General features: G+C 43.0%; 1 protein-coding gene across 6 annotated transcripts; it reads right to left on the bottom strand.

Annotated features, from left to right (window-relative positions):
* Positions 1-4,273: 4,273 nt before the first annotated feature.
* Positions 4,274-124,142, bottom strand: HCN4 (hyperpolarization activated cyclic nucleotide gated potassium channel 4). 6 transcript variants are annotated; one of them, XR_006104811.1, is made up of 9 exons: positions 123,401-124,142; positions 78,839-79,262; positions 48,096-48,257; positions 31,721-31,939; positions 18,067-18,213; positions 17,259-17,499; positions 13,796-13,960; positions 5,275-7,640; positions 4,313-4,348 (listed from the first exon to the last, which is right to left on the bottom strand). XR_006104811.1 is itself a non-coding variant. In XM_042477092.1 (8 exons), exons 1-8 carry the CDS (start codon positions 124,084-124,086, stop codon positions 6,049-6,051), a joined length of 3,636 nt encoding a protein of 1,211 aa, XP_042333026.1. In that variant the 5' UTR covers positions 124,087-124,142; the 3' UTR covers positions 4,274-6,048. The 6 variants fall into 6 exon arrangements, 5 of the variants coding, with proteins under 5 accessions (XP_042333026.1, XP_042333028.1, XP_042333030.1 ...); XM_042477092.1 differs by having other exon boundaries at positions 4,274-7,640; XM_042477094.1 differs by lacking the exon at positions 123,401-124,142 and adding an exon at positions 97,302-97,415 and having other exon boundaries at positions 4,274-7,640.
* Positions 124,143-125,901: the final 1,759 nt, after the last annotated feature.

The following is a 125,901-nucleotide window of genomic DNA, read 5'->3' as shown; positions in this document are numbered from 1 at the left end:
CCTGGCCCTTGGCTTATGTTCAGTGAATTATGTTTCATATGATATGTCCAAAGTACAGTTGTCTCAGTCTAGTCATTTTGGTTCCTACTGAGAGTTGAAGCTTGATTTTTTGATGGCAAGTGGCTGTTTCCTGGTAGCAGCGTAGAAGAGAGGTGGGTAACATCTGGTGGGTTGGGACCCATAAACAACCTCCATGGTGTCTTCTTTTCCTTGTGAGGATGTAGAAGTAATTTCTCCTACATTTTGGATTATTTATGGTTTTGCCAAAAACACCTTTGTTGCTGATGTCGTGTGCTTTGAAGTTGTTTCTGACTTATAGCAACCCTATGTCAGGGTTTTCTTGGCAAGATCAGTCGGCATTTGCCTTCCTCTGAGGTTGAGAGAGTGTGACTTGTCAAAGGCCACCCAATGAGTTTCCAGGGCCAAGTGGAGATTTGATTGCTGGTCTCCCAGAGTCCTTGGCCAATACTCAGCCACCACACCATGCACACAAAAATAGCAAAATTGTCCTAATTTGATGGAGGGTACAAAGGCCTTTCTGCCAATGGGCCACAAAACCATCCACTCCTAACAGTTGATTATACAGATAATTGCAATATAATTTTTGTTAACTTCTTTTCAAGGTACCTGATTGTTCTTGTTGCACCCTATTTTCGAACTAAATTTTGTAATCAAATTATTAACCCTAAAAAGACTCAGTCATCAATAACCACTGGTGAGTTGGATGACTTTTCAAACCAGCAAAATGACTCCTGTCAATGGCTTCTGCCTGTTGGTTTTCCTCCTCTTATGGCACTGAATACTGGATATCTTCCTACCAAAGGTCTGTTTTTCTCATAAGGTGTATTGCATATTTGGAACACTGCTTCTGTTCCTCAAAGTGAATGCAAGAAAATGAAGCTCAACACTGAAAAGAGAGGAGCCAAAATGGCACAACCACTTACCATCTGTGTATGTGTACCCAGTATTTATGCTTCTCCAAGAAAGTAGCTATAAAAGAAAACACCCATAATGTCGTGTTATTTTACTAAGATTTTCTTTTATTACATTTTTTAAATATTTCAAACCCCAGCCCTACACCCCTTCCACCCCCTCCCACCCAAAAAAGCAAACAAACAAAGTCTAGGCCCCTGAATATTTATCTAGTGGGGGCATCCGCTGTGATTGATTCAGTACCTACTGCAGCACAGTGCAGAACCCTCAACATCTTTCCTGGTCAAAACAAGCCAAAGAATCGAGATCCAATGGGAAACCAATTTCAGGAGTGTCGGCTAAGAAGACAGGGGATAGATGAGACCAGTGTGCTCACTGCCCATTTTCTTCCAAATACTTGTTCTTCTTTGCTTCCAAAGACATAAGTAGCAGTCCCTGGTTCAAAACAGCCACCATCAACTTTCCAGAAAGCATGCTTCATTCTCTCCAAACATCCAGTTACCAGGGAAAGGAGAAAACGTTCAACTGCTTCTCGCTCCCCCCCCCACACACACTTTTGTTGGCTTGAGATGGGTTATAGTGCCCCTTCATACAATTTGTAAAGCAGAGGATATATGTATGTTTATCCATCTTTGAATCTACACACACTCACCATGCATGGGATATTATCAACCATGGTCAGAAGGGATATTATACTAAATAAACTATTGCTGCCCAAAGCCTGCTGGTGAGCAGTTATTAGCAAAGTTATTTTTATCCCACCCTTCCTTCTAGAGTGTCAGGGTAATGTTAGAGATTTCCCATCTGTTGTCCTCACAACAACCCTGTGAGGTAGGTTAAGCTAAGAAAGGGGCTGACTGGCCTAGAGTCACCCAGTAAATTTTATGGCTAAGTGGAGATTTGGATTAAGGCCATTACTATCCTAGTCTGACCCTCTCATCCAGGGAACCTGTGGGCTTCCAGATATTGTTGAACTACAATTCCCAGCAGCCTGGCCAATGAAGAATGATGGGAGTCATAATTTTTCCCCCATCTGGAGGGCCATGTTTCCAGCTCTGCTCTAACCACTACACCACAGTTTTTGACCGAAAGCAGCCATGTTGAACTAGATTTGTTGTTTTCATCCTGAACTTAGTCATGAGAATTAACTTGAGCTGGCTTCAGGGAGGGTCGATTTTGGTGTCTGTTTTAAAACAATATCTTTTCTTTATATTATGTGCATGTTGTGCATTCATGAATGCATATATATTCATCAGCAGATGCAAACACACATCTGTATGCACACAGCCATATAGCAGTAGTATTAGTATTCAGTATAAAAATTTCCTTGGTTTCCCTCAGGGGACCCTTGAACCTTTACGGAAGACAGAGGCTTGGATTACACCTTAGTTCCAACCCAGCAAAGCACAGCAAGCCAATCTAGCTTGGCTATATTCTTGGAGGCAACAGGCACATCAGAGGATGGGGTTTTTTATTTTTTATTTTTTGCTATTTTGTGAGGAATTTTTATCCCAAAAAACAAATTCTGATATAAAATTAAACAAACTGGAAAAAGGCCTGGGGAGTGGGAAGATTATTCCTGTGGATTTTGGCCCCACTAGAAAGTAGCCTTACCTCTTCTTCATTTCTTGATCCAGATGAGCAGAACAGCACAAGGATTGTGGATTCTCAAGTCCAAACAAGAGAGTCAAAATAAGGATTGGGGACACTTAATGGAAAAGACTTATGAGACGGATTTTTTTTTGTGACAGTAGAGGCCTTATAAAAGAAAGATGAATGGATTGGTACAGAGCAAAGAGGCTGCAACATGGATTAGCCTGCCACTTGGTTGATTTATCGACAAGGTATTGTATTCTGGGCCATCCATATCTGGTGATGAGGGAAACTCAAAATGTACCTTGAATGAGCATGCGGGACTTCATCTGGGCAACTGGTCGATTCCAGGAGATTTATTGCTCATACAGTCATACACAGTAAAAGTCTAATTTATGCTGCCTTTTCAAAAGAGCTGCAGAAATGCACATATGGCAGAACCGGTTCCATTGCTGTAATAACTCAATTGTGTAATAATAAAAGTAGTTATTGTCGAGAAGAGATTCCAGACTCCTTTTGTGTGTGCAGGATCAGGGTAGGGGGAGAGACAATATCAGTTGGGGTTCCATGGTGACTTGACCTCCATTATCCATAGTGGCTGCTGCCCCATAAGCCAGGGCTGGGGGACTTCTATGAACCCTACATATTCCCTACGCTATTGAAGATGTAGAGATCATGAATATGAATCAGTTATGAATGCTTAATTCAAGGTTATGCCTTTGTAACTGCAGTGATGAAGTTTCACCCTGTTGAAGCATGGATTTCCAAATGACTTCCTCAGCCCCAAAACTCAATTGAAAAGTTCATATCAACTTAAATTCCTCATGGTGAATCAACCACTAGATGGAACTAGATGCGTTTCTATTATTGTTGGTTGATTTTAAAACACACAGGTCACACTGCAGTGGCTGAGGCTGAAAGTGGAAATGACAGCTGTGAATTGGTGCCTGGAGCAGAAGGCTTCTTAAACCTTGTGCCATAGTTACAGGGAAATCATGCATACATATTTTTTCCCACCAGCATTTGAAGAAAAAGTAGGAACACTTAGCATTTTCTTTTAACATGGGGAGAGCTATATGCAATTCCACCTTGGCTGGACATTTGTATGTCAGGAAAGGCAAACGCAGAATTTTCTGCAACCATAGGACCTTCTGCAATATTTCCTGCAAAAACCACAGCACTTTCAAGTGAGTGAGGTACTGTTACTTTGACAAGGTGGCCAGCAGTATTGTGCCCTTAGGAGATGGCAGCTTTCAAAATCAGTTCAGAATTGTACTGAGAAAAGCATTATATGATGATGTAGGGTTTGCATTGTGTGGAGAAAGAAGAAAATGGCTGCCTTCATGAGAATGTGAGCGCAGCCATCTTTCATACCAGAACACCATGCAACCAATTCATATATGCCATCTCTTCTATTGCTAATCAATGATTTCTTAAGCAACCAGGGCACAGTTGCTTGACTTTTGGTTTTTAAAAAAATAAAGGGGGAAGAGATAAATCACTTGGTTCCCTTATAAAATAGAAATTATCCTACCATCCAAAGGTGTTCTCTCCGTTCACATGTCCTTATCATACCCTCCAACATTTCACGGATGAAAAGGGACACATGTGACCAAGCACCATCACAGTGATGTCGATATGGCAAATGTTATTAATGGGGGAAACAGCACAAGTTAGGAGAGGCTGCAGCAGTTTCCTTTGGCCTGAGTCTACTGGGAAGGGCAAGATTTTGCCCCTTTTTTCCTCTCCCCCTGCAAGTGCAAAGTACTTTTGCAGTTTGAACTTAGTTTGCAGCAACTGGATACCAGAATATTTTGAAAAACTGCAAAGAAAGAGGAATGAGAAAGGATTAATTGGGATTGCACCTTGCCAAAGTGTTGAAGGGTATGCCATCCCACTTCTTGATCTTCAGGAACTTCCCTACTTCTATCCCCTCTCCAACCTCTGTGTGAGGGATAAGCAAAGTATGGCCCATAGGTTGGCTGCCTCCCAGGGCCATATTTGTGGCCCCTAGGATAAAAAAAATTGAAACCCTCCCATGACTTTCCTGAAATCCTCTAGGGAATGTGGCAGCATTTTTACCATGTTTGCCCACTTCCTGTTGCAATGGCCCAATGGGGCCTTAAAACATGACAATAATGCCCCAGGCCCATCAAAGACATTTGTGGAGAAAAATAAATGCTGGAATCCTGTACAAGCAATGTAACTTTGTGGGTACATAACTAAGTAGCAGAGGTGCTAAGAAACCCAGTTACTGCATTGTGAAGATGCATACTGGGACCCACAACAGTGCTGGATCATACTGATGCTCGATGCTCATCAGGTCAGATGCAATACACATCAGAATTGAGGCAATATGCACTGGGATCTATGCACATCAGTACTGTTGTGCATTGGTCCCTTTGCCAGTTCTACTACATAGATATGTAGCAGCAGCCTGCTACTAGACATGGTTGTTTCACAACTGCACAATTCTAATTTCCGCAAATGCAGGTCCACTTACAAGCACCACAGAATTCGGGCCATTGTTTCTTGGGGTTACTTTTGCATGTGAGAGGTGTAAGCATTGTGGCTCTTTAGGTTGTCTGAGGAGGCCAATGCAGCCCCTAGCCTCACGCCTGCTCTCAATATTTGTGATAGCCTAATATGAAGACCATCCCTTACATTAATTGCAACTTGCAGAGGAAATAATTTTTAGGAAAACAACAACACTCAGGGAAAAGGGTTTGGCAAGGCTACTGTTCTCACCTTTCCATTCAAATGGTGGTCTCAGCAGCTGTGTGATCAAATTAAGTCTTCCAAGTATTCTGGGTCTCCATTTGACATACGGTTTCATCTTCACTGTTGGGATGTTTTTCAGCACTGGCATTTGGTTTGACACTGAATTTTTTCCAATTTCACTAGGAAGGTGGGGTCTGGAAGTAAGTTAGTTTTGAATTTGACGGTGGGTTAGTGAACCCCTTAAATGGCTGTCCGAATGATTTTCATTACCTTCAAGGAAGTAAATATGGTTTGTTTTACACACCTAGTTCCAAGACTGCATTTATCCCCTACAGGTCTAACCAGAAACTGAGTAAACATTTAATGGTGATACTTTCAAGAAGGTACCTCACTAACTAGATGCCTGGCACTGACCCATATCAATGTGGGGTCTGTCTTTCCACAGACACTTATACGGTCAAAACCATGGCTGATCATTTGTATCGACTATACCTCTCATCTCCAGGTTATTACTGCATATTGATTACATTCCCTTTTCCAACCTTTTGTTCCATGTAGTAAAATACTCTATAAAAGAAAGTGACTGAAAATCTATAGCTCTAAGAATACCTGGTTATCTTTTTTGTTGTTCTTCTTCTTACCTTTTTTTAAAAAAAAACAAACAAACCTCTAATCATAGTTTTAACGATGAAAAGCAAGGAAGAAAATTGAGTCACAGAAAATGGAGTCAATTGGGATCAGGATGAAATAAAGCGCCTCTTCAGGGCTGTGCAGGGAAAGGGGTAAGAGGAGCAGAGCCTCTCACAAATTGGAGGGAAGTTTGGATCGGATAGGGTCCCACTCCTCAGTGAGCCCTATGGATCCTTTCCTCCCGTCAGCAGCAGTCAGCGATGGGGAAATGGCGCAACTGGCCTCAAACGTACGTGGATGAGGCAGAGAACCTGAGGACATCTGGCGTGGTAGAGTCACTCGCCCTGGCACAGAGCTATATGGCTTCCCTAGAGGTTTGGTCCCTCCTGTTCCACCTCTTGTTCCTCCAATGAAAGACGAGAAGCTAGAAACAGACTCTCTGGAGGAGTGAGGAAAGCCTTGGCTTAAAGTCTGAGCCACTTCATGGGGTAGAGAGGGTTGGGAAGCAGAAATCAGCTTGAGGTCCTGGGTCAATCGTCCTGGTGGAAGTGACGGGGAACCCCTGGGCTGGACCTGCAGTGGTGGGCTGGAGGTCTGAGGCATCAGTAGAGATCCATGGGAGCCCCGTGGTCCAGGGGGGCTACACTGGAAAGTCCTGGTTGAAGGGCTTTGACTAGGAGGGCTAAGGCCTGAAGGTGGGTATGAAGGAGGGGTGGAAGCGGGCTGTTTCAATGGAGACATAGAGGTAAAGGGTGACCTTTCCTGGTGCAACTGAGCTACAGTTGCAGGCGCAGCTGAAGGTCCTAATGCACTTGACTGGGTTTGACACAAGGCCGAAAGAGAGCTTCCAGAGGCCTGTGCCAGTTGGCTTAAGCTAGAGGATGGAGAACTGGATGGAGGAGGCAACTGAAAGTGACTCATCCCTCCAAGTGCTCCAGTTCCTGAGGGCTGCTGGGTCTGTCCCACTTGGAGAGGTGGGCAAGCGGGCTGCAAGCGGTTGAGGGGGCTACTGGATGAATTTGAAGGCTGCTGGGGGAAGGTGGTGGTGGTGGTTGAGGGCAAACTAGTGGGGGCCTTCTGGAAGGGGCCAAAGCCACTTGACAGGTTGTTGTCAAAAGTTTGCTGTGGAGCACTCCTTTCTGATGGATCTGAAGGCCCTGGCTGCAGCTGGCTCTGTCCTGCCAAGGATGGGCTGCCCAAGACTTGCTGAGCTGAACTAGCGGAGGGGGAACCAACCGAGGCCCGGTGGAACTGGCCTAAGCCAGCGGAGGCAGTAAATCCTGCTAGCTGCTGGATCTGGAAGGAAGATGAAGAAAGGGATTCAGCTCCTGGAGTATTCTGCTGAGATGGTGTACTCAAAGGGGAACCCATGACAGAAGGCCCAGCTGATGACACCAAGGAGTGCAGCCTTCTCAGATGCCTTGGAGTCTGGTTTTGTGGTTGCCCCAGAGAACCCAGAACAGAGACCGGAGGGCGAAAAATGGCTGTTGGAAGGCGAGGGTGGTGGGTCAGAGCTATTGCTACGGAGGTGGTGGCTGCTGCAGCTTGCAAAGGGGCCTGGATAAGGGGCGTCCAGATAACTGGTGTCGGGGTGGATGCTGCCGCTGCTGCCGCTGCTGCAGCAGCTTGAACATTATGTGCACAGTGGGCCATCTCTCTGTCATGCTGCACAATTTGCTGGATGATCTCGTTCTCTTGGTAGTTGAAGACACCGGAATTGAGATCATGCTGGACTTTGTGCAGCAGGATGGAATTCTTCTTTCCTGAGAAAGAAGGAGACAGAAGTTCGGAGCTGCCAACTCAGGATCAGAAAAGTGAAAGAATGAAATTCTTATCTAGTCAAGTACATAATTACATTTTTATCCCACCTTTCTCCTAATATAGGACCCAAAGCAGCACACAGTTTGAGTTAAAACAAGATGCAATTAAAATAATGGGAAATATAAAAGTTGATTAAAAAAACCCCAATAATTTTTAACAAATTGGTTGGAATCCTGTTAGGAATCTATGATGTTGTAAGCTAGAGGTACAACCTTATACAGTGGGCCCTTGGTATCTGCTGGGGTTTGGTTCCAGGACACTTTGTGGATATCAAAATCTGCAGATGTTCAAGTCTCATTAGATCCAATGGATAGTAAAATACTCTCTCTCTCTCTCTCTCTCTCTCTCTCTCACACACACACACACACACACACAGACAATATTTTCAAGCCTGCATGCCCCTGTGGTCTTTTCCAACTCTATTCTATGATTCTAAGCAGTGGATGCTTGAATCTGTGGATAAAAAAAACCATTGATATGGAGGGCCAACTATAACTGTTTTGTATTGATATTTATGATTGTGGCATCATTGCCGTGACTACAAATGCCCTTAAAACTCACCTTAAAAACCAGGTACCAAGTGGAGTTCAGCAGTGCTAGAGATCAGAACACTGAAAGATATCTTTGGCGCTTCCCCCCAAAGGATGTGAATAAAGTATTTGCATACGTTTGTCTGCTTTATAAGCAGGCAAAGATGTCACGTTAAAGTTAAATGATATAACCACTGCTAATGTAGTCTCCATTTTCTTTGCTTTGCCTTTTCATCCTTTGCTTTTGCCCTTTACATTTTTTGTTACGTGCCTCTAGGTTTTACCGTCAACTTATCCACAGGTCATATCACAATCCATAATTTTGATCCTAAAACGTGCACTCCATGAGGTTGCCTTATAGTTGAGTATATATGGTATTTATTTATTTATTTATAATTAAATTACTATATTTATTTATTTATTTTCTGATTTCCTCCCAAGATCGGACTCAAAGCAGCATTCAACAGAAGTTAAAACAAGATATAGCTAAGACAATCTGTAGTACAAAAGTTTTAAAGAAACACTAAAGAAACTATCCAAGCAAAAACATTCATTGAAAGCATATGGAAAACATAGCAAAAGATCCAGTTCTCATTTAAAAATCCTTCTGCCTCAATCACTTAAAAGCTCAAGACCTGTTTAAATGAGAAGGTATTTGCCGGCTGGCGAAAAGAGAGCAAAGGAGCCTCCCTTTGAAACAGTGAAAAACAATAGTTAGGTAAACAAGTCAGCCTTTGCAGGAAAGATTGCCGTCTCAGAATCTTCTTCCTCACCTGGGATGCAATTATTTGGCTAGAAGTCACAAGTTGGGTTCAGCACAGTTTGATACAAATATTCTGTCTTCATGTAGAAAGTGATTTCTGAAGATTTGTTCCCCATATTAGCACATTGCCTTAGAATAATAGAATCTTAGAGCTGGAAGAGACCCCAATCCAGTCCATGCAGGAATACACAATCGAAGCACCCCCAACAGATGGCCATCCAGCCTCTGCTAAAAAACCTCCCAGGAAAGAGACTCCACCTCTCTCCGAGGCAGCAGCATGTTCCACTGTCAACAACGCTTATCATCAGGAACTCCTTCCTAATGTTTAACTGGAATCTTTTTTCCTGCAGTTTGAATCCATTGCTCCATGTCCTAGTCTCTGGAGCAGCAGAAAACAAGTTTGCTCCATCCTCAATATGATGTCCCTTCAAATATTTAAACACAGCTATTATGTCACCCTTTAACCTTCTCTTTTCCAGGCTAAATGCACCCAACTCCCTAAGCCATTGATGGTTTCCAGATCTTTCACCATTTTGGCCCCCTTCCCCTGGAAACGCTCCAGCTTGTCAGTATCCCTCTTGAATTGTACTGCCCAGAATTGGACACAATATTCCAGGTGAGGTCTGAGCAAAGCAGAACAGAGTGGCACTATTACTTCCCTCAAGGTGAATGGCAAGGAATTCTACTACCTTCTAACATTCATCCTCCCCCTTTAGCTTTTGTTTAGCTCCTGAATGTTGGCTGAGCAGTTGCCTGATGGGTTTCACAAATCCATGTGGAATAGACTGTCTTGTACGGTTTTTAAAACAGGTTGGATGGACATCTCTTGAAAGTGCTTTAATTGTGTCTTCCTCCATGTGATCTTTTCCAACTGTCTACGATTCCTGGTGCTTGACCAGTTTGGGGAAACAAGATTTTGTACTAAGATGGATCACTAGGACTGTCTTTAGGTTCTTCATTGTTGTTGTATGCCTTCAATTCATTTCTAACCTAAGGTTTGACCCTAAGGCAACACTATCATGGGGTTTTCTAGGCAAGATTTGTTCAGAAGAGACTTGCCATTGCCTTTGTCTAAGGCTGAGACAGTGTGACTTGCCCAAGGTGATCTGGGGTTCCATGGTTTAGTGGGGATTCAAACCCTGCTCTCCCAGTGTCAGTCAGTCAGTCTGTCCGTCCATCCATCCATCCTGTTGACTTTCTGCCAGAGTGGGACCCAATTCAACTCACAGATAACATTGGTTAAAAACCTACCAATCCAATTTTAAAAACAATTAAAATAATTTCATTTAAACAATCTAAAATTAAATTTAAAAAATATATACAAAAGTTGAAAACATAAAATAAATACAGCACGCAGCCCAATAAGAAGCCTTCTGGGAATGATTACAAATTAAAAAGCCTACTAACAAGACATAGTAACATGAAAACATATTAAAAGCCTAACAAAATCATCTTTGCCTGTGGGCAAAAGGAAAGCAGAGAAGGGGCAGCCTAGTCTCCCATGGAAGGGAGTTCCAGAGGGTGGGAGCAGCCACCAAAAAGGCCCTCTCTTGTGTCCTTGCCAAGTAGGGATGTTGATGGCGGTGGGACCAAGAGAATGCCTGCTAGGTAGATGATGTCACTAGGCTAGTGGTTCCCAACCTTCCTAATGCCGTGACCCCTTACTACAGTTCCTCCTGTTGTGGTGACCCAAACCCATGAAATTATTTTCATTGCTACTTCCTAACTGTAATTAAATAGGTGTTTTCCAATGGTCTTAGGCAACCCCCATGAAAGGGTCATTCAACCCCCAAAGGGGTCCCAACCCACAGGTTGGGAACCACTGCACTAGGCAGTGTCTAGTCCATCACTGAGACCACTACACCATGCTGGCTCTCTGTATCATTAAATACCAAATTCAGTATCATCCATAAGGCAGGGGTAAACTAAATATACCCTTCCATGCATCTGAGGAAGTAGGCTTGTCTACAACTTGTTTCTTTCAGTTAGTCTCAAGTGGCCTTCAGGATCCCTTTGCCTTCCAGTTATGGTTGAACTATAATTCCCAATGTTCCTCTGTGCCAACTAGAACTGATGAAAATCATTTGGAGGGCTGTCATTTGCCCACACTGACTTGTGAGATGAGAGAAGACATTTCTCCACTCTCTTCTGCCAGAAGACAAATACTGGCGGGCGACGAATACATCTACGATTTACCCTTTGTTCCTAATCTGATGCTGTGCCTCCTTTTGATACGGCAACACTGGGTTATAACCATAGAATTATGGGCACAGGGGAAAGAAAAGGGAAAGAAAGCAATTTGGAAAGAAGAGTGAAGTCAGCTACAACCTGCCCCAGATAAGATACGAGAGGTTTTGTGGCACAAAGAAATGTGATTCCCTCCCCATTTCTCTCCAGGGAATGGGGAGGGATATGTTCTCCATAACAATTGTATCACCTAATCAAATTTTAAGCTTTTGGCTGTTAGCATTTTGCAGAGGCGCTGGCAGTCATTAACAGCTGCATTGTGTTCTTTTTTCCTCTGATCACCTCTCTCCATCGCTGGGCCTGCACTTTGGCTGCACTGTAAGAATTCAGGCGGCTAGGGCCCTTCCTTTCTGTCAAGAGAGACCTTTTGTATTCTTGCATTGTTCCTGGAGACTCACACCCCGGAACAGGACAGGAACAGGAACAGGAACGACTCTGTGGTTCTCAAGTGGCAAAGGCGCATGAAAGCCTCTCAGAGGCTGAATTCAAAAGCAGGTAAAGCCCTTTGGACACAGTGTGGGCCGGAACAGCCTTGCCTCCTTACTTTTTGTGATGGATTTCTCAATTCACCCATGAAGAACCAAAGGGTACAGCCATGCTGCAGGAAACCTATTCTGATTCAAGCACAAATGGAGAAGCTGCCGAGTTATTAAACTCTTGGGCATCTCAAGAAAACGCAGATTAAGGATTAACAGAGCGTTCTGACCCTATTATCGACTGACTCTTTCTGCCAATAACAATCTGAAATGGAAAGGAAAGGTTCTACATTAATAGTTTTCACATGGTGCTTATGGCTCAATGACTGCTGTTTCATGATTGCCTAAGATATCGCCAGTATTTTAATACAATTTGTGACATGTTTTGTATGTTGTTGCTAGGCAGATTTTCCAAACCTTCTGTAAATTGTATGGTGAATTCTGACATCTGGACTGTCTCTATCATTAAAATAAGCTGCTGTCTTCAATTTGCTATACGAGTCCTTGGTTTCCACTGGGGTTTGGTTCCAGGACTCTCCATGGATATCAAAATCCATGGATGCTCTAGTCCCATTAAATGCAATGGCATAATAAAAAGGCATCCCTTATATAAATGACAAATCAGGGTTTGCTTTTGGGAGTGTGTGTGTGTGTGTGTGTATTATAGTCAAACTATGGATGTCCATAGATGAATAATCATGGAGGGCTCCATTCTTGAACCCAAACTGGGCAAGTTTCCCCTTCATCTTCATCATGTCAGCAAGGACAAAACTATAGATACAAGGTACACCTAGAACTACCCTAAAATATATTGAAGGGTTGGCATCCAAAATCCACAAAACAGTGCTATCTTTATGCAGCCAACCAAAATGCACAAAATACATGAAGCAAGTTTTCAAAGCGCTACTGGCTTCTTCATTAAGCAAAGGTGTTAAAAATCATATAGGAGGGTAAAAATGACAATGTTGGAGTCAAAAGTCTACAATGTGTCAAGATGTTTTTATTGTTGTTCTCGGTTAAGATGATAAACAAGGCTGCCCACATAAACGGAGGCCATTCCTCCCTTTTGAGATCCAGGTTGTCTCTGTCCTGTGCAAGGCTGCCTGATCTCAAAGACAACCTGGTTCTCAATTGAGGTTTCTTTTGTGTTGCTAATGGGGTTTAAATTTTATTTCCTGGACTTTACAATCCTGATTTTCCCAGAGCCCACATGGCCAAAAGGTCCTGCCTGTGTGACATGTAGTTACAATTTTTAGTTATGCTCTGTCTCCCGATCCAAAAAATCAAACAAAAAAGGCAAGAATCATACTGGTTAGTTCCTTCTAGAATTCTTGTTGTGTGCCTTCAAGTTACTGACTTACGGCAACCCCAAGATTAACCTAACATGGGGTTTTCTTGGCAAGATTTGTTCAGAGGAGTTTTGCCTTTGCCTCCCTTGCCCAAAAGTCACTCAGTTTCCATGGTTAAGTGGGGATTCAAACCCTGGTCTCCAGAGTCATAGTCCAATGCTCAGACACTAGACTATGCTGGCTCTCACACCTAGAACTAAATCCATTGTTGCATGCTAGACAATTTTGTTGTTGTTGTTGTGTACCTTCAAGTTGTTTCTGACTTATGGCAACCTTAAGGCAAAACCTATTATGGGGTTTTCTGGGGCTGAGAGTGTGTGACTTGCTGAAGATCACCCAATGGGTTTCAAAGGCTGAGTGTGGAATTGAACCCTCATCTCCAGAATCTGAGTCCTACACTCAAAGTACCTGACCATGCTGGTTCATCCAATTGATTCAATAGCATTACTTCAGTATGCATTCGGAAAAGGATTTAGGCAGCTGTGTGTGTTTTTCTTATTTATTCCTACCTCTACCCCTCTTTTCTTTGTTTGCAAAGGCTTTCATTAAATGGAACATTTGCATACCAAGGGGGAGAGTGGGCTGGAAACTTGCTATTTCAAATGTAAAATGTGAGAACCTTTGGATGTTGATTTTGACACCCAACCTTGCAGGTGCTTTTCTTTTTCCTCGCATTAGCCTTGCAAATGACACACAAACCTATTTGAACAATCCCATTCTGCAATGACTTACCTATTCTGTCCAGTCTATCCAGTGCCACTGTTTCAAAAGCCCTTCTCATCATGGGATACTCCTCCAGCACCTCATTGAAGTTGTCCACAGAGAGAGAGTAGAGACGGCAATAAGTGTCAGCTCTCACGCTTGCCGTGCGCCGGCCACGAGTCAGCAGGCAAATTTCTAGAAGGAAAGAGAACAGCTTGAAGCATTTTGACCACAGAGAGCCCTTACCTTCCCACTGCCTGTGTTCGCACCAGGACTGACATCCAAACCAGAACAGACTCCCTTGAGCATTATGTCATGTAGGAGTGAAGACTCCTACATCGGGAAATGCAACCCTACTGTCCTTCCTTGCATTCAGCATCATACACATGTGGACAGTTATCCTGGTTGCTGAGGATCATTTAACCAAACTACCTAAACAGGGATCGCCAGAAAGGCTGTGCTATGAGAGACGTCCAAAACACACTGCGGAAATAGTCCAGTTTGAGACCATTTTAACTGCCCTAGCTGAATGCTAGAGAATTCTGGGAACTCTAGTTTTGTGAGACATTTAGCCTTCTCTGCCAGAGAGCTCTGGCGCCACAACAAACTACAATTCCCAGGATTCTCTAGCAATGAGCCAGGGCAGTTAAAGTGCTCTCAAACTGGTTTATTTCTGTAATGTGTTTTAGACCACAGCAAGTGGAGTGGGTGATGGGACTCGCCAATCAGAAGTGCAATACAAAACTAGACTTAATGTATATCAACAGAACATGGAATTAAATCAGTGGGTTAATTAATTATAGCCGACATTGATTGATTGATTGATTGATTGATTGATTGGGGACCTTTTTAAAAATATCTTCACTTGCACACAACCCCCCACCACCACCACCTTCATTTTTTTGGCACAGAATATACAACTTTGTAAATTCATTTTTGCACAAAACATATTTTGGGCAAAATAAATTGTGAGAGAGAAAGAAAGAAAGAAAGAAAGAAAGAAAGAAAGAAAGAAAGACTGGCTGCTCTTTTATACATAAGTATATGCATATATGTATAAGTATGGCTTAGTGGTTAAATTGCCAGTTCTGATGATCAGAAGATTGGAAGGTTGGCAGTTCGAGGCATGGGTGACGCATGACGGGGTGAGTCCCAGCTTCTGCCAACCTAACAATTCGAAAGCATGCAAATGCAAGTAGATAGATAGGTAGCAGTTCAGTGGAAAGGTAACAGCATGCAGTGCAGTCCTGCTGGCCACATGGCCACCAGAGCAGTCCTCAAACAACGCTGGCTCTTTGGCCTAGAAACAGAGATGAGTACCGCCCCCTACAGTCGGTTACGACTAGACATTCATGTCAAGGGACTACCTTTACCTTTAAATTCCCTAAAGCATATGGTTCACCTTTTTTTTTTTTTTTTGCCATAGCATAATGACCATATTCAGTTGTGTAAGCAAGTTCCCACAAGTATAACTGTTGCAGATGCAATTGTGTATCCCTGGAAGGTATGTAACCTTTCATCAGTGCCCCCAATGTACCACTACATTCGTTGGGAAGAAGCAAGTACATGCTTGGGCATACCCTCAGTTCCATAAGGTTGTTATTCAACGGAAGGTAGGTGTCACACAATTACTGCTTTGTTAAATAAATGCAGGTTTACACAGGAGGTCCTGGAGAATGACACTGCCATTCAGTATCTGGCTATAGCAGAGATGGCCAGCTGTGGGACACGAGGAGGTTACACTAGTTCCTTAGGGGGCCTGTACCCCACTGTACAATTCATGCTCCCAAATCTCTAGGGGCTATTTGAGCAATTTTCATTGTCATTTACCCCTTCCCTTTGCCCATAAGAAACTTTTTTTAAAAGCAGAAAGTAAATGACACTCTCTCTCTTTGTGTGTGTGTGTGCATGTGTGTGTGTGTGTGTGTGTGTGTGTGTGTGGCCATCTGTTGGGGGTGTTTTGATACTATGTCCCTGCATGTGAGGAGGTGGGGCTGGATGGCCATTGTGGGCTCTTCCAACTCTATGGCTCTATCTTTCTAGGTGGGAGAAGGCAGTTTTGAGAGGATAGTGTGCCACTGTATGAAGGGATGGGTTAATTCCTTGCTCCCCCAAGGCCTCCTAAGGAACTAATGTGATCTCCTCATGTCCCACAGTTGTCTACCTCTGCTATAGCCAGATACCAAATACACCCCCCCAAAGGACCGTAACATATACTGTAACATGTTGCCAGTCTACAGGTTGCACAAATAGCCACCGGTATATTTCCCTTTTGACTCTTCTTTCTGGTTCTGCTCATCAGGTAGTATTTTCTTGAGTACTTTCAGTGCTGCTTTCTCTTTTTCCCCACTTAGTAATTCATTCATGTGGAAAAAGCCACCTGGGTTTCCTTTCTCAAGAATCATCCAAACCTTGCCTTGTACATTAGCTGCATGCTAATTACAGCTACGCAATGAATGGGAACTGAAGGTCAGGCCAAACCTGGGAGAAGCCATGTCCCTTTGGACTACTAAGAGTGGGCAGAATGACTCCAAAGCAGGGCAGATTAGGCTTGCCCAGGCCAGTCATGTGTGGGCAAAATACTCTTGTGACTGATCTCTCAGTCAGCCATCGCATTACAGTTGACCCTTGGTATCTGCTGGGGTTTGGTTCCAGGACCTCATATGGATAAGAAAATCAGTAGATGCTCAAGACCCATTAAATATAGTGCCATAGTAAAATAGTGTCTCTTATATAAAATGGCAAAATCAAGCTTTGCTTTTTGGAATGTATAACTTTTTAATATTTTTAATCTGTGGGTGGTTGAATCCATGGATAAAGAATCCGTGGATACAGAAGGCTGACACTTTTTCTCATTTGTTCATGCTTCCCATTCCTCCTGTCCATTGAAAGCCATGCAGCAGTAGAGAGAGGTGCCCATGCTACCTGTCATCAAAGCCCCCATTGCTTACCATCTTTACTATATAAAATCTCTTGAAGGTAAACAAGTTTTGAGAATTCAGACTCATTATGCAGTACCCTTTCCTGCCAGGAGAGAGCGGTATTTGTCCTAAGCACCTATTTCCTCTGCGGTCAATAAATCTAAAGAGTTAATATAAATGATCAATTCATTGGCTTTCTTAATTTGGTATGCTGTTTGCTTTTATTTGCAGGGATATGTATTCTAAGATATTTAATGACCACCCCACAGCTGGAAAACTGTTTATAAATCTAACTTAATCTGACCAAAGAGGGAAGGAGGTAAGAAGAAACCCTACTTTAGATTTTCCTTGGCAGGATTTATTCTGGAGTGGGTTTGCCACTGCCTTCTTTTAAGTCTGAGAGAGTGTAACTTGCCTAAGATATCCCAGTGAGTTTCCATGGCCTGTGCAAGGATTTGATCCCTGACCTTCTAGAGTCCTGGTCCAACACTTAAACCATAAACCACCCTGGCTTCATACTGCAGTTTGCTACCCAGCAAAGAAAGGAGAGCGGTGTGGAAAGCCTTGCCTACCTCCAAAGTATGAACCATCGGCTAGCTTGGTCTCCTTGTTGCCTTTGGTAAGCACGCTGACCACTCCGTGCTGGATAAAATACATCTTCTTTCCAATGGTCCCTTCCCGAATGATGTAGTCAGCCGGCTGGAACACCTCAAAGCGCAGCTTGGTCAGCATGGATGTGACAAAATTGGGGTCCGCGTTTGCAAACAGAGGCATGGAGGCCACCAGCTTCCGGCAGTTGAAGTTGATGATCTCCTGTTGTTGGAGAAAAATCCCAGGATGTCACAGTGCTCTTAATTTTATACAGAAGTATTTAAATACCACCTAGTGAAGCCCTTGATTTGACCTATGACCACAATTACAGATACAATAAATGCCAGTGAACTGACAAAACAAGCAGCAATAAAAGCCATCTCTTTCTCACTGGGTTCTCACTCTTAAGTCCTCCAGAGGTTTTGAACTTCACCTCCCAGAATACCTAATTCTTGGCTATTATGTCTGAGGCATCTAGGAGTTCTTAGGTCATGCCCAACATGACACGGCAAGCCCAGAGGGAATTCAGAGTAAATAACCTTAAGACTGCGCTAAGACACCATCAATCTAATTTCATTTCCATATACAAAGGCTAATTTCCAATGCCTTTGTTCACCAACGACCATGGTTAAAAGTGGACTTGCCACTTCATTTCCTTACATATATGATTTTGAATTAACATTCTCATACACCAATGGCATATATAGGTCTGTCTCTGGCCTTCCACTCCACCAAATGCATCTGAGGAAGTAGACTTTAATCTAGCTGCCCCATTCCAGCCCCACTCACCTCTCTCAAGGGTTCACTCAGCTCTCCCAGGATGCTCTCCTCATCAAACATCTTGCCCTGGTAACGGTGTTCGTAGTAGTCATGGATTCTCTGGCGCATCTCTGCCGGAAGCTTGTGGAAGGACATGTACTGCTCCACTTGCTTGTACTACATGGAAAGAAAGCAGCAGACAAGGAGACTTTCATTAAGGTGTCCAAATTGTGATAAAAATATACAACACACGAGCCTAAACACTATAGTTCCAAGTCGAGTACACCTAGGAAATGAATGAGAACTTGGCAAAGTTAACACTTGGAGATGCCCCTTGGCTTCAACAGGTCTAGTTAGAACTTGAATCTAGAGCCTTGTGGTGCAGTGGTTAAATGCCTGTACTGCAGCCATTCACAGTTATGAGTTCAGTATCAGCCAGGGGCTCAGGCTTGACTCAGGCTTCCATCCTTCCGAGGTCACTAAAATAAGTACCCAGCTTGTTGGGAACAATTGGCTTACACATTATAAACTGCTTAGGAAGTACTTAAGTGCACTGATAAGTGGTATAGAAAAGTACTTGCTATTGCTATTGTTAGGTTGGTGGGTGGGAATCATGTTGATCTGCAAATCCCAGAACCCTTGCCTGTGTAGCAAATGGTAAGGAATGCTGGGCGTTGCCGTTCCAACAACATTTGGAGGGCCAATGATTCCAACTTTTGATTTTTAACCTGGCAGCAACAGGTCAGCTGATTTGTTGCTTAGCTCAGTATTTTCTGCTCTTTTTAGCAGCATCTTACCATGGCCTCATGCACAAGTCTTATCCTCTTGTATATGGTTGTTTCAAACTGGATATGCCAAGAATCAAACATGGGACCTCCAGTGGCATACAAGTATCCTACCACTAAGCAGTGATCCTTCCGGAGATTCGCAGCAGGCTCTGAGTTAGTCTCCAGCTTGCAGTACAAAGTTCCAAAGCTCAAATGGACATTGGTTAAAGAAGAATTTCCTTGAAGAATGTACTCACAATAGCCACAATCCTCTGCCTCTGACACCATCCTTTGGTGCTATCCAACCTTTTATACATTTCCCCCCCATATTCTAAAAGTTTGAAAGGCCTTTCCTAAGTCTTAGGGCCCTTTCACACTATGCAGTTATACCAAGGTGGTGTAGTGGGTTGAGTGTTTGACTACAACTCTGGAAGCCAGGGTTCGATTCCCCGCTTGGCCATGAAATCCACTGGGTGAGCTTGGGCAAGTCACTCTCTTAGCCTCAGGGGAAGGCAATGTCAAACCTCTGAAACAAACCTTGCCAAGATAACCCTGTGATAGTTTAGGGTCACCATACGTTGGAAATGACTTGAAGCACACAAGAAGGTATAGCAGTATTATTGTACTTTTAACTGCCACAGCAACATCCCTCAGGGTCCTGGGCCATGTAGTTTGGTAAGGCACTAAAGCTCTCTAGCTATGAATTCTAAATACCCCATCCTAATCTGCAAATCCCAGGATTCCACAGGATGTTGCCATGGCAGCTAAAGTGGAACCATAGTGTTATAATTGTGCAGTATGAAAGGGCCTTTAAGTACTATCCGTAAGAGATTTGATCTAAAATATTCTGGAATATTTAACTCCCCCATTTTGTCCCACCTATCCTTGAAAATTTCTTCCAGACTGAAAGACGCTTGCTATTCTCACCCTTCAGATTCTAGTATCCCATTTTGTTCACACATCTCTCTTGCCTTTATAGCACCTCACTTGTGTTTTCTTTCTACTCGGCTTCTGTCTGAACTAAACCGATTTTTTTTAAAACTTGTCTTACACTCCTAGAGTGTGTTCATTTTGTTAAGAATGCCAAATGCATTAATAACAATCTGTTACTGGTGAAGATGCCAGAATTTCCACTGTGATGCAATGACTTTTTAAAAAGGGTTATTAATTAAAACAACACAAAACAGTGGGTTATGGTTATTAGCTCTATTTCAGTGCTAAGTACAAAACTGAATAGTTGAAAATGTCTTCCACAGAAGTGAGGGGGGAGGGCAACAGAATCAGAAAACTGAAAGTTGTCTTGTAGTTCAAGGATGAGTAACCTGTGGCTCTTCAGTCTTCCAGACTTGGAAAAGTTATCTTTTGGGACCAGAATTTCCAGAGTTCCAGTGGACAGGAGACTCTGGGAGTTGTAGACCACCCAAAGGTACTTTCTCCAAGTTCTGTTCCATATATGGCTAGACTGGAAATCCCATCACTTAGCCTGGATGGCTAATGGTTGAGGATGATGGCAATTGGAGTTGCCTTCTGGAAGGCTCTCCATTTCCCATCCCTGGAGTAGTGCAATTCTGGCTCACTGTAGGATCTAACAGTTACACATAATATATTTTATGTTTCTAAAGTAACAAAGGGCCTGAACAGACAAGCCAAAATAAAGTTGCTTTGGGTCACTTTGGAGGTACGCTGTTTAAATGCTGCATGCGTCTTAAGAGGCCGGAAGCTGCGCCAAAGCCATGCTCCAGTCCTAGGACTGGAGAGTCACTTTGGCGCAGCTTCTGGCCTCTTAAGATGCGTGTGTCACTGAAACAGCGTACCTCCAAAGTGACCCCAAGCAGCTTTATTTTGGCCTGTCGGTTCAGTCCCTTTGTTACTTTAGGAACATAAAATATGTGTAACTTGGCTGAACGTAACATTATCATGTTTGGCACATTAAAAATGAGTTTATTTTAAAAAAATAATTACAAACAGAATTTTTTTTTTACATTTTCCCCTTACTGTAAGGAACCTCTTTGGTTTTACCAGTTTATGAGAACCAAGCAACAGCAAAAAGAGAAGAGACTATCAACATTAGTAGACTGGTGAAAATTATTTAGTCCCCTCTAGTTGGTCCTTCATAGAGTCAGGGCAGTGTGGTGGCTTGAGTGTTGAAACTACAACTCTGGAGATGAGGGTTCGAATCCTGGCTCAGCCATGGAAATCCATTGGGTGATGTTGGGCAAGTCACACTCAGCCTCAGAGTAAGGTAAAGGCAAACACACTCTGAACAAATATTGCCAAGAAAACCACAGGATCATTATACTTCAGAAACAACTTGAAGGCACACAACAATAACCAAGCCTTTCATAGCAGCAAGCATACGTAAAACACTACCCATACGTAGAAAAGGAAACCAGGGTCATGAATTATAATGATACAATACGGTATATCAATGCTTCTCCAGTGATCTCATATGGGGGAAGTGAGAGTTTTACTAACATGACAAGGATCTCTATCATCAGGTAACGACTGGCTACACCAGTTTCTTTCTTTCCTGAAAAATTGCCAAGGACTGGTAAGCTGATGGATCAGCAATGGATGAAGCCGCAATGGATGGACCACTGCTTTGAATAGCCCTGTGTTCCAAAGTGTTACGTAAAAGTCCACCTTTTGGTAGAATGATGAATAAAATGTTAAGGCTAAAGTGTTCATCTATTTATTCCCCTTACAGATATGAATAATGTAAGTGGAATAAAGAGGCAAACACTTTAGCCTTAACATTTTATTCAATGTTGTACCAAACACTTCATCCTTAATATTTTATGCATCATTCTACCAAAATCCATGGATGGCCAAGTCCCATTAAAATACAGCGGTGAAGCAAAATGGTGTTCCTTATATAACATGGCAGAATCCAAGTTTGCCTTTTGGAATTTATAATTTTTGGGAATATTTTCAACCTATGGATGGTTGAATCTGTGGATAAAAAATATTCATAGCTATGGAGGGCCGACAGTACCAGTATATGGATTTTGGCTGTGGATAAAGCACTGACTCTATCCTAGCCTTCTATAGCAACAGAGAACAAATCTTCCCCATCCCATCTTCTGTATTACAAACCTTGGGATATTAGGAACTCTCAAGTTTGGCCTGAATTTTCTCTCGTTCAAACTAAATATACCGAAATAACTTTACACGTCATATTGATGGAGGTTAATGAGGAAACAATGACATAAAGTAGTAACACAACAACTGATGTATTCGTGATTTTTATTCATAGAATCATAGAATCATAGAGTTGGAAGAGACCGCAAGGGCCATCCAGTCCAACCCCCTGCCATGCATTACAGTGGGCCCTTGGTATCTGCTGGGGTTTGGTTGCAGGACTCCCCATGGATACCAAAGTCTGTAGATATACTCAAGTCCCATTAAATATAATGGCACATTGAAGTCCCTTATATAAAATGGCAAAATCAGGCTTTGCTTTAGTAATCAAAATGCTTGAATATCCATGGATTAAAAAAAATCCATGGATATGGAAGGGTGACTGTACTTTGGAGTTTCTTTTGAGGGGCTCTCCCCCCCCCAACACATTTCGAGGGCTATTCCTACCTTTTACATAATTCTTTTTTTTTGGGGGGGGGGGGAATACCAAAGTAATCACAGTCAAGTCTCACCGCAAATAATGTAACAAAGTCCTTTTTGCAAAAAATTGCAAAGAGTAATGGTTTTACTCTTTTTAAGAACCGTAACAAGGCATAGCAACAATTCCTTATTAAAAGGAACTTCCCAGGCTCTGGCCTCTGGCTTCTTCCTGATCCTGTCCCACTTTATTTCCAGAATGAGACCTCTGCACAGTGCTGAATTTCTAAAATAAGAGAATCCCTAAGTCTCAAAAATGCCCAGATGTCATGACCTTAAGAAAAATCTCTTTTCTGTGGCATGGCGGGGGGGGGGGGCAGTTAAAATTATGCCGTTGTGTGAGAGAGGCACTTTGCACATGCCCAAGGGTACACAGGCAGCGCAGTGCTCAGTATGACTAATTAAAACAGTTGCCAAAAAAAAGACTCATTAGAATTGAGGAAGCTTATTAACATGCCGGCTGTGGCCCAAGCCTGAACCTTAGCTCAGAGGAGGATGATCTATCATGGCTCAAAGCAAGCCCTGGGACTTTATTATTATATCTTCAAAATGCTATAAAGACTGGATGCAACCCTTAGGCAGAACTTGGAAAAGTTCCTTTTTGGACTACAGTTCCCGAGCCAATATGCCTTGTAGCTGGGTGAGAGTTTCTGGCATACCCTCCAGCATTTCACAGATGACAACTGGGACACATGTAGCCAAGCAAGCTCAAGATGGCAAAAGTTACTGATGAGAAAGAACACACAAACTAGGAAAAGTTACAACAGTTTGCTTTTGCCTGAACATACTGGGAAGGGCAAGACTGTGTCTCTTGGTGGTCTCCCATCTAAGTACTAATCAGGGCTGACCCTGATAATAATTCAATTCCTTTTTAATGCATCTCCTTACTATACTTTTAATTGTCTTGTTCTTTTAATGTTGTGAAGCTGCTCCGAGTCCCAGTTATGGGAAAAGAGTGGGATACTACAACTACAACAACAACTACTACTACTACTAATGCTTAGCTTCCACGACTGGACAAGATCTGGTGCCTTTAGGTTATTTAGGGTCACCATAAGTCAAGACCAGCTTGAAGACACATTACAACAATAAATTCATAAAAACTCTTGGTATTTTGCTTTAGCACTACCATCTCCCTCTCTCTTCTAGCAGTCATTCTGCATCAGAAGAGCTTGGACACGTTCCTTTTTTCAGTCGACTACAGCACCCAGAATCTTCCAGCTCTAGCCTGGATATCTGGGGACGTATGACAAAACTAATAATCTGTCCAAGCTCTGTACAAAAGTGCATCAATTTATATGGTCAGGGCCTGGCTCTATCTAAATGAACTGTGATATTCGGCACAAAAAGAGCATTTAATTTTGAAGTAAAAAACCTGTGGGTGGCAGTTATCCTTGCAACGCAGGTGTGGGGAAAGTGAGACCCTCTGGAGTTTGTCTGACTAGGACTCCCAGCAGCTGTGCCACCATCACTAGTTGTCAGGGATAATGGGAGTGGCAGTCCAATGCCCTTCCAAAAGCCACTTGTCCCCCCACTCTTGCTCTACCCCAAGCTCATGGAGCACCCAATTTCAAATCCTCATTATGCATTGTTCCCTGTAAACAGGGGCATCACTCATCTGCTGGAAGAATGGCCTGTACTAGCAATGCCTTGCATGCTAACCACTTCACAGGAGCAGAGATCAGGGAGAAGAGCTTAATGTATTCACGGAGGCTAAGTGGATGCCGGTTGGGGTTCCTGGAATTTCACAGCCATTTGTCTCCAGCTGCTGACAGAAGAGAGGGCTGGAAATATTCATGAATGCTAATAGTGATGGCTGGATTTCAGCTGTTCACCACCATCCTACCTGAATCAAGTAGTGGGAAATCTGCAACGATGCTCTCCAAACATCTATGCTCCCAGACAGACATAATCTATTGAGGGCTGCATGCTGGCGATGGATAGGGCCAAAATCAAAAGTAAGGGGGGGCATCCCCATGTCTTTCTTTCTAATCCCAACCCCCCAGTTTGTTTCCACCTTCCCTCAACCTCTCCCAGAAACCCCCTTCTCTTGCACACATGCCAACACATTCCATGTTGCATGCCTTCAAATCATTTCCAATTCATGGCAACCCTAAGGCGATCCTTATCCTGGGGTTTTCTTGGCAAGATTTGTTCAGAGGAGGTTTGCCGTTGCCTTCTCCTGAGACTGAGAGAGTGTGATTTGCCCAAGGCCTGAAATCTCCTGGAAAGCCAAGATGATCAAACTGAGGCTGTTGTACTTTGGCCACATCATGCCAAGGCATGACTTACTGGAAAAGACAATAATGCTAGGAAAGTAGAAAGAGAGGAAAACTGGAGGTTAGATATATAAGACTCTATCAATCAGGTAGGTCACATTTAAATATAATTGAGGATGAAGACCTAGAAAGAAAATATGGAAAATTAATATTTTATATGCTATGTGCTGCTAGACTATTGTTGGCCTCAATGTGGAAAACAGAAGAAACCCCAGATATAGACATGTGGATTTTAAAAGTGTATGATTATATGGAAATAGATAGACCGACTTGCTATATAAAAAAGAGATCGATAAAAAAATGTGAGCAAGAGTGGAAACCATGGTTAAATTATCTGAATGAAGTGAAAGGAACAGATACTAGTATTATTTTTAATTAATTTCTTAATCAAAGAGATCAATTCACTTAGTAGCAGATAATAACGTGCAGAATAAAATGAATCAGGAAAGGTTTTACTAAGGCTGAAAAGAAGAATGAAATGTTATTTGATATATAAGAAATATATATGTGAATAATAATAAAAAAGGTAATGATATTAGAAAGTGACAATATACTAATGTGATAAGTATGGAATTGATAGAGATAAAAGGAAGGAACAACAATGTAAACATGTAAATTTAAATAGGAGTTTAACATTATGTATAGTGGCAAAATGTATTTCATTATGTAAAAATTATATATATATATATATATATATATATATATATATATCAGGGAGGATCTGAATTTTTAGGACCTAAGCAGCGGAGGATAAGGGGTCTTGGAGATGTCTCATGATTCGAGGTTGCCTCGAAGGCAGTTAACAAAAAGCCAGAGTTACATTGGCAGAATGCCCCAAGAGGATCCCAGCCTATATCAAACTGCACACTGTTTACTTGGCACTCTGGAAAACATTGTCACCTCCTCCAAATCAGCAGCCAGCCACTTATGCAGTTGAGTAGGGGCCAAAGATGAAACAATATACCCATTTATCATGGAGGCTAGAAAAGAAACCATCAGCCAGTGAAGTTGGATCAGCTGTTTTTCATCTCTGCTCAGAATTTCAGGGGGCAGAGAGCTGAAAAGTAAGGGAAAGTACAAATCAACTCCTCAAGATGTGACTGTACTGGATTGAACTTTGTACCTGCTAAGAACCGGGTTTTTTTCCTCTCCTTGATGCCTCTACCTCAAACAGGTAGGCAGACTCCTGTGGATGCTCAAATGAGGAATGACAGCACAGACTTGTGAGCTTTTGCCGCTCCAAAGCAGCAAGGGTCTCTGGAGCCTTGAGAGCTTCCCAAATATTTACTCTGCACTCCTGCATGACAACAGGTGTTCAAAGCACCCTTGGCAAAGCAGAACAGTCCAGCAATGGTGGCATCCAGAGAGGAGAGAATGAGGCTTGAAAGCAAATACTCAGAAGATCCAGACTGCGTATACCAGATTGTACCAGACTGCATAGACCATGAAAAGCTATGGAATCCTTTTAAAGACTTTGGAGCACCACTACAATTGATAATCCTGATGAGAATTCTGAACTCAGGACAAGAGGCTACCATTAGAACAGAATATGGAGAAACCAAATGGTTCCCAACTGGCAAAGGGGTCAGGCAAGGCTGCATTTTATCACACTGCTTTTAAAACCTGTATATAGAAAGTATCATACAAAGAGCAGGCTTGGACTCAGAAAAAGGAGGAATGAAGATAGGAGGAAAGAACATCAACAGTCTTAAAATGTGCAGATGACATTGTACTACTAGCGGAAAACATCACAGACTTGGAACAATTATTAAGGAAGGTCAAAAATGAAAGTGCAAAGGCAGGCTTATTGCTGAGCATAGAAGAAATACATAAATCCAGCCTAGACAATGAGCAAAACAAAATAGTCATGATTTCCCATACTTTGGATCAAACACTGATTAAAAATGAGACTGCAGTCTAAGACAACTAGGAATGGGAAGGGCAGCTATGAAAGAACTAGACAAGATCCTAAAGAACTGCTCAAGCCATTACCATTCCCCATCACCATGTAAACATGCAAGAGCTGGACAGTAAAGAAGGTGTATAAGAGGAAAATCAACTCAACACTGGAGAAGAGTGCTCAGGATCCTATGGATGGCCAAAAGACAAACAAAAGGGTTATGGAACAGATTAAGTCCAAACTCTTCCTGGAGACCATGGCATGGGACAGACCATCCAAAAAGGACAATCTCCCAGCGCCTAGTTTTGGTCTGTGGGAAACCACAGCCTCCAGACCGTGGGACTTCCCCATAGACCAAAAAGAATCCCCGAAAAACCGGTTCTTCTTGCGACGCCAGTATGACGTCGCAGTGCTCCAATGGCGCACTTGCAACATCATAATGGCGCTGTGATGTGCGGACACTATGCATCCGACACGTAACAATGGCACTGCCCATCTGGACAGGGAGCCACCATTTTGATGCCCTCATCACGTGTGAGGGGCGAGGGCGTCTAGAAGCCCCGCCTCTCGCATATGACGAGGGCATCCTATCCCGTCCATCTGGACCGGACCCAAGATTATCAAATTGAGGCTGTCATAGTTTGGATACATCATGAGAAGGCATGATTCATTAGAAAAGACAATAATTCTAGGAAAGGTAAAAGGTAGCAGAAAGAGAGGAAGACTACATGGTAGATGACTAGACTCAATCAGGGAGGCCACAAGCCCGGATTTCCAGGACATAAGCAAAGGAGTGGAGGACAGGGGTTTTTGGAGATATCTCATACATGGGATCGCCATGGGTCAGGATCGATTCAAGGGCAGTCAGCAAACACAAAACCAGATCAGTCTCTTGTTCTGTCCATCCCATTACAGACAGAGGATCTCAGGCAAACTATTATCTGGGATATTCTGCCTGGAGCTTAGAAATGTATAGCTTCCCAAAGGTTGCTAAACTACAGCTCCCATAAGCCCTCACCATTGGCTATGCTGGCTCAGTTTGATGGGGTCTATAGTCTGAGCACATTTAGTGATGCAAGCATTTCCAACCAACAAGAGGTGCTGAGGGAAACTGAACCCAGAGCTTGGAAGTCACTAATAGGGTCTCCAGGTGTAACACAGGACAGGAGTCCTGTACCTTTCACACAAGCGACATGTATTGAAATTCCTTCTACCGGAGTGGTTCTTAAAATTTGGTCCTTCCAGTCCTTAGCTCCCTGAATTCCTGACCATTGATCATGCTGGCTGGGACATCTGGGTGTTAAAGTCTAAAGTATCTGAGGAGTAAATGTTGAAAAGCACTATTCTACACAGTCCTTAAAGTTAAAGAGGCCCTACAAACCTGTTACTTGTAATGCATTCCTTTTTGACTGCAACTACAGTATTGTAAGTATAAGTAAGGTACATCTCACTGATAAGTTAACAAGGGATAAGTTCAATCCTTTTGGAGTGTAGCTAACCTGTATTACTTTCTGTTTCAGAGGTGTGCCCTCATGAAAAATTGGAGGAGGAATATTGCACGGTTCAAGTGCTGTTTAATCAGGTGGCCTGCTGGTCTGTTGTACTTGAGGTGACAATGCCACGGAAAGGAGAAGAGTGTGTTTTCTACTCCTGGCCAGCAACATGTAGCATTCAGGTGATGTTTCTAATCTATAGTTGGCCCTCCACATTTGTGGCTTTGACGTTTGCAGATGTGATTATTTGTAGTTCTGATTAATATGCTCTTTCTAGGAACCTCTAGGTTCTCCAGCCCTACTCTGCCAGAGGTTGACCATAGAGTTTTGCTGGAGAACCTAGAAGTTCCTAGAGAAAACATCTAGGCATATTTTATCTAGGCATTTGTAGGTCATCCAGCAAGATTCTATGATCAACTTCTGGCAGATGTTGACCATGAAGTTGCACTGGAGGATCTGGAGATTCCTAGAAACGTGTTGTCTTAGGTAAAAAGAATAATTTTTTTTTATTTTCAGTTTTTACACCTTCACCCCTAAGCCCAACAAATGTGGAGGGACTGCTATAACTAGAAAAAACTATTTTAGTTAATATTTCAGTTACTTTTAAGAAACACCAAAAAGCAAAGATTTGTTTTTAAAACTGCAGCTAGGAAACTCACTGGGTGATCTTGGACAAGCCACACAGTCTTATCCTCAGAGGAAGGCAATGGCAAACCATATCTGAAAAAATCTTAACCAAGAAAACCCCACAATAGATTTGCTATAGGGTCACCCTAAATCAGAAATGACTTGAAGGCACACAACAACAACAACAACAACAACAAATGATGGTAGCTATCTACTTTTTAGTCCCTTGGAACTGTAAATGCAATCACTTTTTTAAAGTACCTTTCCAAGCTTTCCAGCACTCACACCTTATTCATGTAGCTGCATCCTCAAAAGGTTCCTAGAGGGCTTTCAAAAGGGGCAAGGACCACCTGAGATGGTGGAGGCTTTTAATTAAGTCACCCCTTCTAGCCATTCTTTTGGTAAGGCCATTGCTTGTTCATAGCAAGCCGTAGCTCTACCAACAGAAGCAAAGGGTCAGGAGAGCTCTGCCATGGTGTTGTCCAGGGAAGGCCGTAAGCTGGCATCTTAATGCCCCCCTTTCTTTTCTTGTTATCAGCATTCTTACATCCTGATTGGCTCACTCAGCCATAGACTTGTTGAAAGTAGCACAGCTCTGCTTAAAATATCTTTGGTTGGATTGGACACATATTCCCTGCAGACTTAATGGAATGGCAGAGCTGCAAATCACCAAGTGTCCTCATTCCAACCAGCTGCTTTTCAAGCTCCAGCAAGACTGGAAGTAAATATAAGTGCTTAGGCATTATTTCTCCTCATTGTCTTCCAAGAGAAAAGGAAATGCTTTACTTCTTATTTGGCTGCCTATCCTCGTGTAGAAAATTCATTTCTCGGCAGCGCATCCAGAGATGCATCTAATGGGGCCCTATTGAAGGGTTATGTTTACGCCCCACACATCACAGGCTTGGAGCCCTACAGAGCTGGTTAAGCATCACACTCCTATTTTTATAAACATTCAGTCCTCCACATTTGCAGCTTTGACTTTTAGAAATTTCGTTATTTGCGGATTTGATTAATATGTGCTCCCTAGGAATTTCTAGACTCTAGCGCATCTCATAGAGTCGCACTGGAGGACCTAGATGTTTCTAGAGAAAACATTTCTCTAGGCTTTTGTAGGTCCTCCAGCACGGTTCTACAGTCAACCTTTGGCAGATGGTGACCACAGAATTGCACTGGAGGACCTAGAGATTCCTAGAGAGCTCACCTCTTAGGTTAAAAAATTGTGATTTTGTTATTTGTGGTTTCCCCACTTTTACAGAAGTCCTGTGGCCCTAATCTACAGTGAATGTGAAGGGCCCACTGTATTTGCCTTTAGGTAAAGTCCAGCCCCCCTCCATCATCCACCTCTAACAATCTACAGAATTTGGGGGGGGGATTGAACAATGACACCCAGCCACACTAGCTGGGAGATGTGATCCCCCAAAGTAACTTTTCCAAGTTCTGCCAACTCAGTCAAGTAAGGGCTAGTCTAGATGTAATAATGCAAGCTGCTGCAGATTTTCACACATTCCCATCACTGTTTAATTGGCTTCACCTTCCTGTACAAATTTGCATGCTGCAGTCAGAAGGGGCAAAAGTCCCAATTTTACTTGTGTTGGATACCAATGGATCTTTGCCATGATGCCTATAAGCTTCCTTGGAGCCAAAAATATAAATCCATTTTTGCCTATTCTAGATTGTATTGCACAGTTCAACTGTTATTCATGTGAGAGTCAGAAAATATATTGGCTGCTTAGACTCAGAAAATAATTTTGCATTCAGTCGCTCTGGTCTTTAGCCTCCAAAGGACTTCCAAAAATATATTCCAAAGTCTGAAATCTGCTGGGATCTGAGTTAATTAGTTTGAAATGGCCTCATTGGACCAGCACTGGGACCAGCATTGGACCCTTGGGTTGTTTGTCTCCTAGAAGAATGTGTTTTAAGAAACAGCGTATTTTCCAAAGAACAGTAAAAACGTGGTTGGTTTTTTGGAAAACATTACATAATGGCTAGTATCCTGCTGGCTGCATTTGCTGGTGTAAACCCCAATTTTGCAAACATAAGTACTAGGGGATTTTGCACCTCCTTCCATAGTGCCTTTGCCCTAGCTTTGCAACAGCCCTTCAGCATCCAAGAAAGAAACAGGAGTCTTACACTGGGGGTAGATGCTGCTTGTTCTGCCCTGGGTGCATAGAATATATCCAATTACATCCCAGAGGGAACCAGGGATCAGTGGCTGTGGGTCAGAACAGCAATTTGCACGTTAGAGATAAGCAGGGAAGTGAAGTAACTTCCCTCCCACTGCATATTGGTGGAAGTACTTACTCTCCACCAGTGGGCTTAATACACCTTGTCTAATTGATCCTTTTCATGGCAAATATTGGGCCCTCATCACCAAACTGTTGATGTGCCACTACTTCAAGAGAGACTACATCAGTAAGATATTAAAAGCTCCATATTCTCTTTCAAAAGCCATTTGAAAGAAAGAATAAGTCTGCTTCCTCAATGGTCTGACACCATCTCAATTGTTTGAACCAAAGTCTGAGAGGAAACCATTGGCACCACTTTGGTGATCTTGGGGAATTCACACTTTCTCACCCTCAGAGGATGGCAATGGCAAATCCCCTTAAAATAAATATTTTTATCACAGCAGCCCCCTGATTCTTAGGGTTCCCATAAGTCAGAAGCAACATGAAGGCACAGAACAACTACAAAGTCAACATATGGCTAAATGTCTCTAATATTTGGCCACTTCTGGCAGATGGGAACATATTTTGAGCTCACTGGAGACAATAAATTCATTATTTCTGCTGAATTCGTTCCAGAGGTGGGAAAGGTGGTATGTTCTCTTCAAAAGTGATTTTTCCTCTCCTTTGACATAGGGTGCTTGCTCTGAGTGTGTTGTTTATAAACAAATACAACCCACAGACTGGTCTTGGGATTCAATAACATTAGAGGGGGCCACATGTAAACTGACAGGCTGACTGTAGGATCCCATCACTATCCTGAAAGCAGATCACTTACCTTCTCCTGGTACTGTCGGCGTGAGGAGTCCAGAGACTGGATGAGGGCTGTGGCATGGCCGATGAACATGGCATAGCAGGTGGCACCGACGATCATGCTCAACATAGTGAGCCATACATCGGACATGCCCTTGGGGGCTTGCTGTCCGTAGCCGATACACAGCATGTGGCTCATGGCCTTGAACAGCGCATAGGAATACTGCTTTCCCCAGGAGTCATTCTAAAGAGACAGACAGACATGAGTTACAAGACACAAGATGAACAAAGCCTGGGAGATCTTTGCAAGATAGACCTTTACCACACAGAAGCTTGTGCGATTTTGTACGGTCGTTGCTCCCCATCCCATATACCAGCCTGTGACTAAGTCACCAATTCCATGTTATAAATAGGACACTAGAAATGGTGGCCAGTGCTAATATCTAGAATCCAAAGGTAACAGTATCATGGCAGAGGTCACTGCAGAGGACTGCCCTGGCTTATTCCTACACTACTCCAGGTAGCTAGCTCTAGTCATGTTTTTTATTTCTCACAATACAATTCCCTAGGACACAAAAGCCAACATCTTGTTGGTGGCAAACTAGGGGTAATGCTTGCATAATCCTCCATGCCTTGTGGAAGTAGATATCCAGTACCTCCTTCTGCAAAGTCCCCATCACGGTGCACACCACCATCTAGGGGGCTGCCATGTGCAGCTCTGTCTCCCCAACTACTGAGTGGCTGCTGCAGTATACACAGGCCCATTCTGCTATCTCTTGAACAAGAAGGGAAGGAGAACTTGTATACTGGAGCAGAGGCTTCTGCTTCTTCCCTGTGTGCTTCAGCGGGCTAGAACAAGCCTTGATGCAACCTTGTTAGTGATCAGAGATGGAGCCGCTCACTCCTACTGAGTGTTGCTATATACTAGGAGAAGCAGCCAGGTACTAGTGGTATACTGGTAGAGACCTAGACTTTAAACTGTATGATTCGATGAAATCATACAATTGTGGAGTTGGAAGCGACCACAGTCCAACCATGCAGGAATACACAATCAAAGCACGGTCGACAGATGGCCATCCAGCTTCTGTTTAAAAGCCTCCGAAGAAGGAGACTCCACCACTCTCTGAAGCAGCATTTTCCATTGTCAAACAGTTCTTACCATCAGGAAGTTCTTCCTAATGTTTAGGTGGAATATCTTTTCCTATCCCTTGAATCCATTGTTTCATGTCATAATCTCTAGAGCAGCAGAAAACAAGCTTGTGCCTTCTTCCATATGACAGCCTTTCAAATATTTAAACAGAGATATCATGTCACCCCATAACCTTCTCTTCTCCAGGCTAAACATACCCAGCTCCCTAAGCCACTCCTCACAGAGCATGGTTTCCAGATTTTATCATTTTGGTTGCCCTCCTCTGATAATGCTCCAGCTTGTCAACATCCTTCTTGAATTGAGATGCCCAGAACTAGACATAATATTCCCGGTGATAAACGACCTCAGACACTGTTGCTCTAGAGCGTGAAATTTAAAAGGATAGTTAGAACCCACTGTATAGCATGCTGTAACCACAGCAAGGTAAAGCCAAGAGGCCCCACTGAGAGTAGAGGTGCCCAAGAACAGTGGTTCACTATGTTTCATCCTCCAGCTATTTTGGATTTTAACTCCCAGAAGCCCCAGCCAGCATGGCCAATGATTAAGGATTCTGGGAGCTAAAGTCCTACAACATCTGGAGGACCTGAGACAAACACTGCCCTAGAGGGCAATTGCTGTATGAACTTTGAGTCAGCTTTGCTGGAAATTCTATCTTTGTGTAGGCATCTGTATTTGGTGTGAGGAGCATCAGGCATACTTTTTAAAAGACAGGCTTTTCCACACAGTATATGTACATATAAATATGCTCATGTAAACATATGTACACACACACACACCACAAATAAACACTCCAATAACATGCAGCCTCATCATCTTTCTGAAATCTATTGCATAGTATTTCCCTCTCGCACCCAAACAATGCAATGTCATGCAACATCAACATGTTTCCTGAATCTACTGGATGATATTTTATTTAGTTGCACAATCTCTTGGGTGCTTATAGTACAGTCTATTTCAAGCTACTGCAATCCCCTTCTGTCTTCCAGCAGTCCTCCATTGCTTATAATTTAAACAACTCATGAAAAACAGGCACATTCTCATTCAGTAAAGGGCACCGTCTGCAGCATCCTGCATTCTCCATGCGATTAAATGAAATCTATAACCATCACTTCACATCTTGGTATACTCACACAAACAAAACACACACAGATGGGCATTATGGCCACAGTTTTGTTCAGGATTCACCCCTCCCACAATCCTTCTATTGTTGGAAGAGAGCAGTGAGGATCATAAATACATCTATGTCCTTGTATCTGGACGACTGAAGGACATCCGCTCCTGAGATCCACTGAGGTCATCCAGAGGTCTCAACTGAAGTTGTATTCATCTGGGAATATAGATGTTTTTCTGATCTCCACCAGTAATGGAATAGCCATTCCTTGGAGCTGCTACAGAGCAACACTACGTCGAAGTGGAGGAGTTTGGATGTTGAAAAGGGCAGAAAAGATTACCAACCTCCACAACAACAAAAAGACATACACAGATTGAAGGTGGACTGTGGTGAAGTGGTTTAAGTATTGGGCTAGGATTCTAGAAAGCCATGGTTCAAACCATCACTCCTGGGTAACCTTTGGCAAGTCACACTCTCTCTTAGTTCCAGAGGAAGGCAATGGAAAATCACTTCTGAAGAAAACTCCATGATAAGTTTGCCTCAGGGTTGCCATAAGTTGGAAATGACTTGAAGACACACACAACAACAACAACAACAACAACAACAAAAGTGAAGACTGACTCATTTCTGTGTACATCACTAACAGGACATAGAGTCTCCTTCCTTGGAGGTCTTTAAACGGAGGCTGGATGGCCATCTGTCAGGGATGCTTTGATTTGATTTGGATTTCCTGCATGGCAGGGGGTTGGACTGGATGGCCTTACTGGTCTCTTCCAACTCTACGATTCTATGATTCTATGACATCTGAGGAAGTTCCAGTAAGCTCAAGCCTACAAAAGCTCATACTACCAGCTTCTTTTTTTCAGTTAGGCTCAAAGGTGCTACAAGAGCCCTTTGAATCCTGATTTTCCAGACTAACATGGATATGTCTTTGAATTCTACCACGATATGTAACTGTTTAGTCTTCATATACATTAACCAGACTTTTGATTGTATGCTGAGAAAGACTGAAGTATAGCAAAGGGTGGTGGTGCTGGAGGATGTTGATCACATTGGCCTTACAGCTAGGCTAGTTATCATTTTATATTCCACACCAAATAATCCAATAAAAAGCAATGATTAATAAATCTTCTCTCCTGAAGTCTGAGATGGCATGAGGCTGGCCATGTGTCCTACTTTACTGTCCCTTAAGTGAAGGTGTCTGCTACTTGAAAGGCTGTTCTATCCACGTCTGGTTTATGATAAGTTAAGAAGTCAGGAGAGGTGATGGCATAAAGGATCACAAAAAACTAGGAGCCATGAAAGGGCTGGGAGAGCTGAAATCATCCTTCTGCAATGAAGCCCTGGACAGCACTTGGAACAGGAGGCCTAGAAGTCACTCACGGCCACATAGCCTTCTTCTCACTAGTGAGTAGAATCACCAGTTCAAGATGATCCCATGCCTTGAGGTTTCTGGGACAAAATCTGAGACCTAGGGATGGCCCTTGGTGATGACATTCAGTGTTATGCATAAGGGACCAACCAGGAGAGTCATTAAGGGGTGCAGGGGGTTCACAACACACCAGGTGACACCCAAAAGAGGGGTGACACTACTTTTCCACAAATATCTGCCTTTTGGTAGAAACAGGCTGCAGCATTTGCTTGCATCCCTTTAAAATGCTGGAGCTCAGATTATATGAGTGGAACAAGGCTCAGGAGGAGGAGAAAAGAGAGGCCCCATGGTTTAAATTTTTTACAAAATTAGTTAAATTTGAATTTTAAATTTTCTTTAAATAACATCACATCTTATCAAATTTTCACTTTAACCACATGGAACTATGTACAGTTGGCCCTCCGTTTTCACGGGGGAGCCATTCCGACACACACACGTGTGAAAACGGAGGCTCGTGCGTATTCAAGCCTCATAGGCTTGAATGGGGTGTGGTCTGGGTGTGCACATGCGTGCACCATTACAAATAGCAGAGGTAGCCCCTCCACATATAGTCGAGGTCGCAGATCTCAGATCCATGAGTTAGGAGGGGTGACTGTACAAGTAAATACAATTAGGTGTACCTGTAAATACATTTAGGCTATGCATACAATATTGTTATTATAGGTATATTTTTAAATTTGCTAGTTGTTTATGTTATGACTGTTGCCATTGCATTCAGTGATATATGGGAATTATGATTTATTAGTAACATTAGTACAAAAAAAAAACATTACTAAGGATTCTGTATGGTGTGGTATGAGAGGAGGTCAACGGGAGTCAGTGGGTGACACCATGAGTTACTTCACCGGGTAACACCAACCATAGTGATGCTACTGGGAGCAGCCACAGTTGCTCACAGCTTGTCATTCATATGCATGCCTGCAAGCACACATGCACAATGTATTTTCCTGTTTGAAACTTAAGACAGAAATCTTAACTAAAGGGACTGTTCCCCGATGAACGTGAAATGAGGGGATTATTCCTTCTCACTTACTTAGGGAGATGGGAGAAGGAACATTTAATCCCTTTTACTTGGTTCTAGCTACAAGATGGATGAAGAGGAGATTTGAGGGTGAGCCCTGGAGTCAAGAAGGAGGAAGCTACATAAATGAATAGGTCAATTGTAAATTTACAGCGCTTTATAAATACAAGTTTATAATAATAATAATAATAATAATAATAATAATAATAATAATAATTGTGAGTCTTCACAAGTTCCAGCAACAAATCAATTAACTTTGCAAACAATAGCAAACTGGTGGCCTCCTAGCTGAACTAGAGATCTGTATACAGGGTTTTCTTCTTGCCTGGAAAAAAGACATCAAAAAAGGAGCATTTTCACCCATTTCTCCTGCCTGGAGATGACGCATGAAAACTGGTGACTCTGGGCTAGGCCTTGAGATCTAGCCACTGTAATGGGGAAATGATTTTCTATTTAAATTATATTTAATGCCATTAATTTAACATAATTATAGTCATTACTACTAAATCGACACCTGTTACCTGTAAATCAGCACAGCTTGGGTTTTGATTTGAAACCAAAACAAAACAGAACTCACAAGAAAGAAAATCACAGAGCTTTTCTTGGCAAGATTTGTTCAAAAGCAGTTCGCCATTGTACTTCCTCTGAGGCTGAGAGAATGTGACTTTTCTAAGGTTACCCAGTGGGTCTCCACGGCTGAGCAGGAATTTGAACCTGGGTCTCAAGAGTTGTAATCCAGGACTCAAACTATTGTCCACACTTCCAATGTGCACATGTAAATACACATATGAATTGCTATGGATCAGGGATTGTAGCAATCTGTTTTAGATCTAAAGCCCACTAGGGTTAAACAAACGAGACTTGGTGACCCCCTGCACATTATCCAGAGATGCATCAGTAGGTCCTGACCTATTTCTCACCCATCCTTGGTCTAGACCTTTCCAAAATATTATTATATGATAAAGGCATAACCCCCCACATATTCAGCAACATGTTTCCAGGTTTTACGTAGAATCTATCATGTCTACCTTATGTGCCATGGAGTGGTTCTTGAAGTCACTCACAGTAGAGAGTGGCCACTGCTCCCTGCTGTAGCAGAGCATTGAAATGTTCCTCTTTTTGAATGATGATTCTCAGAATCCCCCAATCTAGCATGCTTGAGGGATTCTGGGAACTGTAGTCTCCAAAGGGAATGGTTCAAAACTCTAGAGCAGAGGACATGCTTTAAAAGCAGAAGGCTCAACGTACAATCCTCCAGGGAAAAGTGTCTGGTGACAGGTACTGAGAAAGACCGAGATCCTGGAAAGCTCCACCACTCCAAGGAGACAACACAATACTTAACAAACACATAGTTTTTGCTGTTGTTGTGTACTTTCAAGTTGTTTCTGACTTATGGGAACCTATCATGGTGTTTCTTGGCAAGTTTCTTCAGAGCAAGTTTTTTCTTTCTCTGAAGATGCCAGACAAACATCAGGAATAAACTGTTCTAGAGCATGGGCACACTGCCCAAAAAACCCACAAAAAACTATTTCTTCAGAGGGGTTTGTCACTGCCATCATAGGAAGCTGAGAGGGTGTAACTTGCCCAGGGTCACCTACTAGGTTTCAATGGCTGAGCCAGGATTTGAACCCTGGTCTCCAGAGTCATAGTCCTACACTTAAACCATTACACCATGCTAGTTCTCTGGACACATTGTATGACCTCCCAAAAGGCTATTTCCTCTGTTTCTGTTACCTTCTTACCATAAAGATGGCACATTGGTCTAACAATCCCACTTCCAACATATCACCTATTGCAGAAGTTGACCTCTAGCCCTAGGTCCTCCTCAGGTCTAGGGGGTACCGCCTTCTCACAGCAGCCCCTGACATTGTTTGAAATACGTCTGAATCACCAGGTAAGCTTGTCTGACAGACACAAGGCAGAGCAGGATGGAAAAAGGGTAATCCTCCTTTCTCTTCTCCTCGACAGATCTTATCTGTCACCAGCACCAGTGGAAAGTTACAGAGATGTTTTCCCAGCTTCACCATAATGTCATCTCACACCATCAGTCGGGTCAATCTGGGCTTTGGGACCTCAGAGGTGGTATGTGCCATTCAAGCAGGACAGTGGACAGACAAAGCCTGGGTATTAATTTACCCTGTGAACGGCCTTTTCCGGCACGCACAATGGCTCCAATTCATTGAATGGAGAACCCCAACAAAAGATACACACAACAACAACTAAAGAGACAGCTCTTACTTGGTGCCAATCTGTCTAGGTTAACTTTGTTAGCAAACTCCAGTGGGCATACTGAGGAGAAATCCTGGTTTGGTCCCCATTGCCATTGAAATGCCACAGGAGAGTTTGGTTTCCACCTCTGGGGCCCTATGTGGTTTCTATCCAAGTGCCCAAAAGGACTGGAGCAGAGTCAACTCCAGACACCGTTGGCACAGCTACGAACACCATTGGCACAACAGTGGGGCCTGAACAATGCAACTATGAATGTGAGCGGGTGCCAGGGACCTGGGAGTCATTTTTCTGACCCAGGATCTCTAGTGAGCTAGACAAACTCCTCAAAGAAAAAGTAGCAGTGACCAGATGACCATTTCTAGCTCTCCTTTGGGAAGGTCTGGGGTCAAAACAAGGGCAAGTGGTTCATGCATCTTGTTTTAAACAGGGATTATTTATTGGTTTCTTCTTGAAGGAATCAGTGAGCAATATTAGCAACCTTTTTTCTTACATGAGAAAGTTTTCAAAAACCACACAGTTTTCAAAGCCTATTCACAATCTGGGACTCACTGTGTGCAAAACTCACACACAAATGTTCTGCCCAGAGGTCAGCATTTTTTGTGCAGGAAGCAGCACTGTCTGCACAGAAAGTGATATTCTTATCCAGAAATATCTGGAAAAAGCTGTTTTCTACAGAGAAAATGCTGTGTTCTAAACAAAATCATCCACGTGTAAATTTTGCATACAGTAAGTCCTCATCTACAACATTTTCTGAGCTGAAAACAGCTTTTTCTGCACAGGAAATTATATTTCTCCATTGAAATATCACTGCATAGAAATGTCACTTTCTGTGCAGACAATGCTGCTTTCTTCACAAAATAATGCTGTTTCTGTACAAAACAACCATAAGCATTTTTGCTCCAAACTGCAAAGATCTCACTAGTTCAAAATTCTTTTCATCAGAGTTTCTCAACACTAAAGTAAAATAAAATAAAATGTTTCTGACATAAAAAAAATATTTTCATACATTCATTCCATCCCTAGAAGGAAAACCTATACTGAAGAAATCCAGGTGTAGCAATTCTCCTTTTCATTTGCATTGTTTGGGGTCAGAGACATCAGGGAAGGGAGATCTGGGGGTTGTCCAGAGCCCACAAAGACAATTTTGGGGCATTCATGCATGTTTCCTACCCCTACTATTGCCTTGGTAACTGGGGGGATTTTTTTCTGTCACTACCACTGCATCCCAAGAAAAGAGAAGTTCAAGAAGAACAAATGTTATATTTTCAAAAAGCAAAACAAGAAAGGTGCTGAGGCTGAAATGTACTTGGAAATCAAACCACTGTTGAAATCTAGATTACTTGGTGCAAATTATTGTAAGGTGGTCATATCTTCATTACTGGAGAATTACATGTGACTAGTTACTCCTAATGACATGTGATTAGTTACTCATAACTAGTTACTCATTTCCAAGCTCTGAAAAAAGGTGGTGAAGATTTCCATATGCTGGTCTCCCATCTGTTGTGTTTACAGCGTCCAGGTTGGAAATTCAGAAAGTTGGTGGCACTTCAAAAATAGATCCCAATTTTAATGAACAGATTGTTCCTGCAGCAGTATGACACATCTGTACTGCTGCTTTTATGGAGGAGAGGTGATGCCTTTGTTTTGGCTTGGTGCCACCACTGTACTCAGTCCCAAGAGAGGGGGCTCAAAATCTGCCCTTCATATTGAGAAGTGAACAGGTCGGAGTGCCACTCACCCACTGCCAAAGAATGAGGGCATGCATCAGCAAAAAGAGGAGGTCAAAAGAGGGCATGGATTTGCATAAAATTGCCATCCGTTAATGGTTACAGGTGCACAGGCAGAAATAATTGCTATAATTTAAACAGAAATACACCTCATCATAGTATGGAAGACTATGACCCAGTGTAGCTGCCTCTCTGTCTGTTCTGGGCATTAACCATTGAGTCTTCTTTATTTTTTATACAGACATCAGTTAAAGGACCTTTCCTCTGACAGCCTTTCAAACAGAGAACTCTGCCAAATGAGACATAGGGCCACCTTACTGCAAGAATACTGCACCTTGGGATAATTATCGATTTACGTCATCTGAGTGCTTAGGCTTAGATGATATAAGGAAAGGGCCATAGGTTAGCACAGCATATTGTTTGCAGAGTAAAAAGTCTCAGCTTTGACCCTTCACATCTCCAAGTACAAGTGAAAGAGAAGCCAAAAGTCCAAACATAAAGGCAGCATGGATCGGAAGATCAACCAGAAGGCAAGACTGGAGAATGAACAAGGAATCCAACCCAAAAAGCTAGCCTAGAACCTCAAACCACACTGGAGCTCAGCCAATCCTCATTGTTCAAGCAAACCAGTATTGAGACATAAAATCTTCTTATGATCCAAGAAGAACCATTAGTCTCTTTAGAAACTTCACTGAAAAGTTGCAGAGATATGAATCGACACATGACGATTTCAGCTAAGGTGGGCACATGTTCATTCCTCCTGCTGTTCCATCACCAGTCTTCCTACCCAGGGAGAAAACCCAGTCATGCAGCAGCCAGGAAGGGAGCCCTTCACCCTCCTGCAGCAAAAGGAAAGAAAGGCCCAATTGGGTGTGACCTCCTGCACCACCCTACTGATGCCACTGCTTGACAGAAGCCAATACAGCTGGTCCTTTGCATCCACAGGTTCTTTACCCATGGATTCAACTATCCCTGGCTTGAAAATAATAAATAAATATATATAAATTCCAAAAAGCAAACCTTGATTTTGCCATTTTAGATAAGGGACACCATTTTTCTTACATTGCACTTAATGGCACTTGAGTATCCATGGATTTTAGTATCCACAAATGGTCCTGGAACCAACCCCCAGTGGATACCAAGGATCCACTGTATATAGGAAATATTAGGGCTGCACTAACTGTAAGGCAAAGTGAGATGGCCATTTAGGGTAGCAGATGCAAAGACTGGTGCTGAGATGTTAGACGACAGAACTGTGTGTGCCATGTGAGGGACAATGGAAGACACTGACCTAGTGTGAGTTTTGAAGATTCAACTGCATCTGCAGTGCAGAAATAATCCAGTTTGGCACCACTTTAACTACCACAGCTCAAAGCTATGCGATTCCAGGAATTATAGTTTTGTGAGACATTTAGCCAGAATTCCATAGCACTGAGCCATGGCAGTTGAAGTGGTGCCAAACCAGATTATTTCTGCAGTGTGGATGCACCCCTGATGAGGGTAATGGGGGTAACCTGTCCCTCATCTCAGGCAGTTAATTGATGGGGAACAGCCCTGAACTCCATGGAGGATCTCCTTTAAAGTAGATGTATCCAGAGCTTGGAAAAGTTACTTTTCTTTTTTGGATGGCAACTCCTCATCCAGCTAGGAGGGCTATTGTTCAAAAAGCAAAAACAAAGCAAAGCAAAGTCTTTCCAAAGCTCTGGATGATACCTTCAGCCCCTGCCTCTGCAAAGATCTCCAGCCACTCCATGAAGCACGGAGTTAAGCTGCAAAATACAGTAAAATGAAATAAAACTTTAAAAATAATCAAATCCCACAACATTTAGAATCTGCAAGGAACCGACAAGCCTGGACAGTGCCAAGACAACCACAGACTGGAGAACCAGAGGGACTGGAGGGAATGCTCCTCGGTGCACCATCACTCTTGTCATATGACAGGTTGCTGCAGGCAAGTGTTCTCCTGCATACTCATGTGCTTCTGGGCATTTATAGCCCTTTGCCGCCAAATGGATTGATATCGTAAAACCTTCACTTTCTATTTCCTCTGAACTACACAATGTACATTTTATCCTTTGAAAGTAACACAACAAAAAGGATTTTCAAACTTACTTGCAGCAAGGGAAAACATATATCTAGGAGCTTCCACTTTCCAAGGATGGTCTGTAGGGCATGGATGGAAACCCTATGGTCCTCCAGAGCATGTGGGACTGCAACTCCCAGCATTCTTCCCTCTTGGTTGTGCTGGCTAGAACTGTTGTTGCAGTCCAACAACACCTGAAGGGCTACATGATTTCCCTATCTGCTGTAGGATGCATACTCTCCAATGTTTCACAGATGAAAACCGAACGTGCGTGTCTAAACAACACTGGTGTGCAGTCAAGATGACAAAAGCTGTAGCAGTCAGCTGAGGACAACTGAGAAGGAAAAGACTCCATCCTCTCCTTTCCTCCCTTCCTGCTAAGCTGAGCAAAAACAACATTTGCACTTTGAACTCAGTTTGCAGCAAATGAGGTAAGTTGAGGATAAAGGGGGAAAGTGGAAGGAAGAGGGAGAAACTGGGACATTTTAAAAATAGCTGAAAAAAACAGAGTATAGAGGATTAATCGGGATTGTCCCTGCCAAAGCAGGGCAGTTTGAGAATATGAGGATGTGATTTGGATAGTAGTTTTGCCCAAGCTTAGAAATGGAGAAAAGCAATTCATTGTGTTATTTGTTATTGACAACATTAAGTAATGAGTTGTTTTAACACTGACTCTGGGACAATTTGTGTTTCAAGTTAATAACGTATTATTCCAAGCTCTGAGTTATTATTATTTTTCAACCATTTATATCTCATCTATCTCCCAATAATGAGATTCAAGGCAGCTAAGAACACAATGAAAAACAACAGAGTCAAGGGATCATGATGGGTCCAACAGTGATCCAGTCATTTCAAGGTATGTTAGGGAGGACTCTTGCAACAAACACAGCAAACACAGCAGCAAGCATAAGGGCTAGAATCCTATTGGTGACAGACTCACAAAACTTTGATACAACAGTAGGACTGCCTTCCAGATGTGTAGCTACAAGGGTTCAAAATGAGAACATTACCCGCTCCAATAATAACTCTGCCCTGCATGAATTCCTCCAAATTTCTAGCATTGCAGGCACTCAAAATGTTAGTTGAGCATTAAGGAACAAAGTTTAGGCATCAAAAGGAAAAGAACAGGCAAAGTACCAAGGGAATGCAAACAAAGTAAATTATCAGAATTCTAGGTGTGAACAATTTTTATTGTCTCAGTTTATGTAACCCATTTCTGAGAGGGCCAAGATGTCAAATTAATGAGATGGAACAAAATGAGGAAGCAGGTTAGACTAACTAGGCAGAAAACCTTCTATTATAAGTCATGGAATGTGATTCTATATCAAAGCTGTGGAGTGTAAACAACTACATGTGGAGTTAGCACATCAGTTGTGTTCTTTCTGCAATGTTGCAACACTGAACCAAGCCAGCAAATGTGCAACCAAACATGCGTGCATATGATGTGTTTTACACACCTGCAGGCCCCATGAACGTCTGTGGGCAATGGCACCAACTTTGCTTCTGCAACTTTGAATTGAATGAAGACATTCTTTACTGGACAACTGTTTTGACTGGGCAAGCTATGCATGCATAAGACACCAACAGGATTCCGGCTATGATCTTCAAAGCCTGCTCATCACATATTTGATGACAATCCTCTTCAGGCATTCATTATCCTTGGATAATCTGGGTGGGGGAGAGGCTCCATCCCTGAGCTATTCCACTCATTATCCATGAATAATGAATGCCTAAGTAGGACAAATGTCACTCTCCATTACTGCCAATGTCAATAATGGCCTGTCCAAAGCTCTAGAATTGGCTAAGCTAGTTGGCATCGAATAGGCGCCCAACACGTCTCCCTCTAAATTGCTTGAGCTAAGAATGTCTTAATATACCTTTAAGGCTCATCTTACACCATCCTGAGAGTACTCAGGTTTCCATCTCTCACTCAGCTCTGCGGAAAGGAGACAATTTTAATAGAAAAGGGAATCAATTTTGAGGAATTCATTTTAAGGGAATATTTGGCGGTCCAGACAGAAGATAGGGCCAAAAAACTACTCCAGGGTGCCCTGTTTTACCTCCTTGCCTATTCTGAAAGAAAGAGGAAATTGCCCCATATATGCTTTTAACATACATTCCTCATTAAACATAGAGCTTGCAGCAGTTACTACAAGAACATGGCAGCCACTATTTTTTAGTGGTGTGAGTAGTATTGGTTGCTATGCCAGGACTATCTCAGGCCTGAGATTTCAGCTCCAAAACCTGAGACCTAGACCCAGCTCCCTGTAATGTCTAGACCCTGGTGGAAGAAAAAGTCTGATGTCACACATACCCTCCAATGTTTCACAGATGAAAACCAGGACACATGTGGGCAAGCATCATCAGGATGTGGTCAAGATGGCAAAAGGTATGAAGAACAGTCAAGCTATGAGAAGCTGCAGAAGTCTGCCTTTGCCTAAGCCTCCTGGGAAGGGCAAGGTCCTCTTTTTACCTCTCCAGCCTTTTGAATTAGTGGAATGCAAACTACTTTGGAATGGAATTCAGTCTGCAGCCATTGAAGTAAGTGGAGGCAAAGGAGGATGGCGTGAGGAGGAGAGAGCAACTGGGACATTCTAAACGCAACTTTAAACAGTAGGAAGGCAGAGGTTTACTAGAGACTATCCCTGACAAATCAGGACAGTTGGAGAGTACGGTCGTAGAGGACAGATGCTGGTGGTGTCAATAAACATGCTACATTAAGCATCAACTACAGCTGCACACAGTATGCCATTCAAATAATAAAATAAACAAGTCTAATAAATGAGGAAAATGTATATACACATCCTTCTTAAGGCAGCATTCTTACCCTGAGATTCTTCCACCTTGAGGACTGGAAAAGAGGCACCATGTTCTGAATGTCAGAGCCAGGCTCTGAGATCTGGCTGCTCTAGAGACCAAAGGTCTTTTTCAAAAGCTCCCAGAGCCACCCAGCCAATGTGACCAGTGCTGGGGGATTCTGTGAGCTGTAGTCTTCCAAAGGTACTGCTTTCAAGTACAAATCAGATCCAGGTCCTTTAAAGCATAAACCATCCCTAGGTGCTGTTTCCAGGATTTGGTGACCATTTCAATGCTGGGCCAGGGCAGAGAGTATCATCTCCCCCTCCCTCTTTCATGCATTCACTTCTTAACAGAACTAAACTTATCTCCTGATTTCAGGCTGGTCTTTCACCCCAGGCAATGCTCACACAACCCACACATTCTTTGACCTGCAGCAGAGAGCTCAACAGGAGGGAGGGGGGGGGAGAATTATCACAAACTCAGATTTAAGAGGCTACCATCCCCGCTGCTAGCCTTGTTTCTTTCATTCCTTCTTATTCTGCCCGCCATGACACTTGCCAGTTATAAAGGCTGCACATAACCTCTTTCCTCTGGAAAGCTAATACAGTATATTTTTAGGCTGTGATTTTGCCCTGATCTAGCTTGCTCTTTTTCTTTTTAAAGATACAAATTCAGATTCTTGCACTGTGTGTTATTTTGGGGATAGCGGGCTCTAGTATTTCGATTACTGAGGTATGCCTTGCCTTTCTTTATTCACAATTGTCCTTATTGTTCACCATGACTTCCCTTGATATAGATATTGATGCAGCCTAAAATTGCATTCAGAAATGATCAAGTATGATATTCAAGGATGATCAAGTAGGTTCCTCCAAAGGTTTCTGAACTACAACACTTATCATCCATGTTCATTGGCAATGATGGCTAGGCTGCTGAAACATTGCTTTCCCCTGAGTCTGAGAGTGTGCAACTTGCCCAAGATCACCTAATATGTTTCATGGCTGAGCTGGGAATCAAACCCTGGTCTCCAGAGTCCTAGTCCAACACTCAAACCACTGTACCATGCTGGCTCTCCAACAACAGTATACCCTCCAACATTTCACAGATGAAAACCAGGACGTATGCGACCAAGAAACATCAGCATACCATCAAGAAGGGAAATGTTATTAACAAGGAAGAACACATAAGCTTTGTGAGGCTGTAGCAGTTTATGTTTGCCTGAACTTACTGAGAAGGGAACTTGAACTTGGTTTGCAGCAACAGAAGTAAGCTGGGGACAAAAGGGGACATGGGAGGGGGAGAGAGAAACTGGGACATTTTACAAGCTGCTGAAAAGCAGATTAACACCAGATTAACTGGGCCTGCTCCTGCCGGACTGAGACAGCTGGAGATATACAATAGCAATTTTTATGTCTAAATCAATTTGTTAAAATATTTGCTCTGTAGGAATTCACATACAAGTATACCTCAGTTAACAAAGCAGATGTATTCCTGGGTTTTACTTCTTTATCAGAACATTTGGTACCAGAGACAGAAATAAGATGGAAAGAATAGGGATAGGTTCCTAAACCACAACAGTTCAACATGTTTTGGTCAACTTTTTATTCAGAACTAACAATATGCACCTGTGAAATGAAGCAACCAAATCAGGTAAACCTTGCATAGGTTAAAAAGATTTCATGCAAATACATAGATCTATGTTTTATTCATATGTTGAGGACATCTGATTTAGGACTACCTTTTTTCTGCTTTCTGTTTTGATGTTCCCACATGCTCAATAAGGAATTTTGGAGACAGTTGCTGTTTACCTTGCCTGTTGTAGGTAGACAGGCACATACAGCTACAGCAGGATCAGTAAAGCAGAATCCTGGATTTAGTTAGCTGACTTGGATTTTGCTTAGCTACTTAGCCATCAAAAACAGAACTGTGGGGTACTTTCTCATCTTTCTCCTGCTAGAAACACTCTCATTCCACTGTCAGATGGTTTGAGGCTGCAAATGCAATGGGCAAAAGGCAACCATTGTCTCTACCAGAGTTACAAATGGTTGCTGGCTGGTTGTTCTTTGTAGGATTGCAATCTCTTGCAAGATGGCTTGGAGATCATTCACATGCCAGAAGGGTGGAATATACATGTTAAAAAGTAAATATAATCCATTGTTGTTGCTGATGTAGTTGCAATTTGTTGTAGGCTATCCTTGTGATAATTTGATCCAAAGGTGGAGTATAAATCTTTGAAATAAACAGAATGCTGGTTTGCAGTGTTGCGATCTGTCATCAGCTGTCTAGGGGATTATGAAGAAGGTGGGTTTTAAATCCTTACATATACAGAATGCATATAAGGAATACATATACTAATGCCATGGCATTAATGACAGATCTACATACAATGGTATCTTGGTATCTGCTGGGGTTTGGTTCCAGGACCCTCTGTGGATACCAAAATCCATGGATGCTGAAGTCCATGATATACAATAGCGTAGTAAAATGGAGTCTCTTATATAAAATGGCAAAATCAAGGTTTGGTTTTTGCAATACTTTTAAAAATGTATGTTCAAGCCATGGATGGTTGAATCTGTGGATGCAGAATCAGCAGATATGGAGGGCCAACTGTATTAGTCCAAGTGTATGTTTATGAATATTTAGAATTGCCAGGTGAAATATTGGCTAGGGCTCCTGTATGGTGGCGCTGAAGAGGGAATTTCAGCAGATGCTGGTTGTGTGAAAAGCAATGCCTGGGGAAATTACCACTTCTGCACAACTATCAAAGACACTTACTACCTTTAAGAGTTGTGCAAAAGAGGCCAGCCCTGGCAACCCTGTAGACAGTGTTGTGGGGTAGGTAAGCACTTACCACCATTTTATTCAGTGAGACCCAGCAGTCATCAGGAAAGTCCTGGAGCATGGGCACCAAGAACTGGAGGCAGCCGTCCCAGTGACACAGGAGGAGCATCATGCCGATCAAGTTCACAATCCGCACCACAGCACTTGCCAGGTCGTAGGTCATGTGGAAAATCTAGGAGAAGCCAAAGTTGGGGAGAGGATGATCAAGCATGTACCATGCAACAACACCAAGGCAAGCACCAGAGCACTTTGCTGGACTACAGCTCCCAGAATTCCCCAACCAGCTCAGGGAATTATAGTCCCAAAAAGTAGCATTTTCAGGCTGGATGTGATGATGGACAAGACTGTCGGTGAATGGTTACTGGCCACACACCTGAACCTGCCTGCAAAGAAAGGTACTGTATTTATTTTTCAATCTTCAGTCTTGTAGGTCACTCTTCAAAATGTTAACACACACACCCCTGTCAAATGAACAACAGCACAAAAACATTAACCAAATGTTAAAAAATTCACAGCAGCCAGAATTCAAATTTAGAATTCAAAAGCCAGCCAGATAAAATGTAAAAAATGTTGTTGTTGTGTGCCTTCACATCATTTCCGACTTATGGGGAACCTAAAGTAAATGCATTGTGAGGTTTTCTTGGCAAGATTTGTTCTGAGGGGGCTTGCCTTTGCCTTCCTCTGAAGCTGAGAGAGTGTGGTTTCCCCAATGTCACTTGTTTGGTTTCCATGGTTGAATGGGCATTCCAACCCTGGACTCCAGAGTCCATTGCTCAGACCACTACACTCAGGCTTGCTTTACCTTAACTAAAGATGGGTCAAAGGGGAATTCCACAAATATAGGCCCACTAGAAAGAAGCCCCTGTTCCCTGTCCCAACTCCATGCTAGCAGCAGCCAAATGAACAAAACTCTGGACCTGATCTTAAGACTCAGGCAAGTTGATATGGCTGCAGGTGGGCTTTCAAGACAGTAGCTTGGTCTTATTAATTCCAGTCTAGATTTGATTTATTTTCACATACCATTTACATTCACGTACCATACTGACATTTATTTCATACGTCATCTTTTTATGATTTGTTGCTACATTTGTTAAGTATCATCCAGTCAATTCTAACTTATGGAAACCCTATCCTATAGTTTCCTTGGCAAAATTTATTTCTAGAAGGTTTACCACTGCCTTCTTCTGAGGCTGAGAGAAGGTGACTTGCCCAAGATCACTCAGTGGATTTCCATGGCTGAGCGGAGATTCAAACCCTGGTTTCTTGAAGTCATAGTCCACTGCTGCAACCACTACATCACACTGGCTCTTATTGATTTAAGCACTGAATATTGTTTGATGGCATCTTTTATATTTTTAGATCACTTGCAGAGTATAGGTACTAGTACTGGTACTGCTGTTGGTTTTGATGCTGGAACTGCTACTCACCATCACTGTCATCAACATCAGAATCCCATCTCCACATCACACACACCCCCATCTGTTTTGAGAAAATGGCCCACAGTCCCTTTGTCATCTCAACCACAAGGGAAGGAATTAGCAGGGTTTCCCCTCATGGTGGATTCAGCTTTCATAGGCAGCCTCGGTGTGTTGTTTTATAGATCAGTTAATACCTTCAGGCCTGACTGAATCTCTCCTGTGAGAGAGCATAGTGTTCACAAATAAGCAATAGAAGTTGGCAATGACTTTCAGATGAGTCAGATCAGGTTTTTGATTCTCACCATAACTTGCAATTCCATTCCATGAACTCAGTGTGTCCACCCACCCATCCACCCCTGCATGCATACATACAGTTACATTCAGTGCCGAGGAAGCCACAAAGTCTACCCAGTGTTACGCAAACAAAACAACTGATGGAGAACCTGAGGCTTGAGTCTGAATTACACCTTCCTGGGATCCTAGTCTGGCCCTCTTGACGTCCATAGAAAACTATGTTCCCTTCTCCATGACACCACCATGGTTTACCAGTTTATGGCCAGAATCTTATATGGTCAGGTGTAGCATAGTAGTTCTGCATGTGAAACTTACACTACAGCTGGCCATTTATGCCCCCTGGCCATTTACTACCTGCAACCCCCCCCCGCCCCCAAATGGCCTGGGCCTACCAAAGAGTGTGGGGAAGATCTTCAAAGTGTCTGGCTATGTCCTCATAGTCAGGACATGAAATGATTACATCTTCTGCTGTAGTCCACTGAGGTCCTCCAGAGGTCTCAGTAAAAGATGTAATCATATTGTGTCTGACTACAGGGACATAGCCAGACACTTTGATTCAACACACACACACATACCAGGCACAGAATAGTCATGGTGCGGCTGCATGTGAGTTCAGGGAGTTCCCTTGATTGGTGCAGAAGGAGGAACGGAATACAAACTTCCGCATTGAAAACAAACATACACAGGCATAAGGTAGATTGAAGCATCCATATGCCGCTAACAGGTGGCCTGCTTTTGTGTGGGTACGTCCAATTCTGAAAGATCAAAATGCCTCTCCAAAGGCTTAGTTACCATCACCAAGAGCTTTCAGCTGAAAGATGCAGTTATTTTTGGTTGCATTCTGTTGCCTTTGGTCCTGCCCACCACTGGATATATGGTCCATAAGCACTTCTCTGAAATTGAATGTGGCCTTTGAGCTGAAAGAGATGTCTCAGCCCTAAGAGTGCCAGGTCAGAAGTATCACAGGTCCTATGATTTCAGGGTCAAAACCTGAACCAAAGGAGATATCTCTTATGATTTCATACAAGGCATGCCCAAATGATGTTATATGGGTGGTATCACAAGGGGTGTCCCCTGATAATGCCAGGAAGCATGGGATCTTAAACATCAACCACAGTTGCACATAACTTACTGATCAAATAAAAAAAAAACTGGCTGGAATCCTGTTGGGGACTTACATCTTTGTAGGTGGACTTATATCTTCAAGAACTAGAATCGGGCAGTTCCATAACATCCAAGTGCAGTAAAGGGATGATGTTATGTTACTATATAGGGAAACTAGTGAAGTGACCAATGAAGAATGGAACTGATGTGCAATGAGACTGATGAACATTGGGACCAATGTGTATTGGTCCTATTGTACATTAGTCCCCTTGTGAATCAAGACACTGGCTTGGGAGTGCCAATGTGTATGGTAGGTCTGGATCAGGGTACTCTTGCCTGTGTCCTGTTACACTAGCTGGCTTTCTTAGAGCCTCCGGTATTAAGGTAAGTATACATAAAGTTACACACAGTGATAGAGGTTGCCAGCCATTGATTCTAATCAATGAGGGATAAATATATATATACTAACCATATTTCAAAGCAGTGCTCCTGTCCTGAGATTCTTCCCCTTCACTTGAGGACTGGAGAAGAGAGACTGGAGATCTGTGATTTCTACTCAACCCTTGGTGTACATATTTCTTCCCTCCTCATTGTACTTTATTTCCACAACACTGCTTCTGAAGTATATTAGGTTGAGAAAGAGAGAGCAACTGGGCAAAGTTGTCTAAGAAGCCACATGGCTGAGTGGGAGAATTTGAAATCTAGATGCACCAGTCCTAGTCCAACACTTTTACCACTACGCTGAACTACTTACCAAAAGACAGCCATACTTAGTAAAGAAGACAGTCTACTGCTTTTGCACACTCTATGGCAATCCTACACTGTTTGCTCAAAGTGAAACCAAACTGCAATGGAGTCCTGAACACTCTCACAATGCCACACTACTGAGTGGCAACCATGCTTTGGAACAATCTATGGAATTCCTGCACTGAACCCTCAAAGTGAAACATAAATGCAACAGAGCCCTAGTGCAACATCTAACCACTAAGCTCACTACTAAGTGGCAGTCATACATAGCAAAGAAGGCAGTCTACTGCTTTTGCTCAGTCTGTTGCAATCCTATCCCATTTTAAGCACAAAAGCAACAGATTCATTTTGCCATTCTGCCTCTTGTTTTGCAAAGAGAGGGAATTTCCAGGGCATGACCCCATCACAGGCTCTTGAAACACAGAGATACGCCGGCACCGCAGCTGTGTTTCCCCACCGCAAGCGATAAGGGATGGTGGAAACCTCACAGGCAAGCAGGCTGGCTGGCTTGCACGCTTAGTGGGAGAGACACTGGCGCTGCAGAGTGTGGCTGTGTTGGAAATGTTGCTGATTTATTTACATAGACATCCCAGCTGGCCCCCAAACAGTTGCCAGGCAATTGTTTTGCTCAAGTGATTGGTACTCTTCACAAAGCAAGCAACCTTCCTCACCATCCCTGTGCCTTCAAAGCACATTGAATGACAGTGGCGGCTGGTGGCTGCCATGTTGGTGGGGCAGTGGAGCCACTCCAGGTTTAGAGGAGTTATCCATGGTTCTGAATCCTTGGTCCCCAACCAGTTCAGCACTTAGGAAAGCTCCTTTAAGATCAGCTTTAAAACCTGGAGCAGACTGAGTGGTACTTACAACAACCAGCATAAGAACAGGGATGGTCAGAGTGGGTATCCATCCAATAACAGAATAATTTATCCAGCTAATGTGGAACGGCCATCCTACAGGGGTCCCTCTCCAGTTGGGGAATTGTGGGATATTCATTTCAGGTTGGAATCCTATTGGGGAATTATGCTGATATAGCTGTGGGATATACAGTGGACCATTCCTATCAGCAGGCTAGCAATCTGTAGAGTCGATTGCCTGCATATTGGCACAAGCTATATTATTCATGTACATGGGCATGCTGACATGGACACATACATGCCATTGTCCATTAAATAATATGGGGCACAGCCATTCACATTTCCCCCCTTCTGATGGGGGGGGGCTGAACCCATGCAGATGGGAAGGGTCGGGTGTAATTGTACTTTTTACATCTACTACCACCTTATACAAAGAGTTCCCTTATTCCTGCAGTGCAATGAGCTGACTCAAAGGCAGGTCAGATCTTCCACCCCCTACAACAACCCCTCCATTTCCAGCAATGGAAATGACCCAGAAAACATTTGCCATTCCAAATTGTTCACCTAAGCACACCAGTGGGGCTTTATAATCTGTTGGCATTGAGTAGACTCTTTGCTGCATCTCCTTGCTCTGATTCATGCAATCCTACGCAAAATTGTTGTGCCTATGGCACAAGAGAAAATATTCCTAAGAGCCAAATTAGACATGATAGCAAAAACACATCTCTGGAATGTGTGTGTGTGTGTTTAACTAAATGGTCACCATATTGTAGGGAGAGATTCTAAAGGCACCAGATCCTGTCTGATCTTGGAAGCCAAGCAGAGTCAGCTTTGGTTAGTACTTGGATGCAGACTGCCAATGAAGACCAGGTGCTGTAGGCTCTGTTTCAGAGGGAGGAACTGGCAAAACCACCTCTGAGTATTCTGTGCTTAAGAAAATACTATGAAATTCATGGGGTTGCCTTAAGTCGAAAGGCAGCTTGAAGGCACATATACATACATACAGAAAAATTTATGTAACAAGCTGGAAAGGAGTTTGAATTCTCTCTTGCTTCTGAATAAAGCCATCCTGCTCCCAAGTATGAGATCCAGGGGGAATCCAGTGGTAGTCGTTGGCTTTCATGTTACACAAGTGGAAAATGTGCTCCTGGGTTTATTCTCAACTTTATAGGAGTTATCCAAAATGCTGGATCCTAACAGATTCCTCAGCCGTAAAAGAGATTATTAATACTTCTTTTTTGGGGGAGAGGAAAATTATCTTAATCACTAATGAGGGCTGCTATTACTTTACTACATACCAGAGCTGGCAAAGTGACCACTGTGACTGATGCACAACAGGACTGATGCAGATTGGTCCTGTTGTCCATCAGGCACCAATGCGCTTAGGACACGCTAGCTGTTGTCCCAATACATATCTTCTCAGCACAAGATTCTGGTCATGAATATGAAACAGTTGTCTAGATTGCTCTGGTCACGAATATGAAACAGTTACTCGTCCAGAACAGTGGTAATTGAACAAAAGAACTACAAAGGTAGATTGGAAAGAGAAACAGCAGAATTGGAATTCATCCACAAATGACAGTCCCTCAGCAATGGATTGAACAAAGACAATGGTTTCCTGACTCACTACACACACTTCAACACTATCTGACCCCATCCTCATGGAGGGGGGCTACATTCATCTATTCCCCTCACCACAGGCTAGTCCCATGGCAAAATTGGATCTGCCAGTTCATCTCCATCAACAAAGACCAGTTTCCTATGCCTTTGTGCACGGACAACCATAATTAAAACTGGATCTGCAACTTCATTTCCATACACAAAGGATTTGTAATTTGAACTTACATCTTCACATACCATTGTCATATATATATCTGTGCCTGGCTTCCACTCCACCAAATGCATCCGAGGCAGTAGACTGAAACCTAGGAAAGCTTATGCTGCCAGTTTCTTTCTTTCAGTTAGTCTCAAAGGTGCTACAAGATCTCTCTACCTAGTGATTCTACAGACTAACATGGGTATATCTTTGAATTCATCCATAATATGTTCCATATTCATGATTGCTACTGAGTTACAGTTTTGACACTGTAGTCATGATTGTAACTTCCCCCCAAACCTAGTTCACTGAGCATCCACTGTATGGGGAGAAGGAGGCCCATTCTGCCAATAATCGGAGCACAGGATGATGAATGATGTTTCCTTCAGAGTTAAGGGGAAAGTACTTAGGTATATCAGTTGTGACCCCAGCACACATTTCCTGGGAGGTCTCTTGAGAGTGAGGGTGGATTGGTCATTGCCCGATATTATTTGTGACTTGTTGGCTCATCATTCTAAATCTATCAGATTGCCACCTTTGCAGCAGAAGCACCAAATATCCGCTGCTATGTCTTGAAGAAAGTAACAGCGGTTTGCAAAGGGGATGAATTGTAGCTGTCATTATTATTGTTGGTTTGATATTTTATCCAGTCACCTGTTACTCAGTAACCTTTTGTTTGTTTTTTGGTTTTAACCTTTTTTTCATCTTCCATCTAATGCAATTGTAAATTTGTCACCTTGTTGTGCTAGGTGGCTTGTTGTACTAGGCACGTTGTTTTGTCAGAATGTTTTGCAATGGATGTTGTGCCACACACAAATAAATTTATCTCTTATCTCGCAATATGGGATCTTGCAGCAGCTTTGAGATGGGCTAAATGAAAGAAGTTGTATCATTAGATTTCGTAGACTCAGGCTGCATCTGTACTGCAGAAATAATCTAGGTTGGCATCACTTTAAGTGCCATGGCTCAATGTTATGGAATTCTGGTATTTGTAGTTTTATAAGGTATTTAGCCTTCTTTGTCAGAAAACCCTGGTGCCACACCAAACTACAAACCCCAGAATTCCACAGCACTGAGCCATGCCAGTTAAACTGGATTATTTCTGCAGTGAGGATGCAGCCTTATGAGTAGCTGATGTGGAATCCTGGCCAATGATATATTCCCACCTTGAGTCTCTGTCATTACATTTAATTATCATTATCCTGGCAGGCTTATCCAGATGATTTTTAAACTGTGAATTTTAAATGACTAATTTTAGATGTGGATTGTTTCGCTATGTGCACATCTTATTTGTCCTTTTAAACTGATGTGTGTTTTAACCGATGTGTTTTAACTGATAACGTGGGGAGAGGCAGGTAAGAAATCATCATCATCATCATCATCATCATCATCATCATCATCATCATCATGAACCAGCTACTCAGCTAAACCGGCAGCACATTTTAGAGTTTCCATACTTATTTATGTATTTGTTTTTGAAGAAAATGGAAAGGTGAGGCTCCTTTAAAAATGATGAAGAGGCCTCTTTCTCCATTTCCTGTTGTGCAGCACGATATTACATAAATTGAACCAGGGAGATCTAAGCTGACAGTCGGCATAATACTGAGAATTTTATTCTGCTACAGGAGGCTGGAACTCTGTTGCTTTTTCATTTGAAATTTTAAAAAATGCCAAGAGGGCAGGGGGTGTCAAAGCCGTTGCTCAAAACCATTCCAGACTGAATACAGAGCACAGGCCTATTTGGAGAGGCAACAATAAGAATAAATTTTGGCTTACAGGCTTCTAGATTGGAGCGTCTATCTCTCTGCATGTTTTAAAGGCTGGCTGAAAGCTCATTTTCACACACATTGTTACAAGATGATAACTTGCCCCATGGTCAAATATTGCCTGTTGGTACAAAAGCCACATCTTTTGGACAATTATCTACTATAATTTGTTCAACTGTTTTTAATGCCGGAAGGTTTTAATGGATGGGCTTCTTTAAAACATCCCTCCCCTCCTTTGTAACAGCCTCTTTAAATGATCAAAAGATTCTGAACGTAAAATTGAAAGCACACAACCCTTTCAAAGTGGTAACTGTGGAAATAGAAGAGAAAAACAGGTCCTGGTTCTCTCTTCACATAACCTGGACAGCTACAGAACTCTCCGAGACAATTTTTAATTGTAACTAGAAAGTAACTCCTCATTATAGCAAAGTGGCCAGAAATCATCCAAGCAGCTACTGATGGAGAGAAGAAGATCCAAAGGAACATCATGAGGTGGGAGTAAGGTTTACATTTATAAAAGTTTTCCAAGGATGTACCATATCAAATCACAAGGACAGAACACAAAGTCTCCTTCAGCAAAGCAGATGAAAGAACTGCCAGCCAAAGGCTAACAGTGATAGGTATCTCCAGTTAAAAGGATCGGATAGCGAGTGTGGATTAGGCAGCCAGAAAGGTGTAGTGGTTTAAGTGTTGGAATAAGACTCTGGGATGGAATCACCGCTCAGCCATGGAAACCCACAAGGTGACTTTGAGCAGGTCACACTCTCTCAGCCTTGCAGGAAGGCAAGGGCAAACCACCTCCACCAAGAAAATATTGCAATAGGATCGACATAAACTGGAGTTGATCACCACTGACCGCTGTGACCACCATGTGCCTAAAATGGCAACAACACCAAGTGATGATGAAGACCTTTCCAATGTAGACTCTTATCAGTCACAGTAGTAGGTTCATTGTTGCGGTTATAAAAATTTCCATATGTTGGTGGGGGGAAAAAATGGAGGGGGTGGGTTCGCCTTTTCTCCAAAAAAAGCTTACTCAAATGTTAGATTTCCAGGCAATCTAAGAGTAATGCAATCTCAAGCTGCTTCTCTTCCATCGCTCTGGTCAGCTCCTTCGCTCCTTGGCACTACTGATGATAGTGACAGTTGAAGTTGGCAGAGATTCCCCCTTTCTAGCCATCTTTGCTTCTGTCCCATGCTAAGCCTCAGTTGATAATTTACAAGGCAGATGGGTTCAACCTTTCTTTACTCCTGCCTCTAAACAGGAACCCTTGGCACAGCAAGCCTGCCAGCTGAAGAAAAGCATTTATCAACGGATATATTGTTGACCCTGTAGGGCTTAAACACCCTAAAGGCGCCAGATTCTGTCTGATCTTGGAAGCTAAGTAGGGCTAGACTGGATGGCCCTTGTGGTCTCTTCCAACTCTATGATTCTAGTACTTGGATTGGAGACTGCCAACGAATCCCAGTTGCTGTAGGCTAGATTTTAGAAGAAGGAATTGGCAAGTCCACTTCTGAGTATTTGCCTAAAAGAACCCTATGAAATTCATGGGGCTGGTATATGTCAACAGGAGACTTGAAGGTGTGTACAACCATGCTGCATAATGCATAACTGCAATTCACAATGCACAACTGCAGTGCACAGTGCGAATAACTTCAATGTGCAATGTTGCTGTAAATGCAATTCCACTTCTGCTGCTGCCAACCCAATAGTCTGTTGCGCATGTCTTATGAATACATATGTCACTAACAGAATGCTAGCTGAATTTTGCCTCAAAGCTACCTATTAATAAGAAATAAGACTGCATGACTAGAAATGGAAACTAGAATGCTGAACACTGCCTTTTCTGAAGAATCATCTGTGGATATGCTTGGAAAGTTACTTCTGGAAAGTTAATTTGTTGTCATGACTCATCACCCAAACATCTCATTGCATTAACCACTACTTTTTGTTTCTCTTCCTATGAAGAAAAAAAGGATTGATCAACATTGCCATAATAGTTGCCTTTTTCAAGAAGTAATTCTTAACCTTTCCTCTGTTTCTCACAGGTAGCTGTTAGTTACTTTTAGTGTTTTTCTTTTTTAAAAAATGAGCATTACAAGCTGCTGATCTGTGATATGTAACACAGCAGTGGCAGCAGGTTGCACCAATGTTAGAGGAACAGTGTTTCTACTTCAGATTTTAGCCCAAATTTCAAAGGAGCTATCCAGGGGTTGAACTCGATCTCTAAAATAGTTTCATTGTACTGGATAGCACTTTTAAAGTTTGGACTAAAACCCAGAGGGGACTCAACCTCCCCTCCCTCAACTTAAGAAAAGTTAGCCATGACTGATATACGCATATTCCTCTGCTTACAACAGGCTATGAACCAGCAGGAAAAGTCAGCCCTGGAGCCCTGTAATGTTCCTTCCCCATCATTTATTGAAGCTGTATCCCTGTAGCTATAAAGGGGATTTTAAAAAATGCATGGTTACCTTGCAAAGGGAATGAGTTCTGAACAGGAACTTACTTGTGCCTTTGTTACTGCAGCAGAGGCAATTCTTGCAAACTCTACTCAAGATAAGAATGAGCCAAGAAAGGCAACTACTGACAGCCCTGATGGGTCATGTCTAATGGCACGTATGTGCCTGGCGATTGACGATAAAGAGAAAAACACTGATATAATTCCTTTTTAAACAGCCCATCTCCTTGGGGACTCAGTCATGCCTTTCACCCAAAGGAGGAAGAGATATCAAGGGTCAGAGAGGAGAATGCTCTTCTTGCTGCATTTCTGACACTTCTGAGAGTGAGTTAAAGATGTTCACGATGTGGGAAGCAGAACCTGGCCTTATATGAAGCTGGAGTGAAGTTAGATCTTGAAATGGTGTAGTGGGAAGGAATGGAGGTGGTTGTGAATGTTGTTCAGTTGCTCAGCTTCTGTATAGTGTGAAAGGGACCTTCTTCGGGGCTCTTACTGCATAATCTGGGCTCTGGTGACTGTGCAGTGCTATCCGCTGGGGTTTGGTTCTAAGAACCACCAGGGATATCAAAATCCGTAGATGCTCAAGTCCCATTAAATACAATAGGTAGTAAAATGGTGTCCCTTAAATAAAAAGGCAAAATCAAGCTTTGCTATTTGGAATGTCTATATATATTTGTAATATTTTCATGACATGGATGCTTAAATCTGTGGATAAAGAGGGCAGACTGTATAAACTTTGGGATACAATGGGAAGCATCCTATTAGTGATGCTCACAGGTATTAGTTGTGTTGCATGTGCATAATGTTTTTACTAGACACTGTGCAATGGTCATATACAGCTGATGGAGTGGAAGTGGAGTTCACATGAGGAACATGTACCAATGCATACCAAGAGGAGGCATCCAATCAGCAATGAGCCTCTGCACATTTTGTAAGCAGACAGAAGCCCAGTTCAGAAGACAATCCAACGTGCATCACAACCCACTGCACCTTGCAATTGTGCAATGAGTCATCAGCTATGCACATTTAGCAGTGAGCCCCATATGTTGTGCTACAATGGTATCCAGTATAGGGATTGCAGAAAGCAAGTGGCATGTAATTCCACTGGTGGTTATTTATGTATCATATACTGTGCAGATGTTGGACCTCAACCAGTATGCAGAGTGGAATCGCTGCACCCCAGATAGCGGGTGACTCATAGACTAGGAACCCAAGTCTACAAAACCTTGTGCCACAACATCGTTTGCACAGTGAATGTTATCAAGAATATTATGAGGAATTTCCTGTTGGTAATTCCTGTTCGACAACGGTACAGAGTACCTCAGAAGGTGGAGGACTCTCCTTCATTGGAGGTTTTAAACAGAGGCTGGATGGCTGTCTCTGTAGCAGGAAAATTCAAAGATATAGCTGTATTAGTTTGTAGAATCAGTATGAGGAGAGACCTTGTAGCATCTTTGAGACTAATGGAAAGAAGACGTTGGCAGCACGAACTTTCGTAGACTTAGATCCACAAGATCTCTACATACTTTTTAGGAGTAGATTCCTACAGTGGGAGTAGACTGGACTACATCCAACTCTACATTTCTATGATTCTATGACAGAAGGTCCCATCAGATAGCTTGATGGGCCACTTCAAGGCCCCTCTTCCCTTGGCTCCATGTGTTCTTACAGCCTTTGGAATAGATGGTTCCTACAAACAGAGTCCTCCTACCAGACCACCCTAGGATAAGAAGCATGAGCACTTGGGGTTTTTTTTTTTTACAGGAATATCCAAAATCCTCAGAAATTTATAAGGTCCTGCATTGCTCAGTGTAGCATAAGAAGTCTACTGGTGGTACTCCAGTATGGTTCCCCAACTACCACCCCAGGACTCACAATTTTGCTCTAAGAGCCTTCCTGAACAGCTAATCTGTGACTGCTGTAGAAAGAGTGTGGGAGGGTTTGGAGATTTGTATTGTTACGTCCCATAGCCAGATGCAAACAAATCACATCTTACACCCCTGTCCATGAAGGTCTTGGGAAATTATGCCATTGATTTGTGTCTGGTCCTGGAGCACTGCCAGGCACTTCTCCAGTTCCCCTCATGCTCTCCACCAGCCTTGGAATAGCTGTTCAGGAAGGTTTTTACAGCAAAATCAATTATCCTCAGGGGACTTGGGTCATTGTGAAGGATGGAAGATGCTACCATCCTCTGCAATAACCAAGAACAAGGACATGTACAAGTGTAAAGTGGATTTATGCTTGTGTATGACACTAGCAGGAAGCCAGCCAGAATCTGAGTAAGGAGAAGAATTATCACAAAATATGCAGACTTTTTAGTTACAGAAGTTCCCCACCATAAAAATGCCATCCTGTGAATAACATAGAACTCTGACTCATTCTGTAAATGGAGCTGTCGAGAGCTGTTTGGAAAGACTACGAAGAACATATGCTAGAAGAAAATTATTAACCAACTCATCTGGTGGCAAAAAAGATGGTGAAGAAGATCCATTTTAAAGCAACTATTGCATATATAATGGACAGAAACAAATCAATAACATAATTCACCAAGACCTTTACAGACAGGGATGTAAGATATCATTCTTTTCCATCTGGCTATGGGATTCTGTCCATTATATATGCAATAGTTGTTCAAAAATGGATCTTCTTCACCATCTTTTTTCTTCTGCTGGGATAAATAACATCACACAAGTGACTGCACTTTCTAATAGTTACCCCCTGGTTGGGAGAAGAACTTAGTTAACCACCATGCAACAGGCAACTGTGAGATGTTGCTGCCTACGGTGAAGGTGTGCAATGGTGTGATGCGTACAGACTTGGCAAACTTTGGTATGGCTACACAATGGTGCTAATTTATGCTATGCAACTGCTAAGCAGGAGCTTGGCCAGAGCTTAGCCTTGTATCAGTCTTACTGCAACACCCTCAGAATCACCGAGAGCATGGCACAGAGAAGCTAACACTTACCTACGCATGCAGGAATGTTGCTGAAAGCAATGCGGCTACTTAGCAACTCTGAGCCAAGGAGAAAACATAGGATAATGGAAACCTATCACATTACTCTATGTATGAACACTGAAAGGTCTCATCTTTTGAATGGCACCTTGAAGAGACTGTCTGATTGAATTTAAGTACATTAGATTATAGCAAAGAGACTGGCAAACATGAAGAAGAGGCCCTGTTCTTCTATCTCTCAGCAGGCTCAGCATTCAGACCTGGCATGACTGGTTGATCTAATCTCAGTTGGGTGGTGAATCTGCTCCAAGTTCTAGCACAAAATTTAAAAGAACGATCCAAGATGCTGAACCTATTTAGGTGACTAGGTTCAGGACTTTACAACTAAAACCTGGGGCAGGTTCATAACTTAACTGACAATGCAGTTACAAATAGCCTAGGTCTGAAATTCACTACATAACATCTTGGGCTGGACATACTCTGCCAGCCTGACCTACCTCACTGGATTGTTGTGAGGATAAAAGGGAGGCAAGATAGCTGACTGGAGGAAAGAGTGAATATAATAAATCAACAAAGAGTCATAGAATTGTAGAGTTGGAAGAGACCACAAGGGCCATCCAGTCCAATCCCCTGCCATGCACTTCCTAATAATGTTATTGCCCATCTATGGTTATTGGGTGCCCTTCCATGGACTCACATGGATATTTTTGTTTTTATTAGCACCCTTAAGTATGCTCCTAGTGCCCATGGCTGCAGACATCACCTTACTTTACAGGAAAATAGCTGATGCCTGACCACAGATCCTCCACTCTCCAACAACCCAAAACCAGCTGTGTTGCTGGCAAGACTGCATGGCTTACAAAGTGGGGTTGTGGAGCTCGATAACTGCATGATCAGAACAGAATCCTGCCTGCACAAAGGCTCAAAATGTGAGTTGCGATGATGTAACCTGGACTTGTGCCATTGTATATCAGTAAAAAGATGCCAACCTGAGTTTATGATTAGCAAGTAGGATTTTATGCAACACAACTGCCTTGGGATGCCAGTCACAGATACAGGTGAACCATCAGGAATAAACTCTTCCAGAACACGGCCACATAGCCCGAAAAACCCACAAAAAACTATTGATGCCAACCATGAAAGCCTTCAACTTTACATTGCCTTGTGTTTTGCTATCACAAGAAGTGAAATCAGCCAGCTGTGGTTCCTTAAAAGGATTACCTGTGCCATGGCCAGGACTAAAAAACCATGAATGTGCTAAATAAAGCACAATGAACACAACATGAGCATTGGAAGATGCCATCACCGCTGGCTTAACCGCTTATCATATGTATGGAGAAGGGCTTTGCCAAAAGATGCTTTTGCCCATTCTATCTGAATCGGCTCAGCTTAGGCTGTGCCCCAGCTGAAGCAGGAGGAACTCAAGGTAGAGCAGCTGCTTGCCAACACTCCTGCTGCATGGCAATAAAATGCCATGCTTGATGAAGATGGCCCGTTACAGACGGGCATAATTACAGACTGGGTCCATATTAGGGTTAGAAAGGGGCATCCCTTCCGGACGCCCCTAACCCTAATACAGACCAAGTCCATACAAAATGGCGCCACCCATTCCACACGGAGCCCGCCATCTTTATGTAGCGGACACGCTGTGTCCGCACATCACGCAGCGCATATGACACCATAAGTGCGGCATTGGCATCTTGCGGGGTCGTATCTGCACCGCAAATAGAAGCGCCATTTTGGCGCCTCTTATTTGCAGCGCAGAGGAGCCTCGCGGTTTGGACGCTGGGGCTCCTCCGCGCTGCAAATGGCGGCGGCGGCAGACCGCCCCTTCTGGGCAGTCTGTAACGCTCCAATGGCTCATTTGAGCCCACTGCTCTTGTTCAGAAAGGCACATGCTACATGTATGTAAATTTCCCCCCATCCTTGTTGCACAGTCCACCACCTTGTACCATGTTTTGAAAAGCTTTATTTTGAAACTACAATTCCCAGAATTCCCCAGGCAAAATTAATTATTTCTATGCCTTACATGCTTTCATTTGTACATGTACTAGGGCTAAATCCAACAAAACATTCAATCTTGGAACTCCACTCAGTGCTAACCCTTCATCTTGGCAGATTGGAAATTAAAGAGTGTCAGAGGCATGTACAGAATGCAATGAATTTATCACTGAATGGCCAGACACCTGTTTGTGATTTATGCAGGTATAAGTCTTAGAATCATAGAGTTGGAAGAGACTCAAGGGCCATCCAGTCCAACTCCCTGCCATGCAGGAACTCACAATCAAAGCACCCCTGACAGATGGCCATCCAGCCTCTGTTTAAAAACTTCCAAAGATGGAGACTCCACCACACTTGGAGGGAGTGTGTTCCATAGTCGGACAGCTCTTCCTGTCAGGAACTTCTTCCTAATGTTGAGCTGGAATTGCTTTTCCTGTGGTTTGAATCCATTGCTCTGAATCCTGTTCTCTGGAGCAGCATAAAACAAGCTTGTTCCCTCCTCTATATGACATCCCTTCAAATATTTAAACAGGGCTCTTAACCTTCTCTTCAGTGCATACACAGTGACTCTCATGCCTTGATCACTGCAAATAGAAGGAATTGTGCAGCAAAGTAATTGCATCTGGCAGACACTTTGACTTCCATTGCCATGACTGAGAAGGTCCTATCTCCCATGGTCACAAGCCCAAGTTCAAGTGGTAGGAGGTCATGCAACAAAGCCCCTGCTGTTGATCTGAACATGGAGGTTCATATGTATGAGAGCAGGCAATCCGTAAGATGTACTAATGAGCCTGTATGGGCCCTGAAATCCCCAGGAAAGGCCTTTATTTCCCTTCCAGTCAGGCTTTCACAAATCTGACTGGTGGGGACACATATTTAGAAGGGCTGCCCCATGGCTGCCCCTAGGCTCTGGAATTCCCTGGCAAGGGAGGCTAAAACAGGCCCTTCCTTGATGTCCTTCTGTTAGCAGGCAAAAGGATTTTCTTCATTCTTAGAGGCATTTGCAAATGGAAGCTTTTTAAAGAAAGAACTTTTATGAGTGTGCTGCACCATTTTAATTGTACTGGTTTTTTAAAACTGCTTTTTAAACATGGTAACTGGATGCTTAAATTGGTTTTAGGCTTGTTCATCGTTTTAATTCTGTTTTAATGTAGATCCTGGTATTGTTTTTTAGAAGTATGTTGTATTTGTTTTAATTTGTAAGCCCTCTGAGTCCTAGTTTTGGGGGAAAGGTGGGCTATAAATGATGAGATGATGGCAATTCACCCCCAAAGATGTAGTGTGTCATTTAAAAGAGGGGTAGGAAAGCTTGGTGCAGTAGTTTGAGTGCTAGACTATGACACTGGAGACCAGGGTTCAATTCTCTACTTGGCCATGAAACCCACTGGATGACCTTTGGTACTTCATATGCTGTCAGCCTCAGAGAGAAGGCAATGGAAATCTCCTCTGAACAGATCTTGCCAAGAAGACCCCATGACAAGTTCACCATAGCCTCCTGGAAGAGATCCGTCTTATTACCTCTTTGGATGCCTTCAGGGGGGGAATTAAGATGGATTTCTTCTGGCGACTGGCGGGAGACCAGAAGAGACCTTCCATAAGAGATACTGCTCTACTCCTCTGACTATGATTGTTTTGTAATTTTACTACTGCTGTATTAATGACAGAGTTGGTGTTTTTTTAAACTAAAATAACTATTACTGTCATGTTTTATTGACTGCTTATGGGTGTATTTTAGGTTGTAATCCTGCCTCCATCCAACTGGGAAAGGCGGGAAATATTAATAAACTTATTTTTATTATACAGGGTTGCAATAAATCAGGACTTGAAGGCACACAACAGCAACAAAGAATCCTGTAGACTTCCAGATGAGGCAGAACTGCAACTCCAATTAGGCTTAACCAGAATAAACTGCTAGTAAAGAATGCTTGGTGCTACAGTCCAGGAACATCTGGAGAACAACATGATTCCCACCCCTGAGCCAAAGTCTTGGAATGGAACTTCACAGATCCAGGTACAAGTCCCTATGTTCAGCAAGGATGGTCTCTCTCTCTCTCTCTCTCTTTCATATACTCCCACACAACACACGCACATTCTCTCATTCAGTCTGACCTACTTCACAGGTTTGTTGTGAGAATAAAGTGGGGAGGAAGAGAGGCACCACGTGGCATGCATCACCTTGAGCTCACTGGAGGAAGCATGAGGTATCAATGCCACAGATAAATAAACATAATGCAAATTTCACTCCGCTCTGCTGATCTTAACTATCCTATTGCTTGTCTCCCTATTTCTGTGCCACGCACAAAGACACACATGCCTGCCCTTCCGCCTTCAAAATATAGCAAGGTCCAGCAACCTTCATTGCTGTCTGCTTCTTTGATCCAGGGAGAGGGAGAAAAGGAAGAGTCAATGAACTGTAAGAGAAAGGAAACTAATGCATTTTTGCCCATTGCAGCCTTTTCCATCCTCACCAGCTGCGCCCTTCGCTCACCCATGGGTGCTCCCAACCTCTCCACCACTGCAAATGCATTCAGTAAGGGGTGGGGGGTGGGGAGAATAATAATCTGATGGCTCAATCCACTCCGTTCTCCAAGGGGAAGCTCTTCAAGGAATAATAAGAGGGATTGCTCTCTGCATAAAGCACAAGAGCTTGCCTTTGTCCATCCTGCTGATGCTGCAGTGCTTCCAAGGGCAACCCTGCTGAGTCATCTACTGCGATTCTGCAGCGTTGTTGGGAGCCTGGCTTGGGTTGCCACACACACACACACACACACACACACACACACACACACACACACACACACCAATTGCAAATGTCCATGCCCACGGCCAGCCGGCTCCTGCCAAGATGTGATAGCAGGCGGCACTGGGAGGATTCCTCTAACAGTCTAGAGGACAGTCTGTCCCTGCTGTAACCTGCCTAGCACACCTCTCCAGATTGTAATTGTTTGAGAAGAACAGGAGGAGAAGATCTAGGGAGAAACAGCAACAATGCACCCACCTGTTTTGTTTCTTACTGAGACTCAAGACTGAGCACTCCCTAAAATAGAAAGGGGGTGATCAGGGGTGTGTTGCTTTGGTTCTCTGGAGAAAAACCAGGTGTTCTCTCTGTAGGAATGGAAAGATTATTGGAGATTTTTTTTTAAACGGTCAAAAACGTGTGTCAAGTACTGAGGAAAGTGTTGAGAAAAATCCTAGATTGGCGAGAATTTTTGCAATCTGAGCATTTTCTGTGCAAAAAAATAACGATCAAGAGCCTGCATCACCAAAGCAACTACAAACATGGATCTTTCCATCTTTGTGGTTATACCTGACTATTACTATCCTTGGGCAAGTCACACTCTTTCAGCCTCAGAAGATGGCAATGGCAACCCCCCCCCCCCACTGAAGAAACCTGCCAAGTGATAGGTTCTCTGTAGGGTCGCCATAAGTCGAAAATGGCTTGAAGGCACACAACAACAACAACAACAACAACAACAACCCCACAAAAGCCTACCTTTGCAGCTTGGCATTCCAAGGTGCTGAAGAGCAGGATGCTGGGCAATGATGTCTGTAGTAGTTTCCAAGTCTTGGGGTGTGTCATGAACAGGCAGTTGGAGAGGTCCCTTGGGATCCTGATACAACTGCATGTTCAAAGGTGCCCTGGTACTCAGAAGTGTTGCTAGATAATGCGTGTGTGGAGATGTGGACCACACCAGGTGACATCCTAAGGGTTGGGACACCACTACTGCCCAAACATCCGCCTTTTGGCAGAAATGGCCTGTGGCATTCACCTGCATCTCTTTAAAGTGCTGGAGCTCAGCAGAAGAGACGATGTGAAAGGGGAAAGGAGAGGCCCTATGTTGTTGTTTTTTAGAATTAAATTTTCATTTTTAAAAATTTATTCTTTTAAAATTTACTTTAAAAACATCACATTTTACCAAATTTTCACTTTAACCACAAGAAACTATGTATATGTAAATACATTTAGGCTGTGCGTATGATATTGTAATTTAAAGGTATAATTTGAAGTTTGCTAGTTGTTTATGTCACAACTGTTGCCACTACGTTCAGTGATATACGGGAATTACGACTTATGACTAATGTTACTACAAAAACATTACTACGGATTCCCCACCAGTTTACGGCCTTGTAATTGTTCAACATGTTTCTTGCACAGAGAATGCTGTAGTTGGGTACATGTTCTACACAAAATTCACACATGGCTGTTTTACAAAGAAAGCCACATTTTCTGCACAGGAAAGAGCATTATTATTGTTTTCTATGCAGAAAATGTTGTTTTCTATGGAAAACAGCCACATGCAAATTTTGCACTGAATTACTCCTGAAGTGCAGACCATCTTTGAAAACTGCACAATTTTCAAAGACTTTCACACAGCAGGACAAAAACTGCTAAAATTACTTGTTGCTTCGTTTAAGGAAGAAAGATTTGTGAGGAATTACACCCTTGACTCTCCAAAAAGACATCAAGGCAAATGGATCTAATAGAGTTTGGCATTTTGTAAAGGCTTCTTCTTTTACTGCTTCCATCAGAAGCCTGGGAAAAGAAGAAAGCATCTTTCAGGAGGGCTTTAGTTGTGTACTTCTGCATGACAGTTAGTTGGATAGATGGCCCTTGTAGTCCCTTCCAAATCTAAGCTTCTAGGATTCTAAATTATCTCCAAGCTCCTGGCACTCCCAAATGATCAAACTAGACTAAGTGTAACTGTAGCTCCCTGCCTCCTATTTCATTTCACATAACCCAGGAATGGGCCAAATGCCCTGTAGATACATATGTGGGGCTGGAGAAGATTGCTTAGGATTCCATGGTCAGCCAAAAAGATAATCAGATGGATCATGGAACAAATCAAACCAGAAATCTCGCTAAAAGCCAAAATGATAAAATTGAGACTGGCCATATAATGAGATGGCACTGATCACTGGAAAAGACAATAATGCTAGGAAAGGTATAGGGCAGAAGACCACATCCCAGATGAGTTGACTCAGTTGAGGGATACGGACATGGGATTGCAGGAACTATGCCGATAAGTGGAAGACAGGTGTTCTTGGAGGTGTGTCATTCACAGGGCCGCCATGAGTCAAAGTCGACTTGGAGGCAGATAACAACAACAACAAAATCAGAGGCAAAATGGCACCTAGCACCACTTGCTGAAAGAGCGTGAGGCTGAGGATGTTATTGTATTCATGTCTTGCTGTTTGTGCACTTGTCATCAGAACATCCAATTGGTTACTGTAGGAAAAAGTATATTGGTCTGATCCAATACAACTTTATTTATGTTAGTATTTTAAACCTGGGCAGCTTTATTCCTATTTGAAAAAGAGAGAGGGAGGGGGAAGGATGACGAATTTGCCCTCATAGACAGAGATCCTCATGCTAAAGAACAGGGGGAGGCTCCAGGGAGCTAAATCGACTTGCAAACTGATTCCCCAGAGGGCCTGCATGGAATTCCTGCTGAACCTAAAAATTAAGGTTGAAAATGAAGCAGAAAAACAATTCAGTGACTATGAGAGGGAAATTGGCACCTGGTCCCCAGATCCCAAGAGGAATTTCGAATCCAGGTCCCCTAAAGATCTCCCTGTGCTAAGCAGCTTTAGTCAAACTACCAGTGGTGCCATCAGGCAATGGCTTTGGGGCAGATATTTGGAGCTTCACTTAGCTAAATAAGCAAAAGGGAGCCTCAAAGGCAGTAATAAGGCTGGATGATTACATTTCAAAATGTGTGTCAGCAACATTGGTGGCCAAGCAGCATCCTGTTAGGGCCATATGCATGTGTAAGCTTCCCATATGTGTCCCCCTTTTTAGGCATTGTGGAGCTTGGCATTACTTTCCTTCCACCACAACCACATAACCACCACCCAGCTTACAAAATACCTTCTGAAGTCCTCTTCACAGCCATTCCACACTTTATGGGGAGCAAACACAAAACGGACATCAGTGCTGGGATCTTCCAAAGGTCTCAGCACTGCTAGAAGTATTTTGCGTCCAGTCATGGGGGCATAACCAGATCCTTCTGTGATCCTTCCCAATCCCCAAAGTACCTAATAGCCATGTCAAAGACTTCAGAGGTTGTTTGGTAAGCCAGGTAGGACAATATATAGCTCATTTTGGTATAGGCCCACATACAGATCAATTCCACTATGCTAAGCCAGTATATGGTGGACTGGCATTCTGGTAAACTAGTGGTCTAGGGCATAGCCAAATTCATCTGTGATTCTTCCCACTCTACACAAAGCACATTATAATAGCCATGCTAAGGGCTTCAGAAGTTGCTTGGTAAGTCAGGTAGGACAATATATAGCTCAACTTAGAACAGGCTCACATACATCGGGTTGAGAAAGGCTGTATGTGGTGGACTGGCACTCTGGTAGACCAGAGTTCAAATCCCTGCTCAAATCCCTCTCTTGAATAAATCTTGCCAAAAAGTCAGAATAGATTCGAAGGCACATAACAACAACAATACTCATTGCCATATAAAAAGAATCCTTCCACCCATTTTCTCTAAAAGTGTAGATGTGTAGAGCAAAATAGATCATGGGAAAAATATCTGTAGGCTGCAAGCAAGGGATAAAACATTTTCTTCTCTAGCCCTGAAAAAGATGCCATATTGATCTTTTACTTCATCCCAAAAAGAAAAAAAGAAAATGAAACCTGAGGTTAACTTGAATTCATTACCCGGGCAAACTGGATAATTACGTGTCCCAAAACTATCTCTGAAACAGCTCTTTTCACAGTGGTGCCTCTGAAAATAGCTTCATCAATATGACTCTCGCCCATTAAACCTTCACAGCTCTTGGCACCCAAGTCAGGAGTGAAGCTGAGACCTCCTTGGAGAGGTTTATATAGCTAGAGGGGAACAAGGGAAAGGTAAAGCTCCCCATGTCAGCCTTCTCCAACATGACTGGACAATCCCAGCATGATGGGAACTGTAGTCCAACACATTTGGAGAGCCCAAGGCTGAGGGAGACTGGCTTAGACATTTGCAATGTTACCTCCACTGTAGACTGAATGCTCCCTAGTGACCATATAGGACCAGTGTAAGCTATACAGTTATTCTCTCCAGTGATTGGGGGTGATGGGAATTGTAGTCTGATGCCATCTGGATGTATTTTTGCCTTTATCTCTTTGTCAGAATGGAATAAGATCACAGTAGTGTGTGGATGGTCATTTGTCATGGATGCTTAAGCTGTGGATTCCTGCTCTGGACAGGGTTGGCCTTGTTGACTTGGAGGCCCTTTCCAACTCTGTAGTTCAATGGTATATGCATACTTTCAAAATCAGTTCACTCCCCTAAACAAACTAACAAAAATGCTCCTAAACTAAACTGATTTCAGGTCATGGCATGTCCATAAACATTCTAGAGGGTCAGGAAACAAAGCTGTAGCAGTAGGATGGATACACACTGTACACTTTATATTAAGGAAAAGGAGAGCTGTCAAAATAATTTTCTTGTTGGGTTCCTTTAAGTCATTTCCAACTTATGGCAACCCTAAGGTGAACTTATCACAAGGTTTCCTTGGCAAGATTGGTTGAAAGAGGGTTTGGCGTTGCCTTCCTATGATGCTGAGAGATTGTGACTTCCCCAAAGTCACCCAGTGGATTTCCACAGCTGGGTGGAAATCCCATGGCTGGGTTGAACCTTGGTCTCCTAGGTTCCTAGTCCAACACCCACCACTACAACACACTGGCTCTTTCATAGAATCATAGAATGGTAGAGTTGGAAGAGACCCCAAGGGCCATCCAGTCCAACCTCATTCTGCCATGCAGGAACTCTCACTCAAAGCATCCCCAACAGACAGCCATTCAGCCTCTGTTTAAAGACCTCCAAGGAAGGAGACTCCACTACATCCTGAGGGAGTGTCAGTCTAATATACCAATACAAATGTGATACTATCTAGAACTTGGAAAAGTAACTTTATTGAACTACCAGAGTTCCATGGCCAGAAAGGAAAATTTTCCAGATTCCAATAAGATTCCATGCTTTGATTTGGATTTCCTGCATGGCAGGGGGTTGGACTGGATGGGTGGCTCTTCCAACTCTATTATTCAACGATTCTATGTTCATAACCCAAACCACCAGATCCCCTCATGTCTGGAGTCTAGGAAAGGCTGACAATTCCACTCCCACCTCCAACATCCTCCTCTATCTGAATTTTTTTAAAAACATGAGCTCTTGACATCGCAACACTCAGTTGTGGTGAAGCCTATTGGAAAATTCAACCCCCAAACAATTTACTTTGTAAGGGACCGGGGCGGGGGGGGGGGGGGGGAGGAATTATAACTTGTGACTGGGGAGAAATCAGATGGCAGCTGTTGCTAGCTGGAAACTTTACAGATGTCAGCTCTCCAGCAGCCATTGCCAACCTTGAACTGAACTGAAACACTAGGCACCATATTCAGGGTTCAGTGAGACGTATTCTGGCATTTGTTATGCCTAAGTCAAGATGAGGATATCTGCTGTACTAACATGTTTTGGGGCAATGCTTTTTGAGCTGGAAAGAGGGCTCTTCTGATAATTTTATGGAGATCCTTATCAGTTGGAGTGATGTCTTTTCCTCACTCCTTCTCTTTTCTTTCCCCACAAGAGAACACAGAAAGCTTCCTTTGTCTGTTGTGTGCGTTCAAGTGATTTTCAACTTATGGCAACCCTAAGACAAACCTATCATGAGGTTTCTTGGCAATATTTGTTAAGAGGAGGCTTGCCATTGCCTTCCCCTGATGCTGAGAGCATGTAACCTAATGAAGGTCACCCCAATGGGTTTCATGGCTATGCAAGGAATTGAACCCTGGTCTCCAGACTCACAGTGTATTGTGAAGTCGCAGGCTTTCATGGCCGGCATCCACAGTTTTTTGTGGGTTTTTTGGTCTATGTGGCCATGTTCTAGAACATGGCCACATAACCCGAAAAACCCACAAAAATCATAGTGTATTTACTGTCCAATGTGCCCCCTTGGTCTTCCACAGTTGCCCACCTCTGCCCTAAACTGAAAGCAAAATCCTCTACCTGCTAAATGGACCTGGAATATGACTTAAGTGAGAAGAGATTAAAGCAATTTCCACCTGAAGATAGGCTTCTTCCGTCTAGCAGCCTTGCCAGAAGAAAAACATGACAGTGTAGGAGCACCCTGCACCTAGACATTAATTCTCACCTAGAAATATTCCACACCTCATGCTGCTGTAAAATTATGACACAGTGATGGAAAGGAGAATCCCCCACAGGCTTCACAACAGGTTTCCCCATTCTCCGTTCCACTGTGTAGATCTATCATAGCTTTTATTCATCTTTTCCCAAAATCAGAGCCCAGTTATTTCAGCGTTCCATTCCTACTGCCCCTGGGTACTTGTCCTTCTCCAACCCCCTCCCTTATTGAACTTCTTCGCTGAGAAACACAACATTAAATTCAAATTGTTGCCGCCAGGTAATCATAAAAAGCACTTTGCTTCTGTTTTTTGCCTCCAAGATGTAACGACAAAGCTATTCAAATATTTGCCTTCATTTTATAGTTCATTACATACCAGCTCCCTGCTCCACACTATTCTTTTAGAAATCAGGCACTTCCATTGCCTAGACAGAAAGCATGATTGATGCTCCCACTGGGAAACTTCCCATTTGCAGGTCTAGCTGTAACCTGAGGCAGAGAGAAGCAGTCTGTGTGGCAGATCCTAGGTAAAAACTAGGATGGCAAAGAGATACCGAGCTAGGCATCCCCAATGGCCTACTGTGCAATATTCTTGTAATGAAGGACTCTTCATTGTTATTGTTGTTGTCTTACAGTGGACCCTTGGTTTCCTCAGGGAATTGATTCCAGGACCTCCCACGGATACAAAAAAAAAAAATGTGGATGTGAAGGGAGCTTGAGCACCAGTGGCATCAATAGGAGGGTGCAAGGAGTTCAGCCTGCACCAGGTGACACCAGTTGCTCAGTGGCATCAGTAGGGGGGGGTACAAGGGGTACAGACCACACCAGGTAACACCCTAAGAGGGGGTGACACCCACACCACTGTTCTTCACACATCTGCATTTTGGCAAAAATGGGCTGTGGCAATCACCTGTATCTCTTTCAAATGCTGAAAAGATGGGGTGAGAGTCAGTGGGAAAAGAGAGGCCCCAGGTTTAAAAACACCACATTTTATCAAATTTTGACCTTAACCACATGAAATTATGTATATGTAAACACATTTATTATGTGTGTATGAATTGTAATTTAAAGGTACAATTTTAATTTTGCTAGTTGTTTATGTCACAACTACAGTCCTCCCTACGTTCTCATGGACTTGGGTTCTGCACCAATTGATTATCCATGGGGGGGTGAACAGAGAGAATTAAAATGGGGTGTACTCCCATGGCGCATGCCTGCATGCCCCCGTGGGAGCATGCTTCCATTCAAGCTAATAATATGCGTGGTTTTCCAGTTTTCCAGGTGGGGCTCCAGAATGGATCCCCCGCAAAAACGGAGGGAGGACTGTATTACCATTACATTCAGTGATATATGAGAATTACAATCTACAAGTAAATAAGTACCAAAAAAAAGCATGATTAAGGATTCTGTATGGTATGGTATGGTATGGTATGGTATGGTATGGTATGGCATGGGAGGAGGTCAATGGAGAGGTAAAATCATGAGTTACTGCACCAGGTGACCCCAACCCTAGAGATGCCACTGCAGTTGCTCCCTCCTCCCATGGTGGTGGTGGTGGAGTCAGTGTACCCCTTGCAGTGGCGTCACTAGGGTTGGCGTCACCCAGTGCATAACTCATGGTATTATCCCACACACACATACACCCATTGACCTCCTCCCATTACCACACCATACAGAATCCTTTGGAATTAGTTTGTTTGTATTAATGTTACTTACCAATCGTTGACATAAACAACTAGCACAACTAAAATTACATTTTTAAATTACAAAGGGTTTACAATAGTATATGCACAGTGTAAATGTATTTAGTTGCATGGGCTTAAAGTAAAAATTTGGTAAAAATTTGAAATAATTAAAAAAATCTTTTAAAAAAAGTAAAAATCAATTTTTTGAAATTTGAAATTTGAAATTATTTTTTAAAAAACAAACAAACCTGGGGCCTCTCTGTTTTCCTCCCACTGAGCATCAGCCCACTCACACTGTCTCTTCAGCGTTTTTATGGGACACAGGCAAATGTCACAACACATTTCTGCCCAAAAGGAGATGTTTCAGGAGCAATGGTGTCACTCCCTCTTAGGGTGTCACCTGGTGCGGTCCACACCTCCCTCACCTCTTTATTGTTGTCACTGACCCCTCATGGCTTTGCCACCACCCCAGTTTAGCTAATAAAATTGCTTGTATATGCATATGTAATGAAGGGCTTTATCGCACCAGGGAAGTAAGGCACAATTACATCAGAATAACTTCACCTTCGAAAGCGGCTTACTACATGGTGCTGTGGTTCAGTTCTTCTCCTGTAAACGATTGTTTGAAATGCCTTTTTTAATAAAATGCACTCAAAAATCCATTATTAATCCCCTTTCCTGCTTCTCTTGTGGTGTGGTTGTTGGTGCGAACGTTCAGTCGCACTTTTAAAGTGATTTGGGTTGTTCGGGGCTGGTCAGTGGGCATGTTGTGGTGAAACATCAGTCCAGCTCTGATGATCAGGAGCAAAGGAGAAGAAGAGAGAATTTTAATTGTATGTTTTTAATTGCATTTGTTTAAAATTGTAATCTGCTTTGAGTTCCAAATTTGGGGTAAATGTTGGATGATGATGATGATGATGATTTTAATTTGATCTGCCAAGAAATTGGAAGCTCTCTCCTCCAATTCAATTTTCTCGCTACTCCTCCTGCTTCCACCATGAAAGGACTGTAATGCAAAGTTCAGTTTCCCTTCCTATAACCCAAACCCCATATCCTCCAATATTTCATGGATGATAATCAGGATATGTGCAGTGCAGTCAAGCAACATTGAAATGTGCTCAAGACGACAAAAGTCAGGAATGAAGAACAGTCAAGCAAGCAGAGGGTGCAGCAGTTTCCTAAATTCCCATACTCTATAGGGGAAAAAAATCCATTACCAAATTACATCCCTCCCATCCAGTCAACTGGGGCTGGTCAGATTAACCAACAATTTTGCTTACTGCCCCTCCACACCACCACCTTTTCCAGCCCCATTTGGGAGTTTGTCTCCCTACAGTGCTATAACACTATAATGCCTCTGATACGATAAGGAAAGAGCAGTCTCAATTGCATTTTTGAAAACAAAATGGTATTTTAATGCTATTTTAACGGGAGAAAGGGCTCATCGCATGGCTCCAAATACCCAACATAGATTATCGATGCTGTTGCTGATAACAATAATGATGGTGCTGATCCTGCCTTTTCCCCATCACTGGGACCCAAGGCAGTTAAAAGTTAAAACAGTTACAATTAAAAGCTAAAATATAATTAAATTATCAATCAAAGACAATACTGCACTATACTGTTATAGTGTCATTATTATAGCTTCATCAGGAAAGGGTCTTTAATAATGTGCTGTGTTGCCTGTATTCCTTGTTTTTCTTTTCAACGGGCATGCTTTAAATGGCTTTAAACTTAAATACATAAATAAAGGAGGCCACCAGTCGAACCTCTCTTGGGTTTAATATGCACTGCAGAAATAACGCAGTTTGAGAACATTTTAACCACCATGGCTCAATGCTATTGAATTCTGGGTTTTCTAGTTTTGTGAGATAGGTAGCCCTGTCGTTCCACATTTTGTCCCTGGTAATAGTGGACAATTATGGCAACCCTAGTCAAAGAGCTCTGGTGCCACAACAGACAACAAATCCCAGAATTCCATAGCACTGAGCCATGGCAATTAAAGCAGTATCAAACTGCATTATTTCTACAGAGCAGAAGTCCTAGAATCTGGAAAAAGCCACTGAGAAGCCCCTCTCCTGTGTTCCCATTAGAAGTACCAGTGGTACTGGCAGGACAGGGTGAAAGCTTACCCAGAAGATCTCAAAGCATGGGCAAGTTCATGTGTGCAGAAATGGGCTGGCTTTCTGTTAGGAGAATAAGTTCATGTACATAAGTCTCCCTTTTGTGTGTGTATGTCCTTTTGGGGACACTATGGAAGTGAGAGCCAGCATGATGTAGTGCTTTGAGAATTGGACTATGACCTGTTTTTATTTTAGCATGAACTTTTGTGGATATAAACCCATTTGTACAGATGCACTGACTCTGTTTTGCCCCTCCTCCTTTTCCACACTTTGTTGTTGTTACTGTGTGCCTTCAAATCATTTCTGAGCCAGTATGGATAGTAGTGTGAGCAGTGGACTATGACTGGAGACCAGAGTTCAATTCCCCACTTGGCCATGAAACCCACTGGGTGACCTTAGGCAAGTCGCATGCTCTCAGCCAGGGGAAGGCAATGGCAAACCTCCTCTGAACAAATCTTGCCAAGAAATCCCCATGATAGGTTTGCCTTAAGGAAATGACTATGACACCATAAGTCGGGAATGACTTGTAGGCACACAACAACAACAACAACAACAACAAATGGGGGGTGGCATTTCCTTCTTTCCTCTTCAGCACTCAAAGCCTCCCTCTAGCTTACCAAACACTCACTGAATCTCCCCTCCCATAACCGTTATGTGCTTTCTGGGGAGTGGGCAGGATCACAGAAGCATCCCCCAGATGTGAAATGATGACATTAGCATCAAAATCACTGGGATCCTCCAAAGGTTTCAGCACTGTTGTACTTGTTTTGTATCTTGCAATGAGGATGTAGGCAGATGCTTCTGTGATTCTGTCTGCTACTCAAACTACAGGCAAGAGACATTAACACTTGCGTCCTGAAATGGGAACCACAGAGGAGAATATATAGGGGGAAAGGATGGTGGAAGACAGGTGGGAAATCTGTCCATCACTGATAGCATCTTGTCAGAGGACTCTCCATTGCAGGTTGCATTCTGCCTTTTCACTAGAACCTCAAGGGTATCCTAACAAATCAGATGGCAAGAAAAAGGGAGGGAGGGGAAGCCAGGTACAAAATAGCTCAGATGGCAGAACCAGAAGGTAAATGGCCATTCAAGGGGTAGAAAGTCAGATGCAAAATGGCAGCTCAGATGGTGAAACTTAGAGGCAAATTGGAAGCTCAGGGGAGTTGAGTCTGTGAACCCTGCAATGAGGTAATTTACATAGCCAACCATGTGTTCACTTAAAACGCCACCAAAAGAGAACAAAAGAGTGCATCAATTTGCATAAAACAGCATGCATTGATTTCTATGTAGAGATGCAAAATAATTTTAGTAATTTAAAACTCTACATCTCATGCTAAAGACAATGGCCAGGTGATCTGTGTGCCTGCTGTTGAGTTTGATCTCCAGGGAGCCCTTTCAGACTAAGCAATAATAGTGCTGTGATTCCATTTTAATGTAATTTTGCAGTTTAAGAGAGATATTCAGCCAGAGACCTCCAGTCCCTCACCAATCTACCAACCCCAGGATTCCATAGGAAGCTGCCATGGCAGCTAAAATGGAATCATAGTGCTAGAACTGTACTGTGAAAAAGCCCCTTGTGTTGACTGCGGATGAGTAACTCCAAGATCCACAATCTTCTTCCTTAAATGATTTAAACAACAATGATTTGACACTCATAGAGGGGACAACTATGAAGAAAGGATTGTCCTTTGACAGCTCTTCAAACAGAGGACTGCCCTCTATAAAACAGGACACATGGCCTTACTATACACAAATACACATTTATACCAGTGTTACTGGTGTAACCCTTGTGCTACAACTAGGCTATTAGGCAGGAGTTCTAATAGCCTACTTGGGTGGAAGAAAAGGCCTTTTTGCTATCAGAGAAACCACTGCTGATCTCCTGCAAATGACCTACCATTATACTAGCTGATGCCTCTGATCTGCCCATCCTAGAGCTACAGACTGCAAATCAGCTTACCTATTCATAGAATCACAGAATCATAGAATCGTAGAGTTGGAAGTGACCACCAGGGTCATCCAGTCCAACCCCCTGCCATGCAGGAAATCTCAATCACAACTATTGACCATCCTGGCTGGGGTTGATGAGAGTGGGAGTCAAAAATATTTGGAGGGCACCAGGTGTAGGAACGGTGGTATAGATGAATGCAGAAAACTGACTAGATCAGTGCTGCTCAAAGTGGTGGTCCATGGCAAGCTTCTGTAAATAAATAAACTGTTGTTGCTAATGGGCACAAATATGCTACCCATCACTGGCATGTTGAGAGAAAGAATGACTGCCCCCCACATAAGAGAACTTAAGATGCACTGCAGCAGACAATATGCCATAGCACCAAATATTTTTTTTTCATAGAGAAAGCAGACTGTTGGCCAGTAGCCTATCTGTGCTCACCTCTTCCCACTGATGGATGTAGCGTATGAGCCTGGATAGCCGTAGAAGACGCAAAAGGCTGAGGATTTTGGTGAAGCGGACGATACGGAGGGCTCGGGCCGTCTTGTAAACCTCTGAATCAATGCGCGTCTCCACAATCAGAAAAATGTAGTCTACAGGGATGGAGGAGATAAAATCCACCACAAACCAACTCTTGAGGTACTTCATCTTAATCCTCTGTGGGTCCAGGATGATCTCTGTGTTGTCCTCCACCACAATCCCAGTGCGGAAATTGAGGACCAAGTCAATGAGGAAGAAAGTGTCCGAGACCACGTTGAAAACGATCCATGGCGTGGTGTTCTCATCCTTGAAGAAGGTGATGCCAACGGGTATGATGATCAAGTTCCCAACCATCAGGAGCAGCATTGTCAGGTCCCAGTAAAACCTAGCCAGCAAAACAGAGAAATGCTGAATAACCTGAAGGAATAACGGTGTGTCTAGGACAGGAATGGGCAGACCTTAGGACTGGGGAGATCAGCATTCATTTCCACTAGAACTGCAAGATTCACCAACTGCAGGCAGGTTCAACATAATAGTTGGAGGCACGGTGGACAAGGACTGAAGTAGCGATGGAAAGAATATTCAAAAATATATTTTTAAATGATTGAAATACATGTTTGTGGAGTATTGAGAAACCCTGACCAGAAGAATCCTGGTCCCAATCATTTTGGAAAAGGGATATTGCTCTTATATTATTCTTTCAATAAGTAACGGTAATGACTTACTTTGAAGAATTAAGAAGCAATGATGAATTACTTGTTTTAAAAGGAACATTCTAATATTTGCTTTTGTTTTTCTCTTGTTAGCTCTTATTTTAGACAAAAGCTTTAGCTCCCACTTTATCTCTCACTTCTTGAGTTAGCTGCTATGCAATCCCTTAACTATAAATACCGAAGACATTTGTTTATGTTCATTATTCATTTTGTTAAATTCATGACTCTCTCCTGTTATATGAACCTTCCTGTTCCATATGTAACCTAGCTTCTTTCTTTTTTTAATTATCACCTAAAGAAAGGGTATGAACCAATAAAATTGATGTTTCTGTGGAAGCTGAAGGACTTATGAAGAAACTCTATGTTTCTCTCAAGCTTCCAGCGTTGATTTTTCAGGGTCATTGTGTCACTCCAATTATAAAATGCTATAGGATCACTTGCAGTGCTAGAATAAACATTCAGGAGTTATGTAATGGATATCATCTGAAAACAAGCCGTCATTTAATGTTATGAACATTTACAGGACAATCAACAATACCTATAGTTGCCCAAATGGGAATGTGTATGCAACTGCATTCATAGGCCAGATTTGGTAGGTATGTGACTGCAGTCTTAGACCCAAATCCATTTGTCATTCTCAGCCAACTAAAATAGACTCATTGAATCTACTGCTGAACAGTGGATCAACATTTAAGTAAATCCCATTGATTTACTGGGTCTAAGTGAGACTACCTGCTAGACATAGGCCTTAATCAACAATAGACTGCATGTATACATTTATTATTTATACTTGTTACAAACCTACAAAACAATTTTCCTAGATAGTGGACAAATCATTTTAAAATATTATTGGATTTAATATATATATAAATACAAGGAAAAGGGGTGGAATAAAAATGTAGAAAAAGGTAGGGAGAGGAAGGCACAAGATCCCCACTCAACCACAGAAACCCAGTCGGTGATCTTAGGCAAATCACACTTTCTCAGAACACATCTAGACTGATGAAAAAGACCGGAAAGTCCCAGATTTTGTTCCTGTTCTTTCCAGTTTTATTTTGGAGAGGGTGAATGGTTAACTGTCCAACCCTGCAGCATACGTCTTTTAGCAACCATCATCATTTAAACCATGGCAAGTGCACAAATATGAAAATGTAACAATATGTTTTTTAAAAATATCTAATCCAGCAGAAACTCCCAAATACACAGAAAAACAGAAAACACAAAGTGCAGGAGTTAGTCACAAATGGTAAGTAAGTACATGAGCTTAAACCACCACCAGAAGCACTGAGGTCCAGAAGGAGTTTTAGCCAGAAAGGCTAAAGTAAAAAGACCTTAAAAGGCATGGGGAAGCAAATCATCATCATCATCATCATCATCATCATCATCATCATCATCATCATCAGGGGTTGGAAATAGGGATTTCTTTTTGATAATTATTGATTTGAATGTAATCTACTGTGTTAGGCTTTTGTCATTATTGAATTGTTATGATATTATTATTATTATTATTATTATTATTATTATGTTTTTGCTATGTATTGCTATGTTACATTTGTTTATTATTTTATGTTTATTGTTATTGTTTATTGCTATTGCTTTGTATTTTCCCTACTGTTGTAAGCCGCCCGGATTCCCAGTGATTGGGCGGGATATAAATAAATCCTATTATTACTATCATCATCATCATCATCATCATCGTCATCGTCATCGTCATCGTCATCGTCATCGTCATCGTCGTCGTCGTCGTTGTCATCCAACAGAACAATAGTGTAAGTACTGTCTAGGCTTCCCTATGGTCCCACCAAATAGGCCATCTCTCATATATAAAGTTAATATACAGAGGGCTCTTTCACATGGATAACGATTTAATGACACTTGCCTCTTGTGTAAAAAAGTCCTGAGTAGGCACTTGGAAGAAAGTCTCTGTCAATGATGCTAAATTACAGGTAAGTGGATGTGGGAGGAAGTGATCTGCTAGATACCGAACTCCCAAAGCATGCAAAACTTTAACAGATTAAAATGCTTTAATCAAGCCCAGAATGAAACTGAAGCCATTGCAGGCAGCAAAGGAGGGAGATCACCCTCCCTACCAGGGTCACACAGTGTGTATATATGTGTGTGTGTGTGTGTATATATATATATATACATACACCCAACTCTCTTCTATGTCAGCATTGTCTGAAGATGCCAACTGGTGAAATGTCAGGAATAAACTCTTCTAGAACATGGCCACATAGCCCGAAAAACCCACAAAACAAAACAAAACAAAACAAAAAAACTAAGACTGGAGTAAAATCTCAAAAGGGAGCCAGAATGGAGTAGTAGTTTGAGTGTTGGACTGCAACTTGGGCGACCAGGGTTCAATTCCTGGCTCATCCATGAAACCCACTGGGTGACTTTGGGTGAGTCACATGCTCTCAGCCTCAGGGGATGGCAATGACAAACCCCTTCTGAACAATGTGAAGTTGAAGGCTTTCATGGCCGGCGGCATCCATAGTTTTTTGTGGGTTTTTTGGGCTATGTGGCCATGTTCTAGAAGAGTTTCTTCCTGACGTTTCACCAGCATCTGTGGCTGGCATCTTCAGAGAATGCTGACATAGAAGAGAGTTGGGTTCACTCCTCTGAACAAATCTTGCCAAGAAAACCCCATGATAGGTTCGTGGCCTTAGGTTTAGTTGGAAACAACCTGAAGGCACATAACAACAACATCTCATACTAGGCAAATTTCACACTTGTTGATAATAAAGTTCAGACCATTTAATCTTTTCGATATTGGTTTTATATTTTCTTAATAGTCATTCTTTCCTTCCCAGATAATGTTAACCAACATTTTCTATGAGATTAAAACTGGAGCATTTGTCCAAATGAATAGAACTCAAGGAAGGCTGTTCACCCTTAATGCAGTTGTTTCTCTTATTTTCAATGCTGGTTATTTTTTCTAAAAGATATTTTGTTATCTTATTTGCTACTAGTAGATAAATATATCTATATAAATCCTCAATATCTGATGTTTACTTGGCGTTATATAATCATCCAGGTATTTCACAGCTTTATTTGACCATCGCAAACAACATTTGAAATATTAATATCAGCTTTCAAAGCCACATTAATTCCCACTAATCTTGGTTTTCTCAGGGTTGAGCTCAAAGTTCTCAGATTAACCTTTTCCACCCCAAACTAAGCTTTCAGGGATAGTGAAGAAAATCCCTCCTATAGACCATACCTTTCATCTTTCCAGTGCTTTAGTATTTTTTTTAATTGATCTTAAAGTCTAATGAGGTGTGATTTTATTATATCTTAATATAATATTATACCCAGAAATATTCTTGTATAGATCCATATACAGACTAGAGCTTCTGCAAATTCCATTTTGGGTAACTTGTGTGTTTTGAGTCATGTTATCAAATTAACAGGGAGCTGCAATTTATTTCCCAGGCTTCATTTCCCAAGGAAAGCCTCTGAGATCAATGGAAATGCATTTATACTCTTCATGATTTTGCAGTCTATTATATACCCACATGGCCATCCGTTAAAGCCCTATCACCACTCAGTTGGCCTTCTTATTTAAAGAGACAATGGGATAAGCACATTTTGCAAAAGCACAGTCTGTAATAGCACATTCTGCAAAAGACTACAAGTCAATGCAAAATCAAGAGTAGCTCCCTTGATTTCCAAGACACATATGCATAAATTATAATATCCTCATAAAGAGGTTCTCAAACTCAAGTGCTATACCCCCAGACATTTCACAGATGAAAACAGAAACATGTGGAAAAACAAAATCAGACTATGGTCAAGAGTCAAGAAAGTAAAGGTTACGGAAGAACAGAGAAGCCAGGAGAGGCTGCAGAAGTTCAAGTTTGCCTTAGATCCAAAACACGCTGCAGAAATAATCCAGTTTGAGACTGCTTTAACTGCCCTGGTTCAGTGCTAGGGAATACTGGAAATTGTAGTTTATTGTGGCACCAGAGCTCTCTGACAGAGAAGGCTAAATGTCTTACAAAAGTACAGTTCCCAGAATTCTCTACCATTGAGCCAGGGCAGTTAAAGCGGTCTCAAACTGGATTATTTCTGCAGTGTGCTTTGGACCATAGCCTACTGGGAAGGGCAAGATTGCATCCTTTCCTCTCCTTTTCCCCCTGGCTGAGTTAAATGAGTGAAAATGTTGAACTTAGTTTGCAGCAGCTGAAGAAAGCTAAAGACAAAGGGGGAAAGTGGGAGGAAGAGAGAGAAACTAGGCCATTGTATTCCCCATCATCATGTATGGATGCAAGAACTGGACAACAAAGAAAGCAGACAGAAGGAAAACCAGCTCATTTGAGATGTGGTGCTGAAGAAGAGTGCTGAGGATGGCCAAAAAGATGAACAAATGGATCCTTGAGCAGATCAAGCCTGAAATCGCTCTGGAAGCCAAGACGATGAAACTGAGGCTGTCATACTTTGGCCACATCATGAAAAGACATGGCTCACTGGAAAAGACAATAATACTAGGAAAGGTTGAGGGTAGCAGAAAGAGAGGAAGACCACATGCCAGATGGATAGACTCAGATAGGGAGGTCACAGAATGAATCTACAAGACATAAGAAGAGAAGCGGAGGACAGGGAGTCTTGGAGATGTCTCATCCACTGGGTCAGCATGAGTTGAGGTCAACTCAGGGGCATTTAACAACAACATAGGTTTGAATGTTGGACTAGGACTCTGGGAAATGAGGACTGAATCCTTGCTGAGACATGGAAACCTACTGGGTGACTTTGGACAAGTCACATACTCTCAGCCTCAGAGGAAGGCAGTGGCAAACCTGCTTTGAATAATCTTGCCAAGAGGCCCTATGATAGGATCATCAGATGCTGGAGTCAATGTAAAGGACCATACCAATAACATTTTATTAAACCCTGACCTCCGCATTCTCCCAGGCAATGTTATTTGGAGGAACAAGCAATTTCTTAAATCTATATTTATCACCAGGTTTTCCTCCCACAAAACAAGAAAAGGGGGGGGGAGTATAATTTCCTTTCCCTCTTAACTCCACATAGATATAAATACTAACTATCTCCAGAGATTTTGTGTACTCAGCGCACTGGTTCACAAACTCCACTGCCCTAAATTTGAAATGCAATGGCCGTTTCTAAAAAAATAACTAGCTTACTGTGCCAGCGCTGCAAAATTTAATAATCTTTCTGCTGTTCTTGTTTCTCTTTTTCATGTTCAGCTTATTATGGCAAAGAGAGTGGGGAGAAAATAAGTTGCTAGCGTTTCTTTCTCCCCTTCCCCAAAAAAGCAGCCAATGCAGTTTGCAATGAAAAACAAGTTAATCACTCTTAATAGCAAAACTCACACTGGGGGATGCTGATGGAAATCGAGAGGACTTGGAAAAGTTCCTATTTTGGACAATATATTGTGTGTGCATGTGTCTGTTTAAAAGACAAGCTGTGAGCAACTTTTGTTAGTCAATGCATAATCCTTAATAACACCACCAGGGGCCATCCCTAAAACTCAGGCTTTGGCCCAGAAATCCCCATGGCCTGATACAATCCTGAACTGGTAAGCCTAGTTGTTCTTGCTGATAGGTCCTTAGTCCTTCTGGACAGTGGTGTCTTCTCTGATGATGGACAGAGGTTCTCCAGGGCCACGAGCTGGCTTATCTTCTAGGTGTGCTAGATGGAAGTGCCCAACCTTGGACCTTTGACACGTCATGGATATGCTCTGCAAGACTGCAACTAAACTCTATCCCCACCACCACACACACACACACATTGAACTAGAGGTGCTCATATTTGTTGACTAGGCAACACCTTGACATAGTGGTTCTACCACGCACTGGAAGTGAAAATAGTGAGACTGAACTCCCGAAACCAAGTTACATGTTCTTCTGTTCTAGGGTCCAGCCAGACATGCCCTTCTTGAAGTACTCAGCCAGCCAGGCAAACCCCACAGAGAATCATGAACTTGGAAGAGACCTCAAGGGCCATCCAGTCCAAACACCTGCCATGCAGGAACACACAATCCAAGCACCTTCAACAGATGACCACCAGCCTCTGTTTAAAAACCTCCAAAGAAGGAGATTCCACTACTCTCCGAGGGAGTGTGTTCAACTGTAAGGAAGTTCATTTCTCCTAAGATTTAGGTGGACTCTCTTTTCCTCTAGTTTAAATCCATTGCTCCGGGTCCTATTCTCTGGAACAGCAGAAAACAAAACTCAATATGACACCCCTTCAAATATTTAAAGAGGGCTATAATATCATCTCTCAGTCTTCTCTTCTCCAGACTAAACACACCCAGCTCCCTAAGTCTCTTCCCATAAGGCATGGTTTCCAGACCCTTCACCATTCTCGTCTCTCTCCTCTGGACACATTCCAGCTTGTCAACATCCTTTTTGAATTGTGGTGCCAAAACCATACACATGATCTAGGTTTTCATCCAAGTGATGCTGTTACCATACTGAAACCTCATCTATAGAATCAAAGCATGCCTGATGCTTTGGACATTCTTACTGCAAAGTAGATGTTCAGCTTTTGTGCTATGGCTTGACATCCTTGTTGACCATCTAATATTGATAGACAATGGTGCTTCACTGCAGGAGTGAAGAACTTTTTGTATTTGTTAAAAACAATTTATTGAAAAGATTGTCACAAATTAACTAATTGACAAAGAATAATGTAATTCCACATCATTTCTGGAAAACAATCCGCAGTAGTCAAAGATGTTAATATGAATACAGAAGAATGAGCATCACAAGAAGAGCCTTTCAAAAGAAAGACCTTTGAATCTCATCCAGACAGACGTCTCCGGGAGTTCCTATGTGATGCTAGTGGAACAACTCTACTACCTTTTTTATGATTCATAAAACTAATGACAAAAAACCAAATACTTCTGTCTCTTTGTCTGCCTGTATGCTTTATCTGATACAATAATTTTTCAAGTAAGGCTGAATTCCAGATTTTACAATAGCATAAATCTAGGTTTACATTCTTAATCACCTTCTGCTTGCCAGCAACCACTTGTCTGGCTGACAGCAAAAGGAAGGAGAGCAAGTCCTTGTGGACCACACATATGTCATGGGAAGCTTTGTGAGGCCCCTCAGTGACACTGAAGGCTCACAATCGTCCCACAGGAGTATTTTTGCCTTGCTCTGCACCAGTGATGAAGTAAGAAAAGCCCACAAGTCATGGCACTAGTTGTCCAGTGCCTTGTTCCAAATACAGGATGGGCCCATGCTCTGGATTTTCAGGGCAGCACACAAGTACAAGGCACATAAAACCATAGCAGAATGGGAATGTCTCCACAAGCTGCAGTCCCTCAACAGTGGGTTGAATAGAGACAATGGTTTCTTAGTACACTAAACATGTTTCAACACTTTCTAACCTCCTCCATACACAAATTCATCACATCTCTCTGAACAAGCCTTGCCAAGAAAACTCCATAATAGGGTGGCCTTAGGGTTGCCATAAGTTGGAAGTTACTTGAAGACACACCGTTTTGTGAGAGGGACTGCAAAAGAAAATGGAGGTGTTTGCCGGCATTTTGAGAGGGACTGCAAAGCAAAATGGAGGTATTTGGGGATAGTACAGGGTGCTAGGGTGCTTGTAAGGTGTGGGAATTTTCATGAGATTCCACGTGTTTTTGTAGGGGAATCTGCACAATTTGGGGGTAGAAATTGCCTGAAAACCACATGCAGTTTTTTTGTTTGTTTTTTTACAAAAATTTGGGTGCTTGGTTGACTTTGGGGAATTGGTGGCCAAAAGCAAAGCCTTCCAGATCCCATGTGTGTATAAAAACCACTCTCTTGTTTCTGCTGCTGAGACTTGAACAGACATAAAACAATGAGCAAAGAGCCAAGGGCTAAACTCTCTCTAACCCTGCGATGACAAAGCTTGTTGAACAACATGCACATCTTTAGTCTTCACCTCTGGGTCTAACCCTGGAGCCATTTGGTGCGTTTGATAAAAATTGATATACTTTAGCCCTGAGCATACATTTATGCATGAACCCGGCATGCTAAGGGAGCAGGGACCCTGTCTTGTTTGATCTTCGGCTTGTATGAATATGAAAAAGGCTTTTAGATAGATTATTATTACTACAACTACTACTACTTGAGAACAATCCAGACATCAACCTTCTCCTAGGTATACGGTTGACTCCAACACTATGTGGGGAACTTTAAAACAACAACAACAAAACTTGCTATCCTATAAGAAAAACACTTCAGAACTGATCGCAAAATCAATCTATTGCTAAAATAAGTAGCTACTTTAGCAATAGATTGATTTTGCGAGCAATTCTATGGCAAAAAACCCACTATTCTGATCTGGCGTTCCCACTTATTGGGCACACTTCAGAATTGATTTTTACAGAAAACACCTCTCCCAAACTAGTGTCAGGGAACCCCAGACTATTTGAGTTTGCCCTGGATTTTTCCTCCTCTAATCGATCAAAGAAGGATCGGAAGCGCGTTCAAATGGGAATGAGTGTCATGTAGCCCTCATCGCGCTTCGCAGCAAACTGTAGTGGGAATGGGCCCACAGATGTGAGAGATGGGCAGTGAAAAAAGTGGATAGGAAGAAAATCAACTCATTAATGTGATGCTGGAGAAGAGTGCTGAGGATACTGTAGGCAGCCAAAAAGACAAACAAATGGGTCCTTGAACAGATCAAGCCTGAACTCTCCCTGCAAGCCAAGATGATCAAACTGAGGCTCTTGTACTTTGGCCACATCATGAGAAGGCATGGATTACTAAAAAAGAAAATAATGTTAGGAAAGGTAGAGTCTAAAAGAAGGAGAGAAAGACTGCAAGCCAGATAGATGGAAAAAATCAGGGAGGCCACAGGCATGAATTTGCAGGACTTGAGCAGAGCATTGGGGATAGCGGTGTTTTGGAGATGTCTCATCCACAGGGTTGTCATAGGTCAGGATTGATTCAAGAGCAGCTAACAACAAATAACTCTCAATGCTACCCACAAATGGGCCCCATGTGGCCATTTCCATGTTGTCAAGGAGAGGGAAGATTAGCAAGAATGCACCCAACTATTTTCCTTCCATTGGATGCACTGCGACAACAAACTGATTATTTTTTATTCTCATCTTTCCACTAAAAGAGCTTTCTATCTAAAACTAACAAACTTTGAGGGGAACAACTTAAACAATAAACCATTAAAATTATCCCCAAACTTTGTGTTGTTGTCATGTGCCTTCAACAGATTTTTATTTATGGAGACCTTAAAGCATACCTATTTTCCTGTCAAGATTTGTTCAGTGGTGGTTTGCTTTTGCCTTCCTTTGAAGCTAAGAGGTTGTGACTAACCCAGTTGGTTTCCATGGGCAAGTAGGGATTCAAAGCCGGGTCTCCCAGTGGTCTCACACTCAAACCGCTACACCACACTGGCTCCTATCCTGATACATCTCTATTAAATATTGCAAATTGGGCTGGAATCTTTCATAAAAATTATTCTTGACATGCTCACAGCACTACAAATCCCAGTGTCCTTTGTGGGAAGTGCTATCAATTGAACTGTCTCCACTGACAGCAAGGAAATATGCAGGGGTAGCTGTGTTGGCCATTTAGCAAATTCAAACAAAAATCCACCAAACAATGATACCTTTATTGGCCAACAATATGTACATTTCAGTTGGCCAATAAAGCTATCACTGTTTGGCAGGTTTTTGTTTGCTTGATTTGTGTTTGACTTTTGTTTGCACTGACAGCAAGGTACATGGTTACCTTAGTTTAGCATGAGGGGAAGATGTACAGTCATACAGACCGAGCCGGTCATGTGAAACTTTCTGTCCTAATGTCACTTCTCTTCCCTTCCCAGTCCCAGAGCAGTTTTTCTACCTAGTTTTCACTCAACTAACTCAATAGAGGGAGAGAAGAGGGTAGAATCTTGCCCTTTCCAGTAAGCTCAGACAAAAGCAAACCTCTGCAGCCTCTCCTTGTATTCTTTTTCATTTTTGTTTCCTCACTTTTGCTAGCCTGACTACATTCTGATCTTGCTTAGCCACATGCATCCCAGTTTTCATCTGTAAAATGACAGAGGTAGGGAATAGCCATCTCTCATCCTTCCTTTTTTAGAGATTCCTTTCGTTTTTCCGTTTCCCCCCCAATGTGTAAGTAACCTTCCACCAGAAAATATTTTGTCCAGGACACATCTAAAAACCTGGTCACAGACCTACAAGGTTCTAAGAAGAAACTATATTAACTCAACTAATTGGAATTTTCCAGAGTCTTGCATCAATGTGAAGTATGGCTACCACAAATGGGCGAGTTTGTTCCTAAAGCCATTGCAGAGTCAGTTCCTCTTAGCTTTTTAGTATCAAATACCCCTTATGGGTTTTTGCCTCTCCTTCTGTCCAGTATACTTCAGCTCCGTTTCTAACAGGGCCTTCAGTCTTACTAAATACAATGTGAAAGAGAGAGAGAAAAATCTCTTTCTTGTTTATCTGATCCTGTCTCTGAATGTTCCAGTTTCTGGAGAGCCACAGGGCCACCTAGTCAATAAACCAATTGTATTTGCTGAAATGCAGAACAAACTGTATTTCAACAAAAATAAGAGAAAGGGCAAAATTGTGACTCAAAATCACTGCCCACGCTAGTAACTGTAGGTGGTTTTGTACCCTGGCAACTTCTACCAAAACACTGGACAGCGCCATCAGGACTTGCCAACTGAAGTTCCAACAATGAAGAAACCTGCTCAGGCCACTAAACACCATGAGCTGGTTCCAGACTCACAACAGCCCATTGTTATTGCTATTGTTGTGTGCCTTCAGATTGTTTCCAATTTATAGTAACCCTAATGGCAGCTCTGGCTGCATGCACACTGCAGAAATAATCCAGGTTGACCCCACTTTAATTGCCATGGCTCAGTGCTATGAAATTGTGGAAATTGTAGTTTGGGGAGATATTCAACCTTCCCTGTCAGAAAGCTCTGGTGCCACAATAAACTACAGTTCCCAGAATTCTATAACACTGAGCCATGGCAGTTAGAGTGGTGGATTATTTCTGCAGTGCAGATGCAGCCTCTATCACAGGCCTCATTCCCACTACATAATAAACCAGTTTGCAAACCGATCTGAACTAGTTTAAATAGCCCTTGTTTGCACTTGCACTGAATTTCTGGTGCAGTTTGCCAAGGGGGGCGCAGCGCTAAACCAATTTAAGCCAGTTCATCTGGATGCATGGCATTCCCTGCTTCTTGTGAAATGAATCGATTCAGTTCAAGTATGAACACACTGTCTATTTGATTCGGTTCTTGTGGCGTGGTCACACCTGTGAGGCAACTCCATGTTGAGTCAATCCATTGCTGAATGTGAATGTGAAGTGGATTAAATTGAAACAGGTAGGTTTGATCACAGCTCGAATAGTATGAGCATCTATTCAGTGTTAAATCACTTAATCAATTCAAATTAAAAAAACAATTTATTTTGTAGTGGGAATGAGGCCATACAATCTACTTGGCAAATATTCTTCTGAAGGATTCTGCCAATGCTTTCATCTGAGGCTGAGAGAGTGTGACCTGCGCAAGGTCACCCAGTGGGTTTCCATGGCTGCTCAGGGATTCAGACCTTGGTCTCACAGAGTCCTAGTCCAACATCCAAACCACTACACCATTCTGGAATTAAATCAATGGGACTTAACGGTCATGAACTTGAACCTGGGAAAGTCATTTTGTTACTACATCACTCAGAATACCCTAACAGAATCCTAGAATGTGTAAATTTACAGCACTTTATAAATAAAGGTTAATAATAATAATAGAATAGAGTTGGAAAGTATCACAAGGGCCGCCTAGTCAAACCCCTGCCATGCAAGAAGACACAACTACAGTATGCCTAAAAGATGCCCATCAACCTCTATTTAAACATTTCCAAAGAAGGAGAGTCTACTTCCCCCAAAAGCAGTCTATTCTACTGTTGAACAATTCTTACAGTGAAGTAAAAATAGTGCTTTGGCCACATCATGAGATAGCATGAATCACTGGAAAAGGCATTAATGCTAGGAAAAGGAGAAGGCAGCAGAAAGAGAGGAAAACCTCAAGCCAGATGGATAGACTCAATCAGGGAGGTCACAGGCCTGAATCTACAAGCCCTAAGAAGGGTAGTAGATGGGGGGGGGGGGGGCTTGGAGATATCTCATCCATGGGGTTGCCATGAGCTGAGGTTGACTCGTGGGCACCTAATAACAACAACAACAAATACAGCAAAAATGTATAGTAAATTCAGTAAAAATTGGAGTTAATAAGTGACTTGTCCAAGAGCCTTAAAGAACCAATCCAACATCATGAAAAGACCTGAAAAAATGAATCATAGAGTTGGAGGAGACCCCCAAGGGTCATCCAGTCCAACTCCTTGCCATTGCAAGAATACACAATCAAAGCACTCCCAACTGATGGCCATCCAGCCTCTGTTTAAAAACCTCCAAGGAAGGAGACTCTACCAAACTCCAAGGGAACATAGTGCACACTCTCACACAGCTTATTGTCAGGTGGTTCTTCCAAAAGTTCTGCTCAAAGCGTACCATCTAAGATCATCTTAGTGGGCCTTCCTGCAGGGAGAATCAACACATCTTCCAATTTTAATCCGCCTCTTTCTCCCTTATGTTGCTACTGCATAACGTACATATTTAAAATCAGCTACAGAGACCCCCGGCTCCACAAAGAGCACTGGGTGCATGGAGGTATAATCTTTAATTCTGCAGTGCTTTCTTGATCTTAATTGTCTTCAGACAATAACATATTCTCACAGATGGAAAATGGGACATGTACGGCCAAGCAACAACATCATATGGTCAAGATGATAAGAGTTATTAATAAGGAAAGGCATACAAGCTAGGAGAGGCTATGGCAATTTGCTTTTGCCTGAGCCTACTTGGAGAGCAAGATTTTGTCCCCTCTTCTCTTTCCTCACCCCACTGAGCTAACTGAATACAAACTATTTTTGCACTGTGAATTCAGTTTGCAGCAATTGCAGTAAAGTAAGGACAAAGGGGGAAAGTGGGAGAAATAGAAACTGAGACATTTTAAAAACATAGTTTTTTGTGGGTTTTTCGGGCTATGTGGCCATGTTCTAGAAGAGTTTATTCCTGCTTCTTGTGAATTTAGGAAAACTGGTGGAGCATTAGTAATGGCAAAAATAAGAACCATACGGGATAAAGCTGATAGAAGGGCAAACCTTGCTGGAGAAGTCTCAGCTTGGTTTCAGCAAAAGCAGGTAATTTGGTGGAGAGCATTAATAAAAGTAAAATAAGTGAGCATAAAGAATCAGACCTATAGGGAAAAGAGGCCTTAGATTGTTTCTGCATGGATGGATTCTGCAAAGTTCAGGTTCCTCCACTGCTGTAAAAACAAATCCGCCAGCCACATTTATGGCACATCTGAATTTTCCAGGAAAAGCCATGATTCTTTTGTCCCTGAACTATCCATGCAATAAGACCTCAGGCACCCAAAACCTTCACGTGTGCTACAAATTGGCCCGTATGTGTCCAGATCTCTGCCAATTTGCAGTGAGTGAGGATTTTTTAAAAAGTGTAGACAAGCCCTTTGACTTTGAAAGAGCTCTCGGTGATGTCCCTCACCAAAGTCTGCTGAACAATCTTAGCAGTTTTGAGATAAGAGGATAAGTCCTCTCATGGCTTGGTAACTGGCTAAAATTGAGGAGGAAGAAATGGACACATCAGGGCTCAACTGTGATGAAGACCAAGCCATTCGAAACTCTATCTCCTCCTTGCAGCAGCCCTGTTTTTCTCCTGTTGCCATCACAACCATCCTATAAGTGGGCTAGCAGTGGACTTCCACTGCTAGAGCAAGAAGAGTAAAACACAACCTGTTATTCCTCTCCCCATATCAGCAAGGCAGCAATTTCCAAACACAGAGATGTCTTTCTGAGATTTAAAAGGCTGCTTCTGTATTTTATTTTGCTCTTTGCTGATCTTGAACCTTGAAGCAGCGGGACAGCTTTTTTTCTTCAGAAGCCCCATCATTCTTTGCCTGCTCCACAAACACGGATCAAATTGGACGAAAAGAAGGTTTCGTCTTGTGCACTTGCACCGCCAGCAAGGAAAAAAGGGCTTGGGGTAGTAAATGTATGCCATTAATATTATTTTTTACATTTAGTACAAAGTTACTGTTGTGGTGATGGTGTGCCTTCAAGGGAATGAGTGGACAACTATGACAAAGCATGCACAATTTGCTTGGCGTGCCAGCATTAATACATCAAATCTTCTATGCCTTTCCTCCTTAAATCTAAACAAACAACGTAAGGGAAGCACATCTCATAAAGACAAGTATTCTAATAAAAATAACATTCACACAAAGCACTGAGTTTGTTTGAACATAGTATTTAAACCACATCAAGTGTGCTTAATTATTTCCCCCCCTAATCCAATATTTCAATTCAAATATTTATGGACTGTTGGAATACTAAAAGCTTAAGTCAGAAAATGTGAGACAAACATGCAAAATCAAATCGTGTTTTATTTATGTCTTTGGAAACCCTCCCCTCCAAAAAAAACAATGATTCGCTTTTCAGGAAAATCTACATCATTGCCCTAGAGAGGTGTAGTCGGCCATTTAATAATACTGGGTTTGACAAACAGAAAGTCTCATCTAGTATAAGGAATCTTAGCTTTATATGTTCATAATGTCCCAAGTACCGTGCCACCATCTATTCCCATCCCCTTCTCTATTGAATTCATTGCTCTGACCCTTTAATTGATTGCACTTGCAATCAATACTTAGTGCAAAGACCGGATTGAAAATTATATATAACAATTATATTCATAAGAAGGAAACCAATGCTTGGATAATGTTGTTGCTGCTGCTGTGTGCCCTGAAGCCATTTCAGACTTATGGCAACCCTATGGCAAACCTATCATGGGGTTTTCTTGGTATGATTTGTTCAGAAGAGGGTTTCTATTGCCTTCTTCAGAGGCTGAGTGTGTGTGACTTGCCCAAGGTCACTGAATGTATTTTCATGGCTGAGTGGGGATTCGATCCCTCCAGAGTCATAGACCAACACCCATACCACCACACTACACTGGCTCATTCGATTAACATGCAAGACAGAAAAGAGTGATTAAAATAATTGTTCATGTACATTTTCAATGGGAAAGGATGCAACCTAAAGAGAAGTGGGGGAGAATGAATCAGATGGGCTGATCTGGTGATAAGTTTAAGGCAGAAATGTACAACTGTAACCTTCCAGGTATTTTCAGACTAATATCCACCAGTGGTTTGAGTGTTCGACTCCGACTCTGGCGACCAGGGTTCAATTCCCAACTCAGCCATTAAACCCACTGGGTGACCTTGGGGAAGTCACATGCTCTCAGCCTCATGGGAAGGCAATGGTAAACCTCCTTTGAACAAATCGTGCAAAGAAAACCCCATGATAGGCTCTCCTTAGAGTCACCATAAGTCGGAAATGACTTATGCAGGTGTGGCTTGTTATCTTGTTACATGACAAGCAACACCTGCCTGAAATTCCCTGTTCTACATGACTGTTAAAGGTATGGGATCCCTCTCCCACTTTCATTTTGACAAATCTATTCAGATTTGACAGTTCTGAACTGAATGGACCCAAGGTATGCCTTCTTAGGTCTCCAATCCATCCTATAAATTGCTGGTACGTACAGAGACACCAGCATTTTGTCTGCATGGCAATCTGCATTTGAATTCTCAGAATCCCACACTTCACCAGCCAGCCTATTACTCATGGCTTCACCCCCGATGTTTTGCCTGACTTTTCAAAGCTGGCTCAGTCACATTGAACACAGCAAATGCACACCCACAGGCAGCAATGCGCAGACATAAAACATCAATTATGTAGATGTGGCTCAGTTTGGCTGACACCGGATTGGATTGGGGGCATGGAGAGGGATTGCCTTCCATGGGGCAAAACAGAGACTCATGTACAGGATCCCACATGGTAAGTGTGTACAGCCATCTTGGGTTGCACAGTGCAAGATCATAGCAAGACCTCTTTGCTAAGGACGATCATTGCAGAAAATAAAATCCCCAATACCATCATGTCACTGAAGAGTAGAAGCAGTGGTAGGAGGCAGTTCAACACCTATTCCCCTGGATGATTTTCAGCTACAACTTCAGCTACTGTTCTCTAGGCTATAGAACACACACACACACACACACACACACTCACACTCACATTCATTCAAATATAAACCTGGAAATAGCTCTTTCTTTTTTTATTTTTAGAGAAACTCAGTAAACTGAGGTTTCTGTTTGTTAATCTCTGTCTGAATCTTTCTCTCTTTGCTGAAAAAAGAGACTTGAAGTTGTCTGAGTGTCAGACTAAGACTCGGGTGATCAGGGTTTGAATCCTAGCTCGGCCATGGAAACCCACTGGGTGACCTTTGGTCAGTCACACTCTCTCAGCCTGAGAAGGCAAGGGCAAACCTCCACTGAACCAACCTTGCCAAGAAAACCCCAGGACAGGTTTGCCTTAGGGTCGCCATAAGGCACAAATGACTTGAAGGCACACAACAACAACAACAACAACAACAACAACAACAATCTCCTGGATGCCTCCTTATACTATGGAGTTTATCGGACAAGGGGAATTAGAAGTATAATCCGATGGCAATTTGAATGCAATCATGGGGTTTAATGTTACTACGTGATAACCCACTACACACAAATTCAGGCAATGGGAAGTCAGTCCGAACACAATCATGTGGTTTCACGTTATTGCGTGATAGACAGCCACATGCAAATTCAGGCAATGGCATGCAATTTTGGGGCAATGGGGAGTCAGTTCAAATGCAATGCGTATTCACGTAATTGCGCAAAACTAGTGACTTTAAGTGAATGCGTTCTGGCCCCACTTTCTTTTCATTCGAATTTAAGAGAAATTCCTCCCGTTTGATAAACTCCTATGATGTACTCAAGTTGAACATGAGTCAACAGTGTGATGCAACAGCTAAAAAGACCAATGCAACTTTAGACTGCATCAACAGAAATATAATGTCTAGATCAAGGGAAGTAATAGTGCCACTATATTCTGCTTTGGTCAGGTCCCACCTGGAACATTGCGTCCAGTTGTGGGCACCACAATTCAAAAAGGACATTGAGAAACTGGAGCATGTCCAAAGGAGGGCGACTAAAATAGTGAAGGGTCTGGAAACCATGCCTTATGAAGAACAACTTAGGGAGCGGGGGGTGTTTAGCCTGGAGGTGATATGACAGCCCTGTTTAAATATTTGAAGGGATGTCATACTGAAGAGGGAGCAAGCTTGTTTTCTGCTGCTCCAGAGACTACAACGCAGAACAGTGGATGCAAACTTCAGGAAAAGAGATTCCATCTCAACATTAGGAGGAACTTCCTGATAGTAAGGGCTGTTTGACAGTGGAAGACACTTCCTCAGAGTGTAGTGGAGTCTCCGTCTTTAGAGGTTTCTAAATAGAAGCTGGATGGCCATCTGTTGGGGATGCTTTTTGACTGGATGGCCCTTGTGGTCTCTTGCAACTCTATTATTCTAGGATGATGATGACAACGATGATGATGTTTTGAATTTCGATGGTTGCGGGATTTCAAGTGGGGCATTCCTCAAAGGTCCATGGCTGGGTCGGGTGACCTCCCATAGCATCTGATTGTAGCTCACCTTGGGCTTAAATAGTTCCAGTAAAGGAGAGTCCACCATCTTCTGAGGCAGTCTGTTCCACCGTCAAACATCTCCCAGTATTAGGCAATTTCTCCTAGGGTTTACCTGAAATATTTGTTGCTTTTATTTGCTGTTATAAGTTGACTCACAACCATGCCTTCCTTGATCGAAGCAATCCAACACTAGTGGGGTCTCTCTCTTTTCTTGCTGCCTTCCAGTTTACAAAACATTATCATCTTTTGCAGTGAGTCACATCATCTCATGATCTATCCAAAGCAGACAAGGCTCTGCTTTGCCATTTTAGTTAGCATCTAGTGAGAGTTCAAGTTTGACCCATACATCTCCACTGATTCCAGTCCAATGGGCTGTGCTTATCCTTTTTAAGGCAGGGGGGAACACAAGCTAGTACATATAGCCAAAGCTTGGACAAGTGACTTTTTGGACTACAAATCCCATTGGTCATGATAGCAAGGGGATGCAAGGAAAATATAGTCCAAATGACATTTTCCCAAGCACTGCATCCAGCTCCTTCTTTTTCTGCTAATGCCTGATTGTTCATGTCACCCACTTACTAATGGTTTATCTGGGCAAACAAAATAAAAATGCAATCGTTCCAAGCCAGAGGGGAACACATGGCTTAGTTTGTTAAAAGCTGGCACCGGTAAAATATGTCTCTGTATTAACATAAGGGCTCACAAGCAAGCTTTTCTAGCAAAACAGCAAGCATCAGAAAGAAACATGTGCTATGCCATTTGAAAGCCAAAGGCAGATAAAATCAAAAACAGACTACAGTATTGCTGCTGTTCAAAATTGGTGTTCTTATTTTAATTCTTCTACCATTTGGACTTTTATCTGAAACACAGAAGGATTGGGGGGAAAGCTGTCAGAGCCTCATCTCTGATTCTAAAGCAAGCTTTACAAGCCTCCAGCATTTGTAACCAGCCCCCCAAAATTGCCAAAATCTATAAAGACTTCAAATAAAACTTTTAAAATCTAAGAGGGAGAGAAATCACAGTCTAGCTTGAAAACTTGCATCTATGGTTTGAAAATATCCCCCAAAAATATAAATTCCAAAAAGCAAACTTTGATTTGCCATTTGCTATAAGGGACACCATTTTACTATGCCATTGTAATCAATGGGACTTGAGCATCCATGGATTTTGGTATCCATGGGGGTCCTGGAACCCAAATCCTAGTGGATACCAAGGGTCCACTGTATTAAGTCACAAATCAGGAACTCCTTTCAGCCACCTGAGACAAAAGACAAGATGGTGCCCATTCTATTCAGTGGTCCGAAGTCAACCTGACCCTTACTTTTTCTTTTTTAAGGCAATGGCACAAGATCCTCTACTGCCTGAGAAGACAGCAAGCTAGCCAAAGTGGTGAAGGTCAGGCACTCACACATCTCCAACACTTCGCTGTCATTGGCAGGTATCTACTGCCTGAGGCAACTGTCTCATTTTGCAAAGCCAGACCTATGATAAGATGGCAGCAGCATTGAGCTTAGGTGTCACTGCAAAGGCTTTCAAAATAATTGCACAATCCAAATGAGCTTTGACTGAGAATGGGTTATAATTTCCAGGCTTTGCAGAATGAATGAAAATCACAACATACAACTCTCTCACTCTGTCTCTGTATTATTATTAACAAAGCCTTTTGCTGAGGTTTTATTAACCAAACCTTTTGCAAAAGACCCAAATGTGAGCAGGGATGTAGCCAAGGGGGGAGGGTTCTTGGGGTCCGGACCCCCCCTTCCATTAGAAAAATGAATGGTGTGTGCTGCCGCGCTGCCACACTCAAGCCCCATTATAATGGTGGCACTTAGTCTGGACCCCCCTTCCTAAAATCCTAGCCACGTCCCTGGTGTGAGCATAGCCCTAACCCAACGTAGTTTAATGGAGAGAGTGCTGGAGTGGAACATGGGAGATCCAGGTTCAAGTCCACACTGAGCCATGGAACTCACTGGGTATTCTTGGATTTTCTGTACCTTGGCTCAGTCATTAATCAAAATGGAGATTGCAGTCAAGAAATCAGAAGACAACTAGGAAAGGCAGGAACTATCTTAGAGAAGATCCTCAATTTTAAAGAAATATCACTTATTGTTTTGTGCCTTCAAGCCATTTCCAACATATGGTGACCCTAAGGCAAACATATCACAGGGTTGTTGTTGTTGGTTTTTCTTTGTTTGTTTTTGCAAGATTGTTCAGAGGGGGGTTGCTTTTGGCTTCTTCTGAAACTGAGAGAGAATGACTTATCCAGGGTCACCTGATGGGTTTCCAAGGCCAAGCTGGGATTCAAAACCTGTTCTCCAGTGCTCCAAACCACTACACCACACTGGCCTGCTATATCATTAAATACCAAAGTCAGAATCATCCAGGCCATAGTTTTTCTGATTTCTATGTATGCATGTAAATGCCCGACAATGAAGAAAAAGTTCTACAGATAGTATGGACTGCTAAAAAGATAAATGAATGGCTTTTTAGAGCAAATCAAACCTGAACTCCCACTTGAAGTGAGGAAGAGGCTATCGTACATTGAACATATCATGAGACAACATGACCCTTTGGAAAAGATATTGTTTAGTAAAGTGGAAGACAATAAGCAAAGACAAAGGCTGTTCTACAGGTGGATTGATTCAGTCAAGGAAGCCACAGCCGTCAGGTTTGCAAGATCTGAGCAGAGCAATTGATGTCCAGGGCTTTTGGAGAGGTCTCTCATTCATAGGGTTACCGTAAGTCAAAGCTGACTTGACAGCAAATCACAACAAATCCTTAGGCCAATCTCCCTCCCTCCCTCCCTCCCTCCCTTCCTTTCCTTTCCTTTCCTTTCCTTTCCTTTCCTTCTCTCTCCCTGAGCCACCTCCCAGGGTTGTTGTGAGGCCAGAGTGGGGAAGAACCTGCATTCATTGAAGAAAAAGCAAGATATAGAAGCAACTAATAAATGCAGCTGTCTGCTCTGATGGACAGTAGCCTCCAGCATTCCCTGTCAGAAACTTATTTCAGTCCTGTTCCAACACCAGATCTTTCAACTGAAGATACCAGGGACTGAACCTCAACCTGAAAGCATGCTAAGTATATTTTCTATCACTAAGCTATGTCCCTTCAACAGAAAGCTCATTAGCAGACCTGGTCCATGACAAGTAAAGACATCCCCCCCACTCTTCCGAGCTGAAAAGGCAGCCATATGTCAATGGCAAGTCTGATATCACTGCAACTATCAGAAGTAGCCTGCCAGAAGGTTAAGCGCCAGCGCTCTGCCTAATGCAACATCTGCTCCTTGGCTGCCATCACCCACTGTTGGCAGGAACTGCCATCTCCCAATTTCCATTCATGTCAACCTGCCTGCCCCCAACCTCTCAGGATTTTTACCAGGATGCCTCTTCTCCAACTCAGAAAGAGGTGATGGAATGTGCCAACTGGGACAACGGTGGTTAACACTCTGATAACCCCTATCACCCTTTGACACCCCTCTACTGGTAATTGTTTCCACTCTTTTGCAAACAGGAGCTGCATTCCTCCAACAAGAACTGGGATGAAGAGAAGGAATCCATCACCTTGTACTGAAATTGTGTCCCACACGGAAGGTGCACAATTCCCAAAATGAGTTAATTCAGGATGGAGACACCAAGTCTTTGGAATGTTGCTTTTACCAGCTTTCTCAGGCTTCCAGGAGATAATTTTTATATGTATTTTGTAGAATGTACGCCATTGGCAGGTTTCATTTTTATTGATGTTATTGTTTGTATGTACAGTGCTGTGTAAATCTACAGTGCTAAATAAACAAACAAACAAACAAACAATTGTATTCATTGAGAAGATGAGAACCTGGAAAGATCTCCCATATCTCTTTGGCAGAAGAAGGTTTATCTTCTCCCTTCCTCATTCTCTCACTTTGTTGACCATATAAGCAACTTCCTAGTGGCATTGCAAGGGCAAGCACTGAAGTCCATACCTCCAACATGTCACAGATGAGCATCAGGAGTCATGCGGCCACGGAAGATCTGAGTGTGGTCAAAATGGCAAAAGGTATTAATGTGGGAAAACACACAAGTTAAAAGAGGCTGCATCAGGAATTGGCTTTTGCCTGAGTCTACAGGAAAGGGAAAGACTCAGGATGAGACTGACAACTGAAATTTACTGGGCATCCCATTCTGTAGCTTGTCCACCCCTGGCTTAAATGTCTACTCTTTGAGTGATTTATGTCAGCCTGCTTCAACCTGATACCTTCTGGATGTTATTGACTTCAGCTTCCATCATCATCACATAACATGGGCAATGGAAGCATGATAGTAGTTATAGTCCAATGCATCTATAAGGCCATAGGATTAACAGAAAAGAAGTGAGAGAGGGAGAAAGGATTCCATAGGATGGAGACATGACAGTTAAACTGGGGTCAAAGTGCATTAATTCTGCAATGTGGCAGCAGCTTAACTGATTTATTTCAGTGTGAGGTTTCGTGGATAGTAAAGTATTTTTTCAGATGCACTCATAGAAGTCCAATAATACATTAGCTGCAGGTGTTTAAGCATAGTTACCTGATTCTGAGAGTGGGATCAGAACATAACTGGATACAGAAATGTCTAACTTCAATGAAAGTGACATGTAAGCCAACTGGTTGCTTTCACATTTGAGTACTAATAGACCTGCAACCTGAAAGTTCTGTGCCACCTTACACAACTCTTGGAAGTTGTGTAACTTCACAACTTTACAAGGGTCACAATTCACAGCTTTCTGAATCTTATTACGTTCTATTCCCACTCCCACACCTATGTGACCTGTGGCTTAAACACCTGTAGTTACTGTGATATTGTACACACCAGTGGATCTGAAGAAGTAGATTGATATCCAAAACGCTCATGCTGAAATAAATCAGTTAGCATTAAAAGTGCTACTAGGTTCTTCCGCAACTCAAGTTTCCTTTTTATTCTGGTAGCACTGACGTCTTTCAAGATTTCCAGATGCTGTTGGCTGTTACTTTTTGGTAACCAGTACTGGTTTTGATAACCTGCTTCGAGTGACTTTCAGGATCAATATTGGCAGAAACCAGATAAAAATGGCTTGAATAAAAATAGAAACCCTAGAGAGGGGATCTTGTTAGCTTTGAGTCATATATTCTCTGCTGTGCAATCTGTCAAGATCTTTCAACCTACATCACAATGAGTATCTGTATGAATGCAAGTTCTAAGAAATACAGATTAAATGCACAGCATGGTTGGGGCAAATGTAATTTGTTTGTACTTCTTTGTACAACATCAGCTCTAGGTTAAACCTCTGAATTAGCGGGGAGGAGAGCCTGAAAAATCCAACTACGTAACCAAACCCCATCTTTTTGTCCAAGGATGCTGACACCATCTGAGAGTCAGGACCTGGAAAAGTTGCTTTTGTACACTATAGCAATGCTTTAGGGGGAGATTCTGGGAATTATTGGGTGAGATTCTATATCATGTTCTATGTTTACAAATCCTTAGGTATGTTGCAGAGGTGGAATGAGACCCTGTTAGTGAATTGCAGAGGTGCGTATCAGGTACTTTCAATAGTGCTCTAAGGTGCATTGGGCACTACTTATGCACATCAGGTGCTCCTGTTGTGTTACAGCACTTCCTAACTGGTGTCTGGATGCACACCGGGGAGTGCCCCGCTGCACATTGGTGCTCATTTCACGTTGGCCATGATACATCAATCACGCTCCACTCATCCAATGGATGCCCATAAGTAGTAGCATCACAACAGCCCCTAGGGGAACATGGACATTGTAAAACTGCTCAGTTCTACTTCCTGCAAACAAACAACCATTTTATTGTTGTTGTGTGCCTTCAAGTCTTTTCCAACTTATGGCAACCCTAAGGAGAACCTATCATGGAGATTTCTTGGCAAGATTTGTTCAGAGGAGGTTTGCCATTGCCTTCCCCTGGGGCTGAAAGAATGTGACTTGATCAAGGTCACCCAGTGGGTTTCATGACTGAGCAGCGAATTGAATCCAGGTCTCCCGAACTGCAGTCCAACACTCAAACCACTATGCTAAGCTACAAAGACCTAAGTCAAATACTGAATTCCAGCCACAGCTCAAAAAAATAATTTCCCCAGGCTCTGCTAACCATGTTGTTCCCTCTGGGTGCACCTATGCTGTAGAAATAATACAGTTTGACACCGCTTTAAGTGCTGTGGCTCCATGCTATGGAATTCTGGGATTTGTAGTTTTATAAGGCGTTTAGCCTTCTCTGCCAAAGAGGTCTGGTGTCTCACAAAGCTACAAATCTCTGGATTCTGTAAGATGGAGCCATAGCAGTAAAACTGTATTTCTACAGTATAGATGCACACTCTGTTTGCAATGGCCAGCCTGTGAATCCTATTAGTCTTCTAGCCAAAACAACCTCATCCAGGCACAAGAAAAAAGTATGCAGGCTTGGGGAAACCTCAAAGCATTTAAAAGTACAAAGAAAAATTAACTGGGGAAAAAACACTAAAATGAGGAATGAGGGCACCAATAACAGTCCAATGGGAATTAAATATGGGTGTTGACTGAAAACTAGATTGGGGGAATGGGAAACCAAGAGTTCAGGAACAGACTTAAGTGTCTCATATGCTAAATGCCACTTCACGCTGCAAGATTTTGGTGCAATCCCCAATTATAAAATCGCATAGATCAAGACACGGCGACAGGCAGACAGTAATGACAGTGAGAAAATAGGTTAAAAGGGAGACAAGAAAAGTAGCTCATGTAAATTAACCAGGCAGACACAACTTCCAAAGGAAATAAAACACTATGTTAAAAGGATGTCAGATGGATCTCCTAGGGCAAGATCACAAGGAATTTCTTTGTTCTGCCATGTTCCTACCAGTGCTGTAATGAAAAATTTTGATTTGAAAGTGTATCTAAAGATAAAGACAGACAGACAGACAGACAGAAAGATAGAAATTGAAGACAACTGTATTGGTGTACTGAAAACACCTCCTCCCATTCTATCAGTTTCATAATCTCCACTTTAAAGTTAAGGGGTTTCACTTGCACCTTCACAACCAAGCCACCTCACAACATAGTTTTTTGTGGGGGTTTTGGGCTATGAGGCCATGTTCTAGAAGAGTTTATTCCTGACGTTTCGCCAGCATCTGTGGCTGGCAACTTCAGAGAATGCAAAATAAGACAGCAAGTTCCCAAGGCAATATTGTTCTTGGAAACTGCATCTGAGTTATGAGGGAAACTGAAGAACCAGCATGGTGTCAGGGTTTGAGAGTTGGAGTATGACTATGGAGACCAGTATTTGATTTCTCACTCAGCCATGGAAACCCACTGGGTGACCTTGGGCAAGTCGCACACTCTCAGCCTCAGAGGAGGGCAAACACAAACTCCCCTTGAACACATCTTGCCAAGAAAACTCTATGATTCACCTTAGGGCCACCATAAATTGGAAATGACTTGACAGCAACATAAGAAAAAACAAGGAAGCCAGAGGGGGGTGGTACATGGTTTCTAAATCCATGTTCATCAGAAAACCCTGACACTTGGATCCTCTGAGCCCTGAAAACGCTATACCACTGGATCCCACCAAGCATGCCTGAGAGACAGATGTTGATAAGAACAACAATGTGAAGTCAAAGGCTTTCACGGTTAGCATCCATAGTTTTTTGTGGGTTTGTTGAAGATGCCAGCCACAGATGCTGGCGAAACATTAGGAATAAACTCTTCTAGAACATGGCCGCATAGCCCGAAAAACCCACAAAAAACTAAGAACAACAATATTTCCTAAGATGTTCTTAAAAGGATGGCTAGACTGCTCCAGAAGGTGGTGTCTCTTTTAATTTAATGCAGCAATGCTGTCCTCTTCAAGCATTCAATATAGCTTTTAAACCCAAATTTAATTACAGCCCTGGAGTCCATTTATTGAGTTCTGGAACAAGACAGTGCCAACTGGGAATGTCAGACACCAAGTACTGGCCCTGATCCTATCCAATCCATCTAAATTAACACAAGACTGAAGAGACTGTTTGTTACCTTAGACATAAAAATATATACATTGAGAGCTAAGACACAAACTTTTTAAACAAATTCAACTGGCTTTGGACAGAGAAATAACCAAGGAAAGCCCAAGATATTTTGCTGGCTGAGCCTGACCAGCAAACAGCAACCCTCTTCACACAAACACAAAGACACACTATTGTTGTTGTTGTTGTTGTTGTTATGTTTACCAGTACAGAGACTCAAGGCAGCTTGCAAATCTAAAAATAGTCCAAGGCAAAACACTATAAATATGCAAAATGCAAGTTTAAAAACAATTAACCAACTCAAACAATTAAAAACATTACATTATTCAAATTTAAAGTTTAAAATTATTTAAAACAAAAAACACAGTCTCAGACACACAACACTGAACCTAGTATTGAAAGCTAGCCAATTGTTATTGATACATCAGCCAAGGTCTCCCATAAACACCATTCCCTACATTTAGCACTAAAAACACAACAATAATAAAAAATGGCAAAGAGCCTTGTCACACGTTAAAGACCAACCAGTTGTCTTTGGCATATTCCTTTGGGGAGTGCAGCCCACTTGATCTGTAAGGCCACAAAAGGTTGTGCCAAATAAGCTATAACCCAGAATAGTTGTGTATCTAAATGGTGACCAGGATGAGCAAAGATCTGGAAGCCATGTCTCATGGGGAATGCTTTAGGGAGCTGGGTATGTTTAGTTTGGGGAAGAGAAGACTGAGAAGCGACATGACAGCTATCTTTAAATATCTAAAGGGATGTCATGGAGAAGAGGGAGAGAACTCATTTTCTGCAATTGAGAAAATGAGAGAACTCATTTTCTCAGAATTAAGAAAATGAGAGAACTCATTTTCTGCTATTGAACGTGTTGGTTCAAATTGCAAGAAATGATCCCACTTAAACATTAGGAAGATCATTGTTACTGGAAGAGCTGTGTTTGACAGTGGAACAGATTGCCTCAGAGGGTGACGAACTTTCCATCTTTCGAGTTCTTTAAACAGAGGTTGGGTGGGTATCATTCAAGAGTGCTTTAAGTTGTGTATTAGATGGCCTTTGCGGACCTTCCAACTCCAAGAGTCTATGATTATTTAGAACCAGTTAGGCTGATTCTTGACTGTTTGGTCAGAAATACAGGTATCTTTCTGAAACTCTTGTAAACTGTCCTAGAACCAGCCTGGATATTTTAAGCGTTTCTCAAGAGAACAGGACCCAGAAAGATACAGGGGGGAAATATCCTGAACTAAATAGAAGGCTCAAAAATCTTGGGATTTTTAATGTATTCTCTTTTAACTGTATCTTGTTTTACTGATGTAATCTGCTTGGATTCCTAGAGATTAAGCAGAATATTTAATAATAATAATAATAATAATAATAATAATAATAATAATAATAATAATAATTGTTTGCCTTTAGAATAGACATTGCAACAGGGATAAAAGGGGAACAAAGGTTTTATCTTCTTGTTGTGCATCACCTTCAGAAGACCTCTAGACAGATGTTGGACATCTCTGAGCCTTGGATGTGTTTTTTTAAACAGCCAGTGGCATCACTAGGATTTTTGTCACCCAGTAAGGCAACTTATGGTGTCACCCCTATGGGGGGGGGGAACTACCTCCAAATTGCAGATCTGCAATATATGTTGTCTTATTTTCTACACACAACGCAGGTCTCACGTGACTTAGGCATCTCCAATGCCTCACATTGCAACTTGACTAAGATCATGATCTTTACCATGCCTATATGCAGAAAAATAAATGGGCAAGCTTGATCTGTTCAAATCTGCTTCTTATGACCTGGGAGAACTTGGTCTAACTACTTCCAAGAAACATATTTGAGGTAGCCATCTTGGGGCATATAAGCAAAGTACAACAACATCCAAAAATTCTCAAAGTAACGATACCTTTAATCAGGCAACCAAAGTCACAAAATACATGATGCAAGCTTTTGAAGTTCTACTGGCTTGTTCTGCCAAGGACATGATAGCAGACCTGAGCAGAAAAAGAAATAAATAAATCCGGCCTCCCCGGCTGAACTCCTCTTGCAAAGTTTCTCCAAAGTCAACCAGCTTGGCCATGGAAACCTACTGGGTGACCTTGGGCAAATCACACTCTCTCAGCCACAGGGAAAGGCAATGGCAAACCCTCTCTGATGAAACGTGCCAAGAAAACCCTTAGGGTGGCCGTAAGTCAGAAATGACTTGAAAGCACAAAACAACATCATCATTTTATAAGGAAATAACAAGGTTCAAATTAAAAGTTCTATTTAAGTAAGTTCAATACTTAGCTCAACACGTGTTGGTTTTACACATGAAAATGTTTGGGAAGAGGAGGAGAAGGGATCAGAGCCTTCAAGAACCACTTCCATAATAAATTCTGAATTTGGATAGCTCTTTTAAAGTTCAGAATAAGACCTAGAGCAGATCCACTGCTCCACTGACATGACAACCATCAGGCAGCATTGGAAAAAACAATTCACTACTGGGGCTTTGTAAGTCTGGCTGAGAAGACTATTACAGCATTTCTACCAGCAAGAGGGAGAATACTGTTTTACTTTATGAAGATGCATGTTTTACTGCCCAAGGGATTGTTGTCAGCATTAGTGTAAACATTGTGCAGGTAGCTGGGAGGACATCAGTGTTCATTATGAACCCATCATTCATACAATGGGCTCCTTCATATATATTTCAGCAGTTCTCTGTCCAGCTCATCTGCACAGCAGACAGTACGTTTTCAAAGGATTTCTTTCTTGGCTATAAAAGTAACGACAGGTTCATACTTCCAGCATCCTCTGCTCCACCGCAAAAGTAAATCTGTCATGGCTTGGTCTGCTCTTTGCCATTAAGCCCATTGAACCAAATCAATACTTCCCTCCAAATAATAAATGATTCATCCATGTAACTATCAATACAGAGCCACATAAATCTTAAGGAAAAACGAGTTCTCAGCAACATGCCAACATTTGTGGAATAGCGGGGATAGAGGTTTTAAAAATTACTTTTGGGGGAAACACAAATCCCAGAATCCCCATCAGCATGGGGATTCTGGAAGTTCCAGTCCATAAAGGCAGGCTTTCTGAGCTCTGCATAAGGATGAGAGCTATCAAGACAGCTAAGGGATTCACTCTTTCTTTCCTGCAAAAAGTGACTCTACTGTACTGCATTAAAAAAGGATGACACAGTGATGTTTGCCCAGAAGAAAATCCTGTTAAGTTCAATGGGGCTTACCTCCCAGAAATGTGCTTAAGTCTGCAACCCCCAATCCCATAAATCAATGGTGCCTGAGGTCTGGAATTGCTTTTAAGATCATTATTCTCAACCTCACAGGAAAATGGAAGCAAATATCCAATCCCTATGAACTCATCTTCATTCTGGAAAAGATATGGCTTTCATTCTAACATATTTGTTAAGCACAGGGTCAACAGACTCAGCTCCACATCAAGATCTGTAAATAAAAATTCCCATTTGCCCTTCCAGTGGCCAGCACCTGATTTGTAAAACAAAAATGCTTCCTGCAAGATGACTTCTGTTTCCTCAGATTGGCTGATGATATTATGATTTAATGTTGGCTCAAGGGCAAACTCAATATGAAACCAACCTTTCCATAGTTTTTTTGTGGGTTTTTCGGGATATGTGGCCATGTTCTAGCATCTGTGGCTGGTGAAACATCAGGAATAAACTCTGCTAGAACATAGCCATATAGCCCGAAAAACCCACAAAAAACTATGGATGCCAGCCATGAAAGCCTTTGACTTCACAACCTTTCTATGTTTCGATGGAGTGCTCTCCCACATAAGTGTGTAGAAGACTGCTAACCTGAAATGCAATTCTGTACATGTCTAATCAGAAACAAAGCCCATTGAGGGCCATATTTTATGTTGGGGTCATATTGTTGCACACTCTGGCAAAGGCAAAGAAAGACGATCAAAAATACCAAGATATGACCAAGTATTTGCGTGTATTCCTTGCCTAAGAAAACCCTATGAAATCCATAGGGCCATCATAAGCTGACAGGTAATGTGAAGGCATGTGCACACAAATAAGTGAGAGGGCCTAATTACTCTAAAGGCACCAGATCCCATTTGATCCTGAAAGTTAACCAGAGTTAGCTTCGATTAGTACTTGGATGGGAGACGTCAACCAATCCCAGGTGCTGTAGGCTATATTTTGGAGGAAGGACCTGGCTAAACCACCTTGTCTAAGTAAACCCTATGAAATCCATGGAGTTGTCTTAAGTTGACAGGTAACCTGAAGACAAATAGACACACTGAGCACTGAGTTTAAGGTGCTTAGACTGATTCAGTCTAGGAAGCCATGGCCCAGAGTTTGCAAAGACCAACCAGAGCGGATCATGACCTGGGTCTCTTGGAAGGTCTCTTAGGTTGGCACAAGTCAAAGTTGACTTAACAGTATACAATAACAAAAATATTGGTTGTGTTATTCTAGTACTCAAGGAAGAAAAGCACCTCCCCAACCTCTCACCCCACAAAGCAGGGGGGACACCCTATAATAATGCTTCTAAGCCCCTTCTGTTACAAACTAGATTCAGGAACAGAGGAAGAAAATTCACAAGAGAGAGAAGGGGAGATGAGAAAAGCAGAGCGGAATCCAAATGGCTAACATTGTTTAGCTTAAAACAGATCTGCTTTGACACTGGGGTGTTGCATATTCTAGTCCCTGGGCCAAGAAGATGCACATCCATTCTCCCCTAATCCATTTCTCATTGATCTCATTTGCCTAATAATTTCTTCTATTCAGCTGGTGAATCAGGAGAGCCGAAGGGTGATCCGAAACAAGGCGAAGGGTACAGCAGTGGTGGCTGGAATGGAGAGTGACAAGCACAGATGAGAATCAGTGCAGGGTCCTTGGTGAAGAGGCTGGCACCTCCGCAGCTTGTGTCAAGGGCTCAATCAAACTGCTGGCAGGAGTGACACTCAGGCTCAGCGGCCACACAAGTGACCCCACAGAGATTGCTAATGATAGCAAAACCTATGCTGTCCTTCAAATGGCCTTTTCCAGTACTTAGTAGTGCCCAAGATAGGGACAAAAGAAGGAGAGAAGGGACCCAGAAGTGTTGCACATCTACTTCACATATTGCCTACGAGCAAAGGGAGGTGGAAGACTGGAGCCTTGTGAAAACAGCCAAAAGAAAAGTATCCCTTAAAGGGGGAAAGGGGATGCAGTGGCTTAGTGGTTAAGGTGCCAGTTCCGATGATCGGAAGGTTGGCAGTTCAAGGCCCAAGTGCCCCATGATGGGGTGAGCTCCTGTCATTAGTCCCAGCTTCTGCCAACCTAGCAGTTCGAAAGCATGCAGATGCAAGTAGATAGATAGGTACCACTTCTCAGTGGGATGGTAACAGCGTTTGGTGTAGTCATGCTGGCCGCATGACCACCAGAGCAGTCCTCAGACAATGCTTGCTCTTCAACTTAGAAACGGAGATTAGCACCACCCCTACAGTCGGTTACAACTAGACATTCGACTAGACTACCTTTACCTTTACAGGGGGGAAAGGAGAAAAAGAGGGCACAGATTTGCGATGGAAAACTGCAGATGCTCGCTTGATGTGCAAGAATAAAGTTTTTGGGAAAGAGCTGTAATTTTAGGGAGAAAGAAAATCAACTGGAGAAGTCTCGGGATACTTGGTTACTGTAGTGTGCCTTCAAGTCATTTCCTAAGGCGACACTATCATTTGCAAGGGTTGTTCAGAGAATGTTTGCCATTGCCTTGCCCTGAGACTGAAAGCATGTGACTTGGACAAGGCCACCCAGTGAGCTTCATAGGCAAGCTGGGAAAGGAAGCCTGGCCATTTTTGACCATCTCCATCCTCACAAAGACATTTTTTTGAAAACATTAATTTTAAAGAACTACCATGTTGAGTTACTTTTTTTTTTTTTTTTTTTAAAAAGGTCTACATCAGCTTTTTAAAATAACCTAATCAAATTCAATAGGACCTACTATCAGGAAAATGAGTGCATTCTTTTGCTTTTGTCATGTGTCTGATTTATGGCAACTCCATCCTAGGGTTTTCTTGGCAAGATTTACTCAGAGGTTTGCCATTATCACCTTCCTCTTAGGGCTTTACCACATGAGGTTTGTTCTTGCCACAGTCACACTTGTCAATGAAAACAGAATTATATGTGTTTGTATCCACCACATCCTTGTGTGTCTTCGCAATCACACAACTGCTGCCATTTCACTCTCTTCCTGACTCCCCCTTAACCCTGAATCTTTGCCCTATGTCTTACCCTGTATACCTTCTGTTTTTAAATTTTGTTTTCCCCTTTTCACCCAATTCTAGAACTCTGCTATTGCGATTTAAGGGCTTGGGAATAGCAAGAGGGAAATGAGACAGTTGGAAGGAGAGGAAACTGATACTACGATTGCAATAACACAACTGCCCTGGCAGCGATGTTTTGCATCTAGAAACTACACTGATCCCTCTACATTTGCTGGGGTTAGAGCCACAGGATCCCCATGGATGTGGAAAAACTGCAAACAACAAAAACACTGGCCTGTTACAGACTGCCAAAATAAAGCTGCTTGCGGGGTCTCTTTGGAGGTATGCTGTTTAAATGATGGATGCATCTTAAGATTCCAGAAGCTGCACCAAAGCTGCACTCCAGTGCTTAGGAATGGAGTGTGGCTTTGGCACAACCTCCAGACTCTTAGGACCCATGCATCATTTAAATAGCATACCTCCAAAGAGACCCGGAGCAGCTTTATTTTGGCAGTCTGTAACAGGCCACTATGTTTTTTACCTGAGAGAACTTCTCTTGAGGAATCTCTAGGTCTTCCAGTGCAACTCTGTGATCAACATCTGCCAGACATTGATCGCAGAATTACACTGGCAGAGCTACAAATGCCTAGTGGAATGTTCTCTCCAGGAATCTCTAGATCCTTCAGTGCAACTTTTGGATAAAGTTATCCATAGAGTTGTGCTGGAGAACCTAAATAATCCTAGAAAGAACATATTAACAAAATCTGTGAATAATCAAATCCGCAAAAGTCAAATCTGCAAATGTGGAGGGATGAGTGTAGTGTGATTGTGAGCTCATTGATGGGTTTTCCCCCATCAGTGAAAAGGAAGACCCTAACCTGGCTTGTAGCAGCGACAGGTCAAGAGGCAACATCATGCAATAGGTATCACCAAAGCCACTTTTTTTCTGGATCAAATCTCTGTTTAAACGCCATGTGTAGTATTCTCCTTAGTCTAAGGGAGTGTGACTTGCCTAAAGACACCCAGGAGTTTCTAGGACCAAGCAAGGATTTGAAGCCTGGTCTCCAGAGTCCTAGTCCAACGCTCAAACCACCACACCATGCTGGCCCTCAACTATGTGTAAACTGTACATGCAACACAAAAGAGAAAATGCTTTAAAGTTTGAAAGCAAGCCTGAATCAATGAGATGATTAGGTTCTAACTCAAAACAGAGATTTTTTTTAAAGGTGAGATTTTTGAAAAAAATAGAGATCGTTTTTAAAAATCAAAGTGATTATAGCTGAGGAGTATATTTTACCAAAAGTAGCTACACTTCTCCCATGAGCATAGATGCCTAAGGAAACTAACTAGTGACTGTTGATTTAAAGAGACGCCTTGGGATTTTCTTGCTCAATTAAGCTATGGCATTCTCAAGAACTGCCTACACAAATTCAGTTTATTTCTGGATGGCAAATGAAATGGAGTTAGCTTTACAAAGTCCCAAATCAGACTGTAGTTCAGAAAGGCAGGGGAAAGGAAGTGAAAACAAATCCAGCTATAACAATGGCTGCATCCACACTCCAGGAATAATAATAATAATAATAATAATAATAATAATAATAATAATAATAATAATAAATTTATTTGTATCCCGCCCCTCTGAGAACAATTGGGGTGGCTAACAAAAAATTACAGAACATATAAAATCCCTGGTACCCTCCCCTCCTAAAAAAAGTATTAAATCCAATGCAATATTTAAAAAACAAAAAACAAAACAAACAAACAAACAAGTTAAAAACTGACCAGTTTCACACCACTTTAACTTCCCCAGCTCAATGCTATGGAATTCTGGGAATGGTAGTTGGTTGTGGCACCAGAGCTTTCTGGAAATGTCCCTAAGAAAACAGATTTGGAGAAGGAAAGAAAAGTGACGAACCTCCGAGTTCTGGGGTCAATTTTCTGCCTCAGGGACCTTCGAAGGACTGCCTCGATAAACAGCAGCAACAACAAAAGCCCACAAAATGAAATCAGGAATGGTTAAAAGTGCACTTTCACATTTGAAACACTGGTATTTTAAACATTGAATAATGTCTCTGTGTGAGAGAGAGACCTAATTTAACAAGTGACTCTCCACCAATTCATCATTTTTCACTGGAAAATCGTTGCTTTGCAGTTGAGGGGTTCTAAGGATTTTGTCCTATGTGAGTCTGAATGAATCCTTGCAGGTTTGAGTATTTATTTTCTGGCTTGCTTGCAGTTGGAATGCAAGACACAGAGAAAGAATAACTGCATCTACTCATTTGCCACCTTACCTTCATGTTATCTGTTAGACCATGATAAGGAACCCCCAAGCCATTTCTGCTTCTGGCTTGGTTTACAGACAAGGTCACAAGTCACTGTGATGGAAGGCCACTTTGCAAGGTGCCGGGCCAGCTCTAATCCCTGTCCTACCATCCTTCCTCCAGCTCCATTGTCTGGTTGGCGCCATTAATCTCCTGCTCTGACAGACATGGGATGGGGAAGAGAGTTCATCCGAAGTGCATGCCGTTGGTGTCTTCTGTGCTATGACACTGGTGATATAAAACTAAGCCATGGGTTCTGCCTTTCACCAGTGGTGCCTTGGGGCTCCCATGCCAGCAGGACCAATGAGTCTGTAGCAGGTTTTACTTTGAATTTTAAAGGCACTGCCCAAGATGCTGGCAAAAACTGATGGGAAGTTTTATACCATTTTCATCCCACCAAAAAACAAAAACAAAATATTTTTCTCACCCTCAAGTGCCTTCTAGGGAAAATGGGCACATTCTCTCCATGTTTTGGGGCATTCCTGGATCGCTAAAGGTGTGTATGTATGTATGTATGTATGTATAATATATATATATATAATAAAACTTTTATTTATATCCCGCTTTTCGTAATAAAACAATCAAAGCGGCTTACAGCATAGAAACATTCTACATACAATACTATGTATTACAATATCCCCTCCTTAAAAAGGAATTAAACAAGTACATTAAAACTGCATTAAAATAAACCATTAATATTATTACATAAATGATGGGTAGAATAGTAGGATGATGCCTAGTATGTGGGAGTAATTATTTTATGGCCAAGTACTTATTCAGGAAAGGCCTGCCAGAAAAGATCCGTCTTGACAGCTTTTTAAAAACTGTCAAAGGCGCGTTACAGACAGGCCCGTGAGGTGCCGTCATCGCGCCGTCATTATGCGCGAGCGGAGGCACTTCCTGATGCGCCTTGCCCCTCGCGCGTAATGACTACGTCAAAATGGCAGTGCCGCATATGGATGGGCGCCACCGTTTTGACGTAGCAGACCCTCTGCGTCTGCACGTCGCACGGAGGAAGTGATGGCGCAAGTGCACGGCTAGCACCTCGTGGAGTCTCTTCCGGGGCCCAGGAAGGAGTGCAATTTTCGCGCTCCTTCTTTGCTGCATCCAGGAACCGCGCAGTTTGGATGCTGCGGTTCCCGGACGCAGCAACCAGCAGTGGCGCAAGACTGCCCCTTCTGGGCCGTCTGTAATACGCCAAAGTTGGTAATTTGACGGATCTCATCTGGCAGGCCATTCCACAAACTATATATATATATACACACACACACACACACACATATATATATATATACACACACACACACAGAGAGTGTGTGTGTGTGTAACAGTTTTGCAAAATAAATTGTTTTGACCCTTGGAGGTTTCCAGGGAGCCACCATGGTGCAATGGTTTGAGCCTCAAAGAACGACTCTGGAGACCAGGATTAGAATCCCAGCTCAGTCAGATACATCCATTGGGTGACCTTAGGCAAGTCACACTTTCTCAGAATCCTCTAGCATTGAGCCAGGGCAGTTAACATGGTCTCAAACTGGATTATTTCTGCAGTGTGTTCTGGACCAGGGTCTTACTACTCTGGTTTCCCATTTCACATAGTAGATAAAATGATGCCTTGGGAATCCCATAAACAAAAAAGAGAGAAGAAATGGCAATACCTATTTGCCCGGCTTACAACCCAGCACTGGTTATGAAGTACCTTGCCTCTGCATCGGCACTTGGAACAGTTACTTTCTTTGGACAACAACTCCCAAAATCCATCAGGGAATTCTGGACATTAAAGCACACACACAAAGGAACTTTTCCAAATGCTGAAGGATGCATGATTTGCTCAGCCATCGTGACTAATAATAACTGCGGATGACTAATATCCCCTGTGAATTTGACTAATCCCCCTTTAAACTCATCAGAGCCAGTGGCCATAATCACAGCCTGCAACAATGAGTTCCATGAATTAATTACACATTATGTAAAAAATATATTTAAAACCCCAACAAAACCTAAATTGTGTTTTGATTTAATCAACTGACAGTAGACTGCTTTCAATGGCCTGGAGTTCTAGTCTTACAGGAGTGGGGAGAAAACCAGAAGAAAATCCACTTCCGCCATGCCACTTCTCATTTTGTCAATCTCTCTATTGTGCTCCCCTTTAACCATCTCAGCGGTATGGTACAGTGGTTAAAGGAAAGATCAAGCTTCCAGCCCTCAGGAAACTGGAACTTGGTGATTTGCAGGAATCGCAGGCGCGTTACAGACGGCCTATGAGGCGGCTTCGTTACGCGCAAGGGGCGGCGCTTCCTGACGCGCCTTGCCCCTCATGCGTAACGAGTGCGTCAAAATGGCAGCGCCCTATACAAATTATGGACTTTGGTCTGCCACCTGGACCTAAGTAGCCCAGGGCTCCACAGGTGATAAGGAGCTATTCAAGCCACTGAACTTACTTGGGGGATAGGGTTCAGCATTTTGCACACCTCCTTTAAATTTCAAAATCCAGAGACATTCACTGCCCCTCTGACATGATGTGTCTAACTCAACAGCTGTAGAATTCAAAGATATAACCATGTTATAGAATCAGTACGTAGAGAGATCTTGTAGCACCTTTGAGACTAACTGAAAGGAAGAAGTTGGCAGCATGAGCTTTCGTAGACTTCAGTCTACTTCCTCAGATGTATTTGGTGGAATGGAAGCCAGGTAGAAACATACATGTGCCATTGGTTTGTGAGGATGTTGTGTCTGAGTTAGACTGAACATTAGGAAGAAGCCCACTCTGCCAAAGTTGCACATAAGCATTCAAGAGAGCCACTTATTAACAAAGGAAGGAACTTCAGTGCCATAGCTCCTTACTACCAAAAATTTGAGAATGAGAGCCAAACAAAAAACGAGAGAAGGAAACAAAGGTGTGAGCATTGCACTTAATTAAACAACAAAATCCAGAATTCAGCCAAATCCCATTGCTGTTCCAAAGTACAGTTGAACATTTGAATGAATGGAATTTATAGAAGTGCTTATTTATAAAATCCCCATTGATTTTATGAGTCTACTCTAATGGATATGACCAATTGGGTTCAGGCCAGAAGAGAAGACATACCAAGACCAATGCTGGTCAAACTCTGGACCTCCAAATGTTTGGGACCTTAGTTCCCAGAATGCCTGCTGTTGGTCATGCTGTCTGAGACTTCTGGGAATTGAAATCCAAAACATCTGGGAAACCAAACTCTGAGAATCATTCACATAGAGCAATTTAAAAAATGGTTGGAGGATTCTGGGAGCCATGGTTCTAAAAAAGAAACTTTCAGAACCTAATCTCATTGGCCCCCAAACATGCAAGAAGCAATTTTATGTTCAAAATCTGGATGAGCTGCTTGGGAGCAACCCCCATTGAATGCAGATACTCACCACTGAGTAGACTAGCACCAGATTGCTTCCAAACTGAATATCTTTTGAGTCAGGTTGTACATTTATTTATTTATTTCATTTATATCCTGCCTTTCTCCCTGGAGGGACCCTTTGTGAGATCTTTTAAACAAGGAGTGTATCCACACTGCAGAAATAAAGCAGTTTGACACCAATTTAAGTGCCATGTCCTACAAAATCCTGGGATCTTTAGCTTGGTGAGGCACCAGACAGACCAGGCTGAATACATAACCAAACTACAAATCCCTGGATTCCACAGAATGGAGCCATGACAGTTAGGGTGGTGTCGCAGGCTTTACTTCTGCAATGTGGCTAAATCCTAAGATGTGGGTTTTTTCCTTTCCTCCCCCCCCCCCCCCCCGTTTTTGAACTTTTTACATTACAAGACTCACATGCTCAACCAAGTGCATATTCAAGAGTCAGGGCAGTTGACTTCATGAGTTTAAATGGCAGGAAGGTCTCATAGCCTTTCCTTGGTGTGTGCCAACTCAACCAGCAGGCAGCATTAATTTCTACCCTCCAAACTTCTCCCTTCTCTGAAAAGCTTTTGCTTTATCTTCTAGGCAGTGTAACTGCAGCATGCGTATAAGCATGTGCATCATCATTAATAGTTTGCAGAGTGCAATTCTATGGTGTGTTTTGGTGCATTGGGGGAAGACTATAAGACAGAACCCTTAGCCCCCAAATCCAACAGTGATGGACAACAACAACAAGAACTACTTCTTCTGTTCATTTAATTGTTGTGTGCTTTAAGATAACCTTAAGACAACCCTATCATGGGGTTTTCTTGGTCCAATTTGTTCATAGGGGGTTTCCCTTTCCCTTCTCCAAGGCTGAGAGAGTGTAAATTCTCCAACGTCACCCAGTGGGTTTCCACAGCTGAGTGGGAATTCGAACCCTGGTCTCCAGATTCATAGCCCAGCATTCAAACCACTACTGCTCCCTATTATATAAGCAATAGCTATAAATCCACTTCTTCCATACAGTACAGATGATATTAAAGCTTCAAATTATAAAGCATATTTAAACGGTTGTGGGAGTGGGATAGAATGTAATAGGATCCAGAAAGGTGCAAATCATGTCCCTAATTTTGGAGGTTTCTGGATCCTATTACATTCCATCTCATATCCACAACTATATAACTATAAATATAATACTCACAAAAGCTCATGCTAAAATAAAAACCAATTAATCTTAAAGGTGCTATTGCATTCCTCCCTCCATCCCTTCCCCCCTTTTTGTACTGCAAGAAACTAACATAGCTACTTCTTTGAACTCTTCTGGACTACAACTCCCAGAATCCTCCACCCAGGGTCATGGCAACTGGGGAAGTCTGGGAGCTATGGTCCACAAAAGTCAGTCTCCCAAACTCTAATGAAGTCACATGTATTTGATGTCCCCATATTAAGCCTGATTTTATAAATGTCTTTCACATAACCTCTCCCTTCAATTAAAATTTAAAAGCCCCGGATGCCTTTCTTATTTCTTTTCCTGTAAAGTTACTGTGTAAGCCGATCGTAATTAAAATCAACACGACAAAGCCTGCTTCTCAGTCATTTCTTATTGACTGCAACATTTTCCATATTAAAAAAAAAAAACAACCACACACATACACACACCTACAGAAGGGTATTTGCCAGCTGCCTGTGAATTCACCATGTTTGTCCGCACAACCCAGTCTCTGGGGCCAGGTTACTCCAATGAATTAAATTAAAGCTACAGTAATTTCTTTTATCAGGCCCCACCTTCCCTTTTGATAGAATTAAGAAAGCTTTCCTGGGAATAAACAAAGCCTGAATTAAACCCTCTTTTTCAAAACAGCTGTTAAAAAACAGATTCCAGGGATGGAAATCTCAGTAATGACACTAGAGAATAGGACTTGTGAGAGTCCTGTTCTCCAGAATAGGAGAGGAGTGCCACTGATCCTCCAAATGTTTTGGATTAAAACACCCACAATCCCTTACTATAGGCCCCATACAGACAAACCAAAATAAAGCTGCTTCGGGTCACTTTGGAGATATGCTGTTTAAATGATGCATGTGTCCTAAGAGTCTGGAAGCTACACTAAAGCTGCACTCCAGTGCTTAGGACTGGATCATGGCATTGGCACGGCTTCCGGACTCTTAGGACACATGCATCATTTAAACAGCATACCTCCAAAGTGACCTGAAGCAGCTTTATTTTGGCCTGTCTGTATGGGGCCTATAGTTGGCTGGGCTTTGCTTAAGCAGAAATCAAAAAGATCTAGAGGGCCCCTGATTCCTCTGGAATAAGCAGAAATAAAGCTGGTTTAAAACCCTTTCGTGGTAAGGCTGCAATCCTCTACCTGGAGGGAAGCCCCATTGAACTGAATGAGGCTGACTTTTGACAACACAGGTCTGAGTTGTGTTGCAAAAAATGCACAACACCATCCAAAGAGGGGGATCCCCTTAAACTGTGCCCTTTAAGAGGTTTTGGACTTCAGCTCCCAGAAGCCTCAGCCATGTTGGCCAATGGTCTGGGATTCTGAAAGCTGAAGTCCAAAATGCCTTAAAGAGAACCATTTGGGGACCACTGCTCTAAGATCATCACATGCAGAGTCTGGAACAATGGTGGGCAACTGCGGGCTAATCTGCCCATAAGAGTATTATGTGAATTGCTGCAGATCTTTGAACATTCACACTGATGTGAAAATGTGCATCTGTTCACAACAGCTGCCGAATATGCGCAGCTATCCAAAATCCACATGTTCAATAATGCAAACATCCTTGCAGATACTCCTGCACATGCCGGTAAAAACCACCACACCTTTTTCTCTGGAGTTTCAGCAGTTTTTCATTTCCCTTATCCCCAAAGGCCCAAACTCCTATGAATTGTGGATGGCTGGATCATATTCAAATCGACTGCTATGAGGAATATTCTAATCAATGTAGTATTTATTTAATCACATTTCCAATACAGACTAGCCATTCGACAGTTCCAAGGGCCACTTTTAATACCCAGGGCTCCTCCCGGGCACCGCATGGACTACCAAAAATTAAACAGGCTACCCAAAGTGACTGGAAGTCCACTTCTGATTCTCAAAAATGAGTATGTTATGATGTTAAATGGTACAGGGGGGCCTGCAACCTTTTCAAACAAAGAATTTGTTGCACTTGGAGGCTTCTGGGAACAGCAGTTCATCCTCTTTTTTGACCAGCATTTGGGGATTCTCCGGGTGTCAAGGGCCAACGAAACATCTTTTGAGAGATGTTTACAGCTGCTGGGTCATGTTTGGCCCATTCTTGGTTTAAAATGGCTCAACTGTTGTTGTTGTTGTTGTTGTTGTTGTGCCTTCAAGTCAATTTTGACTTATGGTGACCCTAAGGTGAAACTACCATGCAGTGTTCTTGATAAGATTAGTTCAGAGGAGGTTGGCCACTGCCTTCTTCTGAAGCTGAGAGAGTGTGACTTGCCCAAGGTCACCCAGAGGGTTTCATGGCCAAAAGGGGAATTGAACCACAGGCTCCAAAGTTGTAGTCCAGTGCTCAAACCACTACACCACACTGATTAGAAGTTACTATTGGTATACACACACACACACACACACACACACACACACACACACACACACACAGTGGCAGCACAGTGCTGTGGTTTGAGTGTCAGACTAAGACTCTGGGTTCAAATGTCTATTCAACCACTGAAACTTGCTGGGTGACCCTGAGTCAGTCACAGTCTCTCAGAGGAAAGCAATGTCAAACCTCTAAATAAATTTTGGGTCACCATAAGTCAGATTTAACTTGAAGGCACAAAACAATGGAATCAGTGTCATTTATTGTTCTGAGTTTTGGATTAGGACTCTGGGAAACCAGGGTTCAAATCCCCACTCAGCCACAGAAGCCCATTTAGTGATCCTGGGCAGGCCACACTCTCTCAGCCTTAAAGGAAAGCAACAGCAAAACTTTACTGAATCAGTCTTGCCCAGAAAGCTCTTGGATAGAGTATCATAGGTAAGAATCAACTTGAAGGAACACAGTAATAGATATATAAAAACACAACTGCTTTAAGCTAAAGATACAGCAAAACGAACAGCTATGCAACAGTAGGAAGAATATGATAGGCCCTCTTCTCTTCCAAGTTCCAAGAACTTGGGGAAATGTCCAAGGACTTTCCTTCCATAGATATCTTAACCAATTATGGTCAGGTGCACTTGTAGAAAAAGGAACAAGTGGTTTCCTCTGTGATGCCAGGAGAAATAAAGATGGACATTTTTGTAGCCCCTTGGCACCCATTTCCAGTGTAGTCTCAAGAACCAAATGTTGGACCTCTGACTAGTCAATTGCATTTTGGGCACAGCAGATATTCAGATATCTGCAAAAATAAAGCAACCATCAAACAGACATTGCACATGGAGAGATGGCCAGCATGGTGTCATGATCTGAGCATTGGACTAGGACCCTGAGAGACCAGAGTTTAAATCCTGGCTCAGCCATGTGAACCCACTGGGTGACCTTGGGCCAGTCACAGACTCTCAGCTTCGAAGGATGGCAATGCAAACTCCCTCTGAAGACGCTTGCCAAAAAAATCCTACTACAGGTTCTCCTTAGGGTCACCATAAGTTGGAAACGATTTGAAGGCACACAACAACAACAACAGATGGAAGGAAGGAAAGAAGGAAGGAAGGAAGGAAGGAAGGATGGATAGATATAGATATAGATATAGATATAGATATAGATAGATTACGGAAGATGCCAGCCACAGATGCTGGCAGAAAGTCAGGAATAAACTCTTCCAGAGTATCTCCACCTATGAATCATACAGCTGCAATCCTAAGCATGAATATAGTCATATCCCACATATAAAGTCCCCTTGAGTTTCAGGAGGTTCCTGCAAAAGGGGGGTTTAGGGGAATAAGCTCAGGATTGCAATCTTCTTAGGAAGCCTTACTAGGAATGTCAGGGACTTACAATGTAATGTCTGAGTCACAACTACAGAAGTCATGATTCTCTCTAGCCTCTTGCAGTTGGTGCATCAGGTGTGTTCCCAAACTTTGGTCTTTCAGCTCTGGTCTGGACCCCACAACAACTCCCAGAATTCCATAGCCTTGAGCCAGGGCAGTTAAAGCGGTGCCAAACTGGGTTACTTCTCCAGTGTGGATGCAGCCCTAATCTCACAGTGCTAGAAAGCTAGTTCTGAGGCTCTCCAGAGCTTGAGGGAAAGTGACTTGAGGGAAGTACAACTCCCAGGACCACCCCCCTGCCATGCAACTAGCCATGCTGGTGGGGGGATTGTGGACAATGTAGTCCAAAATAAATCCCCCCCCCCCGCAAAAAAACCATCTCTGGAAACCATCAACTTTATACACCACCTTTTCTAGTTTTCTTTAAGTGGAGGCTATCTACCTGGAGGATCCTGGGAGCTGTAGTCCTAAATAGTCTCCTGTCCCAAGCCCTGGCTAGGCTGTTTAGCAGATGCTGGGAATGGTAATGCCAAATAAATTAATAAAGAAATAACATGGGTAATAAAATGGCATAGCAATTGCCAAAGCTCTTCTGAACCCATGAAAGCCTGTGATGAAAGCCATTGGGTGACTTTGGGCAAATCCCACTCTTTCAGCCTCAGAAGATGACCCTGGCAATGGGCAAAGCTCTTCTGAACCAGTGTATGCCAAGGAAACCTCCTGATGAAGCCCAATGGGTGACTTTGGACATGTCACACTCTCTCAGCCTCAGAGGATGGCCATAACAGTTGGCAAGACTCCCCTGAACTAATCCATGCCAGGAAAACCCCTGTGATGAAACCCAGTGGGTGACTTTGGGCAAGTCCCACTCTCTCAGCCTCAGAAGATGTCCATGGCAATGGCAAAACTCAATCTCTATGCCAAGGGAACCTCCTGATGAAACCCAAAGGGTGACTTTAGACATGGCACACTCTCTCAGCCTCAGAGGATGGCCATGGCAAGTGTCAAGGCTTTTGTGAACCATACTGTGCCAAGTAAACCCCTGTGACAAAACCCACTGCCCTCTCTCAGCCTCAGAAGGTGGCCATGGCAATTGACAAAGCTCAACCTCTATGGCAAGGAAACCTCCTTTGGGCAAGTCACACTCTCTCAACCCCAGGGGAAGGCAATGACAATTGGCAAAGCTTTCCTGAACCAATCTATGCCAAGAAAGCCTCCTGATGCCTTTGGGGAAGATGGCCATGGCAATGGACCAAGCTCAGCCTCCCGACTGGACCCAGCGGGCGAGTCCTTGGGCGAGTGGCACTCTCTCAGCCTCAGGGGAAGGAGGCCCTCCTGGCCAAGGGCGAGGCTGACCTGAAGTCGCTGTAGGGATGGATGATCCAGAATCCGGCGGACTTGACCCGCTGCTGCTCCCTCTCGACGGCCTTCTGGCTCCCGAACATCCTCAGGGAGAACTTGTTGACCCCCGGCTGGAGCATGGCCCCGAACTGCCGCTGCATGAAGCCCGCCTGGCCCAGCCTCTCCTCCTCCTCCTCTTCCTCCTCGGGGCTGATCCGCTCCCCGGAGCCACTGCCAGGCCCAGCATCCACTCGGATGGAGGCGGAGGCAGGGCCCGGGGGCTGCTCTTCCTCCTCCTCCTCCTCTTCCTCCTCCAGGCTCCGGGGGCCCCCTTCCTCCCCTCCGCTGCCGATCAGGCGCCGCTCTTCTGCCGGATCGTGCGGGGGACGCCCCTTGAAGCGCCGGCAGTCTCCGTTGGGGCTGCTCCTGGGGCCCGGATCGCCTCCGCCGCTGCTGCCGCTGCAAGGCGCCCGGGGCTCGTTCCCACCAGCGGCCCCCGAAGCAGGCAGAGCCGCTGTCGCTGAAGCCAAGGGCTTGAGCCTGATGCTCCGGCGCTGGGCCTCCGTCTCCGGCGCCTCCTCGGGGCCTCCTCCATCCTCCTCGTCCTCTGGGTCCAGGATGGAGCTGGAGGCTTTGGTCCCCGCTGTCTGCGGAGGGAGGCTGTAGAGGCGCTTCCGCATCGACGGAGGAAGGCGCTCCATGGAGGAGGAAGAGGGAGAGGAAGAGGGAGGAAGGAGGAGGGAGAAGGAGAGGAGGAAGGAAAGGAGGAAGCAGGGAGAAGGAGAGGAGGAAGAAAAGGAGGAAGGAGGGAGAAGGAGAGGAGGAAGGAAAGGAGGAAGGAGGGAGAAGGAGAGGAGCGAGAGCGGGAAGCAAGAGGGGAGGAACAGGAGGAAGGGCAGTTGGAAGAGGAAGGGGGAAGAAGAGAGGGAATGAAAAAGAGGAAGAAGGAGAAGGCGAGAAGGAAAAGAGGAGGAAGAGAGGAGGGGGGCAAGGGCCCGGGGGCGACCTGGGCTGCTGCCTGTGGGGCGGGTGGCCCTCTTTCCTTCTCAGGGGGCTCCTCCGGGGCCCTTCCTCTTCCTCCTCCTCCTCCTCCTCTTCCCGCTGGGCATCCTCCTCCTTCTGGGACCCTCCCGGCCTCTCCCTTCCCTTCTCTCCCAGGAAAAAGAAGGAGATCAGGGGGCTGGGGAGCCTCTGCCTTGCTCCTCTGCCTTGGCCCTTCAGCAGCGCCGCCTGGCAGCCCCCCGGGGAGCCCCCGCAGCTCTGGGCGGCGCCTTCCTCGCGGCGATGCCAGCCTGTGCCCGAGCCTCCCCGGGAGAAGCAGCCATCCTCCGATCCCGAGGAAGAGCAGGAGGAGGGAGGCCAGGAGGCAGCCCAGGGTCCCCGGGGGACAGGCGGGGGGTCGGGGGCGCCGAGAAGAAGCAGCAGGCTCTCCTCCCGGGAGACGAGGAGGGTCCTCAGGTGCCCGGCCTCGGGGCGGCCCAGGAGCGGAGGGGCTGCCCAGGCACCTGCAGCATCCTCGGCAGGAGCAGGAGCAGGAGGGTCCTTGCCTCCCTCCCTGCCTCCCTCCGCCTCCTCCTCCAACTCCTTCCTCGGTTCGGGGCCAAGGGTGCTTCAGGGAGGCAGCTGATCCGATTGGGTTGCCATAGGAGCCAGCTGCTGCCAAGGGCACGGCCCACCTGGACTGGCAGCGCCGGCCGACGGGCTCCTTAAAGGCACAGCGCCAATGGAGGGAAGGGCACCGGGCAGGAAAAGGAAGAGGAAAGGAGGAAGAAGAAAAAGAAGAAGGAGAGGAAGAAAAGGAAGGAGGAGGAAGACAAGGAGGAAGGAGGAGGGGAAGGAGGGGGAAAGGGAGGAGGAAGAGGAAGAAAAGGAGGAAGTAGAGGGATGAGGAGGGGAGGAAAAGGAAGAAGACGAGGAAGATGATGGAGGAGGAGGAAAAGAAGCGGAAGAAGAGGAGGGAAGGAGGATGGTGGTGGAGGAGGAAGAGGAGGAATAAGATGAAGAGGAGGAGGAGGAGGAGGATGCCCCGTGGCGAGCTTCCTTGGGAAAGTTCAGGCTGCATCTACACTGCGGAAAGAATCCAGTTTGACACTCCTTCCCCTGCCATGGCTCCATGCTATGGCATTCTGGGAAAGGCCGTTGGCAGTGGCACCAGAGCGAAGCCTGGAGCCATGGCCGGGGAAGGGGTCTTTGGGAGGAAGCCTGCAGCTCAGCGGTTGTCCTTCCCGGCTTAAGGCCCTCCTGGGTCGGTTTCTGGGGGGGGCGGGGGGGTTGCCTGCCAGATCTGACTGAGAATTTCAAGTTCATGACCAAAGTACAAATCCCAGGATTCCTTAGGAAGGCGCCATAAAGTGGCAGCTGCCATCATGGCAGTGTGAGTTTGCTTCTGAATCCTGAAGGAGCTCTCCAAGGTGCTGGATGCTAGCTCCCCAATAGCTTCAGGCCAGAATGATGGAGTGGCTTAAGGGTTGGACTAGGACTCTGGAGACCAGGGTTTGCATCCCAGCTCAGCCATG

This window comes from Sceloporus undulatus, chromosome 6, assembly GCF_019175285.1.
Source record: "Sceloporus undulatus isolate JIND9_A2432 ecotype Alabama chromosome 6, SceUnd_v1.1, whole genome shotgun sequence".
Lineage (NCBI taxonomy): Eukaryota > Metazoa > Chordata > Lepidosauria > Squamata > Phrynosomatidae > Sceloporus > Sceloporus undulatus.
The sequence above is the reverse complement of the archived record's forward strand: the minus strand, read 5'-3'. Positions and strand labels throughout refer to the sequence as shown.

Bases quoted from the DNA above. Each gene is read 5' to 3' on its own strand.
- HCN4 (XM_042477092.1), bottom strand. From the start codon at position 124,086: ATGGAGCGCCTTCCTCCGTCGATGCGGAAGCGCCTCTACAGCCTCCCT. The intron at 31,940-48,095 runs GTAAGTGCTTAC...CTGTCTCTTTAG, and splicing joins TCTCACTGAATAAAATGGTG to AATGACTCCTGGGGAAAGCA. The intron at 18,214-31,720 runs GTAAGTGATCTG...CTTTCCATGTAG, and splicing joins GCCGACAGTACCAGGAGAAG to TACAAGCAAGTGGAGCAGTA.